The sequence below is a fragment of the Oryzias latipes genome, chromosome 20 (genome assembly GCF_002234675.1).
Source record: "Oryzias latipes chromosome 20, ASM223467v1".
NCBI lineage: Eukaryota > Metazoa > Chordata > Actinopteri > Beloniformes > Adrianichthyidae > Oryzias > Oryzias latipes.
In genome coordinates this window covers 13,507,518-13,651,696 of record NC_019878.2, presented here as the reverse complement: position 1 = coordinate 13,651,696, position 144,179 = coordinate 13,507,518, and the positions used below count along the sequence as shown (strand labels likewise).

Genomic DNA, 144,179 nt, shown 5'->3' with positions numbered 1-144,179 from the left:
CCCTACATTCCCCGTATTTACCCAAGCAGAAATTTAAGTAATACTCTTGTAAGAGAAACAATATTTGTTCTAAATTTATGCTTCGCTGCTTGAGGCTATACGCGGCACCTCAGACACATAGTTTATTTGATCTCTGTTCGTTGAGGGGAAAAAATCCTTTATGACTGTCAAATGTGTCTCACTCCTTCCCCGTGAATCTTGTTTACCGATGCTGCCGTGTGTTTATCTGTGAATGAAAATGACTCTGGAGACACCATGCACTCCTTTGCCCCAACAACAACACATATTTCTTTCATTTCATGGTCTTCATAGAGAGCGGGAAAAACGTAAAGTGAAAGCACAAGGTCGCTTTCAAAGATATCATTTTCATAATTCATGGTGAAGAAAGATGCAGGTCTTCGACTTGAACCTAGGGCCTTACATAATGTTTTATTTAGATTCATTAGCCAAACGGTTCATATCTTAAGGCATGAGAAACCCTTGTTTCTGTAGATGCTGTGATTAACAAATAGCAAGAACGCCTCATTTAAGTGCAAGGAGCACAAAAACTGTAAGGGTTACTCAACAAACAAGCACTATTAACCTGTCCAACATCAAATATTTATTTCATAAAATTAACACTTCAAAAAACCTGAGGTCAATATTTTCTTTTGTAAATTCTGGATACAGTTCTTCCCCCCAACAAATTCCTAAATTGTATTTTATAAACCAGCATATATGTGGAGTGATTTTTTTTTAAATCTGAGGATACATTAAAGAACGGACAATTTTATTTACCAGTACTCTTGACAGCACAGCTGGATAGCTTTTGCAAAACATAATAAAAGCATTTTGACTGTGCCATTACTTTTTAATGGCTTACATTCCTGTGGTTATTCTGGCAATGTGTTTGACATAATTTTGAAGAAAATGTTATTTGGAAAATATTTAAAAAATAAAAAGTAATTTATTTCATGTGACAAATATGGTAAAAAATGCTATGATCACTTTTGTTGAGTCAAGCTACTTTTTGTTTTTGGCCAAGTCCAAAAAGAAATAATCACTTTTAAAGTATTATGGAACTACAAGTTTTATTTAAGGTTTGTCAATATCACAAAGTTTTATTAACAGAGTATACTCATATGTGCTTTTGCCCTCTAAATGTGTGACTTCATTATCATCAGTGGAGCTGGGACCAAACTAACAAAGGCTACATTCAGTAACACTACGCCGCCAGGGACTGTAATCCTGCAGAGCCAGACGTGTCCCCGGCTAAAGCCAGACCATGGGCAGGGGCTTCATTTATAAACGTTGCGTACGCACAAAAGAAGCCGTACACCACTCTCTACGCATTAGTTGAGATTTATGAAAAGCAAACTTGACGGGAAAATGTGCGGTCCTTCACGCAAGCTCTGACCCAGGCGTACGCACAAAAACGGGTGAAATGAGAAACGGCGACACCGTCGGCAGATGGAAGAAACACGTGAAAGTGAATATGACAATACTGCCTCTCATAAATAACATGAAGACTTCACAAAACAAGTCTTACGATTAACAGCCTACACCAACACCCGTTTGATCGATCAGCAGTGAAACAAACAAAAAAATTAAACGGAAATTACAACAGAAATTCAAATGAACAATTATTTGCAGAAAGAAAAGTGAAATATGTTCTGCAATATTGGCATGTTGTGCAATTCATCCTCATAAATAATATAGTTAACAGAACGAAATAATGTACAAAACTGACATTCTCGTTAATGTGTCCATCTGGTGGAGCAGATATAGGTGCAATTACATAGACAGACAGACAGACAGACGGACATATTAATTGTCCACTGGAGAAAGTTGTTTTCATAGTAAAACATTTCTTCATAAGCTACGGAATTATGGTATTCATGCATATGCCTTTAGTTTGTTTTATTTTTGACAAAACAATGTATGGCGTATGTCTCAACCATTCAGAAAGCAACAAGAAATTACATTTGCGCTGATCAATTTCCCATTTCCACGTCGATTATTACCGACATCTGTAGCTTGTCAGATGTAATTAAATGGAGGGAAATAACATGCCCATCACAATGCGTAATGACGCACAATGGCTGATCTTGCGCTCTTAGAAGATGTGGCAAATGGAAGAATTCGGAGTGAACGCATCTTTAGACAGCAAGAAGACTTGCTGGCAAACGAGGACGAGTTTCTTATGAGCCGGTTCCGACTTCCTCGAGCCGTCCTGTTGGACCTCTGAGGGCTTTTGGGGATGTGTCACCCGGTGCATCTGGCGCGTCGGTGTTCTCCCTGCACCTCGGTCACCACTCCACTTAAAAGGGATTCCCCAATTATTGCCGCCAGTCCCCCCACCCCCCACCCGTGGCAGGCACACTCTGGCGATGCAGCGCCAGACGTTTTTTTGCCTCAACTTTAATGTCCGACCACTTCTTTTTTATTTTGGCCACGGTCCGAGGTTGTGAGGCTACAGCATTTACGGCGTCTGCCACCGTTTGCCACTCAAGTGCCTTTTTGGCATTAGTAATGCCCACACTGTGCCCTCCAAACAACACTTTTCTCCTCTTTTCCACCTCGCCAACGATAACTTCTACTTCACATTGAGCGAAGTTACGTTTTTTTCATTTCCTCTCGGTGTGTGCCATGGTTTCGCAATCAATGAATATTCATTTGTGGGCGTTTCACGGACTATTTATGGGCAACTATGGGCGTGTCATGAAGCCGCAAAAGCTGCGCTGCATTTAGAATTGGTTGTGATTTATTAAGGGAAAGATGCGTAGGATGTGCGTGCGCACAGTTTTATAAATCCGAATATTTCTGTGCGTACGCACGTCCTATGTTTCATCCGTGAGGCCCCAGGTCCGTCTGCAGTTTGCTAGAGAGCATTTGGATGATCCAGAAGAGGATTGGGAGAATGTCCTATGGTCAGATGAAACCAAAATATAACTTTTTAGTAAGAACTCTACTCCTCATATTTGGAGGACAAAATAATGTTGAGTTGCATCCAAAGAACACCATACGTACTGTAAAGCATGGAGGTGGAAACATCATGCGTTGGGGTTGTTTTTCAACAAAGGGATTCTTAATTTAAATAATGTAAAGAGGGGAATAAAAATATTTTCCCTTCTTTCTGTTCCCTTTTGCTATGTATAAGAACTTGTGTAAGAGCTATTGTTTTTCTTGATTTAAGGAAATAAAAAGAAATAAAGAAATTGAAAAAAAATGTAACAGTGAATTTTTTTTTAAAAGAACCAAGTTTTCATCTTCAGAACACAGTGGATTTATAAAATGTTTATTTTTTATTAAGTTTTTCTTTGGGAAATCGGTGACCCCACTAGATAGTCCTGCACTATATACGGTCGTTTTTTTACATTAAGGGAGTAGGGAGGGAATTCGGGCACAGTCCCAGAATCAAAGTGTTGTTTCTCTTCAATGATTGACTGAGGATGCATTTGTGGGTTAAAAAATAAAAAAAATAAAACAGGCTCAGGCCTGTGATGCAGCTGAGCCCTGGGGACAGCTCAACACGACAAGCACAAGCTACTAGCGCTGACCTTGGGCTACTTGGCAAAGGCCTTCAAGGTGTATGCAAAACCTGCTCAGACATATCAGAAAGAAGGCCGTTTTTGAAGTTAAGCATAGTAGTATGTGTGTTTGTTAGTATGTATCTGTGTGTGTGCATTTTTCAAAAGCAACCAAGAGTACCCATGGGCCTGAATTTCATCAAACTCTTTGATATGGGCGTATCAGAGTGTTTATAATTACAAACAAACCCGATCATGATTAAAACATTGATACAAAGTACAGAAGTGGCCAGGGAGAACTGAACTCACCCAATATGTATTTGTGTAGTTCTCGTGCCATGGAGTGCTTGTGTGTATGCATGAGATTGGCACTGCACAAGCAACAGGGGCCTTGAAGCTAATGTTGACATCATCAACTGTCGCCAACATAAAGGCGATCCATAATGACAACTGATCATCATGTCACTCCTGGGGGCAAAGAGCCAACAGCGCTTGTGCTTCTCTGCTTGCACATTATGGATGTGCGTGCACATTTGTCCATCCACGTTTTCATCATGGCCGCGTTTCAAACAGAACATGTTTCAAAGGGAATACTAATCCTCAGAAATGAGGCGTGAGATCAATATTCCCACGTTTAATTGGATGCTGGCTGATTTGGTTGAGAAATAGTCAGCACGACATCCCTCTGTCATGCCAATACAGGCCCACGAGTTTCACCAATTTAGCCGTTGAGGAAAGCTTGTACGAAAAAGGCGAACAGACAGACGGGTCGACAGAGAGACAGATGGAAAAAGTGAAGAGTGGAATTGAGACTTGACTTCAAAGTGTTAGGACGTTATGATTGCTGCAGCCATTTAAGGAAAGGTTGGAGAGTGAAAGAAAACCTCGGGGGGTCGTCCCATCATCATATGCCCCACTTGCTGCTGTGATTTGGTGATTTGTTGTCCGGAAGCCATGTTGTGAGAGGAGCAAGAGGGACTTTTGGATTGAAAGGGGGGGGGGGATGAAGAGAAAGAAGGAGATGAGGACTGGGACAGAGGGATAGAGTGAGTTAAGCAAAAAAGATGGGTGAATGAAAAGGAGGGTCCAGGACCACTGTCAAATGGTTGAGATGTTGCCATGACTACAGTAATGAAGGGTCTCAGGACACCCTGGGGGCACAGAGGAGGAGGGGTTCAGGCAAGGGTGGAGGAGGGAGAAACGAAAGTAATGGTGAAGAGTAAGGGGAGGGGGGGCAAAATTGAAAAATGGTGAGAATGAAAATGTAAGAGGCCTGCAGGCTTGTTTTCTAGACTATGTTGACACACATTATGCCACAATGTTGTCACAGAAATAAACTGGTTAACATCAGACATCCCACAATTGCTACAACTGTTAATTTATAAATCCACTTGCAATTTTCAACAAACACTGTAAAAACCAATATAAGTATGAATACAGGATGTACTTCTGCGAAATAACTAATCATAAATATGTATGTCAAGGTAATTTTAAATCCTGAGCTTACCTCATTCTGTCATAAATAGCCCCTAACCCTGTAGGTTAACCCATCAGCAGTGCTGAGTTGCATGTTGAGATTGGATTCTTGCCAAAAAGGGATCCATAACCTCTTTTTCATGCAAAAAAAACACATTATATATGTAAGCGAGAATAACATGTGAACCCTTGTGTTTAGAAAGGCAGCTGTGTGTAAAGTTGCTGCGGAAATTGTTTTTTTACACTCTATCAAACAAGTTTTTTTAAAGACCCACTCCAATTTAAATAATGTTTTTGGACATGTTCTTTTGGCATTTTTCTCATGATGAAGAAAAATGTTAATATTGTGTATTAGGAACACATGGAAAAATACAGTTTGTGTCAACTTGTCGTTGTATAAAAACTAAAATCAGCGAGCCACAAGTTCCCTACTCCACTCCATTCCGAGGCATCCACTTGCAGGCAAAAAAATCCATGTACGTCTTAGTTTCCCCGTCTGAGCTGGTATCTGGCTCAAAACTGTACGACTGAATGGCTCTGTTTTTGCTCGCCATTTTTGTTGCACAAGTCATGTTAGGTTGGGGTTGTAAGGGGCTGTAAGCTAGCGGGACAGAGAGTAAGGGATGATGGGAAATGAAGGAAATCTCACTGCTCGCCAACAGTCCTGCCCACAACTCAGAGGCAAATTTTTGATGAACTACTGCAGATCTGCAGAAACTATGTCCTAGAAAGATGATTGGAGTAGGCCTTTACTAACAAGCATGATGTGTTTTCCAAAAAAGGTTAATGCATCATTAACCATGAAGTGAACAATTTAATAAAGCAAAACATTTCAATGGTTCATAATAATAATAACATAGAGGCCAGAAAGAAAAGCTGTACTTTTGGTTCAAACACCAAATTCCATTGGTTTAAAGTCCCTAAGATATATGGATATGAGTGTTCCAGCAGAAAACTAACAACACCAATGGCTCTGTGTAAAACCAACATAAACAGAATGTAACAATTAATGTTTTTTAAAGGTATAGAAAATAAATAAACAACTTGTTTTCTAATGCCCTCAACATTTTCAAAAAAATATATACAAAAGAAATTTCCCAACCAAAACATATGATCACATTTGTAACTCCTAAAAAATTAAACTTCTTGTGAAATCTCACTATTGCATCTGTGAGGTGGCTGTTTTTTTCTTAGTTTGGATAATTTCATCCTATCAAGACATACTTTGTTTCAATGGTGAATGAAAAAAACAAGAATTCGCTAAAAATGCAACATTTCTGGTCACATTAAAATTGGTTTCATCACACGTAACAACTTCTGGTAGAGAACTGGAAAACGGCAACACGGGGAAAATGCTTTAAAAACATTTTTTTTTTTAAATAATCATTATTTCACAGGTCTTTCATTGGGAAGTTTAACAAAAAACTACTGAGTCAGAGTGTATCGAGTGTGTTAATTATGCACAGAAGTTCGCTATAGTTTTTAATAAACTCTGGTTTTAGAGGTAAATGGGATGCTGGTGCATTATCACGAATCAAGAACATAAATGTGTTTTAATGAGCCTTCTTTATTAAGCGAGGGACTAAACCTTTATTTTAGGTCCGTTCTGAAATGATGAAAGAGCAAAGCCCACATTCATCACTGTATTTATAGGGGCAGAGGGTTAGCTGCAGAGGGTTAATGTACTATGCTACGTACATTAGTGCTTGTTGCTTTGTACAGCATGCTTGTCTGTTCAGAATTCTTTTGTAACTCATGTTCCTGAAGGTCAAACATGTTTAACAATGATCATTTCAATACTTTCAATTCTTTAAAAGTCTCAATTTATCAGGCTATAACTGCTTATATATATATATATATATATATATATATATATATATATATATATATATATATATATATATATATATATATATATAGACTTATAAACAGTTTTACTACTGCAAATCTGCCCCAAACTTTTTTTTTTTATATAATTTTTAATTTGTGTTCCCTATAGATTTAAGATGTGGGCTTTCTTTCTTTTTTCTTACTTAGGGCGCACAAGGCTCATGTCACTAACTCTTAGTTTGACTCAATTCAAGGTAGTAATCAAAATTCACCTACAAGTGAACAGAGACCCTGACCTTTAGTCTGTAGAGTTCAAATCACTTTCAGCACTTGTCAAACGAAGCTGAGTATCAGTGAGCATATACTATACAGATGAACTATTCTGACTGTAGCCTTGTTGATCTATAAAGAGAGCTTAAATTTCAAAACGAAGTAAACAAACATAACACTGATTTATAATTTATGCTTTGAAATGCATCAAACTTTTGATCAGATTGCCTGTAGATAAAGGATTCAACCCTGTGTCTTGCATATAATGATTAGAAAAAAAGTATCAATGTCCAGAGGATAACACAGCAAAATAATGATTTTAAAAAAAATCATAGATTCCTTTCAGAAAAGAAACCAAAAGGACAGTGCTCATGCAACAATGTGCATTTTACTTGAAACTGTATAATCAAGTGTATATTCAATAGTGCCTGTAAAACCGTCTGGGAGCCAATAATCTTGCCCTGGAGGGGATCCTTAACTGAACTTGAGCTGATCTTACTGTGTGGTCTCAGTAAAAATTCAAACAGATCCACAAAGCCCTGCGCAGCAGCCTGAGATCCTTCATTGCTCATCGATGGACTGATCAATATGTGGACATGTGGGTATTGACCGAGGTAATGATGATAGCTGCACGACCACATAGCCACAGCCATGCACGCACACGTGTATGCACAGTTGTGTAAACATACAGAAACAGTATTAATGTGCATCTCATGGAACATGATGTCAGACAAAACAGGTTTTAAACTATATCTTAGAATAGGAGATAAATTAAAGCTCAATTTTGAGGCTTTTCTAATTTTGTTATAGAGCCTACTTCTATGTTCATCCATGAAGGAAATGTTTTAGTACTCCTCTAAAACAGGTGGTCCCCAACCAATCAGTTTAAGTTCAGACAATATTTTCAGGGGTGTCCGATTTTTTTAAAATCTAGTTTCCCTCAACTTTTCTGGGTAAAGTTGATCAGCGTCCTCTATAAAATATCTGCAGCTGGTTTTAAACTTTATTGTACTCTACATTTTGTGTAGGAACCATTTATTGTGATGGCGTTTTTCTTAGCCCATGTCTTAGTAGGAAGTAAGTGCAAGATTTATTTCAACTCAAAATTTACATTAAATGAAGAATAAGTCTATACACGACTTTGAAAATACGATTTGAAAGGGGAATGGAAGAAGCTTATGCTTATAAAAATCCAATCCCCCACTCAACAACACTTGTAACAACAAAACAACAAGTTTAAACAATTTGACTGTTAACGCTAACATACGAGAGACACAAGACAAAGACAGATAGACACGCCCCAATACTCCGACCACACACCACACCCCCTAGAAAAAAGGAAGAAGGAAACAAGATGGCTCAGCTGAAAAAAGAAACGGGAAAAAAACAAAACAAACCAACAACATGTGTGAACACATATAAACATGTTTCTTCTTCTTTCTTTCCTTTTTCCCTTTCCCTCCTCTCTTCCCCCATTTATTTTCTCCCGCCCATTGTTAATGATCATTCAACAGTCCAGAACAATACACATACTCATCAATGTTACATTGCATCTTGGTACTTATTCATTATGTATCTTTTAAACATACCTTTAAAATGAACAAGTTTTTAACAAGTTTTCATGTCATCAGATACATTTTTCCAGAGTGTGACACCCTTTACTGAGATACACATCGAGTTTAGGGTTGTCTTTACTTTAGGTTGATAGAATTTGTTGGTTCATCTCAATTTCTATTTATTAACAGCATCTCTGTTTTGAAACATAGATTGAACATTAGTTGGCAGATAATTTATTGATGCTTAATACATAATTTGGGCAGTTCTAAAATCTACCTAATCCTGTAATTTTAAATAATAAGTTTTAAGAAAAAGTGGATTGGTGTGCTCATTATTTAACTTTGTGAACGAATCCGATGGCTCGCTTTTGGAGTATAATTTGAGGATGCAAATTTGCTTTCTAACAATTTCCCTACACTTCTTTACAGTAATTCAAATATGCCATTATGAAGGGATGATACAAAATAAATATAGCGAATTAATTAAGCATCAAGCTACGTCTTTCATCAATCCAACACATTTGGCCACTTTTGAACGCAAATAATGTATATGGGGTTTCCAATAAAGGTTATCAACAATAATTACACCCAAAAACATGTGTTTTTGCACTTTCTCAATTGGTGAGAAAGGGAAGAAGTGAATGAAGGGTCAGAGTAGAAGCTAAAAAAATCGGACGCCTGTCTCATTAGACTTTTAAGATAAAACAACAAAATAATGAGGTCAGTAAAACTTGTTTTTAAATATCATAATAAATCCACCATTTGAGTAACTTTATTAGCAGCATTCTCGTAACATTAGACAGCTGGTTGCTGGATATTATGCAATATTATAATTATGTGTCCAAATATGTTTCTTTTTGTTAACTTTGCTAGCTAGGTTATGGTTTACTGGTTCAAGAAAGTAGCGGAAGAATGTTCGATACGAGACACAGCAACTTGACATGCGTCAAGAATGAGTCAGATGTGGTGGTAGGAATCCACTAGTTACCATAATAAAACTTCCTTCAGGATTAGTTTATAATAAAAAATAACATTTGAAAAATCAGGTGTTTTTTCTTTGTCCGCAGCCCTGAACTAACTGTTCCACAAACTGGTACCGGTTACAGGCCCGGTTAGTCGGAGACCACTACTTTAGATAACAGTAAAGTTAGTCGGAGACCACTGCTTTATTTAACAGTAACTATAGGCTATCTGAGCCATCATCTGATTGTTTTTAGGTGACCCCAGCATAAAACTGACACATCTTGACTGACTGAACACACACACTTGTAGTAAAACACAATTTGACTTTACCTGAAGCTTTCCTAATTTTGCAAAGCAGCAAATGGGACAAGGAAATGTCCCAAAAAGGAAAATAAAATCTCTTAAAATAAAGTCTCTTTAAAGTAGTTGACATCAGCTATAAGTTTATACCAGGAAATGAGTCATTGGTCTGTAGCTGTCAAGTCTTTGCTGGACAAAAGAAGCAATATATTTTAATGAGGCCCAGGCCCATGATAAAAAATTAAATTACTCATTTGTGCTTTGAAAAATGGCTTAGAGACCTTTGCTAAGACAAAAGTCAAATAATTTTGAATATAGGAACATTATTTTATATTTTATTCTGTTTGGCACATTGGACTAAAAAGACCAAAGCTCCTGGCACCATCCAGCGAGAACAAATCCAAATCTCTTTTCCATTCAGGTTAAAACAAGCCATAAAAATTATTTGAGAGCAGTTGGTTCCAGCTGTGAAAAATCAAATTTGGAAGAGAAAAAAAAACAAAACAAGATGTGGAACCCCACAAAATGATGCACTGTAAAAAATGTGTGCATAGATACAGAAAATGGCCTCACAGTGAAAAGAATGGCATGTTAATTCATTAAAATAATCTCCGTTTGTCTTGATGTTTGCCATGACACACATCAAGGCATTGTTCAGAGAGGTCCAATAAAAGCAACGCTGACTTAACAGGCAATTGTGTCTGTCTTGCTGCAAGCACTCTCTTAGTCACAGACAGTGAGTTTATTGGGCGGATCAGTGTCAGGAGCACAAGCACATGCGCACACAGACACACATGCATGCAAACACACGGGCTTAAATAAGCCCACACTTTAATTTAGGCCCCGTCACTACAATGAGGCTTCCGACATCAGACAGCAAATTGTTCTTGTGCAATGAAAAAACAACAAAAAAAAAGGAAAGATTGGCAGTGGACAAAGACAAAGAGAAAGGGGGGCAGATATGTGTGCTGTGCATGAATGTTTGTAAGTGCGCTTATTGAAGTATACGATCTTATGTGGGTCTTTTTTACCTGACCTGGTATACCTCACTTGTGCATGATGTGTTTGCATGCATATTTCTCTCACAGATATTCACGTGTGTTCATGGAGCAGTGAGTGTGGGTGGGTTGGGGGTGGGGGGGATCTCTAGCCTCTTGAATATGTTCACTTAAATAAGCCGATTGTTCTTTAAAAGCTTAATCAAACCCTAATTAGCATCGCTGTAATTGCACTTGCCTGATGGCTGTGGCCCATTGACATGGATTCCCATGTTAATTTACTGTAATTGCCTCACTAATGCTATGAATGCATCAAAGTTATGCAAATGGCGATGAGTAATCCGGCAAGTATTTGAAATGGCTGTCATTACACATGCACGCTGTGATTGTTGGATACTTCTCTTTATGGTAGGAAGTCGTGCAGAGACACAAAGGTGAAGATATAATACACACATTTACATATTCATTGACTGTTATTGAACACAGGAGCAGAAACACACACACACACGTTAATACAAAGGGGAATACATGCTAACATTAACTAACTTGCTCCCACCCACACACAATCAAACTCTTGGATCAAAGTGTTAAATCATAAAGATGAGAAGCTCTCTAAGAGTCTAGCACTTAAAGCAGGGTGCTGGTTGTATGAGTACAAAGAATTAATGAGGACACACAAACACTTGCCCTCTCGCTCACACATTTACGCACGCACACACTCCACCGTGGAGAAGCAGAAGATCGTGCTATTCTACGTACTAATTACCTCGGTCCGTCTTTCTCATCTCTCCTAGTCATTCACTCCCTCCAACGCACACATACACACATTAATGAAGGCCTGTTGACTGCCGTAATCCCATGCTGACACTCCAGGGAGTCAAATCAATGTGACCCCAAAGTCTTTGTGCATAAAATGGCAATATAATGAGGTTGGTGTTGGAACGTCTAAACACACTTTGACAAACGCACACAACAAACACTTGTTTTGGTATTAAGGTTGATTTCTCACAAAGTGAAGATTAATGAGTCTGTTCATGAAGGGTCTATTTAGGGCAGGCTACATTTAAATGGCTTTTTGCAATACCTTGCATCTGAGAATTTTGAGGTCCCCTAAACTACATTTAAAAAATAAAAAAATGCAGCTTTTGTTTTAAATTTGATTGGTTTTTTTATGGTAAATTATGTGTATAGACTGAATTCATACTAAGTGAATTTGTAGTTGAATTTGGCATTAATCAATGTAAAAAATTGTCTTTACTTCAAAATACTTCAATTTTCTCTCTCCTTTTAAGCTGCTATTTATACCTGGGCATTGGGGTTACCATTTTCAGCGCTGATCTGCATGCCCTCTTCTCCCACGACACTTTTGCTGACTCTTCCGAGGGACCTGCTAAGAGCTAAATTCTCCTGGGTCTTCCAGGAATCTTCTTCCCTACTGGCAGGCATTTTAAGGGCATCATGACCAGATCCTGATATCAATTTAACTGGCTCCTTTCAGTGCAGAGAAGCAGGAACTCTTTCCGAGTCACTCCCCTGTAACTTCCATCTCCTATAGTTGCCCAGTCATGTTTGTTTTCATGATCTCCTTTGATCATACTCTGACCTAGCACATGAGCAAGGGGGTGAAGGTTAAACATACTATGCCCATATCTGCATTCTTAACAGACTTTCAAACCCTACTCATAGAACACCAGTAGGGCAGTGCCAAACCGACAGTGCCACAGAGGGCTGATTGCTCACCATCTGTGGCTCCACTCAAACTTATTTTACCATCAAAAACAAAAAAAATTCCAGTATTCACAATGAAATTTTAAAAAAATGAAACAAAAATAAGACATCGGAAAAGGTGGGTGTTATGGAACATCACTCCAAATCATTTCCGGATGGAGAGGTAAACAAACGTAATCATCCAATCAGTGATGTTCCTTAATGCCTACTTTTGGTTTCTTATTTTTTTCAGGAATACTGTTGTGTTTTTTTATTAGATTTTGATTTTTGTAATTTATTTTGATACTTTTTTATTATTTGTTTTGCTCTTTTGATTGTCAGTTTGGTCTTTGATTATGTTTTTGTATTGACTGATTTATTGATCTGATTGGCACATCAGGGCCACCATACTAAGTCCATCCTTAGCTATTTTTGAGCTCACATTGAGAGAAACTTTGAGATGCAATTTTATTCCTTTTTATCATCACAACTATGAAGATTCTTTTTCAGTAGTAAAATTATGAAGTTTGGTATTTTTAGTTCAATTAACGACATTCACATTAATCTAACAAAGACATTTCTGCTTTCATCCTGCTATTGGTTTAAATAGAGGGAGCAAAGATTTGTATTTAGAAGAATAAGTATGTGAGCAAAAAATCGATCGCATACGGTCCTGATCAATCTAAAACTATTAAAATATATAAGCTGGAATGCAAATACCTTTTTGTTAACTTTACAGTCCTGTTAGCTTAACACAGTTGATAAATGAAGCCCACGCGATGACAAATGACAAAAAATGTGTGAATATGTTGCAACAGTGTTGGTCACTGGTGTTGGTGGGAACAGAAAGCAGAGGCCACACATACATATCCACTTTGCACACAAGCACATACATAGGCACAAGCTTCACCCACAAACACAGTGACACAGTCCACACAGACAGCTCCCTGGAGAGTACCACTACAACTTCCACCACTTTATTATTGGTCAATTTGGAGGCTTCTTTCACAGGGGTGACATGGCTTAGAAGATGTCACAGCCCAACCAATCAATACCACTCTGAAAGCTCAGGATCTACACTTGGTGTGTGTGGTTGGGTGCAAATGTGTGCATGCTTGTGTGTATGTGTGTGACTTGCTGAAAGCGGCAGCAGCTGTGGCTGGACTCTACCCTTCTGACCTGTTTACTGGACAGTAATTACATGGGAAGAGACGTCCATCCAGCTCCTGCTGACCAGCTCAACTAATGAAGTAAAACACAGACAGACAGGCAAAGACAGAAAGACAAGAAGGACAGATAGACAAATGCACCGATTAAAAAACTGCAATGGTAGCACTCCTACCATGATGAGTCTTCATGCACCTTTTGTCTGATGTATATTTGAGCTTTTATGTGCATCTTGGACAGACCAATGCTTTCCCTTTGCCTGTGGCGGGATAGGCCGGAGCACTAGATGAACAAGCAGCACAGCATGTAAGCAATCCCAGGCACGAGTTTCCCTGACAAACCTATTGATTCTATGGATTTCCACCCAAAGTTGCAATAATGATACATCATGGGCGGATTTGGCAGGACACACTGCTGGGGGAAGAGGTGGCAAAGCAATTTGCAGCTGTAAAGACCAGGGGTGGTTGGAAAGGGTGGGGTGAGGAAGTGGGGGCCCTGATTACTAATACCCCCAATGAAACAAAAAGAGAGGAATATATCCCTCCATATCTCCGTCCGTCGCTTCATCCCTCTGTCCTCGGGTGTCTTGTTTCCTGGTGTGTCGATATGGATGTATGAATTTGTTACACACGGATCCAGCACAATGGATTGGCTTTGCTGCTTTGTTAAGGATAAGGGGTGTGCAGGAATCATAGACTTTGGTGTGTTCAGTGCATGAGCAGCAAGAATAGAGCTCAAAGATAAACTGATTGTACTTATGTGTGCTGTTTTTCTGTTCCGAGCTCAGAGTACCTTATCTTTGCAGCAGAATCCTAGGGTGTTTTGCAATATTAAAACTATCTTTCACTCTCTGGCTGAAGGATATAAATTAAATAAATAGAATATATGGGTTTCTCTTTGACTGTCATACAGTAACTGTACATTAAAGATAGGATTTAACAGCACACACCTTTAGGAATTCTAGATTCTTGAGTCCCCCGATGCATGCAGAGCAGAAGTTAAGGTAAAGGTTTCCAGATTCTACCCCCTGCAAGTTAAGGGTTTATTGCATGAATATTATGTGTGCATTTCAGTTGCCTGAAACACAAGCTGTTGTGCTGAGGCAAGGGGCAGGTTATTTAAAGTTTAGAATGTAATTCTGGGAAAGAAAAGAAAAAAAACCTTACAGTATGAAGCTTAATCCCAACAAGTGAAAGTATATCCGAACGATTTTTAATTCAGAGTTCCTGAGCAAAAAATAACTATCTTTTAAGCCTCTTAAAAAAATGCTGAAAAATTAGATTTGTGATGTGCTGGTGCATAAACACAAGTTTGCATGAAAGGCAATAATTTATGGCCCATATTTCACTCTGATTAAAAACCTAAGCAGCGATTATAGTGACTACTCAGCAATCTTTTCTGACATCAAGGCATATTTTTTTTTTCCCTCATTCTAATCCACTACATTATAATTATTCAGTCATTTCAACTTTCATAGGGGAAAAATAATAATCTTTTGGTTATGCAAATGATTGGACCCCAGAAAAGGCCCGTCCTTGGCAGATGGCTGGTATTTCAAATGTGGTCATTTTGGTATTGCTGTCAGAAGATAGATCTTTGATTAAATGAAATAGCGGCTTAGGCTCGATCTGAAGAATACACAATAAAATTACTTTATAACTACCAGCCCTGATTAAGTCTATTGCTTTTTCTGTGTGTATGCTTGTGCATGTGCTTTCCTGAATGTTAGTGTTAAAACCTTACATCCAAGATTGTATATTAAAAAAGGAACAATATTTAAATAACAGTGTGCAAAATCTTATTACAAATATTGATACACGTTAACATCATATTATTCATTTTCTATTGATGGGAGTAATTTGTATAAAACAGATAAATAAAAATTAGGACTTTTTGATGAAGTTATTATACCTTTTAATATCACAAAAACTTTATTATACTACAGATACGTGCTGAAAAAAAGCAAATGTTAGATTTTTAACAGGTTACATATTTCTGTGTTAACCTGGCTGCAATTCTTCTGCAGAGCTGGGTTTTTTTATCACTTTTATTTATTCTACAGTCATAAAAGAACACACAATCTCCAGTTCCTTTGTCTTTAAAAAGAGTGTCTAGCTGCCAGTCGGGTATCCAATCCCCAGCCGTTACGGGCAAATCAGGATAATAACACCTCCCTTTAAACCAAATGACCGCAGCGTGGGACTTCCAGCTAAAATTAATTCCACCTCTGACCAGAGGCGAGAATACCCCACTGCTTAACCCCCTCTACACACTCACACCCCCATAAACACACACTTAAGCTCTTACATGCTCCAGCACAAGCACATAAACACACACACTGAAGTGCCTGCATGCACATGCAGACTCATGCATGTGCGCACACAAGCACACCATCTGAATATGGAGTAGTACTCATTTGCTCTCGCTGCTCACTATTCAGTCTTTATCACACGCCTGTCAGCCAATCGCAAGCTGCAGCATTTGGCAAAACTATTATGCATTTAAGCAAAGCATTTTCTTCTTCATTTTTTATGCTCCAACATTGCATCGAACATATGCTAAAAAATTACATAATGGCCTCCTTTGAAAGTTTAAAAGTGGTAAAAACATGTAGCATTTGGTGAAAAGGTATGCATCTTCTGAGCCTGTTAAAATGTGTACATTTTCAAAGCAACACTTGACACCAGAGTATAAGCTCCACTTTACAGCAATATTGATTCACAGCATCAATAATAGCTCTCTTCTACTTAATACATTTAAACTCTAAAAACAGAAATCTGTCACAAAGTTTTGACTGCGGTTTCAAAGTGATTATAAAAGTAATGATTTAAAATGCTGCATGCATGTTTGCAGAAATGAACGACTTTTGTTTTATTCCAGTTTGTAGTTAAGTGACCTTTTGTGAACTCATACTCAAGTGACATTTATTCTCCTGTCTCGGGGCACACTTTGTCTTTGTTATCAAGGTTTGCAACTATTCAACTTTCCATGTTCTTCATGGTTCACACAATCAAGCCAACTGAGGCTCTGCCTTCTGCAGCCCTTAAAATATTTATGTGCAGACAAGTGTAGAAAATGATTGAGATTTATTGCTGTTCGTTTGTCTTAGCCCAACCACAAGAGTGGAGTTTAACTGCTGCCAAATTTGAGTTAGGGTTCAGTGATTTTCTGATGAAGATATAGAGGATGCAAGTGGTGTGAGGTGATTTTAAAGATTCCAACTTGCAGCATAAACAGAGGCCTGGATAGAGGCAAAACAAAAATATAATTTGTTAAAAGCAGGATTTAAAATTTAATATGACCATTATTTAACTGTGGCTGTCACTGTGCGTGTTTTAACGAAAAACAAATGCGTCCTCCCTTGGCGAGTGTTTATGTGCTGTTACTAGGGCAAGTCTAAACTCTGTCATGTTGATTAGCTGTAGGTGTTAACACACTAGATACTGCCTCATCTCATTCTCCTCCTGACTGATCAATGTCACTCTCTGTCTTGCTTCCTTTTCCTCTTCGTTACTTCCTCTATACTCTCTTTGTCTCTGAAGTTGGCTTTCGATACACAAAGACCTTTTTCTCCTTGCTGCGATTTAAATGAAATGATTGTTACATCTCAAGATCCAAGCATATTCTTGTGGCACAATGTTAACGATGTGATTTGTGGTTCTTGCTAATTATGCTCTTGCCAGTGGGTTGCAACCAAGCGGGCATCAACAGATTGGAAGCTCTCAGCTGCCAGCCTCCCACCAACTGCCTTTGTGCCTCTGCCACTTGACATCTCCATTTGCTGTGTGTGATGATGTAAATAATTACACTCAATTAGCACTTAATTAACAAAGCTGAAACAAAAGGACAAGTCCCTGGGCGCCGCTCTCTCGTTTTCTCTCCATGTAGTGCTCTCTGTACGCACACAGGCACACACATCAGGGAAAACAAAACATGTCAGCTTTTGACAATGTGCCATCTGTCCTCGAGCCAACAGATAGGCTTAGACACACACACACACACACACACACATATGCACACACGTACAGCCCCTCAGCGTCCATAAAACATGTAGAAACACTAATCGGGTCCTTAGGCGAACATAATTACAGCTTGCCGTGTTAATTACTTAACAATTAGCAGCCATCTCTTCCAAAGGGCAATCAATGAATTGCCTTGCGATTCCCTTGCTGAGTTACAAAGCCTTCCCATTCACACACCCTTTTGCTTTACCCTTGGTCTTCTATGCTGCACAGGCACATACTGAACTTATACACGTTGAGCAAACACTTACAGGAAAGTACAAATTCATTTATATTGTGTTCAATTAGCTTATTTTACATCCCAAGGCCAGCTGTAAAACAATTTTGCCTCTTGTGTAAGCAAAGTGGTCAAGATTTTCATTTCTGCTTTTCTATTTACCACTAATGCCTTGAGGCAACACTTTAAAATTCATTGTAAAATAGGCTGAGTAAAAATATAAAAATATATATATAATTACAATAGAGGAAATTGAACATATTGGGTCTCTTGTATTGCTCTTTGTCTCTGTAATTCCTGCTTGTTATCAAATGAATAATGAGAACATTTTGTAGCTGTAATCCAAAATATGAATCTTAATGTCAATTCTGATTGGAAACAAATTGGTGAAGCAGGTGCAATCCTGGGACTAATGATCAATAAAAAAAACCTCATATGTCATCATTTTTAGAAGATTCAAAAACCTATCAGTATGAAAAATGTGCACCCTTTACCAGAGAAATCATCCATCACTTCTCCTATTGAATTTCCCATATTAAAACTCCAATGTGGAAGTCATATAGGCTGATAACACAATCAGATTGAAAATTGAGAAAAATTCACCTCCTGCCGATAAATGTATATCACGGATTAGTGCACTTGGATGGTTGCTTCCCAGAGGGAAAAAAAAATAGGATATCTGTTGACCTCTTAGAAGATGCGCAAACCTTGTGCTCTCTCTTGTTGCATTCAAGCTCAATCAAGCAGAAACAGCACAACACTCAAAAGCATCATCAAACTCCTATAGATGGGCAAACCACCAGCGCATTTATGGGAACCTGCTCTGTTTGATGTATATAATTAAACTGTATCTTTTCTTTTTACCCTTCTAGAAATTTCCATTTGTCTCATTACTCTTCCTGCATTTCAGTGATTATTCCTGCAGATATTAGATCACTAGACTGGCCCTTAGCTTCTATTGCTGAAAGTCATAAGAAGGCCATATGTTGGTAATTGCGTCTAATGTCTTGTGTTTTATATATATACATACACGCTTGATGATTCAGCCACTCTACTGACTTATATCATTAAATCTAGAAATGACTGACATTTTATTATATGTATATCCTTCCAAGTGAACAATATGCAAAATGTATATGGATTCTCTATTTCAGTTTCTCCATCACAGACCACAGCTGCCATGCTAACCCTAGCCACAGACAGATCTCTAATAGTCTTGGCTGGCTTCATCTTAATTTGCTGAAATTGCAAAATCAATAGGTGTAGTCGTAGCCACCCGTTCCCTGTTTTAGTGGGAAAAGATAAAGTCTATGGGAAGGCAATCTTCACTTTCAATTTGCTCCCTGTTCAGCATTGAGGCCGAAGTGCTTATCACTCTACTTAAAGAGACCATATGCCTGTCTGGATGTAGGTAGAGCTGGTGGACAGACAAGGTGTTCATTCTGGACAAGGGGAAGGGGGCTGAAAAGAACGGCCTCAACACTATTTTAAAAATCACTGTGTGTAATTTGAACTGTTTAATTTTGTAAACTGGGCCAGCAAATATTCTGGGACCGTAGATGAACATAGCCTCCTGTGTTTGGAACTTCTTTGCATTGTTGTGCGGATTTGAGCCCACATACACACACACAGAACACACACACAATATTACATGAAAGGCTCATGCTTAATGTCTCCAGATTCCTCTGAAGAGATTAAATGACAAAATCTTGGCCAAATCCCTCACTATTGGACTATCGGTTCTGTATGCAACAATATGTCACTGGAGATGCAGTTTTTCAGTGGATGTCACCTGCAAGATACACACAACAGTTCCCTGTTTTAGTCTGCAAAGATATATGCATACACCTCTCTAAAGTTTTTCAAAGACACAAATCAGGGTACCGGTATATATTTGCAAGCAGGTGGGGTTTTTGTTAGATGTATGTGCTTTATGAGGTATTTGTCAAGATCTTATGCCTTTTCTTTTTTTAAATCTGCCTTTACCTATAATCCTTACTTTCATTAACTGTCCTCCAATACAAGACCGTGTTTATTGCAGTCTTTTACTTTCAAAAGAGGGAGAACTGGAGGAGGTTTGTGAATGTGTGCTGTGTTAGAATGTGCATTTAGAGCATCTGCAGCTAATGTTTGTGGAAGTCAGGCTGCAGTTGCAGGGGTAGGGTTGGCTTTTGGGACCAACTGCAACAATAGTTTAACATGCCGTAAACAAAGATTGTAAAGAAATATTTTAATCTGTGTTTTAAGAATATGTTATGTTCAAGTTGAGGCTGAAATCCTTAAATGAGAAATAGGATTTTTGTGACAAAGGTGACGGAGAGAAGAGCTGAGTGAGAAGGCAGCTTATTCTACCACTATCAGAGGTACTATTTCATTTATTTCCAGAATTTTCTAATTAATTTGTGACTGATAAACAATTTTACACAATTATTCATAAACACATTTAAAGGGGGAAGAGGAGGACCAACTAAAAAAGGAAAAGAAAATATTTCTGAAAGATCTGGTCCAGGATCACATTTTAAAGATATTGTTTGGCGTTATCTTCATACAAAAGAAAAATGTAAAAAGACAAAAAGAGCAGGAAAGTGGTTCAATTTGGAGAACACCTGTACTGATGGATTTTTATGGTTGAGCATCGTAACTGCACTTTATGAAAAGCAAAACAATTCAAACAAGGCAAAAAAAATCACTTTAACATATTCTATAAGCAGAGGTAAAGACCGCCTTGTTTGCCGTTTCCTATTTCACCATAACCCCTCCAACAATCACCCCTTTCCCTCCTCCCCACTTGCTCTCAAAGCCGCTTCACTCCACAACCTGAACACTGGCCTCAGTAAGACCTCATACTTGGTTACACACTGGCCCCTATTGGCAGTCTTACCACTTGGACAGATGTGAGTAATGCATGCTAATGGTCAGGGTCCTTTTTCTTTTTTCTTTTAAGAAAATGATGGATTCCACTTGTTACTTGTTTTTAAATTAATTAATCTTTAAAATATGCAAAAGGTCTGTACAAATGTGACATTTTAAATCATATTATCCTTTTGTGTGTGTGTTTTTTTTCACCAACCATATATGGTTAAAAAGGAGCTTAAGGAAATTTAAAAGTCAACAAACTGACATTTTGGTTGTTGAATTGACAGTACATGAACAAATAATTGCACAATTACAGTTTTTTTTTTCCTTTCATTTTCCTGAAATAATGATATCATTTTAGATTAATCCTTTTTCTCTTTTTTATACCCAGACATAAATATTTGTTCAGGTCTAAGGGAATGAATGTCACTGTCGGAAACATGGAAATTGATCCGAACAGTAATATCCCTGAATTAACATTGGGAGTTCTCTTTTTCCACGGAGGAACAGTATGTCAGTACATTTCTGCAGCTAAATACATGATTATACTTAAGCCCCTGTAGTTAGGTGTGCCCAATTTCCACACACTAACACAGAAGGAACACAAGGTCACACAGTAAGAGTTAGAAAGAAATGGACTAAAATGAAGGACAAAAGTAAAAGACAAAGAAATACAGATGTAAGGAAAGGTGCAGCATGACCACATTTTGCGTTTCTGTTTTCTTTCTTTCTTCATTTTTTATTTGAGACACTCAGTAAAAAAAAAAAAACGGATGACTGATAAGCTGCATGCAGCGTCTCCGAAGTGTCGAGCATACGAAGCGGTTGCACACTGTTTTCTTTTAAAAAACAAATTTAAAAGGATAAAGCAAACCTGAGAGCGAGTATTAAAATTTTAAGAAAATACATAAAACAAAGAGGAAAAAGGCTGCAAAGTTTTTACTCCTAGTGGTTTCATATTCATAAAAACCACCACAGACACACAAAAAGCCCAGTATAGTAATGTTTATGCTTTGATGCAAACAATGTGCTTTTAGCCAAAAAATAAAAAAACTATTGTAAATGTAATGAATACAAAATACTTTGTAAAATTATTTTTAATAACCATCTTAATTAATTACTTAAAATTTGTAGTTCTTTAAATTTCTATGACAAACTAGTCTTTCAAAATGTTCCACTAGGTCTTAGTAGTTTCATTAATTGATTTTCTTTTATTAAACAAAGTATTTGGGGAAACCTTAGCACATTACAAAAGTCTAACAATGCAGCTTAATTTTCCTTCAAGACATTTTTTTTCTTAGATTGTATCCTGTCACCAGTAGAAAGCTTGTATTTATACTGATAATAAATTCCATTAAATTCTAAAATTTTGCTTTTAAAATACCTCTTTTTCTTTTACAATTGTTTTTGTTTTGTTTCTATAATTTATTTGCACAAAATTTTTTTATTTTAACTTAAGTTTATTGGGGGGAAAAAAGGCTTACGAGTATCTGACAGTGTGAATGACATGATAAAACTCATACCTGAATAATTCATTTTGGCTGAAGCATGTTGGTGCAAGGTTAGAACATATATGTTCTATAGAATAAAGGTAAGCTGTCAAAAAGACCTTAGGATTTGTTTTTAAAACGTCCAAAAATCCCACCCCAAAATGTATGTATTTATGTATATAGCTACAGGTATTGATGTGCACATTTGATGCTTTCTTTTCTTTTTTTTTTAACAAAAAAACAAAAAAAACAGACAGCTTGCTCAACTCCATCTTATGCAAATAATTCAGGCCTCACCCACTCCCAGTTGCGGTGAAGTTATATGAACTGTTGAATATAAATGATTGGGAATGATTGATAGGCCTTCCCTCTTGCAGCCCACAACAGACAGACAGAAATCCAGACACATGCATCTTTCAAACTCCTTCAAAACATTTTTCTTCTACTTCTCACCGTCTCAAACTAACTTTTTTGGCCGAATTCATCAAAACACACAAATAGGCAACAGGTTATCAGATGTTTATTGCTTAAGTAATTTAAGATCTTAACACATGTATGATATTCAGTTTTAGATAAATTTCGTCAGAACATTTGCCTTCACATGAGAGGAAGCTAGATCTAAAAGGTTGTTTTTAGCACTATCCTGCTGTAAAGAGGACCATCAGCTATTCAGGACAGAAGTAATGTGAATAAATGAACTCAATGGATCATGGGAGTTTTCAATAAGTCATTGCAACAATTTAAAAGACAGCAAAGTGTCAACTTTCCTCGACATTCAGCCCAAACATGTGACATGCAGTGGTTGAATTGTCTACCTCACAATTGACAGAAGAGCTCACCTTACTGTTTACTGCACTGAATTTAACTGCATTTCTGCCGTATCTGAGGATGCAGCGGCCGCAAAAAAAAAAAAACGAGATCCTCGCAGGCCAAAGTTAGGCCGTGGCCTTTTTTATTTTTATTTTTTCAAACACACCTAATGCAAGCAGGTTTACAATCAGTGATGAACAAAAGCACACTGGTAAGATCGGAAATATGCAAAACTATGAACAATGAATTTCAAAAATATTAGTTGTAATGACAGCATGCCAGCAAATACCAAAATATTCTTTACAAAAGAATTTATTTACCCGACTGTTTCCATCCGTTCCCTTTTCCCAAAGCCCGACTGGCCAGGTGTGTGTATGTCAGTGTGAGAGCTATACTGTTGTAGGGTCTGTATGTGATTTCTTTCAGACAGGAGACTGGAAATGGGGTAGAAGCCATTACGCTGGGAGAATCACCCAGAGCACCCCGAAATGAGGGGCAGGGGCCTGTCAACACACGTGCATGTGTGCGTTTGTGTGTTTTCAAATGTTTGTGTGTGCAACCGGGGTCCAGCCGGTGACCTTCTTCCAATGAGTCCCCCATGATTTATTTACTGTGCCCTTATCCCACAGCTCTCTGCACACAGACACATGATTTCTAGTATTTCAGTGATAAGGTAAAATCTGCAAATGCGGCTTTTTTTTCCACTCAGGACAGGACGGGCAGAAGAAAATGGCATTTGGTACAAGGAGAACAGATCTGTCACCCTATCTCCCTCTGCAGTAGCATCTTATTTTCTTCTCCCCATCTCCACTCCCTCTGTCCTCTTCTCATTTCAGCTCTTTCTTCGGAGCCAATGTCTTCCTCTCACCCTTACTCTCCCATCCCGGCCCTCCCCACGCCTCCCCCTTTTATATTTTGCACCTCCTAGTCTGGCCAATGTAGTTGCCATATCCCGTTTTCACTCTCTTCATTCTATTCTTCTTTTCTCTTTTTCTCTCTCATTCATTTGTTTCCTGTCTCCCTCACTTTCCCTTGCTCTCCGTCTCTCTCAGCACGGGGGGGGGGGGGGGGGTTTGGCTGTCGCTGAGCGAGATGAATTTCTGATTGCTGTTGGGCAGAACAGAGCAATCTTATTGGTCAGAAAAAGCCAGAGAGGAGAGGCAAATGCTTGAAAAAATAAAAAAAATAGTTTTTCTATTGGCTGAAAATGACTATAATTGTACCCCTTCTTTTTAAACTCCTCCTTTTTCACTCCCTCAGCAGAGTGGCAGCATACTATAATTTGAACCACTGGAGCCAATTATGCAGATTAGCTTGCCCCGGGGTTGACCAATGACCTTCTACCCCCTGTTAACATTTGTTTACAATATGCAAATTACCACTGGGTTCAAAAACACAGTGGAGAGTGTCAAAACACCTTTAGACTAACATTGTAATAGAACAAAATGGCCTACCCCCCCCCCCCATCACTTGCCTCCTCCTGCTCATGCACGTGAGTGAACAAGTGCAAATGAAACAGAAACAACTTAGGAGGAAATCCTGTTTGATGAGGTGTTGGGGAGATTTTCTGCTCATTGATTCTGAGGTTTTCCACTTATGACAATATTTATACCATAGAATAAAAAAAAATCTTCTCCTTTCCATCTCTTGACCTCTTTTCCTTCCATTTTTATCGTTCTTCCCTTTTTGAGTCCTTGCCCTGGTGTCTCCCACCCTCCATTTACACTTCTCTCCTTCCTGACCCCCCCCAATTCAACTCCCAGCCCCTACCTTCTCCATTGGTAGAGATGGAAGCTAGTCTGTCTAATTAGCTGTATGGTTTACCTTGGCTCAGTGGGGCCTGCCTGCCTTAGCTGGGTTTAAACAGGGAGATGGACGGGCTGAAACGCTGAAACCCTAGACTGTAATTAGAGACAGGCTCACTGAGGGCACACCACTGCTGACACAGAGTCTCTGTTCCACCATGTGCACCCACACACACATACTCGGGAAGACTGGACTCACACACACACACACAAGCACACACTTGTGGCAAAAATACACACACATAAAAAGTAACAAAAGTTGTGAACAATAATACACAATTTAGTTGTAGATTATTCTAATTTTTGACTAATATAAACTACATATGTTACATAAACAATGTATGTTATCTCTTCCCACATCATTTTTTAAAGGATTATTACTTTTTTTTTTTTCATTTTAATTCAACTATTATTGTGTGTCCAGTGTCAGGTGTGTGCCAGCATGTATTGATGTTTCAAAGATACACCACCATCCTTCCTTGAACACAACAAACCCCAGCACCACACTTGAGTGACAGCATGTCCATTCCTGATCTAATAGTGGTAAATGTTCTGATGAGTTTATTATTCTTAAAAAGTTAACTTCATCAAAACAAAGAACAAAAGACAAAGAGACAATCAATGAAATTCATTAATGAATTCCGAAATGCCTTTTTATTCTTTTCTAATTACACGCATTGTAGCTCATAATTGAGTTGGTGTATCAGACTTGAGATTACTTCACCCTCGTGAATGTTTGTGCGCATGCATGTGTGTGTATGTGTGTTTTATTGTGATATGAATGTCTATATGTGTGTGTGTGTGTGTGTGTGTGTGTGTGTGTGTGTGTGTGTGTGTGTGTGTGAGGGAGGTAAAGCAAAAGTTGTCAGCGAAAGAGACGCAAAAGAAGTAGCTGAATGTTTAGCAGGAGAAGTCAAATCACAAGTAAGACGCATAATTAAAGGGGGGAAATGGTAGAAATGAAAAAAAGGAACATTAGAAGTATTGGATTTGTTTTTTTTATTGATATTATACTGCCCCCTGTTGTTCATACACAGAAAAACACTGGGTTTTGCTTGTTTGATTGGACCTGTCTTAAATCTTTTCAGCAAATATTACAAAAAGGGACACTACCAAGACAACATGCAAAGCTTTTAACGGAGTCCACAGTTTGACAACATTAACTAGATTTACTCGTGCTTACGGACATCTAAAAAGAAGGAGCTTGGCAGTTAGTTCAATGAAGAAAATGTCGTTGGTTTTAATCCTTCTCTGTACGTCACTGCTTTTTGTCTACAAATGCTCTGTTTTGTCATAAAGTCATGTCATCATTACAGCCCTCTGTTACTTTTCATTGCTAAACATTGAATGCTGTTCTTGAAGATTAAAGTGGAATGTTCTGAGGAGAGTACCTGCTTGCAGGTGTCACAGTGTTTTAATGCTTTATGACAGCAAAAAGGTGCGGTCATCAACATTAGACCTTTTTTATCTTGAATTTTTAAAAAAAAGTGACTACAATAAGGTAGATGCTGTTGGCACATGCTTGTGTGCATGTGTATTGTTTGCCATTTGGCCCTAAATGCCCTACAATAACGAATGTTCCAGCCTTCTGATTGGGCAATTAAAGGCAGCAGGGGGACTGTGTTGACGGGTTAAAGTGTGACATCCATCATCCGAAACAATCGGCCCCTACGAAGCAGAATTGGGTATGTGCTTGTGTGTGTACATTTGTGCGTGCTCATGGGCTCCTCAAACTACCCCAGCCCCCATGTGTCTTTACAATAACTCCATGAAATCTAGCACACAACTCCTTATTCCCAGGTGATGCACAGTAGCCAGTGGCATAAAAAAAGAAGAAAAAAAATCAATAATGACCATGTGACCAGACCAAAATATGCTTGAACAAAGGCTAAAGTAAGAAAACAACAAAATGGTGAAATCTGTTAGTTACAGTATTCCTGCCAAAATAAAGTGAATTATAGGCAGAGTTTAGATGTTCTATATAACATTGTATCTCACCATTAGCTCTGAGCTTTGATTCCATTTATAGTGGTTCATAAGTGTGGAACAAGCAAAACCTCCAAATCAGAGTACTGCGTTTCCTGCACTGTCAATGAATGGTCTATTTTGGATCTTATGACATTTATTAGGCGCACACAATAATAAGGTGAATTTGGCGAGACAAAGGGTCAGAGAAAAGTCTGTCGATCAGTCAGACTTTATTAACTGCGTTCACAGTAACAATAGAACTTGTTTGTAACATGCTACACATTAGCCACAATAGAAGCGCTGGCCGTTTTAGAATATCCACAATGCCTGTAACTCCCAACCTTGTTCGTACCACGTAGACAAAACAGATTCCAACAGCACTGCATGTTAGCTGAGTTAGTGTACTCACAATAACACCCAAACATGTTTTTTTACTCGTAAAAAACAGACTTCGCCGTGTTCCTCCCAAAACACTTTGACATCAGTAAGCACAATATAAACTGGTCTTGTCGCTTTGTCGTTTTTGAAAAAAGTCCAGGCTGTTAAGTGCACCTTATAATGCGGAAAATACGTTACTCAAGCAATAGATCTACACACAGATCAACTAATAGCATACAAACTCTCTTTTTTAAATTACATTTCAGAACTAGAGTGGTTCCGTATTTGTCTCAACAGCTTTGGTAATGAAGTAGGCTGAAGGTGCATAAAGTATCCAATATCAGCACCATCCAGAACCAAAGATGACAAGAGGGACTTCTTTGTAAACTTAACTCACCATTTCAGTAGCAGAAGTGATTGCTGAACACTAAGACCAAAACTTTCCCAAATTTACATGATCTGATCACGATGAGCCTGTGCAATCTGCAGTCTAATGTTCTTATGTTACGTACACCTTGCATTCTCTTGTGTTTCTGTAGTCTGCTGCTGCTAAAGCTACTTTTTCCTCTCCTGTCATCCCAAATTAACTTTTCTGTTCAACAATGGTCGTAGCAAGGCATTTGATTCATTGAATTGCAGCTTACTGGATGGTTAAGCTTTTATATTTCATTTTCTGAAGACTTAAAAAATAGGTGTCTATTCAAATCCAAAGAAATGTCTTTATCACTTCCGATATTTGGATGAACTTTATCATGTTATTGGAATCCTTTTGGACAGTCTTGGGATGTATTCAGACTGGACACATTTGATCCGCCAAAAGGGATGTAACAGAATAGGAACGTAGCAATCGATGAGGTCCAATGTAGTCGGATGAATGTAGCCTCATTAAAACAACTTTTGACGTGATACACATTTCTTCTCACACTGTTTACCCAACAATCTATGTCATAAACACTTACCAGCGTACCCCTTTATTCCTTGACTCCTTAATAACCACCTTGCAGCATGCCTCCGCTATTCCTAAGAAGCAAAGGAGCAAGAAAAAGTCTTATACCTCACATTGATACAAACATTCAAAATTGGTAATTGAAATATAAAGTTTGAATATGTGTACTACTCCAATATGGATTGCATAAGGACTTCCATTATTCATTCTCTTATTGCTTTGCCCCACCCTTGTAATTTCTGGCCAATGAAATCTTTAGTCATGTGGTTTTGTTTACAAGGTTTGGTTCAAAATCATCCAGATGAAATGCAGTCTGACTACAGACCAAATGCAAGGTTCAGGACTCGATACAGACCAAACTGAGCGAACTCAGTTCGGACCAACAGATTTTTTCAGTCTGAATGCACCCTTATTTTCTAAAAGTGGGAATAAGAATTTAAGTTCCATGTTAAATAGAACCAGGGAATTATTGAAGGTGTGACAAATAAATTAAATGCGACTGATAAAATATAGCTATTGCGCTAATAAGTGGTTAAAATCTGTCTTTCTGGACTAAAACTTCTTAAAGACTCGAACATGCCATTAAATGAATTGTACAATAAGTCATCTTGATCGCTTCATCAAATGCAGCCTAAAAACAACATTTTCACTGGAGTTTTTCTGAACTAAAGTGTGTTTGAAGAGAAGAACTTCCAGAAAACTATAAGGAATTAAGTCATATAAGCCAACTTTACTAATTTGACAAGTTTCATGTGTCTCTTTGGTATGCAAAAGAAGTACTATATTTAAAAACACTCATTTCTGGCTCAGCACATATCCGAGCAGGACTTACACTGTCTGCGATGTAGAAATGAAGCTTAATATCAAAACAGAGTCTTGGTCTTAGCTGTTGATTGTCTAAAAGTATAATTATTAGAGCAACTAATCCAGCATGCCATCTAGTCAACCCAGAAATGTCCCATCATATTTACTGTTTCAGTTGGGGTTTGAAGTTGCTCAAAGCCCAAGTCCACAGCAGCAGAGCTTTGAGACCACGGAGGGAGGCACTAATCATGACACCATTAACTAAAAAAACATTGAGAATTAGTCAGATGAGGAAAACTTGCACTTCTCCTCTGAGCTTTTGTTTAGCTAATTCCCTGTTGACACCCATGTGCTGCATTTGCCAGGAGAAAAATTCCTTAAGAGCGAAAGATTACTTTTGATCCCTAATTAATGCATCTTATTAGCATTGCCCACAAGTCATAATATATGCTAATGTGCATTTATATTGGAGAGTGCTGCTTATGCAGTTAATGTGGCCTAAATATGTCTGTAAAATACATTTTTTGTATTTTTCTAACCTTTAATCTGGATTTATTAACATGTTTTATGTATTCCTTTTCTTGTCCTCTGGGTTTTTATTTTTTAGTGCTTAGGTCTTGGTCACTTACATAGATAGATGACTTACAGCATGTCATACAACGTCCTGGATCACAGCATAACTTAATTTGGGATTTAAATAAATTGTTGGACTCAGCTCAAAATAATAAAAATGTAAAACTTTTTTTTTTTTAGGAGTTAGTACTTTTAATACACTATTCTTGTGAATGACTATTTGAGGATTCAAAGGAAAAATTAGCATGTTATTTCAGACAAAAGGTTATTGGGCCACAGAACATCTGTTGATACACAAATAATAAGAATTTTGTAATTGTAAAAGGACACAAAGTAAGAAAAGTAGCTCTATACAACAAGACTTGGGCTCCTACAGGTTTTTATAGGTGGAATTTAAGACTTTTCATGGCCAATGAAGGGCCTCTTAGGACTGAATTGATGACCCAGTTTTGCCAAAAGTATTACAAATGAGTATTTATTCAAATAAATGAATTAAAAAAAATATACAAATAAAGGTATTGGTGGGAAAAGGGTCTTAAATATGTCAACAAATCTGACTTGATTGCAGTAGTTATTTTTTATGAACACCAACAATGCTGTTCAGCTGAGTTGTGTGACTGGCACAGTGTACCCTGAGAGGTTTTTTATTCAACAATATTTTTTTCACCTTCATTTAATTTAATATAATGAAAACCTTTGGTGAAAACTGCAGGAACTCAACAAAGAACAACAATAAAAAGAATTAAACAAAATAAGTTAATTGTAAATAATGTAAAATTACCAGGCATTAACAAAATATGGTTGACATTTAGAAGAAGGTGCTTGTAAACGAGAACACCGCCACTTTTTACCTAAATAAAATACCAATGGTAAGGAACACATGGTTTGTCATTAAAATGCTGTGATATAAAAGCATATTTTAACATCAACATTTCCAAAGGGGAGCAAAATCCACAAAATCCGGTAAAAAGAAACAAATTGTAGCTAATTTATTAATGAGAATAGGTCCATTATAAATGTTATGCCACAAGATAAAACACTGCCAACATGACAAATACAGCCTACAAAAGTGACAAAGGATTTAATCTGACAAAAATGGAAGTTTCATGGTAAAAACAGCTTCATTTGGGTTTTATGTTTTGAACAGAGGAAGGTTAGTTTCCTTTTAGAACTGAATAAATGTTATTGTTTGTTCCAACAAATTTTACAAAGACACACTCCAAAAAGACTACCGGTAACTCCGAAATATGAAAGGTTTACTGTCCTGCTGCAGTTATTGTGTAGCTGCTCTAACTGCAGCTGCACATTTTAACTGGATCCACCAGACACAAAGCAGCTCCTCTGTTCTTCTCCAAAAGGTTTCTTAAAGCCTCCATTCCTTTTTTTTGGTAGAAAACCATACTGTAGCTCACAAATGCCCACTTCTGACAGTCTTGTTTCTATTACTCTTTCACATAACTTCATTGTGTGACTCATCTAAAGTCTTGTTGGAGAGCCAGTCAGAAACTCTACTCCCAGATCTTTTAACACTTCAATAGCAAATGTGTTGTGAGGACCAACTTCCATACACTTTTCCTCCTCTTCAGTGCCTTCCTTATTATAGTATACATATTTTTGCCTCTTCCGTGTCCACACAGCCACATTTTTTACTCTGTGCTCTCAGGCTGTATTAGCAAAAAATCTTCTAAAGTGAGAAGAAATCCATTGTCCAAGGAGAATGTAGCAGAGACTAACAATTTCATACTTATGGGACAACAATGAGCACAAGGACTTATTACTATTACCCTATAAACACACTAAAAAACAAAACATATACAAAGTGGCTAAACGTACAATTGTTGATCCAAGAATCAGAAAAGTGTGGAGCATCTTTACTTAAATACAATCTTTGTTTGGTGAAGGAAACATCATCACTACAAAAAATGGGTAACACACCAATAGATTCTGACTTTCAGGAACAATAATTGTAAACTAATGAATCATTTACAAGCTCCAAAATAGTTATTCTCCTGCATACTCATCAAAACAATAGTCTTACCACTGATCTGGCCAAGACATGCAACTCCTAGGATCATCTACAAAGTGAATCTAAAAAAAAAGAAAAAAACAGAAAACTTTAAACCTCTAACTTGTTCTTGCGTCAAATGATGAACTGAAAACACTTTTAGAGAAACTGTAAAATCTAAAATACAAAGCACACTTAATTGATTTTGCATTTTGGGAAATTTAGGTTTCAGAAGTACATGGCCTATCCTAACAAAATTCATCATAATGATTTAAGAATACACTTCTCATCTTTAGTAATTTTGATTGTTTTGAAAATAAGAGACGTACAATCCCCCTAAGTCACCACGCTTTGATTTTAGCTCAATATTGTGCTCAGGACAAAAAAAAAATAGAAAAATGGTCAAATATTTTAATAACAAATTCTTGGTTGAAGTGAAAACAAACCCTCATGGTGAATTTGGTAATACTTTGGTACCACACATATATTTTTAGGGCTTAGTAATAATATTCACAACTAATGTTAAATAATAAACAAAGTTAAAATTGGTAAGAGTTTACTAAAAGTATTTTAATTCCTAAACATCACTTTGATTAAAATTGTGTTTTTAACATTTTTCTGTGGCACTCTTCTGATGGTGGAGGACATATGTAATGTATATTAGGCTTAAATTTGCACTTCTGAGTATTTCTTCATTAAAATCATTGTGAAACAGGACCAGATGAAAATATCCTGATTGATGATGTACAAAATATGCGGTGCCATAAGATCCCTGCTCTGCTCCATTCTGATGCATCCACTTGGCGAAGACTAGGTCCATCTATGTCTTCATTTTCCTCCATTTTTGATCTTTAAAAAAGATTAAAGGTTGATCGAATTGGGTCTTCAAATTTAGGCTAAACTAGTTGCATCAGGTGCTGCTATTGAATGGTGAATTTGGTGACTGCAAACCTTCAATCTTTACAACTAAATCTATGATTACGATCAGATTTACTTATTAAATCATAAATATAATTTAAAACATTTTCAATAAATACATGTATTTTAGTTTTTTAGACCACCTCTAAAGAGAATTATGTTGTTTTAAAGTCATTTGCCAAGAAAGAATACCAATACTATAATTATTTCCGTTTTTTGGTCTTCTGCATTTTGCAAACATATTGTAACAAGCCACTAAATATGTTCAACAAAATTTAAGACATGCTGGATCAAATTTATTTTAGGTTATTATCTATAGATCTGGGAATTTAAGACATTTTAAAAGCATGTGGGAACGCTGGAAACACCAGATCAGCTTCTATTAAACCAGTACTTCAGATATACAAAACTTAAACTTACTCTCAGTCAATAATTAAATAGGTTATATAACGATGTGTTGAAAGCTTTTATCTAAAAGTACTCTATTACAGGGGCACGGTAAATAGGTGCATTTAGCTTTGCTAAAGTCCTGTGTAATTGTTGTCCCTTTGATGGAAGCTGTGATAAGTGTTAATTGACGTACCCCTTGCAGTTCCACACCCTTTATGCAACCATTTCTCAAGAAATCATTCAGAACTACCAGTAGGTAAAGCAAATAAGGTTTTTCTTTCCAAGAAAGACAGCTGATAGAAAGGTGAAAGAGACAGAAAACACAAAGACATCACGCCGTTTCATCTGTACACTCAAAATTGTGATCATGGGCTAAAAGCTCTGAAAATCCCTACTACAAATTTTGTTTCTAGAATTTTTGTAAGACAAAGATAAAAAAAGGTTTTTACTGAATGTTTGCTAAAAAAAAAAAAAAAACTGTGTTTATCAGGAAGAATAAATCATCATTTAGTCTTTAACTCTTGACATCACTTCTGAAGTTGCAGAGCACATTGTGCACAAATTTAGGCAAAAATGTCCACTTTATGAATATAATGACAACTTTTTTGATAGTGCTTTTACAATTGTGTTTTCACTAAAGCCCTGCGCACATCACTGTGAAAAGTAGCTGGAACTCTGATGACATCTTTATTTGAACTTTTAAAATTCTAAAACTATTATAAAATATTAGAAATTGTAATTCTGGAGAAAAGGGGCATTTTCCAAACTAGTTATGAGAAATCAGATACAATTTGTTGGCACCTTTTTTGGTGTATCTATGCATTTGAAATGTTTTAAATAATAAAGCTGTTTTAAAGAAAAGGATAACATTTTAATAGCCTGTGTCGTTAGAATTGTAAAGACAAAAGTATATTTGAATAGCATTTATTGGATAGAATTGCAATGCAGATAAAAATTCAGAAAAATACATTTTTTTAAACAAAAACCAAAAATGTTTTTATGTAGCATAGAACTACAGGTTTTGGGTCTAAATAAATATGATTCAAAGGGGTTTATTCATTATTGCATCTGTTCTAGCTAAAAGGAAGTGGATACGGGCTCCATTATCCGCTCCTTGTTTCTGGTCATTTGCAAGCTTCCCTTGTCTTTCCCTGAGTGATTTCATTTGCTGCAGAGTGGTTTTGAGAGGAGAATAACACCAGATGAGGCCAACTTAAAATCAAGGTTTCCCAGAATTTCCAGTACCTCTTAAGGATATTAAGTATAGTGATGTCAAACAAGTGAGGCTTTCCTTCGTCATTGCAAATGGTAAAAAGCTTGCGTTTCTTTTTTAAAGCACACACATAGAGGCATATATACAAACATGCACACTCAAAGGCAAAATGAGTTGCCAATCCAGAACATGAAAGTAAAAAAAAAAAGTACTTTTATTTCAATCCGAGATAGCAGTTTTCTGGTAAATGGGTTTGACTAAAAGATGAGGAGATTGAAGAAAGAAGCAAAGATGATGGAGAGAAGGACAGGCCATTATTTTACAGAGGAAGAGGACAGCCGAACAACACACTGCCGATTTCTACTGAAGTGCTCTCTAGTTTGATTACCCCCTCCCCAGCCCCTGCCCTCTTACTTTTCTCTTCCTGCCTACAAGCTGTGATTTGTGTGCATTCCTTTAGCTTTTTGGTTTTAACACCAGGGGGTATGAGCTTCGAGGGCAATGTGCATGCATCAGACTATCCACAAACCAGAGAATAAGCATTCAGTCCTGCCTTTAGCTTGTGCATGCTCACACAGAGGTGTGACCATGTGTCTATAAACTTATCTGTTTCCATTCATTTGGCCAAGGTGGAAACCATATTCCATCTTCAAAACACACAGTGGCACCATCAAATGAGTCACCCCTTTCATCTGCTTCTACTGCTCTCAGTTACTCCGGTTTGTACGCCTTGCCTAATGGATTTTCAAATGCAAGTACACGATTTCTTTCAAGACTTGACAGCCATTTCCTTTGTGTTTAGGGAGGAAGATCTGGCCCTGAGTGGCTCGGTGCTGATGGTGTTGTTGAAAGATTCTGCATATAGACCAGGGGTATTTTTCCTGAACTTATTTTGAAAAGGCCAAATGTGAGACGTGTTTATGTATATTTCTGTATGTGGCCAAACAAAGCAAATGAAATACTCTCATGTGGGCAGTTTTTGCTTTTGTGCATTTGGTGGTGGTGGTGGGGAGGGGGGGTGGGGGGGGGGGTTCTTTAGCACTGGATAAGATTTAAAATTTGAGCCAGATGGTGCAGCAATGTTTTCTTTTCAGAAACTTTTTTTTTACAGAGTTGCTTTAAATTTAAAATTTAAATAAAAAGGAATAAAACAGCAAACAATTAACAAAGTTGTATTTTTAATAGCACTTCTCTGTTTTCTTTTTTGAGAAAACAGCAGACCTGACACTAACCGGCTGAAAACCATGAATGAAAACATACTTAACTGGGGATGATCATATCAGAAAGTGCTCTGAAATGAATATGAACAAAAAACAAAAGCATGACTTAAACCAGGAAAATCAAACAAAACAAAGCAAACTAAATCAAACCAAAAAGAAAGCACCAATTGATTGCTTCAAAAGCTGATTTTTTAATTTAAATGCCTTGTAAATGTATTGTAAAACCTCCTTTCTTTGTTAAATTATTGTAATTTTATTGCTATGCTAAACTACTAATTCATTTGCCCTCCTTTTTGATTAAAAATCCAAAATGCTGAGCATAAATAACAACACATTCAGTTAGATTCTTTTACACACACACAATAAACACAAAGTTTTTTCAGTAGAATATGTGGAGACATGCCATCATTGACATCACGGCTGCATTTTAGCATGCAGTCATTCTGGTCAGCTTAAGATAACGTGTAACAAGCTGACTTGACGTGTCAAACCCATGTTCTTACCTCAAAGTAACTGACTCCCATTCCAGCTGCCCTCTGCAAACCAAAATGGCAACACTTTCTAATTAACTAGGGAGCTGTGACAGCCTGGTGCCACCTACATTTGGTCCCCACTTGATACAAGTACCATGTCCTGAGGGTTCCTGTCAGCCTTGGTGCTGTGCAAATGGCATGACATGTCCCTTCATGTCTCCATTCATCTCTCTTTCTGTCTTTCTTTGACAACTGCTTTCTTCTAATCACATTCGAGAAGAAAAAAAAGACGATATGTTTGGCTGAAGGGAGAAACAGAGTACATGGATGCAATGAGAGAAAAGAAGAGTGCACAAAAGAGTGATCAAGTGCGACAAAACAAAAAGAGATGTTCAAAAGGCCTCATCTCTGGATCTCAGCACAATGAGTTGTTACCAGTCTGCCCTATGTTATGAGGTCTTTCTAAACCAAGCTCTCAATTTGCAGCCATCACCTCTACACTTACCGGAGCATCATCTGCAGATCCAAATGCACAAAACCTGACAATCAAAGTCTGAAAAATAAAAAAACAGGAAGTTCTTATTTGTTTGTTTGTTAGTTGTTGTTTTTTTTTACTCAATATTTAAAGATAAATTAAGCTCACCACGGAGCAAAAGCTGCAAGCCCAGAAAAAGGCTAATAATATCCAAAAACTGAATAGGATGTATTGCAAAGCATCCATTGAGTACATACATTTTTTTATGCCACAAATGAAATAACTATAAATAAATAAAAACATTAATCATCCAGATGAGACCTAGACCGTTTTTTTCTTCTTCTCATTTTTTTCCCCAAAGTACTGTTAAATGGGCTTTAGAATTCTTAGTTTCTTTTTCATTTTAAATAGGAGCCTGCTTTAAACAAGAAATTACCTAATTATTTAACTAGTTGTATAATATTTATCACATTTAAAATATGTTCCTCTTAATTCATGCAATATTGATATCACAGTGTTTTTAAGGGTTATTGACTGCCTGACATGTCATCAACAAACTGAAACCATTGGAGGATATGGTATAGGAATTGTTGAAAATGCTATTTATTTGTAAGGTCTGTCCTGTTTAAAGTCAAGATTCAGTAAAGTGATTTTTATTGTCAGTGTCATGCCTTGTCACCCTTTCCTCCTGAAGGATCTTAAAGTAAGTGCAACACTCCAAGTTCAGTCTTTGAATTTAACCTTTAACTGTCCTATAAACACTAGACAACCTGTAATTCTTTCAGTTTTTGTGACAGAGCAGACTGACACTGCAACTTAAATTTAGCAGAAACCCGTTTGTCATTTCCTGACAGTTGACTCTTGAAGTCCCTTCAATTACCTCACTAAACCGGGATTTACAAAAAGACATTTGTCACAAAAGTGCTTCCAGAGCAGAAGCGTTTTAGCCTGATTTACTAAATCTCTGTGCTGCGCCACAGGATCTGTCCAGCACTTTGAGGTGCATCACAATCAGCCTAATTAGAAAGGTGTTTGCACAACATTACGACACAAACTGTTGTGTCAGTGGATAGAACCCCCAAACAGCGTGATGCCACCTAAAAAGCTTCTGAAGGATGAGTGCAATAGTTAAGATAGAGAGGAAGGCTTTTACATGTCAGAGATGAGAAAAAATTAAGATGGAGGAGAGAGAAACACTGCAAAAGACGAGAGAAAGGGAGATTAAAGAAGAGAGGCACTCGCAGTGTGTGGTAAGTCACAGTCATCGCTTGTCAGCCACCCCTGGTGAGTATACCTCACATGGAGCAACAGAGACAGGCATTAACTCTCCGCTCAGCCTCAAATGACTCATTTATGCAAAGAAGAAAGAAAACATGCAGTAAACAGCAGTAAACGATCACAGCTCCTTTTAATAGTTGTACCCCTTACAAAAAACATGCTGCAAAGGATTTTCACTGTTATAGGCAGGCAGGTGCAATGTAAACGAAGTTGGAAATGAATGACAACTAGTTATATTAACATTATTTTGTGAGTGATTGTCTACTAACACTCGCATCGTCTTCTATATGCATATGATGAAGTGATTTTTAGTTTAAATTGTTGATTTGGGGGAAAAAAGGAATATTAGTTACTTGTCTTTCTATTTATCTTATCAATATGATAAAACTAAAGATTTTTAAGAAGTTTTTAAAAAACTGGTGGTGTATTTTGTGTTAATAACCTCTAAAAACAAAACAAAAGAAGAGCCTGTGAAAAGATATGTTTTCTGTGCTTAAAAGAACTTTTGGAGACGACTGATTTACATATTTATTGGTCACGCTACCTCAGCAAACGACCAGCATCATCAAAGACTGCACCCATCCGGCCTACCCCCTGTTCAACCCCTGGCAGACGCTACCGGTCCATCAGGACAAAGACTACCAGACTGAGGAAAAGCTTGTTACACTAAGGAATCACCTTACTGAACACCCAGTAGAACTCTGTACCTTCTATCTAATGTTTCTACTTGTTACTGGTTTTTACTTACATATTTGTATATATTTACTCAAACTCCTTCACTTATAATATCTTTGCATAAATTGCAGTGACGGTTGCTCACCTTTCGGGATATCCCGAGCAAATCAACTTTCACTGATTCGCACATTTGGTTTGGCAGAGATCATTACATCAGATGCCCTTCCTGACACAACCCTGCATTTTATCCAGGCTGGGGACTGGCACAGGGGGACCCAGACTTGCGCCCCCCTGTGGCTACTTATGTAGCGTGAAAGGTCTTGCTTGAGGACCCACTCTGGATTCAGCTCTTTGCATTTCCTGGGAAACAAACCCTGACTTCCCATGTGCCAGTCCAGTTCGAGCTATCCAGCCGCCCTATCTTAGCTCAGTGACTACCTTTCACTTTTGTACATTGATGTATTCTGTATCCCTATACCTCCCAGTCTTGAGCTGCTCTAATTTTATTGCAATTTGCTCTAGTAATGACAAAAAATGATTCCGATTCTGATTTGACAATGATTTCTCACGTCTTGACTGGGCCATTTAACTTTGTACATATGACAGGTTTTTAGGAACCAGGGGCTTAATAAACTCATTTACCTGTAAAATAAACTCCTGTTTTTACCTAATTTCACATTGCTGCGTTATTAGAGGTTGTTGGGGCTGTCTGTTATGCTGACATCCTTAGAAGCGGAACCATTTAAGAAAAGAAAGGAGGTCCTCCAGCACCCACAAATACCAGCATTTAGGAACAGAAGAAAGACATTACTCAAATTGACTTTATGTCTCAAGAAGAAGTGATTGAAGGGATGGCATAGTAAACTACAAAATCTTTTTGTCAAAGAACCCAAAACTACAGTGTAAATACTGTAATGACAGGGACAACAGGTAGGTCACATGTGCGGCAAGAGAAAAAGCTATAATCCTTTTAAAATGTCATTGAATCAAATGACATATCGCTCTATTTCAACTGAAGCTAGTTTGATCAGTTACACAGCATTTTATCTACAAATACTCTGTATTTACAAAAGTTTGTCGATATTGATTTGAAGTGTTGACAAACAAACTGTGTCTTCTGCATTAAGACAAATTTTATTAGAGCCTGGAAGTGAGTTTACAAGAGTCAACCTCTGTGGGTGAAAGGTCAAACTAGAAGATCGAAGTTCTCTCTCAGGGGTTTTAATGTTATCAAAGACAAAAACATACACACTGAGGATGAACAGAGAAGCTTTTCTTCACCTGTTATTGGAAGAGGCACGCAAGCCCGGGGTGAGGCTCTCAATGAATAGATCCTTATTGATTTCATCTAAACGGGCTGTATTGTAGGGCCAATTCAACCTCTCAACAACTCCCTCAAACTGTCTCCACAGTGAGCAACTGACCGCTTCCATAAGCACACCACATAAACCAATACACAGTTTCAATCTTCAGTGCATCATCTCATGTGCATACACACATCACAAAGCCTCTCCCTACCACTCCAAGCTCTCCTAAATGACCTCATGAAGTAGGGTGAGGCTCTTCACAAATCTAGCAACGGTGGTGGAAACCGAGCAAAGCCCCCTCATTGATCGGTTGACCGGACCCAAAGGTCAACAAGGCAGCATTCTCAGCTGGCTGAATGGACCACATCAGGTCCCATTGGCAAGCAATGATCTGGTGAAAAAGTACTGAGCACTTGAATGGACTGGACTGTTGACTTTTTTTTTTTTTTTACTCTCCTCTTTTTAGTTTGTGTTTTTAGGTAATTTTCATAATGGCTTAAGTTACCCTTTCAGGTAATAAGAAACAATAAGTTATTACAAGTACTTTTTTTATTAAGATTTTGGTGAAAGTGTGTGTGCCTTCTAACTTGACATTTTAGCATAAATTAAGATTTCATGGCTTCCCAAGATGTGTTCGTTTCTTTGTGAATACATGCAAGAACATCTGTGCATTGTGTGTGTGTAGTTAGCATGTATGTGTGTCACTAGGGTAATTAGGAATAGGAGAGAAGGAGAGATCAAAGGAGACATTTTACACTCTTCATTTTACCCCATATGAGAATGTTTCTACACACACGTGCTCGTGTGTCTATCTGCATGCATGTGAACGCATGTGTGTCTCCTTGTGTGATGATCTCCTCCAAGCTTTGATGCTGTAAGCTCTGCCGGTTAATGTACTACGGATAAAAATACTACACCGTGTAATCTGGCATTTATCCCTCGAGAGTAGAAGCCCAAAATGTGACACATGTCAGGAGCCAGGAGGAAAGGAAAAGGAGAAGAAGAGCAAGTACAAGAAGGGGGAGAAGAGGAGCTACAATGGAGGTATGAGACTAAGAGGTTGAGCTTCTTCTACTGCTCTGAGATTATGCAGAGGTTGTCAGTGATTTAGTATGTGTAAAGCAATTCCCTTTAATTTTTAGAAAATAATTCAGCACAGAAAAAGACAAAGGGAAGACAGATACAATGTTCCACAGAGATATGTTTCAAACACATTTTCAGAGTTTAAGTTACAGCAACACACAAAACAGAACTGAAGAATCCATGCAAAACAAACAAACAAAAAAAACATCATGTCTTTCTCAGTCAAAATTATGTTTGCAGAGGGGCCACACAGTCAGTTATAAAATGCATGCAATTTTCCAGCCCAACCATCCATTTTCTATATATCCCTTTGGGGGTCCCGGGGTTGCTGGAGCCTGTACTGGTTACTGTTGGGCTGTTGTCCTTTTAAGAGAAATAATAAAGGTATATCAAACAAGATCTTGGGTTTTATGAGGTTACAGTTTTACCTTTGGTTCAAAATGATTCGGAAAAAAATCTTTTTCAGATCTTCCCACCAAAACAGAAAATACAAAAGACCCCTAAAACCAAAACACTGTGTCATACCACACACTGGCAGCTCTGATTTAATTTTAGCACTGGTCAATGTTAAAAAGCAACAAGATCGATGAGTAGGTTCAAAGTTATTGAGTACAGATCAGGCAACGATGAGCATCAAGATTAACCATTCTTCCATTTTTCATAGTTAAGAAAGAAGAATCTGTTTAACTTAATGAACTTTGACACCCTGTGACAAACCGCAAACAGAATTTCAAAAGAAGCATGTTTCTCAATTTTGCCACACATCATCCCGTGTCAACAAATCTTCACTTAGAACAGTTCAATAACTAAGAAAAAAAAACGTTTTTTAGACTTACTGAATATAGAGAATGTGTAGACAGGAGAAACAAAACAGCTATTACAGAAGTGGATGTACCAACACAGGAGAAACAACACCTCAGGACCAGTTTCTACTGTTTAATCTAAATCTTCTTTAAAAGAAACAACTTTTGAAGACGAAACAGTACAGATTCTTGACAGAGAAGACATACGGCTTTAAAGAGGAGTCAGAGAAGCAATACATGTACATGTTAATAACCCTTCCCTCAACAGAGGGGGGGACTAAGACACAGTTTATTTTGCTGGCCTTTCATTAGTTCCAAAGAATACCAAAACCCAAGCGCGACCACATCCAACAACCGTGTATTAGGGGAAGTATCACAAGTATAGCTAGGGGATGTATACTCTGGTTTTTTCTTCTTTGTTTCCTTTTAATGATCTATCCAATTGCAGGAATGTGGGTGTCTGAGTCCTGCACCAGCCAGACTGATAAAGCCATTTTGAAGGACAACGAAATGCTCCAAGGAAGAAAATTTTAGCCCCAGTTACTGTGACTTAACTTCAAGACAACGCCACTGGAATAAATGATAACCTTCACCGACACACTAAGTATAATTTTAAGCAATTTCAAAATATATTTTTCTGAACTGGTTCCAAAAACTAGTAAGTATGATAAATCTGAGACAGGTTTTTTAGGGTTTTAGCAGCCTTTTTATTTTACTTTTGGATGCTCGGTTGAAGGATCCCCACAGCAAATCATCTGCTGCCACCAAACTCTTATCCTTTGAATCTTGTTTCCTGGCATCTACCATCTTCATGATGTCCTCCAGCATGTCTATCTTATCTTTGTTTTTTCACTTAACAGCTCTTACATCAGCATCCTTTTGCTGGCAAATTTACTGTTCCACTTACAAATATGATAAAATTATCTCAATCTTGCCCTCCCCCATCACAACCGCTCTGGTGGATTCAAATGGTAATTGAAGACCAAAAAATGAGTTCAAGCTTACAATCAGGTTTGTTGCCCCTCCACAAAACCTCACGCTACATTTTTTTTTTTTTTCCTTAATTTTCCATTCTCAATCTACAACATACAGACAAACATAAGCGTGGTTGCTGGTTGGGGGAAAAAATCGTTATGTTTAGCTCGCCAGCAGAATGCCTCTGCCTCAAAGATGAAGACCCCACACATTTCTAAAAGAAAGAAGAAGGTGAACTAGAAAGATCCTATAGTTGGTGGATTAAACCTTGCATTCCTCGTTCTAACAATAGATCACTTCAATGGGAAAATGTTCAATCCTGAAATTAATCTTGAACTAATTTGTAGTAGCCTGAACAGGGCAGGTTTATTTGTATAGCACATTTAGTGTATGAAGACAATTCAAAGTGCTTTGCATAAAATATTAAGTGAAACATTAAAAAAAATATTAAAGGAGTGATCATTAAAATAAAAATGAAAAGAAAGTTAAAAAGAAATTAATTTAAAGCAGATTCAAAGTAAATTTTTGAATAAAAACTAACCTAATGCAGCTGAGAACTGGTGGGTCTTTAATCTGGATTTAATCTGGATTTAAATCATCTCAGCATTTTAACTTATTTAAGACTCTCTGTGGGCGTCTATTCCAGATATGTGGAGCATAGAAGCTGAATGCAGCTTCTCCATGTCTTGCGTCTCAGGTCTGCCTGGTACATATTGGGTCAGGAGGTCAACCATGTCTGCAAGGGATGCGGTTTATGAAGGATATATTACAGAGAAAAATAATAGGTGGAGCCCTCTTTATCCAAACTTTTGCATTTCTTGCAACAATAATCCAACACATTAGAGCACCCATTAAAAAAATAGAAGGAGCTCCTTTTGTTTGAATTAAGAAGTTTTTTTAAGGTCCTTTTCAGTTCAGTGAACTAGGGCCACATAGTTGTACTTCTTCAATGACAAAGTTGTTGCTGTCTTAAAGAAATTCACCAATGGAGAGCATTTTATATTGCAAATCAATACACAATGAACATATAAACTATTTTATTTCATTAATTACTTACACCTGCTGTTTTTCTGCTTCTTAGCCGAGGAATACGCAGTAAGAAATGTGCAAATAATTTGCAATGTTGGATAAATTAGCATGCAAAAAAAATAATAAAAAGTCGGAGAATGAGGTTTGTATCTTGTTTAGTTTTTCATTCCTTTTAAAAGCTGCCAATAGAAGGATCAGATTTAGAGAAGATGGGTCATGTGGGCTGAAGAGACTAGATTTACTCTGAGTCAGAGCAAAGTCCAAATCAAGGTCAAAGTAAGTTTAAAAATAGATTTATAAATCATAGGAATGTGATATTTTATGCCATCTTTTTCTTTAAATCATCATAATTGATTGTCTGGTTCAAAATAGTTTAAATCCAGGGATTACAAAATTAGACTGTTTCATGTGCCACATTGCACAGAAATGTATATTTGAGAAGATAATTTGACACTTGAATAAATATTGCTAATTTTGCAAAAGAAAAAAATTGTGTGTGCCGGCGTGTGTGCTTCGGTGTCTGATGGGCTGGTGACCCGAATGCAATGTACCTTACTTTTCCCACATGGTGCCACTAGAAGCTGCCTAAAGGAGAGTTATTTAAGTAAGGCATGGTGACATTTATTAGGGTTATTGCCTGATTTGGATTTTACATAATAGGCCAGAGAAGCACTGAGAGTGCAGCTCCATGAATGTCAAAAGATGAGTAACCTCTTATCTTAAACAACATTTGCTTGGAGAAGATTTCAAGAAATTCTGCAGCACTATTTGGCAAAGTTGTTGAGTGTGGGCTGGTATTGATTTTCTTTTTTTTTTTTTAGTTTGTACTTAAACCTATATTGTCAGATTTTTCGGAGTAGCCTCAAAGGCATGAAGGCAGGACAAAGTGAAGATAACACTTTTTGCACCGTCTTTATTCAGTTGCGCTACAATGACATCAACTAAAGTAATAATTGGAAGAGGGGATTGCAAGAAAGAAAAAAAGACCTCTTTGACATATTCCAGTTTAGTCAGTTAGGTTTAACATGTACTGTAGCTTGTAACCACAAATATTCAATAAGCTTCTCTAAAAAGAGTCAGTGAGGGCACATGAATGGGAAAGTTTCATTTTTACTTTCAAGCATTTTCATCATTTTGCATCTGTTGGGTGAAAGATGTGGAATGCAAACTCTGTATATGCATATATATATATATATCAAAAAACGGATTTTGCCGGGCCATTTGGGCAATGAAAAGCAGGTGGAGTGCAGAGTAAGGTTTGAAGAGGTGTGCGCACTTACACACTGACACACACGCACACACACACAAAGCACTTTGTTCCCCCGGGTAGCCGTCAGAACCACTCTGATTTTGAATTAGCTCTGATTGGCTGTCATTGCCGTGTGTCCCACACAGCTGAGACCATTCAAAACCACACACACACACCCAAACACACACGCTCACACATTTATGGTCTGGGCATCATGTTTCACTAAACTGCTGAGCTCTCTAGACTGTAACTAGGGCTGTTTTAAGAGCTGTGGTTGAGTATGAATGTGCACGTGTCAGTCTGTGTGTACATCTGTGCATGTTTGTGTTTCACTGTGAAGAATTTGTGTATGTAATTTATTCAGGCTCTTGAATGGTAAGGGTTCATATGGACATGTTAAGTCTGTTGTGAACCAAATATTTTTCATTAGGGGCCTACAACGATACAATTTTGAAGATGCAACAAGTTATATTTTCATGGTATTGCATTTTACTTTAAATGCAAAGTAATTATTTTTTTATTACTATGGTGACATACTAAAAAAAATATTGTGCAACTGGACCCTCCATCGTGGTTCAGGAAAAAGTAAACTAAAATAGACTGGATGTGAGTAGACACAAAGACACAAAGTTCTTCCAAATTTATTGATGAACAAATGTGTGATTTTAAGATAAAACGCTTTTCGTTTTTTATAAATTTACCACACACTCATTTCTATAGACACTGTATGCACATAATTGACCTTATAAATAAATGTAGTAGTGAAGAGGGAAGACATATATATATATATATATATATATATATATATATATATATATATATATATATATATATATATATATATATATATATATATATATATATATATATATATATATATATATATATATATATAAATTATGTTTCTAATATGTCTAAAATAAAACAAAAAAAATAGCAGATTAATTTACATAAGGACATCATCAGGAGTGTGGAGGAAAATGGATTTCTTTGAACAGATGTGTACACTCACAGCCTTGCTTGGAAGTGGTCATAAAAGGCACAGATATATAATTTTGTAAGCTGTTACATTGATATGTGGGTGGTTTATTATCACAACTCCACTTCATATTTTTGTCACAGCTTCCAGTAATTTATTTTACTTCATAGAATCAGAGCTGTATGATGAAAAAACAGCTGGGTTTTTGGAAAAAAGAGCTATGCATGCCTTTCATTAAAATGTAAAAATTGAAAAATGCTCTATTAGTTGGTCTTAATAGATGCCACCACAAGTATGTTTACCTAGAAAAATGTAGAAAATTGGATAAAAAAAATAAATAAAAATGTTAGACCACTCTTATTTTGAAGGGTGCCACTGTGTCAGCAAAGATATACTTCACTAACCCAACAAGGTTTTGGCAGCCTTGCTTGCTCAATTTTTGTCGGCTGTCGATTCAACAATTTAGCCTCCCTCCATGCAAAAATCCAAATGTATCTCCGTGAGCTCCACGCGTGTTCTCAAGCTCCATTGGTGGAAGTTACTAGAATTTAAAGTAAAAGGGACAAGCAGTAAAAGCCTTCTCAAGATGTTCAACCCAAAGCTGGATTTCATTTATATAGGCTTGGGATCTGGTTACTGCATGAACAACAGTCCATTTATCTTCAAGTGTGGTCAAAACAGAGGACAAAGATAGAAAACACATATGTGCTGCAAGACAGACATGCAAATGTTAAAGACGTTCACACTCGAACGTGTGTTTTGCAGCATTCATAAAAAGTGCCTTGCCTTTACTTTACGAAATATAAAGATAAGTAGAATCTAATGCAATAAAATAATTACAAATATTTCATTAATCACTTATATATTGCAGAAAGAAACATGTGAATGTGTAGATTAGTGTGTGACTGGCCTCATGTAAGAAGAATTCATCCCCTCTAAAATGTGATACGTCATCGCCTCCTAGTGGCAACACACAAAACATACAAAACATACAAGAGTAAGTATTTTTCAAAAATCACTGGGTGAGATTTTGCAGAACGTAATGGTCATTTATTGTTTCTAGTCTTTAAAAAAATGGAATAAACTGAACGCATATTAGTAAAATGTTCTCACAACATGGTCACAGAAAACACAATACGGGTCTTTCTAAAACAGTGATATAAAGAAGTAGTCAAACAAAACAAAGTTTCATATCAATAAATTATTGAAAATACCTCAGTCATCAGTCTGTCTTGTTTGTTTGCTTGTTAGAAACAGATCATCAACGTTTTGAAGCAAATATGTATGCATTAAAGAGAATCAAAGTAAAATACATTTTAATTCACATTTTACAAAAAGAGAGATAGTTCTATTCTAGTTTGGGAATATTCTCCCTGCAAAGATATTTTTGGACTACAAATGAAAACATGCTAAATGATATAACACCAGCCTTTCATACAACCATCTGTTTTCTTTTCTTGTCTTCAAAATATCTGAAAAAATGAATGCAACCAGATTTTTTGGACTCTCCCAGGGTTTTTGTAGGCTCTGTAGCAAATCTTTTCCTTCTTTTGTCTGCTGCTGAACAGCTGCTATATTGGACAGTAAGTGTCTGCAAAGGAGAGGCACACAATATCACTTGCAGCTGTACATTTTGACCGTTTATTTATAGTTATTTCAGGAGGTGTTTGCCTTTCTTAATCTTTTTTCTTTTCTTTGCAGACTGCCAGATGAGATCATCAGCAGGGAAATTGCCAAGAACTATTAACTTTTCAAGTCCCACATTCAGCATCTATAAAAAAACAGTGAAAGGTCCGTCTGATGCTCTCTGAAATCAATACGTTCTTTGGGGTTTGTGTTGGTTTGCTGTTGAGCATTTCCTCACTTGTTTTTACAGGTTTTCCTTATTTGCTGACCCATCCACCGTAGATTTTTGTGATTTACTGTCGTATTGTAACCCTGAAAGTGGTATGTCTGGCAGCTTTTTTCAGCCTCACCGTTTATGTTTCTCAGGTGTTTATTTCTGTGCAGTGAGATTATAGGAGACAGTGGTCTGCGGGTCAGGTCAGTTTAAGTTAAAGTTTTTTTCCCCTCAAAATGTTTAAAAAACCATGTTTGCTGAGTTTACTTTTGGTATTTGTGTAGGCAGAGGCCAGCTCTAATTTATGTCTTTGAAATGTGCTTGACAGCTTTGGTACTTCAGGCTGGGCCAGGCTTAGCTGGATCTCCTTTCATGACCTGAAAATAGGTCACAGGTTCCTCAGACACCTTCACAGTTTTAAAAAATCCTGAACTTTTAAGGACAAACTGAACATTCTAATTCCTGGGAACAGACAGTCTGTCCTAGACATCTCCATTTGTGGGGTTTTTTCTTCTTTACTGAGTAAGTAAGCAACAACGAGGGGAATTTTCACTTTTTTTGATTCCCTCTAAGCATCACGGCAATGTGATGCCAGGCCTTAAAGTGCATACAAGTCTAGAACACGCTGTTTGTACCTTTGGCAAAAATGTTCAACAATAATGCAGCAGTGTTTTTTTTTTCTAACAACAAAGTAAATTTGACTAAATTTACCATTCAAATTTTTCCCCAGTAATGTATAATAACAACGTCTGTACTAATAATCTGTTATGAGTGTCACGCCGCAAAAAAAGAAAGAAAAAAAACCCATTGGGGGATTTACTCTCTCCTTTTCCGCTTGTGGAGTTTATCAGGTTTTTCCTTCCTCTTACAGAGTTTGCACAACAACAGATCGAGTTGACTCGACATTTTTGTGTTGCTATCACGACACCAGGATGGATGAATTCATGGTCAATCCTGTGAAAAGTATAAATGTAAATCGCATAAATAATTAATTAAAAAAGTAGCTAACACCAAAAAAGTATGTTGAAGAGTGAGATGTTACAAGGCAGGAATGATCTCTTACTTTCCTTGATCAGTCTGTAATTCTGCAGGCTGCAGCCAGGGCTTACTCAGTCTGGTGGAGAAATAAATGCAAGACTGGTAGCACTGCCTATCTCCAACCAGTAGAGGTCGCACTTTGTCAACTTTTTTAAAATTCCATACTGTTGCAGCGACAGTTTAGGTAGGAGTTTATACAGAAAAACATGATTACTTGCTTGTTTGGATACCATTTTAAGGAAAATAGGGAAAGGCTGGTGTTTAAATCTAACAGAACTAGACAGGATGTCGTGTGCCACAGATTACAAAAGTAAAGTAGGACCAGGCAAAAAACAAAGCTTCCTACCCATCCAGCCATCCATCCATCCATCCATCCATCCATCCATCCATCCATCCATCCATCCATCCATCTGTCTTCTTAATCCACTATATCCCTTTCGCCGTCACAGGGATGCCAAAACCTGTCCCAGCTACTGTTGAGTGAAGGCAGGGCACACCCTGGACAGGTCACCAGGTTTTGTGTTACATGAGTCCAAAGTTGGCAAAACGCAGAGATCTGGGGGTTTTGCAGATGAAATGTCTTTAGCAAAAATCAAACTTTAAAACATGAAAAAATAAAATGATGAGCAGTCACTTAAAATCCCAATCATTTGTTTTTTTAAAGCAACGGCATGCCTCCAGATCAGGCATTTGCAATAAAATTATCCATGCAAAGAAGCACCTGATATAACTATCAATACTGGGAACAGTGCAATGACATTGAAAAAACCTTACATTAAAGATTTTTATTGTTATTTTTACTGCAATAAATACTGGAGTGTCCTAGAAAAACAGCTAAACGGCTAAAAACAGCATAATCATAATAAAAAAAGAACACTGGGCACACTTTTACAGTAGATCAAAAGATGATCATAATTGGACTTTAATATAAAACCCAGTTGTCCAATGGAATCCTTTGCCAATCACTAAAGATTTAGAGTTTGTAGCTTTAACACACATTTCTAAAAATGACACTTCTGTGTGCTGAAAACTAAATTATTATTAGAATATAAAACTTACTTTGTAACTGTGGTAAACCTGTTTAGCATGGAGTGTGCGTTATTCCTTTCATTTTCTGAGTCTTCTTTTCAAGAAAAGAAGTTTTAATAGTTCCATTTAAATGTTGCAAAGTTTTACTTTTGGTTTCAAGTTGATGAATTTTTGTTTTTGATTTTTTTATGGTTTTGATTTTTTTTCTTCAGTCGTTTTTGCATGTAAGTATGCAACATGATCACAGGAGAACATCCCCAACACTTATGGTAGTCATTGATTTCAACAATCATGTCATCATCCAGCTATAGTTTCACTTTGTTTGGCTGTTAAAATGAACACTGAAAAGGCTGAATCCTTTGCAAAAGACCTTTTTCTGAAAGCATTTTTCTTTTCTTGCAGATCATTATTTCTACTCTTTGGGAACTTATTTAGTAGCTGTTGCACTTAAAATGTGGTCTGCTCCAATAATGAAAAACATCTGGCATAGAACCAACATATCACGACATCTAATGTTCTAATTAAACATTTTTTTAAGAAAGACTGGCTGTGGGTTTTCTTGAAACACTTAGAATTATGTTTCTCAATTTCATTAATATATCAGGGGAAATCTTGTAACCCTGAGTATCAAAAGAGTCGACCCAAGATTGTTTTGAACATTGATCCCGTGAAGCCACAAATAATCATTGCTTTTTTTATGTAATTCTTTTACTCTGTGCATTTGCAAGTAGGAAATGGAAGGTGGGAGGTCAGGGGGATAAAAAATAATTGCTATAACCATCTTAAACTACAACAGAAGGCCCAGAAGAACAATTAAACGTGTCAGATACAGCATTGTTGCTCTGGTAAGTGAGTACGGTTTCTGTTGTAAGTTTCAAAGTTTTTCATTATGTTTGTTTCAAAAGAGGATACTCATTCCAGCCCAAATTGTCATAAGTGTTTCAGCAGATGTGTACCAGAGAAAAGCTAATTATCATTACATTTGAGAACATTTAGTTGCTTCCTGTGCTCCCTGTCTTTTTCATCAATGTAGGCCCACCAGCCTCTGTTGTTTGTCCAGAACAACATCCTTGTTCATTTGACCTGCTATCTGACTCTACTTGTTGAAAATCTAACTTTTCCTTGTCTAGTTGACAAAACCGGTAAAGACTTGTGGGTTGCTCTGACACTATGAATTATTTATATTTACCACAAGTCTTTTCGTAGTACTTTTTATCCAGATAAACAAACATATAAATGACAATTTAGGATAAAGTGTCTTCTCCAAAGATCCTATGATTTAGAACTGTCAACAAGCAATTGGCTAAAATGTATCTTAGTGAACTTTTCTTAGTTAACCAAGCAGATCAACACAAAGTCTAATGGAAGGTAACATGTGGCAGGAGAAAATGCTCCAGCAAAAAAGACGACCGTGGGATTTAGTAGATTATCAAAAGGAGAAGATTCAAGAACCTACAGACATCCAGAAAGAGTGGAATGAGGTGGAAGAACAGCTTCAAAAACCACCACATTCAGATACATTCAGGGGATGGGCTACAACTGTCGGGTTCCTCGGGTTAAGCCACTTCTGAGCCTGGACCAACATAGTAAACGTCTCTGGGACAAGGAGAAGAAGGACTGGACTGATGGTCATGTGGTTCAAGGTCCTGTAAATTGTGTCTTTCATTTAGGAATCAAGGTCCAAGGATCTGGAGGAAGACTGGTGAGGCGCAGAACCCAAGCTGCTTGAGGTCCAGTGTGAAATCTCCACAGTCAGTCAGGATTTGGGCTGCAATGTCCATAGGTGGTGTTGGTAAATTCAGCTTCCTTCAATCCAAAATCACTGCAACAGTCTAGCAGACTGTTTTAAAGGACTTCATGATTCCTTCTGCTGAGGATCTGAATGGAAATGCAGATTTCATCTTCCAGCAGGACTTGGCCTCTGACCTACTACTATTGAAGTATTGAAGATGGACATATCATTTAAAAAAAATACTTTATTTTGATTTATTTGAAGTGATCATAACATCTGCCTTTATCTAAAAACAGAAGTGGTGATATCTCCACCGTAGTCTATTTTTTTTCAATCTTATTTTTTTGTGGGTTTTATGAGCTGGAACTCCAATTTATGTAAAAACAAACAAATACTTGAAATCAATTAAACAGTGGTCTCAGAATCTACATTCTGTAAAAGTTTATTTCAGTTTTTTTGAATGGCATTATGGTTACAAATACACTTTTCCATGATATTCTTTTTTTTTGTTTTGTTTTGTTTTTTTTGAAAGCATCTATACTTAACCAGTTTGACTTCATCCTCATCTTTCACACTTTGCATGTGGAACCTCCCAGGCACCTTTACTCCCCCACTTTCCTTCCTGCCCAGCCCCCTTTTCTCATTGGTTGACCTACTGGAGTTACTATGGGAACGACAGTGGAGAGGCTGCCACGGAGAGAGGGGGATACGGCTTTTGAATGGCACTCCATCATCCACACATTTATTGAGGTCAGGAAACCTTACCTACCACAGAGATACCCATTTTTGGAGATAATCAAATACATCTCCTTATTTATTTATTTTTTCTCATTTTTGTGCAGCTAAGATAAAAATTACAAAAAAGTTGCCAAACTAATCTGACATTACTCTTACCATCTCTCACTTCCAAAGCAAATACTGCTTAACCTGTTAGTTTCTAGCCACTGTTGGGGGTAATAAATTACAAAGTTATGAATTACTGCAAATTTCATTACTTTTTTTCAGTAACGGAGTAACATAAGTAATTACAGTTCAAATTTCAGTAATTAAATTACAATTACTAGAAACCGTCATTACTTTATAACTCACATTTTGGCGCAGTGACACCATGGGTGAATAATTATACAAATTAAATTGGCTCTGACATTGGTTAAATAAAACAAAACTCAAGAGTTACTGACGCATGCCGAGTCAAAGATTAGTCAAGGTAAGATGAATAGAGTGGAAATAAGGACGTGGATCAATTTGTAGCAACATTTCGTAACGGGTGGTGCTGGAGAGGATTTTGTTAGCCCACTTAAGACCTCTGCTGAAACCACCTCTCGACCCACTTCAGTTTGCCTACGGGCCAGGCCTGGGGGTGGATGATGCTATCATTTACCTGCTGCAGAGTGCTCACTCACACCTGGATGGCAGGGGAGACACTGTGAGAGTCACATTTTTGGATTTATCCAGTGCATTCAACACCATCCAACCCTGGTTACTGGGTGAGAAGGTGTGGCTGAGGGGTGTCGACGGGTCATTGGTCTCCTGGATCACTGATTACTTGTTGGATTGGCCACAGTTTATCCGGTTGAGCAGTGTCCTGTCTGGTGTGGTGATGAGGGATGTGGGCATTGTGTTCTCTCCTTTCCTGTTCACATTGTACACCAGTGACTTCCAGAACAATTGAGAGTCATATTATCCCCAGAGGTTCTCTGACGACTCTGTGGTTGTCGCCTGCACAAATGCTGGGCTGGAGGAATAATACAGGGAACTTGTGGATGCCTTTGTGAGGTGGTCTGGAGAATATCACCTGCTGCTCAATGTAGAAAAGACCAAAGAGATGATGATTACTTCAGAAAGAAACGACCAGCTTCCCAGCCTCTAAGCCTCTTGGGCAGGGATGTGGCAGAGGTAGAGGAGCACAAGTACCCGGGAGTAACTATCGACAACAGGCTGAGCTGGAAGACAACAGCCCAGCTGTGTACAAGAAGGCCTGCAGCAGGCTCCAATTCCTGAGGAAACAAAGTTCCTTCAATGTGTGCAGCAGGATGCTTGAAATTTTCTACCAGTTTGTTGTGGCCAGCACTCTGTTCTTTTCGGGGGTCTGCTGGGGGGCAGCATAGCTGCCAGTGACACAAAGAAACTGACCAAACTGATTAGAAAGGCAGGCTCTGTTATCAAGTGCAAAATGGAAACCTTCAAAGCTGTGATGGAGAGAAGAACTTTGAACAAGTTTGTATCCATCATAGATAATCCTGAGCATCCTTTCCATCCTGTACTTGACGGTCAGCGGAGCACCTTTTCCAAGAGGCTAAGGCAGCTTTGCTGTTACACCAACCGCTACAGGAGATCATTTTTACCTCACTCCATTGAACTTTATAACTTATCTTTTTGCCATTAAAACTCATTTGATCTTTGTTTTTCTATAAGCTGTTATCTGACTTCTTGCTTCCCTGATTGTCACTTATTGTATGTTTGTTTGTTTACTGTTGAGCCTGTACATGGTTATTATATACAGTTATTTCCAATTTGTTAAAAACAGAGGCAAAAACATTTCAGTTGAGTGCAACTTTTGTCCAGGAGATGAACTGCTTTCCACTGCCCTAGTGTCAATGAGCAACCTGTCTACACACCTTAATTCCCTAAGAAAAAAACTAAAGTAACGAGTTGTGAATTACTTTTTGAATTATGGAATTAGTGTATTTATTTTATTTACAATTTCATCCAGTAACTAAAGTAAAGTAATCAATTACTCTTTACAAGTAATTTACCCAACACTGTGCCTAGCTTGTGCCTTTTCTCTGTCTGTGCTTCTGGAGCGCTCACTCATCCTCCCCTTAGCACTTGTTGATGCTAAAGTTACTAAATGGAAGCCTCAAATAGGAGCACTAAAGCTCTTGCTTTGCATTCCACAAACATTTCCTCTCCTCTTCATTCGTTTTAATGAGAAGCTTTCCCGTCAGCACAAACAGCACTCCCCTTATTGTGCACTTTACATTTACACTGCAACAAGGAGCCACACGCTGAGAGCTATAACGCTCTCACCCGGCACTTTAATAACCAGATCAGCTGACAAATGGAAGCAAGCACCGGCACACACCGTTCTCGCTGTCAGCATTTGATGCTTTGATGTGGTGGGCTGGTACAAGTGACTGCCTTACATAAGGCTTTTACGTAAACCTCAGTGTGCAGGACTGAAAAAAGAGAAAAGCTGCAAGGGGGGAGAGGGGGGGGCTGCACTATCACAAAAGGAATTCGCACTGCACCAAATTCCCTTATTGCACATGCACTAGTTCTGCTGAAGGCATTTGTTATTTTAATAACAGTGGAACTAAGAAAAAATTGCACACATGTTTAAAATCTGCATACATCCTTTGAGTCTTGAATGGAATGAATGAATGTGTTTCCTAAAGCAACTGACCAAGAGATCTTTTTTATAGCACAGCAGTCATTGGAAGGCATTGATTACCCATCATCCCCAAATTAGCTTCTCCCTAAGTGATAGAACAGACAAAATGTCACAATAGCAGTTTGTGTTTTGGTTCACCCTTCACACACCATGGATTTTTAAATCATTAAAATAATTGCATGAGAAAAAAACTGCGGGGAGGTCACCAAGTTTCAAATAAGCACAACATGCATTTTTGATGGAATTATAATCATAAACAGTACGGGTTGAGCTGTCAACACAAATAATTTTTAAGAAAAGCAAAAACTGGAAGTATCAATCATTTTAAACAAACAAAAAGTACCAAAAATGAGGGAAACATTGAGTGCTTTTAATTGGTCCAAATGTCCTCATAAAGGCCCAACTTTAATCAGACAGTAAAAAAGAGAAAAATCAATGTCATAAAAACATAAAAACGAATAGCAGAGGGAAGCTTCAAGTTTTTACATCAAAGCAAGAAATAAAAGTACAGTCAAACACATAAACCTGTGGAAAAGAAAAAAAACATCTGCTGAGAATAATGCTCCAACAAATAATGCATGAAAACGTTTTTTTCCAGCTCAGGTTTCCACCCTTGTGTCACGTGAGAGCACATCATTTGTTGGGAGTGTGGTTTTACATTCACAAGATAAACGTTCCACATTAGGGTACTAGTCTGCTAACTTGGTTAACAATCTGCTCAACCAACCAAAAAGGTACCTACAATTGTGCTTGACAATGACCCCGAGCAATCTTTTTGTTTTATTTTTATTTTTTTAATAGTGAATTCTATTCAAATGTCAGATTTAAATGCAGATATTTTTCCAACCCACCATACTTACATTGGAAGTACTCATAAAATTGAAGGTTTAAAGCTTTTGTGGACTAAAATAGTGAAGTGCTCAGAACAGGCCAATGTAATCACTTTTTATGCTTTTCTTTTGATGTTAGTTTGACTTTCCTGTATGGGGGGGTAATAGTCTTTTTGCAGACATGGAACTACTGCTACTCCATGATCTGCATACAAGGGGGCTGAAAGAATCGATCCCAACATTTCGCATGGCACAGAAAGCTAAAATGCAGAAATGAACAAGAGTGACCCTTAAGTATCATAACATTCATGTGGTTGAGATAAAAAAAAATGCATCATCTTCAATACCTTCACAATGAAAATCCCAAATCAGAAAACAATCAGATCCTTGCAAAAGTTTCTAAGTGAATCACTGACAAAGGCTCCAAGGAATCCAGCACACCCACTCAATTTTAACACAAGTGGTGCTTCGCAGCACTACACACACTGATCTGGAGTTTGTTTTCATTTTCAGAATGCAAAGAACAAAAGAAAGACAGATAATAGTGAGATGGAAGAAATTCATAAGCTGCTTTGCATCATGGAATGTACAAAAACACAGTTTGAAAAACCAGCAAATTCAGAAATAAGTTAAAGGAACAGATTTAACATGATTGTTTTTATTGTTTTCCTGCTTTTTTAAAGAGGCAATTTTAGGAAAATACTCCCATATAAACATAATGAAAATAGGCAAACTAAGAAGTCAGCGCAATCACAGTTTAAAATTGTTGCTGTTTTATTTCCAAATAGACGCCCCTAGAAAAATGGAAAACCCCTTTAGGACCGACATGCTAACAAAAAAGAACAATAAAAAATCAGATTTAACATAATTGTTAAAATTGTGGGGTTTTCTATTGTGTTGTAGTTTCTTTCAAAGTGGGCTTTGAATGAAAAAAATAGTCTCATATAACTGGGAAAGAAACAAAACCAACAAAAAAATGAAAGTAGTATAAGAAGAAATCAGTGCAATCACAGTATAGAGGTTTTTTGCTATATGATTTTTAATATAGAAGCCCCTGAAAAATAGAAAACCCCACTTAGTGTGACATGCTAGCTTAAAAGACGTGTCTGTGTCCTCAGAGCGGAAAGATATTCTGTGTAACAACAATTCAGTGTGACAAACACTGAATTGAGTGCAAAGGTACTTTAGTTTGTGTTGTTTTTCCCTGACCTTTTGTGCCTTCTTTGGCACTGCATGCAGAGCTGTAAAACAAATGTGATTCTGAATGAGTTTGGCTGTACAGAAGCTAAGTTTGTGTTGTTGTACTCTGATACTTAAGTGTTGATCCTAATGGAGTAATGCGAGAGCTTTGAAGGTTTAGAAACGTAACTGCATTACTGTTTATCCTGTAATGGCTGATGACTTCTTTGATACAATATAAGAAACCAAATTTTGTTTATCAACAACAAAACTAATCAAATATTACAGTGAATTACCCCCAAAAGATATTTAGCTCCAAAATAAGCAAGTAAGAATACCTGGATTTGTTTATTTTAACACATATAGCTAAATTAATAATTGAAAACAATTGTCAAATAAAAACATGATAAAAAAAATAATTGAATAATTTTGAAGAAAATGTTGAGTCTTCTCTTAAGTATAGGAAAATCAAAATAGTTTCTCTAACTTTGGCTCTAAAATCACAGGATTAAGAGGTAATTTGTTACAGATTAGACAAAATGGTCAATAAATGTTAGAAAAGAAAACAAAACAAAAACAATGAAACCTTGATTAGATTAGGTCCTTGTGAGCAAATTTTGTAGAAAAATTGTCAAAATAAAAGGTGCTCTGCTTCATTGTCTTACAGTGGCTGTCAAATTCAGCAGGTCTGGGTTTTTTTTTTTTCTTTTTTCCAGGAACTTGCAAGGTGATGAATGTCCTTTTGTCCATGGATTGTCAATACTTAACCTCCAAAGTGCAATGAGGTCAGTAAAATGTTAACCCAGCTTTCAGGATTTTCTTAATAACTTCAAGTGAAACACCAACACCTAGTCCAGCCTTTTTAAGCCAATACAGAAAATCCCAGGAATGAGTGCTTTTAGTTAAAGGCCATTACCTCTACAGATCCAAGTTTTTCTTGGTCTGGGAAAACTGATGGTAGTGTAGGAATGAGCTACTTCTTCCGTGCATTTCCTCCAGTTGTGTCAGTTTTATTTCCAGAACGACGAACGGGCACCTTGGATACAGGGATCCTAGTGCGAGTTGGTGGATTTGCTTGAGGTCTTGGTGTTGAATCCGCCCCGAGAACAGAAGACAGGGCTGACTGGCTTACAGAGTGAGGGGGTGAGGTTTGTCTGGTGCTAACTGGGATCTTGGATTCTCTAGGAAGGCTGGTGCTGCCCTTCATTGATCGAAAGGAGGAAGATGAGGAAGAGGAAGGAGGGCTTGTTTGGGATGTTGGACTTACTTTGTGTTCAGTTGATGGAGAAGGAGTACTGATTAGGTCTTCATCTGCCACCTCATCTTTTCCTTCTTCAGGATCATTGTACAGGTCATACAAGTGGTCCCCAGAGCAACTGTCACGTGATAGAGTTAATTTCTGGTTGCGCTGTAGTCCACTCTCATCCGGTGTAGCTGTAGGTGTTGCTGAGGGGGTGTCCCAGTAGCCCTCATCGCTAAGTGGCTCTTTTTCTCCAGGTGATGTGGGGTGACGGCCATGTGTGTAAGGCAGAGGAGGTTTAGCTGATCGGCTTCCAACTGCACCAACTACTGGAATCTTACTGAGCCCAAGTGTCTTCACCTGGGGTGCCTTTCTGTCTGAACATCCAGGACCAGAAGAAAGGAAGGTAGGGTTGGCGCGAGATGAGCAAGTGGAGGTGGGGTTTGTGGACGAAAGTTGATGCACTCGTGGCAATGCGGGTGAGTCGTCCCCCACGGAGGGCAGCATGTGCCAAAGCCCCTGCATGTCTGCATCATCGACTCCTTCTGGACTTGCCATTTCCTCCCCTCCACCCATGTAGGCCACCACACCACTTCCAGCGGGGTGCTGCTGGGGTGGAGGAGGCGCCTTGTTCCGAGCAGGGAGGGAAAGAGGTGCTGAGCTTGTGGAAATAGAAAACATAGGTTGAGTCATCTGCAATGGGAAAGGAGGTTTAGATGGAGTGACACGACATGTGGCACCAGATACATCAACGGCTCTTCCTATGCTTGCTGCCACGCTCCCCCCTCCACCCCCACTACTACTGCTGCTGGTGCCACTACCTCCATTTCCCACTGGCCCTTCCTCTTCAGCATCAGCAATAATGTCACCACAGCCTGTGAGGGAATCAAAGCTCTTAAGAGATGTGACATCTGTAAAGAGGAGAGAGCACAGCCGGTCCACTGAAGGCTCTGAAGGTGGGTCCCCAGCACTGCAGCGGTCCAAGGGGGGAGTGGCGAGCGAAGGAGTCAGGCTAGAAATTGACGCTTTGGCTTTTTGGACGGGGGGCCGCAGTGGTGAATCTGTGGGTGTGTAAGTAAAAGGGGAGTCTGGCGCACCAGATGGTCCTGGCATGGCTTCACAGTGCAAGGGTGTCACAACACTAGTGGTGGGTGTGTCTGCTGCTTGGAGGTTGGGTTTTTCCTCTGCATCTTCACAGTCATTTTGGTGGGGATGCGGAGGAGGCTCAAGGGTGAGAGTAATACTCTTGACCTTTTCCGATTCAGCAATACCCCCAACTTTTTCATTCTTACTGTCCACGTCCTCTGTTTCTCCTTCACTAGTTTTTTCTTTACGTCTCCATCGCATACTGCTAAAAAAGCCCTTCAGACCCCTCCCCCTTCTCACAATCCCCACCCCTCCATTTTCACCTGACCGAAAACTACCACGTCGAAGAAAAGAAAAAAAACTTAACGATTTGCTGAGAGACCTCACTGGCCCTGCCTCCAGAGCAGCAAGCGCGTCCCCTTTCTGTCCATCTGTGTCGTTGTTCGAACCTGTTAGTCCATCATGTGTTTTGCTCCTCACAAGCTCCGCTGATGCTGCCAAGCTTAAAGAATTCCCATTTTCAGAATTCCCGTTGTTTACGCTGCTGGTAGCTCCTTTATTCCTGAAAGAGAAGAAGCTGGCCATTCCAGAGCCAGTGCTGCGTTTTCCAAAGAGTTTGAAGGCAGCTTTGTTGATCTTCCCTGTTGGCTGGGGGTCACACTGAGGAACCGCAGGAGGCTCTACACACTCCGTCTGCACTTCCATTTTCCAGCTCACTGTCACTTCCACAACGCTGTTTTCTGTGCCTTTCTATCCTCTTCCTCTTTGCGTATACATTCACTCAGCCTCTTTCTCTCCGTCTCCCTCCACCCTGCTGTCTGGCGCTCCTTTTCTCCCCCTCTGACTTGCTTGAACGCCAGCCTGCTGGTTTTCCCTGCCTCCCTCCCTTCCATCCCTCCCTTTCTTTCTCTCTTTCACACACACACACACGCACATGCTGGGTGCTGCTCCTTGCTGTATCCATGGCAACTGGGTGGGCTAAGCAGCTTTCGTCAACGCTGGCAAAGTGCCAGGGTCTCTCCTCTCCCTCCCCCATCCATTTCCTCTCATCTTCCTCCACCTGGCCTCCTGCCTTCACTTACCTGAACATTAGTCATCAATATCATCATTCAATGCTTCCATCCCTACATTTGACATCGCATCATCCAGATCCCCAGGGAGCTTTAAACCAACATTGGCTGATGAACCAAGATGCATTAGACATGAGAAATGGACATGCCAGCATGTTTACATTGAGGATGTAGCCAATGAAAGTGTCTGAAATAGTCAACAGAAGAGCAGAACTTTGGCATTAGGTTATATTTGTAAATCCATACTAAATCCAAATGTTTCAAATAAAACAGATGAAACCCCCTACTTGATTTTTACTCTGTAAAAACTCTTAAATCCCCACTGACCATCTTTTGATCTCTTAAAAACTCTAACAACCTTCCCAGTGGTCTTAATTTTGATTGATTTTAAACTAAAGGATCGTTTTCTAGGACATCAATTCTGCAGAGCGGCAGTAGGTCATTCGAAAATTCCGTCTGAGTTGTGGCTAGGACTGTTGACGAGCAGTCTTCCCACACATCCCATCATCCCTGTGTTTGCACTATTTCCCGCTAGCTTACAGCGCCTCAAATCCTCAAACATAACATTAGCGGTGCATCAAAATTGGCGAGCAGTATTGGAGCTATCCAGCCAGATGCCATCTCAGACAAGGAAAACAAAGACGTGCATAGATTTTTTTGTTGCTCACAGCGATTTGAATAGAAAAATACTCAAAAATGTAATTTTTAGCTTAATTTTCTTTATATATGTCCTCCATCTTGAGAAAAATGCTATAAGAACATGTTAACACCAAAAACACAATTTTCATCGGAGTGGGTCTTTAATGTAACTTGAAGGGGGGCTTGCCAGACGTCTGCATAAGAAGTTTAAACTACAGACCTGCTGATCTCCAGTATTACTGAGCATAAGCTGCAATATGGATTTAGAGTTCATCGCTGTTGCAGACATTCTGAAATGAATTTCAAAATAATTTTTATTTGTCATAAATTGTTTCCCAGAGTCTTTTTCTCCAACTCTATCCAAACCATACGGATGATTTGTTCATTATTCAAATGTCCTCCCAATAAAAGTTGGTAAAAATATATGACTTCACACTATAGGTTTTACAAGCACACACACATCCACACACACACAAAGTCCTGTTTGGGTTGGGGATTTGGGGCATATGGCCCCTGGGCCTCCACATGCTCACATAGGGCCAGGTGCTGGTAACAAGCTAAGTGTCTTCCTTTATGTAAAATTGGGTGTCAGTGTTACCAGTCAGGCACACAGCATTGCAGACTTTTGTTCTAGGTTACAGTTTTGATCACCCTTTATTATTTGTTTGTTTAATTTACTAATGGCATAAAATAGTAGATTGTGTAGGTATATGGAGATTTAAGCCAAAATCTTCCCTCAAAATGTTTGCAGTTTCCTCCTGAAGCAGTACATTTTTTTAATCCGTTTCTCCCTGATTTTATTGGGTTTCAGTGTGAAGGGTTCTCCTATTCCCTTTTTCATCCTCCCAACCCCCCAAAAGACCCCAACCCACTTCTTCTCTTCCATCATTCTTACCCCCCCCTCCACACTATTTCTCTGTTTCTCCTCCTCATCCTCCACCTCAGTTAGTGTTTGCACAGGCTCTCTTCTTCCACCCCACTGCTATCAAACAATGCTCGCATTTATGAGCCAAAGCCCACACACACACACACACACACACACACACACAGATAGGCAGACACGCTCACACCCACACAAGCACATTTTAGAGAGTGAAGCACTGAAGGATGCCTCTCTTGTGCTGCCCTCCTTTCGATAAGACAGATAATTTGTTTCGCTTAACCCAAAAGCCAGTACCGGTAGTCTACAGGTTTCAGGTACATCAGATACTTGGACAGAATACCCCAGAGCCATGGCTGTAAGTCAGCTGGCTGGTGTGTAGACTTGGAACTGACTCTGGTCGGCAGATGGCTGATGGTTTGATAGGGAGACTGATGAGTGGCTTCAGTTACTGCATGATGAGGCGTAGGATTTTGCTCAGCTCTTTGATTGGGAGTGCATGCATCTAATGCATTAAAGCATCAGTAAATTATTAAAAGAAGTTTATGGCAATACAGGAACACCGTCCAAACCATTATTATGAGTTATTTTGTTTTTTGCAGAGCAGCAAAAGAAAGTCTTTGGGTGTTATCAGTAATTACAACACTAAAATGTTAAAATAAGTGTATAGAGGCTTTTAGCAAAAATACAATTTATACTCGTACTTTTTGTTCAGATCGCTTTCTTTTAGGAGAAAGCAAATAAAAAAAAAGAAGGGGATAGACATTTGTAACAGAAGGAGCACACACCCAAACATCACCCCACTCGGTTTTAATTAGGTTCCCGTTTCAGCCTCATGGGAGAAAGTGGGACAGTTAGAGGACGTTTTTTTTTCCCTCTGCATTTCTAATTGTCAGATCTATCCACAGAACTCAATGTGTTTCTAAAGGTATAGTTAATATGAAAAATAATAAATGAATTGAATTTAATTTAACAATATTAAAATTCATGTTGTAATAAAAACTCTAAGTTCCTTGTTTATTTTACTTTCATTTGCCGAGGATATACAATGAAAACCCATTCTGGGTGAAAACTATTTCCAGATGTTCACTAAGATAAAATGTGTTTTTTTCTCTGCTAGAAATTGGCAGTGGCTGCATACAATCCGATCATTCCGAATAAAAAGTTCCTAGATTTTCAAACATAAAGTACTCACTGTTATTCATCAAATGATGTGTTATTGTCATCATCTTTACCTTTTTATTATAAATCCACCTGTGGCAAAGACATATCCCACAGTCCTTTTCTTTTTGTTGGTTCAGTTTGCTAAAATATGGAGATGATACCAATAAAAAATTTATAAAATAAAATAATTATTTTCCTCTGATAAATAATTTGTTGCTCTTTGTGACAACAGATAAATATTATGTGGGCACAAAACATTTTGTGGACACAAATTAGCATAATGTGCACACAGGTTAGCATTACGTTTGCAAAAATGTGTATTTTGTAGAATCAATTTAGATTTTTTTTGTGCATTGGCTGCATACAACCTGGTTATTTTGAAAGAGGTTCTGAGTTTCAAACATAAAGTACTCATTGTTATTCATCATAACTTGTATGCTAATCTGTGCACACAAATTAGAATTCCATGCTAAAATAATAATTTGTGCTTAAAAATGCTAATTTATGGACACAAATTATTTATTTCAGGGAACACATGCTTTGTTTTTTATGTCCAGTCTAGAGCTCTGTACGAAAATTTATTTAAAAAATACTTTTAGAGCACAGCGTGATTGTTCTATATGTTTAACCAACTGAACAATCTTCAGAAGTTTTGAATAATCCTATAAATAATTCAGAATAGTTAATCGTTGGAGGGTTAAGATTCAGAACAATTGCAACAGACTTCTTAAGAACCCATTTGCAAACAAAGCATGGGTGTGGCTAACTATCCTCGACTGCTCCATTGCATGAACAAACAAATCAATGTGGTGTTGTGTGCTGCAACAGATTGGACACACACCCCAATTCGTCAATCCCATCACACGTTCCCTGTCTGCATCACCAGGGGTCTTTTCCTTCAAGTTGTTTTAGACAGAAGGGGCCTTCCAACTCCAGATTAAACTAATCTAGACTGTTTGTGTGGATGTGTGTGGGTGTTAACCACTCAACATGTGTGCGTAGAGTGCTAAAACCTTTAGGATTACTGCCTGATCTCCTTTGTTCATTAATTAAAGAACAAGGAGTGGCACAAACATTTATAAAGGCTTCTTAACACATTCTTCTGGTAGCTAGATCTAAAAAAGTTTATTTTCTTCCATTTTTTTTTCTTTGCTATGCAAAAAAACATGTATTACAAGCATTTATTACATGGAACCTAGAAAATTATTATTTCATGAATTTCCATTGGTCACATGGTGTTTATTTACTTTAGTCATGTGCTTTCTCTTTAGTTCTATTTTGTGTGATAAGTGAATCTAAACTACCACAGTGGCATAGTTTTAAAACTGAAACAAGCTCTTAATTAAATGCCTCATGGGATAAGGAAGGGCTGTGATTTCCTGTATAAATTAGAAAATAGAGTTTGGCTGCCTGATTTAGTCCTTTACAAAAACTGTTGACCTACAGTTTCACTGCCAGCTCAAAACACTGCACAAACAGAGGGGATGGTGGCCAAATACTAAAACAAATAGAGGTACGCGCTTCGTCAAGACAGCTTTTAGCCTCATCACAATTATCCTGGTTAAATGACGGTCAACATAGTTATTTTTAACCTTTAAAAAAGTAATAATCAGTGTACATGTGTGGGCAAACTGGATACATGTTCGGATACAGCCCTCCTATCTTGTCAAATGGAGTGTATACCAGTGTAGTGTGCAGCACTCATCTGAATGATTCAGACTGCTGGGAGAGCCCTTTGCTGCTTTTCTTTGCCCTTCAATGTTTAATGTAAAATAACACGCATGGGGGAAATACAAGAAGGTTCTCTGACAGAGACGGGACAAAATACTGGTGGTGGAAAAAATCTAAATGCTTTCAAATCACTAAACGCAGGACATTTGTTTTAGTAACAAATACATCTTAGCCACTAAACTCATGATCAGACATTATGGTCCGTCTGATTGTTGATTCCAAAATAGGAAAAATGTGTACAAAGAACAAGGAAAAAGGATTTGGGTGAAAGACGATTTTGTTTTTTCTTGAAACAAAAACGTTTGTGTCCTTTCTTCAAATTAAATTTACGCATTTTGCATCACCAAGAGCTACCAGTCTGTCTTTGTTCCAATTCTTCACAGATGAACAAGGACTTTTATTTCCTCACGGACACAGAACTGGTTTAGGCTGAACACCCCCTCGACCGACTGCTGTCTCAATACCCCTGTAGAGGCACAGATCTCCATTTATTCTTGCAACATGTAGGGCAGCTAAGCAAGTTCTGTTCTAGAAGAAACCAGTTTACTGCCAGTGTTGCAAGAACTAATTTCATTAAGTATTTAGAAGCCCAGTGAATGCTGAAGCAGACTGATGACTGCAAAGCACAAAAATGTGCAACTCCATGTCTTCACATCCTTCAAGTTTTCTTTGGCTTCTTTACTTAACCACAAATTGATGCATTTGTACAATAGATCTAATCCAGTGCGCACCTAATCCTTCCTGATATCTGCAGAAGTTGCAACATGAGATTGGAATTTATTCAGTTTGGGATTTTAAATGAGGACATGACAAGTTTGAGCCAAAAAACACAGTCTGGCTCAAACATTAATTTGAATGCGTAGCCAAAAGTCACAATTTACAAGCCCATCAGTTAACCTAACCCAGATTTATTTTTAAAAGAGTCACGCAACAGCTCCAATAGCTGCTGTGCTGTTTAATGTGAAGTGACATGACAGCAAAATTGCTTAATTTGATGAATCATAAATAACATTTAATATGAAATATTTAAATTTTAAGGTTAATTTTGCACTTGACATTGAGGTCAATTATACTTTTACACACAGCATGTTCTCTTATGGCAGATATTCCAGTGACCACAGGTATAGATCATCTGTCATAAATAATGGGTCATAAAAAAGGCAGATGCAATCAATGGGATTTTTGGATCAGTGCACACCACTAGATCAAATAATCTGATCCAAGTGCAACAATAGACCCGCTTAAATCAATGATTGCAATAAATTACAGCTCAGCCTTATTAAAAGGTATTCATTAGGTATTGAGACAGGAACTACACGCTGTTTAGGTTCTGTGTGAGCTCATTTAAGACAAAAAATGGATTTAATTTATTTTTTATTATTTTAATTTATTTATTTATTTAATTCTAAAATTTAAGCAGCAACCATTTGTGTGAGGCATATCAAATGGAAAAAGATTCCTTTTTTAAATAAAATGATTCTCCTACACAGTTTCTCTTTTCAAAATTCATGAAGAAAACTTATTTGTTTAAAAAAAAAAAACATTGTCACATCTCATTTTCCATAAACCCTGATGATCCAGTTTTTAGTGACTGATATCAGAACAAAATCAGCTTAGCAAGAATAGATTAGGCTGGCTTGCAGGCTTCAGATGAAATCCAATATCCTTAGTGCCAAAAAATGTGATTTTCCTGTTTTTTTGGGCAGAAATTCCAGTTATTATGTAGGTCATGTCGTTCAAAAAGGCGATACTCGTTTTTGATGCATTTATTCTCTTCTTCTGTTCATGAGTTTCTATAGTACTTTACAACATTCATAAAAAAAAACAGGCTTTTTTTATTATAGATGCAGTATATGATAGTATTATGAGGCTTTCCACAGATATTAGACTATACAGGCATACAATTTCAGTCACTCTGTCCATTGAGGACCATCATACAATCGCAGCACTATCACACATAACAAGCTTGCCTTTGACACAAGCAAACACATGAAGATTTTCGGTACAATTCCTGACTCTTAGCCTCTCTGCGTCCCACTATTATTGGGTTTGGTTTCAGCAGGTCATACGTGCCACACCAAACTCCAGACTTACAACAGCTGGCTCTTCCTTGGCCAGCTCCTCATTGTGTTTGCCTTCCAGCTCTCCATAGCTCTGCTTTCGGCTCTCGGTGCCGCTACTGCCCTCTACAGTCCGCTCAGAGTTGGTGCTCTCTAGTGCCTCCTCTCCCTGCTCATCCTCCTCCTGGTGACGCTCCACTTCTTTGTGGTTGACAGGAGCACCCAGGATGAGAGAGTCAGGGCGTGGCGGCAGGGGGTTGGAGCGTTGATCTCTACTTGGAGGAGGTGCAGGGGTGTCAGAGGTTGCCATGGGAGCTACGCCGTGCTGTTGGAGCCTCTGCAGGCAGAAAGCAGGATGACAGAGATGGATTTAACAAAGAAATCTGGATAAATATTTGATAAAAACAAGAAATGTAGCTCCACACTAATGTGACGTTTTTTTCTTTATTTTTTTCCTTATATGCTTCTGACAACTTTTTAAACATTTGAGGAGGAGGCGCAGGTTCAAGTCTAAGGGCGTATATTGTTCACAAAGGGAGTGCAGCTCACATTCTCCAGTGCATGCAGCGTGCTCTCTGCTTTGCAGGTCTTCTCTTTCAGAGTCAGAATGGCTTTGAGGATGGACTGCCGCGGGTGCATGGACCGATCAAACTGGTGGTACATGTTTCTCCAAAACCTTCGAATGACAAAAAAAGATCAGCATTGGAGGGCTGGAGTTCAACACAGTAAAAATCCGCTTACATCACTTGTACTGACTTGAAATGATAAGGCAGGGTGGAGGGTTGCAGCACAGGATGTGCTTCAGAGTAGGCAGGACTGTAGAATGGATTTAGGTAATTTTGCCTTTCGCTCATTAGAAACGCCCACAATGAGTGAGTTCTCTCTCTTAGCCTAGAAAGAACACAGAAGATGATTACAGACACAGCAGTAACTGAATCTAGCAAAACAAAACAACCCAAAACTAACACATATAATTAGTTTGCTGCCTAAACACAGAAATAGTCCTACATTTACGTAAGGAGGGCTCACAGTAAAGCCAAAAAATGTTTTCAATGTTTAGCAAAAATGACCTGATTTGTGCGACATGTGCTCCCAGTTTAAAGTATATGAATGGTTGTAAGTTGAAACAGGTTTTTCCCACAATCAAATTTTTTTACATGACATTCAAAGAGAAGCTGGGTCTCGTTATATGTGTTTGTTGTGGAAAAAAATCCTTATAGATTGACGTGAAGACCCACTCCGATATTCTTTTGATCTATTGTCCCCACTGGTCTTTTAAGTATGATTATGCCGTTTTTAGCCAAAATCAAGAACCTGTGTTGTTTTCTAGGACATAGTTTCTGCAAAGCAGCAGTAGTTCATTAGAAAGTTTTAAAAAGGATCTTTGGCGGGGAGCAACGCATTAAAGCACTGTATGAAATGGTCTTACTGTAACTCCTCTCTCTGTCTCTGATTGTTGCCGAGGAAGTTTCCATACTGACACGAGTGGACATGCTCGTGGATCTGCAGCAGGAACCACTCACTGAACTCAAATGCCTGGCGACAGACAGACATTCCCTCTGTGAGTATCAATGGTCACAGAAGCAGAAACAATAGACTAGAAAGAAAAATGCAGTAGGGTGCCGATGATGACACACACCTGTGGGAACTGCTCAGTGAGCTGCCAGACACACTCCAGGAACTGAGTGAAGATAGGAGACACCTCCTTTGGATCGCCATCCAACTGGTCACACCTTAATGGAGATCATTTATAGAAAGGAGCAATAAAGTTAAGAAATAAACAAGATGACCAATTTCTTACGGGAAAAAGTCATAACATCTACTTTAAAAAAACACATTTTGATCGAGGCTTAAATAAAGCAGGTAACCCCCTCACCTGTCTGCAAACTTATGACCAAATGAGATCCAGTCTTTCTCTATCAGTACCTAGAACCACACAAAGGTTAAATGTGAGTTTAAACCAATAAACTCCAAACTTGACAATCAATTTGACATTGGGCGGCACAATATGAGGAAAACTCTGGATTTACGATATTAATGATCAATATTGCGATGACGATATAACTATAGCACAAACCAAAAGCAAAACAACCAAAAACATCATTTCCATTTCACTGCAACAGTTTAATTTAAATAAGAGTCAACATAACTTCAATGACCCTAGTCTACAAAGCAGACGAGCATCTAACATAAAAGAGCTCCATCGGCTTAGTCAACAACGTGAAGGGCTCCATCCGATTGGTCAAATGCATAAAAGGATTTCTTTGATTTGCTAAATAATTCAAGCTGCCATAAGATTGTTTCAGCACATTTAAGGTTACCATTTATCGCAATTTACGCCGTCTTTTGCGATATGCATCTTTGCACAGCTTGATATCATAATAACAATAAATTAGCAATTTTTTGTACAGTCCTAACTTGACACCATTTGTAGTTTGTACCATGAAGCCCTTAATAGTGCGATAATAGGGGTCCATGAGCAGTGCTCCCAGCGAACAGACTTGGGCAGTTCTGTCCCATCCATCTGAGCAGTGAACCAGCACACTTGCTCCCTCCACTGTCACCGCCTGTGGCACAAACACAAAGGAGTGAAAAAACTATCTAAGACGGGCAGATAGATGGACCAATGTGGATCAGTGATTAAAAAAACAAAGACATACCTTGGCAAGAAAGATGGCAGCATCCGTCACTGCCTTGATATGCCGCAGCCAGCCACAATTTTCTAGTCCCACCAGGTAGTCACTCATGGAAAGAGATCGAGTGCCAATCACTGATGGGTGTAGAAGTGACAATGAGCAAATAATTCAAACGTTAAACATGAACTAAATATACAATTCCAGTATCTTAAAGTGTGTGTAGAGCACCTTCTAGTAACTTCTGCAAGCTTGTCCTCATCACGTGGATGTTTTCAATCCCAACAAACTGAAAGCGGATGTTGGAGTAGTTGTCCTCATTCTCGTAACCTTTCCCTGCTGCTCTGTTAGCCAGAGCGTTCAACTACATGAAACAAGAGACAGGGACAGTCAGTAGTAATTGATGTCCAGTTCCGACCAATAACAGTGTTGCCAAGTGCGTTTATCAGACTTCAAAAACCTTATTCGTGCTGATTTATCACAAGCTGATTTTGTATGAAAAAAGAACTTGGATGCTTATGTAACGGCCCAGTTACAAATATGATAAGAGGTATATGATATGATAAGATAATATGATGTAAAACATAATATATATATATAAAATATTTATTTATAGAATATATATATAAAATAAAAATATATGTAATATATAAAATATGATAAGATAACATTCAGTCTTGTTAAATGTGTATATACTTGTCTGATTTCCTCTTTAAAAACATAAATGAGCAAAATAAAGCAGCTTGTCAATCAAGTCTGCAGGCTAATTTACTCATTTACCTGTCAGTTATCCTTTTATTAACCACATGAACAGGCGGCAGTGAGACACCTATTTTGTCCTTCAGTACATTTACGTGTAGATTAAAAACAACTGTAACACTGTTCCAACCTAAATTGGTTGAATAAAATATCTGGCAAATTGGAAACCAACTTCAAAGCAACATTCAGGTCTATGTGCACCAAAAGCTTCAATCTTTTGTTTTTCTTTACATGATATTAATAGAGTTTTATGTTTAAGCACAAAATATATTAGTAAAAGGGTGAAGTTCTATTTTAACCCTTCAAAACACTCTTAAAGAGTTGATAGCAACATGAAAATGCTACCAGTAGTTTAAAAACTATTAGGTTACTAATTGTTAAAGTCTTCTGATTTTGTGCCACTTGACACTTTGATTTTGTGAGTATTGCAATGAGCGGTCATGCCTGAATGTTTCAGTGAAACTGTGGTTCAGTCTGTACGCTATTGAAGAAAGTCTGCAACATCAGCTAGAACCCGCTCACCTTTGGCCTTGTGTCCATGACGTAAATAAATCGGCTGTTGTGATTGGCTCGGCTGATGGCCTGCAGCATACTTTCATCTTCCAGGCATCGTGCGCTGAACCCAGAAAGAGGCTGACTGCAGCGACACACTGCTGCCTGTCACAAGATGCAGAGACGAGTAGTTTATAAAACTAAAAACAGTAAATGTATGAAAACGTTTTTCAATTTAGCTTTTTCTTTGGATAACTGAGCAAATCACAATTATCTTTCATCTTTTCAATCCTTACCAATGATAGGTTTGCAGTTCTACAATGACTGCGGTACATTTTAAAAAGTTAAATTTGAAAAGTTTCCTTTTTTTAACAACTGAAAGTTCTTTTTTTTTAGTTTACCTTCTTCTCTTGGTAGAAATATGTGAGCACAGGAAAGCGTCCTTTGCTTCTGAACTTGGAGCTGCCCACGATGATGGGCTTACTGGCTGTGATGGGAACATATAGGTTTTGTGGATATGTCTCACAAACCTAAAGGAAAAAAACAAACAGATTAAAAATAAAAATATGTGGGAAAACTAAACCCAAGACGGATCACATTTTTATCACCTACACTTTTGTTGAAAGGAAAACCAGCTTGTTTTTCACAGTACAGTTCAGCACCATGACTCAGTGCAGCGCCCTCTTCTGGACCATAAAGTGTACTAAGACTGGGTAGGTTTATATGAACTCTAACAGTCATTTTAAGAGATGTAAAAGCAAGAAAAACTAAATGAAACGTGTATCTATTTATTTTCTGTCAAACAAAATCTACATTTGTATCACACACCATATCCATCGTGACAATGCAACGCAAAATGATAAATAACATCATTATTTTTTTCTTCATAGAGTAAAAATGATCAGATGTAGTTCTAACAGTAGATATGAAAATATGGCAAAACATCAAAACAAATAAAGCAATCATGAACTCTTGATGTTAACGAAATGTGAGAATGTGGGTAACATACCTTGTAGTCTCTGTTAACATCAGTGAGCTGCCATTGGTCACAGGGGACGCCCATTCGCTCAAACTCTGCCCCCAGGTCAATGAGCTGCCATCCTTCCTCCCTCTCCTGATCGTTTTGTTTGGGGTTGTAGGAAAACGCATAGAGTTCCTCGAAGCAAACTGACAAGGAGAAAAAAAAGCACCTCAGTCCATATGGATAACTGCTTTGGTTAGCAAACTTTAAAAGAAGAGTCATAAAAAGAAGAGAGGCGGGCTCAAGTGTCTTTAAAACGTTACACATGAAACAGGAAGTTGAATATGAATGTTTATGGTTAATAAATGACAGGAGATGAAGGCCAAAACATGTAGCTTGGAATGAATGATTCCTAAAGCACATAAAAAACTCACCTGGTCTTAGAAGACGCAGCAAGGAGCTGTAAACATCATGGCAGTCTCGTTCTCTCTGCACCACAAAATGAACCACCCTGAAGTTCCGGCACTGAATGACCAGAGGACAGCCTGTGGTGGTCAGGCTGAGTTTCTCCACAGTGGCTATATGGTGGTGCAGAATCTAGAATAAATGGTCATAAAGAGGATGTAGATGAGAAACCACAAAGCATGGCGGTTAGAGGGATCAAGGGCGTGGCATCTTCATAATCCTCAGTGAAATGAATCACGCAAATACTGAAAACAATCAAAACCATCGCTCATCAGCATTTAATAATAAACACAGGCGTAATGCTATTCTAAAGAAGACAATAGTTTAACTTCTGTTTCAGATTTCAAAAAGCACCATTATTGGTTATTTTTTTCAACTTATGCTGTCCAACAGCTGAGCAAGCAGATGAGAGCTGAAGGCCTCTTGAGTTGGACAGATTTTACTGTTACAACAGGGGTTTATGTATGAATTTGAGGCGAAGCTTTTTTTTAATATATTTATGTTTATATGCATTCCTCGTTGGACTGGACAGAAAAAAACAAGAGAGGGGGAGATTGGGATTTTAGGGATTTGCTTATATATATGTGTACAAATGATTCTCTAGTCTTTCTTAAAACAGGAAAATTTAAAGAAAAAAAAACATCTTTAAAAAATGTAATGTTGGATTATTTACAAAAAAGGGAAAAACAGGAAGTAGAAATCTGAAGCATAACATGTAATTTTTGGATAATGGAATCATCTTTACATACAATTTCTCAGCTTATTATTTTGATAACATTGACAAGCTGTGTCTGAATTCACCTCCTCACCTATAAAGACTACCGTAATTTCCAGACTATAGAGCGCACCTAAATAAATCATTTTGTACATCCGCACCTGTCTATAAGCTGCATGTACCCACATTGAAACATGTGTTGTAGAATGAGGATGTGTATGTGCTGAAACCGCGCGCCGCGTGTGTAAGAAAGAGGAGGGAGCGCGTGCAGCGCAAGAGGGAGTGAGAGAGCGCAGCAGAAGTGTGTTGGGGGTCCGCGTTGAAGTGAAGGGGAACTGTAATAAAGAAGGTTTCCCCCAGAAAAACGGTGAATGATTCTTTATTAACCCACACTGGAGGCTCTGAGGGTCCGAACGGAGAAGTGAACCCAGAGGGAAGATCAACCTTCGACGGAGAGGATCCCCCCTCCATTTTCACCTTTTTTTGTTGTTGTTTTTTTAAGTTCTGCATATGGTGCGTGATTTGAACTATAATAAACACATTCCTCTTTGCTAATAATTCACTTTTTCTGCAAGTCCTGTGTTCAAACTTCAAGGGCTTCTGGGGAAATTTCTGTGGTATTCATTTCCATTATGAGCTGCGCGCGTTCTTGAGTGCGGGACGCGGGACGCGGCCGCCCGCCGGAGGATTTTGTGTTCGGGGGGTGGGGTGTTGCAAGAGTCGCAAGAGTCGACACCGCGATTCTTGCTGCTTCATCACCGCGGCGATCAAAAATCCCACACCGTCACAGTTCTACCCCAGAGCAGTTTAATAAAGAATCAATCACCGTTCTTCTGGGGGAAACCTTTTATTACTGTTCTCCTTCACTCCGTAACACCAAACATGAACGCGCTCGTCAGTTACCATGAATTCCCTATATTTTGATGAGGAAATCTTGGAGAATTTTCTAAAAAAAGGATTTTTCTGAGGATTGTAATATGTTTATGTTCAACAATTATGCGACAATTTAGGTTATCTCCCTCACTCAACTTGTTTTAGCCTTTTTTTATACGACAAATAGTTTAAATGGAAGGCATTGTGGCCTATATTCACACATCTAATAAGAAAGCATTGTTACATGCTGGTTTTTCGCAGCGATTTTTAGGAAATTTTCTGGGATTTTCAAGGTGGAGTCACAGCATTTCATTTAGGCTGAAATGTATGCACTTTGTTCAATGTCAGCACCAGTTTGAAGCTGCGATGATGTTGGTTTATTGACCTGTTTGTGATCTTTGTCTGCCTACATGACACAGCTTTAGCTAAGTTCTAGCTGCTGGACAGAAAAGCCTCATGTTTCCCTGTACTGGAGTTTAACATGAAGTTCATGTTAAACTTCATGACAGCACAGTGTCTGATCACATGGCTAGAACTTCCTAACTGTGATCAACTTTATTATTCTATTTAGTCAAATATAGCAAAAAAAATTATGGCCAAATTGTTATGAATCAAATCTAAACTGTCTAAAATCTAAACAAATTTAAACCATATGGATTCACATCAGGATTCTTAATTCTGTCTGATAAAAGGAACCGGAAAATGATTTTTTTTAACCACTTGATGCCTATTGACTACACATCAACCCACTTCTCCTCCAAACGTGCCTTTATTTAGCTTCAACTTGAAAGCAAAACCATAAATGAACTTGTTGTTTTTTAATTGCAGAAACTAAATCCAGGCATTAAGGGGTTAACACATAGTCTACAGAAATAAAAAAGATAAAAACACAGAGAGGAAGAACAATCGTGTTTCCTTATGACAGCATTGAAAGTAGGAAGGACACTGAAAATAGGTCACAGCCCAGAATTTGCTGACTGGAGCATTTCAAACCACATAAACTTTTTCTTTATGCAGACTAGAACACTGGTTTCATAACATCATATAAAAGGAGGGAAAGAGAACCGCAAGTGCACATAAAAACGGTTTAATTAATGTCATTTGGAAAGAAAACATCCCAAAAAAAAGAGATTGCAAAAATATGTGTTGCATCTTATTTTCAATGGAAATTTCCAAACATTTCTCGTCTCAGTCGACTACTTTTGGCTCTTTGTAGACCTAAAAATCTGTTGCTTAAAATTCCTAACTCATCGACGAGCCTCCCTCTAAAAGGGACCGTAAAAAATGTTTATTTCAGGATAATTTTCGGCTTTCTGAGACATGCAAGGCCACATTAAACTGCGATAGCCATTCGATCTTATTATACTCATTACAGACATCAAAACAAACAAAAAAGATTCATTTTTTAAGAATTATGCCAGATATTCTGCTATCACCATCCGACAGAATGAGAACCTTTACAACAAGAAAAATGTGTTCAAATAAGAAGCTATAAAAGTTCATTAGGTCAATCAGACATTCTTATTACCCCAACTGTGACATTTACATGACGGACCTCCAACTATAGAAAAATAACATACTTTTTTAGCTTGATGTGTTAAACCTTCTTCTTGTCTGAAGCAATATTATTACCCCATGTGGCAGGACTGGTAAACAGTGGCAAAATAGTTGCATCCAGAGGAAACTCACCCAGATCTCCTGCCCGGCAGATGTGGAGTTGTTTGAGCTACTCTCCACAAAGATGAGATGTGTAGCTGTGAGGTACAGCGTACCATTTGTGGATTTGTTGCTGAAACGGTCCAACAGCCTCACTTGCTCCACCTTCAAAGACACACAACGAGCAAGACAGAGACAAAAAGAATGAATAGTTTGAAATAAACATGTAAAAAAAGGTGCCTAGCCATCATGACTAACAACAGTAATGATGCCCTGACCATCACTGGTTGCAGACAGATCCTTTGAATCATGAGCAACAATGAAGCCATTTCATGTTTACAATTTTTTATGTTCGATTAGTAATAACACATTAATAATGTATTCCTCATTTTTGTTTTGCTTTTTGCTGATGTATTGCATCATCACAATAATTATTACTAATATCACCCATTGCGGGTTTTATTCATGTGGTGCAGCCCTAATCAAAACCTTCAAGCTAGGATGCTTCTGCAAAAAAATAAAAAAATAAATAAAAGGTAGCTGAAGTTTGCATGCACATTGCAACTTAATTGCATAATGTGTCACAACCCCATTTCCCTATGCCCTATGCACACTCAGAAAGCCAGGCATGGATGAATAAAAGGTATTTAAAAAAAATGCAACAAATCAATGATTTTGACACAATCGCTGCTCTCTTGTTGAGTCAGACTTCCTCTTTCTTCTGCTGTTTTCCTGTTGGAGATATGATGCAACGGCTGTTCCGGTCTCCCAGCAACCTGGTGGTCACCGCTGTGTCATCAATAGGCTTCTTAGAAGATACAGGAAGCGGAGTGTGTGTGTGTGTGTGTGAATGATCACTTATGGCAAACAGACAGAAACCTCCACACAAACTCTTTAAAAAGCTGACACTTCCATAATAGAATTATAATGATTAACTTACCATTCTCTTTCACAAATAATTCAATGAAAATCTCATTTCAATTTTAAACAAAAAATGCAAACAGGTGTCAGGAGCTTTCACAGTTGGGACACACCCAGTCCTGCAGGTGAAAACACCCACACAACAAAATGCCAAGTGTTATCTGTAAAGCCAAACATGCAACATTTATATGGCGCCTTTGTTAAGTCTCAGTGCTTGTGTAACCCTGCAGTCTATAACGTGTTGAAACACTACATCTACACGCTAAGTAGTAAAGCGAACTACAAACCAGCTGAAAGTATGAATTTTTATTCTCAAAGCAAACCCACTTTTTTTTGGCAAATGAATATGTATATATCCAAAAATATCTGTTTATATATTTTAAAAACTGAGTTGAAGACTAAAGGCTGCTAGGGCTGGTTTTTCCTTTACTACTATCACCAAATCAGCAGATTATGACTTGCTGGCAGCATTTAAATGAATAAGTTTAGCTCTAAGGGTCATTGTTCTCAACGCCTATAATTAAATCATAAATGATTTGATGACTTTTATGAATCCACAATTTCACTTATGCTGCTTCTCCAACGTTAGTGATCGAGTAAAGCGATCAAAATCTTTCATTCAAAATCATTAGAGAACACATAGGAATATAAACTGAACGGGCAAAAAGAAAAATAAACACAAACATACTGATGCTCGATCGTCACGTCACCTCCTTGGGGCTATCATGACACCTGCTAGCCTTTATGCTAGCAGATTGCAAAGCGTGCATTTCGTTCACTTTAGTGAAACGGCGAAATGCAATAACAATACACAACTAAATGTTCACAGTTCAACAAGGCCAAGTTGCTGACTGCATCCCCCCGACATATGCAACTGTTAAGAAAATGTCAGCTACCTTCGGCGTTCGGATATGTTCCATTTCTCCGAGTCGCCAGTCGGGTGTCAGCCTTTTATTAAAAAGGTTCAAAAGCGGCCTAACAGAAACAACGGTGTCATTTATAGCTTAATACATTAAACTGCTGTACTATCTCACTGTTCTTGTTCTTTGCGGTATACGATAAGTGTTTTTTTTTTCATTCCTTCATCCCTCCATCCGCGTAAAGTCACGCATGAATACCAGAACAGGTTTCTTCACTTTTCAAAATAAAAGTCGATAGGTAACGCATCGTTGCCTTATTTTCAAACTCGATTTAAAAAGGAAATGCACCCTGAATAATTGAATATATGTTCCATATATTTTCAGTGGTATGCATCAAGCTGATCATTAACTTTAAATGTTAAGAATTCAAGTCAAACAATGGATGGTCATGCCAAAGTATCATATTTTAGAGAAGTTTAAAGGTGACATCACATGCACATGGAGCAAACAAAACTGACGCAAATGAGCAAATTTTTTAAAGCGTTTTTATAATATATATAAAACAAAAAGGTTGTTTTCAACTTAAAATACTTAAGCGTATTAAGAAATGTGAGGAAACAAAGAGCCATTTCACAGCTAGTCACACAAAATCTCGATTAAAAAAAACCCCAGCAGATTAAATTATATTTTACGTTGAAAGAATTACCGGAACTTACATTTCTTTTCTCGTTAAACGTAAGTCACAGACGTTGAAAAAAATTCAAGGGAAAGATAGGAAATGTAGTTCTGAGAATATTACCCATAATTCATCAGTGTAGGGCAAGAGAAACACCAGGCGGGTAATAGGAAAAGTGATGCCGTGCTATATAGCTTCTTGTCAAACTTGTTTTTAATAATTGCCTTTATTTTATACAGTTAGTCAAAAAACGTGAACGTCAAACTTTTCAGTGTTAGAAGTCAGACATTTAGTCGCTTTTCCCTTGTACGTTTCAAAAACAAGCAAGCTTGTGTGGGTTTGAGTTTCGGACGTCGTTACAAGCTAACAATCGTGTGATGCTGTTCGGCTAAGGTTTACCTAAGTGTATGAAGCCCACGTAGCCTTTTGGTGTTAAATGTGGACGACTTAGGTTAAAATGTCTGGTTTTAACTTCGGTTCGGGGGCTCTTGGCGCGACCAACAACACAGGTGGAGGATTTTCATTCGGAGCGGCAACCAGGTAACAACAATTAAATATACTCGACTCGAGGTAGCTAACGCTAGCATAGCCTTGTCCTGTCAGCTAACGAAAACGTGCTTCCCTCGTAGTTACTGCCTCTGTGCGGCGATTTTGCCGGGTACAGGAGGAACTATTATAGGGGAATTTGTAGCGTCTAAACTAAGATGTTAGCGAAAATGTAGGATGATTTTGATGTTACCTGTCCAACATTACTTACAATCTTTAGCTATGTTTGTAGCTAAGAGATCATCCGAAAAGTAATAACAACAAAGTGTCTATTCACACATCATTTTTAAAACAGCCAGTGCTGAACTTTATATTCTTGACCCCACGGACCCCCAGAAGAAGGTAATGGTTTAGGATAACGGTTACAGTTAGTAAACCGCCAAATGCTTCCTGATTGCGGCCGTTTTCTGTTGCTCACTCACTGCACTCCATGGGGATGGATCAAATGAGGAGAGCACATTTCACACAGAAGGGTGACAACTAATGGGACTTTAACTTTAAATAAGTGCGGCCAACAACAAAATTCAGCCTTGGACGCACATTCAAAACGTGCGGGAAATGCAGCTGTGTGCCTCTTGGCTGCACGTATTATGGTTTAGGCTTTTGTGTAGATTTTTGAAGTGGGTAGATGTTTGACACCCCCCCCCCCTTTTTTTTCTTTTCTTTCTTGAACTATTCATCTTCTTTCATTTCGATGTGTTTTAGGTAAATCTGTTTATGTACGTTATTATATTCGATATTTGTTTTTCTTGCTGGTTTCTTTCAGTGTGTTTGACATCAGACTCTGTGATTACTTCTGTCTGTAGTGCACCTGCCGCTAGTACTAGCGGCTTTTCTTTTGGGACTGTTCTTGGAACGGCAGCTGCAACCCCTGCTTCCACCACCACTACAGCATCCCTTGGTTTAGGAGGAAATCCTTTTGGCCAAAAACCAACCGGAGGATTTTCTTTTAATACACCTACCTCAAGTAAATATATATATATATATGTATATGTTTGAACAAAGTTGAGATTAACATAGAAATGTCTTTTGAAAGAATTGATTACCACTCATGTATTGACCAATCTGTTGTCTTTTTTTTTTTCCTGCAGGTGCTGCTGCACCCGCGACAGGCCTTACATTAGGTGTGCTAGTTTTTCCATCTCATTCTTTTTTAAATCACAGATTTAAATTTTTGATTGATGTTATGTGTGCCTTGTCGCAGGTGGAGCACCAGCTTCTACAGCTGCCACTACTGGTTTCAGTTTAGCCTTTAGCAAGCCTACTGCCTCAGCATCACCATTCTCACTCACCACCAGTACCGCCTCCTCAACTGTTGGAACAGGTTTATCGTTCGGCTCTATCCTAACCTCCACCGCTCCGCAGCAGCCGGCAGCCACAACCTTCTCCCTTGGTCTTGGTGGCTCAACAGCTTCCACAGCAGCCTCAACAGTGCCATCACTTGGAGGGAGTTTGTTCAGCAGTTCTGTGTCTACAGGTGAGACAAAAATCTTGACTAGACTTGTGGTTATGTCCACATAACCATTTAATTTTATCTGTTTACTTTTATCTAACTTGTATCTTTGTGTTCCAGGTTTGGGGCAAACCACTCTTGGAGCAGGTGGTGGGCTAACATTAGGTTCTTTGCTTGGTACCTCAACTGCAGCATCAACTGCCCCAGCTCCAAGTATTGGCCTTGGTGGAGTTGATTTCAGCACTTCCTCAGAGAATAAGAGTGACACGTTATCTGGATCCAGTGAGCAGTATGTTGTTTTGTACTTTAATGTACATTTTTATTTGTGAAACTGAAATGTCTATACTGACCCAATTCTACTTTATTGTAAAATATTTTTTTAAAATATAAGAAAAAGTTTATCTTGCTTTGAACTTCTAAAACACAAAGTATTCTCTTTTTTTTCCCCTCAGGGACAGTAAAGTTTTAAAAGATGAGAATCTGCCCCCAGTTATTTGTCAAGATGTTGAAAACTTTCAGTAAGTGTTTTCACACTTTGCGGCATCATGCATTAACTTCTGGATGTGACTCTGGGCCTTGGATCACCTCGATACTTTCTTTTACAGAAAATTTGTCAAAGAACAGAAACAGGTGCAGGAAGAGATCAGCAGGATGTCCTCAAAAGCAATATCTAAAGTCCAAGATGACATCAAGAACCTCAAACAGCTTCTCTCTGTGAATGCAAGCGGTCTGCAACGCCAAGCTCTGGCCATTGACAAGTTAAAACAGGAAACGGCTCAGGTAAAACCAGCACAAATGTCTGAACACATGTAGTTCAAGTTTCTGTAGAAACGCAAAAGTGTGGGTTCTTTGTAAAATAAGTCCACGTCTAATGATTCAAGGTGGAAAACATAAAAGAAAAATTACATTTGGTAGAATATTTCTTTATTGTACAAAAATGTTTCTGGGAAAAGTTATATAAAAATGAATTAATGAATAATAAAAATTAGCCCTTTTTTTAATTTCTTGTTTTTTTTAGAAATAAAATGAGTAGAGAAAGTGTTTTGTTTCTCAATGTGAAGTAGGTCAATTAAAACCTGTTTTTCAAATGTTATTTTTGTTTGTAAGGAGCTGAAAAATGCTGACATAGCACTGCGGACACAGAAGACCCCCCCTGGACTCCAGCATGAAAACACAGCTCCATCAGAGTAAGTCAGTCAACGACCACATGTCCAGGAGGCCTCAAAGCTCAAAGGATTCAAAGAAAATCGCTCCCTCTTTGCTCTAAAAATATGTGAATTCTTTAATAGACAGGAACTTGAGTACTTCTTTTTCTTTTTTTTAACTAGTTATTTCCGAAGCCTTGTGGAGCAGTTTGAAGTGCAGCTGCAACAGTACCGGCAGCAGATCGAAGAGCTGGAAAATCACCTGACAACACAGAGCAGCGGCTCCCACATCACTCCTCAGGGTAATTTGTCCTTATTCATGATGTGTTATCCTGTATTTTAAACCAACATGTCTGTTTATGAAGATTTAGGATAAACAAATAGATAATATAGCCACCTGTAAACGTTTATCTACTCTTGCTTTGCATCTGCCTTGTATATCTTATCATTTCTTTTAGCGTATGCTAAATTAGCACACAGCCTAAGGATGTTTTTCTTTCCTTTCAGATTTGACGATGGCCATGCAAAAGTTGTACCAAACATTTGTCGCACAGGCTGCTCAGCTTCAGTCTGTCCATGAGAACGTCAAGGTCAGGTTTTTTTTTTAACAGTAAAATGTGTCGGATAATTTCAAATCTCCTAAATATTACTATATATATCAACAAATAGTTTTTTTTTAATCACAGATACAGAATTGTTAACAAAAAGTTAAATATTTGTTTGTTTTTGCCATTTGTTTGTATGGTAATGTCATGTAAATATTTTAATATCTGGTGCTGCAGATTTTGAAGCAGCAGTATCTTTCCTATCGTCGAGCCTTTCTGGAAGATACCACAGACATTTTTGAGACCAAGCGCGCGTCCAACAGGAAATGGCAGAGTGCATCACGAGTCACAACTGGGCCTGCTCCCTTCTCCACCGTACCCAACGCTGCAGCTGTTGCCATGGCAGCCACGTTGACCCAGCAACAGCAGCCAACTCCAGGTCTGACTGCCTACAAGTTCTAGAAAGTACTCCTCCTCATCACCTTGGTTAAGAGAATAAAAGTAGGGAGGAGAAACTAAATAAGAAGTGTTGGAAGGGCAGGGTGATTGTTTTATTTTTGTTTGTTCTTTTTAAGTATCAAAGTGTTTTGGTTGCAAGTAATTTTAAAGACGACAGAATTATCAGAAATAACACTTGATGGTGTTATTCTGACTGTGTGTAAACTACTTTGAAAGAAAAGTGTGTGACAGGGATCTAGAAATCTGCTTGAGACATCTGACATGAGTTTTTGCACTGCCTTACCATCCAATTAAACCTCACAGTCTAAGTGTAAGGTTACAGTCGGCTCCAGTGCACAATTAACACCTAACTCTGTCAGTTTGCACTTTTTTTTTTTAAAGAAAATCCTCTGAAATGTTGTTATGCCAGTGGAATCACTGGGGGGGAAAAAGAAACACTGTTAATGGAAGAAAACTCACCATTCCTATGAAAAATATGTACAGATCCCAATCCAAACTCTAACAGTATTCTGTAGACCGCTATAGATAACATAACCTATTCTTGTAGGGTTTTTGCAGTTCTCCAGATCTTTATCAGAATTTTTAAATCAGACAGTTCATTATTTGAAACATGTTAAAACATTTAGGAATTCAACTGTTCACATGATCCAAAATGAGCAGATTTAACTTCCATTTAAGAATGTTTCCGATCACTTCATCTCTTTGTCCAAAAAACATTTTTCAGCGTTTCCGTTGGACATGTATTCCTAAAATCTTCATCACTTGTGGATACATCATTTTGGCTTTATTGAACAATTTCTCAACTGAAATGACTAGTCTGTGTTTTCCATCACGCGTCTGTGGTGTTTGATATTGTCAGCCATTTTTGTAGGCTTTGGTTTGTAGGCCATCTTACTGGCATATCAGGGCACCAATGTTGTGATGAACAGACAAAGCTGTTAGTAGCAAGTTTCTGCTGGCCTTTTGTTCCCATAAACTTTTAACAAAAAGAAGTAAACACTTCAGATGATTTCGAGAGCAATATTTGACTGGGTTTCAGCAAAGTCTAAACACTCTTCGTTGGCAGTGTCCTTAAAAATAGGATTTCCAGTCTCATGTCAAACAATATTTGCTGCTTATTTTTAAACAAAGCTTTCCAAACTTGCATAGACTGTTATATCTACTTGCAATGTGTTAACTGAAGTGCTGCTCGCTTTTCATTGGTAGTTTTCCTCTACTTTTGATTACTTCACTTCTTTGAGTAATCACATACTTCATAAAAAAAATATGTGCCGTGGAGGGATGGGAGTATTTGTGTACTACAATGTAAACACTGAAGGCACCTCTCTAACTATCTCATTACCACAACCAGTATAACCCACTGTTGTGTTACGAGTGAACACCACCTCTGTGCCTGCTGAAGATTGCGTTTGTTTGTTTTGCTTTGTGTTTATAAAGTTATAAAGTTTCTAGTTGTAAATCTGCATACTTGTGCTATGATCACTGTTCAATGAGAATCCATTCTTTACATTTAAACTCACTGCCAATCATTTTCTGACCGTGTGCCACAGAATAGTATTTTTTTTTGAACACTGATTTGTTGTGCTGAATAGCCAACGTCTTAAATAAGTGGATCAATTTTTCCATGCTGAATTGCAACTTGTATTTATTTAGCTATTTATTTCTGGGTTACTTGACGCATGTGGAGGGTGAACAGAAGCACTTTTCCTTTGGTAGACTTTATCACATACATTGACAGTGCGGTTGTGTGTTTTCCTGACACTGTTTGTTGGCGCAAAACATTCAAAGACTCAGGATTGAAAATGTCAAATTTCCAGACGTGTTGATTTCTACTGAGGCTTTGTCCTTCAGTGACTGCTTGATGACCTTGTTGAAATAGACCCAGTCAGGTTTTGTTGGCCTTAAGTTGTTTGGTTTCAGGAGAAAAAAATGTACTTTTCATCTCACTGCTTGATATTGAATGGAGTCATTTTGGTATCAGGCCAATATCACTGTTTCTTGATACATTACTTTTACCCAAGGGCTACAGTCGGCATAACAGGGCTAGTTCATTTCTATCATTCAAAGAAAAATGTGGAGTTCAAATGCTGATTCTGAGTTTCAGGTATTTCTTTCTTAACATTTGGGTACTTGACCTGGATTCTAGTTGTAAGGTGCTTTTCGTTTTGTGTAGAAAATCTTTCAGTCAAATCTTCGTATAGGTTGGTTGAGATTCAGGTCATTGGGAATAGAGGATTGCCGCTCGCGCTGCTCCACAGGTACCAGAGAGGTAGATGTTGGTGCCAAATCAAACGGCCAAGTGTCAAGTTCGAATTTACAGTATTACGTGATGTAGAAAGTGTTAACATCCAAACTAGAGGCAAAGAAAACGGTGTTAATACATTGTCAGTGCGTACAGGGATCATTGGCAAACCTAATTTAATTGTTTATTGGTGGAGTTTATTTATTTAAAAAAGGAAAAACCTTTCTGGCTTTTTCCATAAAAACACTAATATTTTTGTAATATAGAGATGGAATTCCAATCAACTTCTTGAGGAATTTAAATTATTTGTGTGGTTTCTTAACATTGTCTTCCATGATTCTACATTTGTAGTATACTGGCAGTATAAAAAGTGAATTGCTGTATTTAAGGTTTTTGGAGTTTGAAGTGATCTTATTACCCAGATTAGATATTTTTTTCTGAATTAAATTACACCAAAATGTGAATCCAGCTTTTACATTTTTTTTTTAGGAATGTTACTTTCCAGGCAAATTGCTTGAAGTCCTCAACTAGAAACATGTATGTAGTAAAAGCTGTTTTTCCTTTAGTTAACCCTCAGTTCAACATCACACCAAAATGCTCATTTGAGAACTCTTGTAGTATTTGAGTGGTCAGCTGTTGAAGACTTTATTGAATGTTTCTGTCTCTCATGACACAATTCCTTGAAATATTTCTAATATTTAGCTATTTTTCAGTAGTGTGTGTGTGTGTGTTTGTGTGTTTGGCTCTGACGATGGTTTCAGGGTGTGTAGGAACTGAGTGAATAACCAATTACCTCAGTGAAGTTAGTCTTGTACAACGAAGATTGCATCTTGGGTAGATTTAGTCTTGTAATGCTCTTCAACCAAAACCACACCCACCTTCATGAGTCATTCTCACATCAACCACATGGTTTGGAACTTGAAAACTCCACTTTTTGACATCAGCTTACACTGAAACGATACTATAAACTCTTAACTCTTGAGTGCTTTAATTTAAATGCCTGTTGATCCAATATATTTAATACAAAATGTTGTGCCTTTTATATAACTATATAGCGTAATTGTGCTAATTGTGTGTGTGTTTTTTTGGGGATGTATGCTAGTTCATTCACTCTCAGAAATCTTGAAAATTTATTGATTGCGGTAGCAGATAGCAATTAACCGATTCTGTTCCTGTTTGTTTGTGTTTTATGTAAGTGGAATTGCATATAAATTGACAATAAATCAGTTTTTAACAAAGAAACATTTGTCCTTGTTTTGTTTTGACTGGAGTATTTATTATTATTATTTATTTTTTGGTAGTGCAGACTAATTGGACATTTTTCTATTTTTTTTTTTTTAAATTAAAGTCATCAAAGAAATGCAAAAAGACAAGATTCTGAGTGAAAGAACTAGCAGCCTTTTTTCCAAGTTCTTAAAAACCTCTAAGCATCCCTGTTATTGCCTGAAATGGTTTCTTTTTAAAACAATTTCCTAAACTTTTTACTGCATTGTTCATAACACGTGGAGTACAAAGCATTGTGCACGGCCACATTTATTTACAATTTTCAGGGACATTTACATAAAATCATGAATAATAGTTGTTTGCTATTACGCTAGCATTTAACCCTTGTGCTATCCTAGGCACTTTACCATTGGGAGTTGGGTCATCTAGACCCACTAGACAGTGCTCTGAACCTTTTTTCTTCAATGATTTGTGATCTTCACTGGTGTCCATGGATTACATGAAATCTTTCCACCTTTGTCATAGTAGGAAGAACACATCAATGTAAGGGTGGGGTCATCTAAGATAGCACAAGACAAACATATAGATTTATTTATACATGGCATTATTATGTCCAAAAAAAAACAAAGATGTTCCCAGAACAGTAAAGCAAGTGCTTTTTCCCTCTGTGCCATAGGGACACAGGCACCCTTGGGGGCAGGATTTGGAAATCCTTTTGCCTCAGCAGTGGGCACTAGCCTGGGCTCCTCTACCCTTGGAGGTACTACCTCTGAATTTTGGAAAATGTTGCTCGCTTTGTGCTATTTTATTTTATTCTTTCTCCTAGCGTTTCACTTTTCTCCTTAATGACAACAAACCCTTTAAGCAGGAGATTGTGGAGATCTTCTTGTTTCAAAGGAACAGGTTGCTAGTGTGTGTTTGTGGGTACAGTCACTGTATAACACCCCCCCCCCCCTCTTCCTTCATTCGTAGTTTAAAGTACATTCAAGAAAAGTGACTCCTATCTTTATTTTGACATTGAAATCACTAGAAATGTGACTTCCGGTCCTTGAAAGAAAAAAATTGGCAAAAGTTACCTGGTTCTAATATTAATAGTTATTTTTCTCCAGAAAACGTTTGCACTTCTAATTAAAACATCCACAATTACAGGAATAGGTAGTCTGAGCAACTTACACTGATGGTTTTGTTCTTTTACCTTCCACAATCTTGGGTTTGTGGTTGTGTGTAGCTTTGAAACTGTATTGCATCAGCCTGTTTTTCAGATCTTTTGCCTAAGTTTCCCTCCCCTCACTGCCAAACTCTCTTCTTCTTTTTGTGTGCCGACGCCCTCGTTTTCGGTTTTCCGTCTGACTCCCATGTCCCTCTTGTCCCCCAGGATTTGCTGGTGGACCAGGATTCGGCGGCGTGGGCTGTGCGGGGTCGTCTTTTGGCTTCTCCACCGCTGCCAAGCCCGCAGGGGGCAGTCTGAGTGCAGGTATGTTCAGTCTGCGTAAATACTGTCCTCCGACTCGCCTTCAACAGTAGCAGAACACAGAAAACACTTTTTGATGATTCTTCTAGATGCCTTCATCTGATGGTGAGGAAGGTAACTTGCATACGTTTATAAGTTTTGTAGGAATTTTTGTTACTACGCTCCATCCAAGAGCATCGCTCATGATATGCCCCAATACTCCATAAATACTCCATAAATGTGAGTTTTTTTTTTTTTCTAAATTGTTGTTTCCATTAGGTGAAATTGTCGCGAATCCATTTGTTCATTGAAGTGAAAACGCAGCTAACATGTCCGTATCATACGTGATCTGTGTCCGTTTTGTCACTATACCGCCAGTCTGTTTTGTTGGTCAAACATTTGGAGCTTCACATCCATCAGAACAGGCGGATCCTACTTATTAAAAAAAAAACTGCAGCTGTAACTCATTTTCTGCATCAAAATAAACCGCTCTAAATTTAAAAATGTCCCCCATCGTTTTGCTCTGTAATGTTTGTGGATAAAGTAGGAAGAAGAAGAAAACAGACCGGTGATATCAAGACGAGCACATAAAAAAAATGGAGCACAGTAGTTGTAGTTTTTTACTTTTGTAGTTCCTAAAAAAACATTCAAATGAAAAACACCCATTTATGTATTTATTTCTTTTTATTTAATACAATACCTTTCTATTCTACAACGAACAAACTGTTGTTTTCATAGCAGCAAATGCTAACATGGTCTTCTCCTTGATCCTGCAGCATCTCCCCATGACCTGGATGTCTTTTCTATGTCCACTAGGTTTTGGCAGCACCAGCAGCTCGGGCTTCAACTTCAGCAACCCGGGCATAAACCCGTCGGCTGGCCTGACCTTTGGCGTGTCTAACCAGCCTGCTGTGGGTTTCGGAGCAGGAGGGCCACTTCTCCAGCTAAAAAAGCCTCCCGCCGGTAACAAAAGGGGCAAGAGATAGGCATAGCAGAAAGACTGAACTTTGGGACAAAAAAAAAAAAAAAGAAGGCTCCAGTGCTTGAAGTAAGTAAGGCCTGGATTTTAAAAGCGCAAGTAAGGGGGAAATAGAAAAAAAAAGACAAAAGTGATTAGACATGCCACTTTTCAATAAAAGGATTGATTATTTATATTTTTTTATGTTTTCTCTCATTGAACAAGAGGAAAACTTAATGCAATCTGTTTTTTTTTCTAAGAAATCAGAGTTACCCACCAGTTTGGCTCCATTCTGCTAACAAAGTTCGTTTATTATTTTTCTTTTATTCTTTTCACAAACTGCCGGAAACTGAGATTGGGCGAACTTCGTTAGCAAGATACGTTAAGTTTGGATGTCGACACAAAATTCTTACAGAAGTGGGTGGCGTTTGGTTGTGTTTGGACCCTTCAGTCTTTGCTTCATCGTGTTGTGGGTGACTGCCAGCGAAGAACAAAGCTGTTTTTGGTTGTCTTTTTTTTTTGTATGTTTTTGTCCAAATATTTTGTAGAGCAAACAGATTTTTCTTGTGCCTCAGTAAAAAAAAAAAAAAAAAGTGTAGATGGTTTAATAGAACTGCACTCAAATACTTTTCAGAAGATGACGACCCATGTCTCTTTATTAAAAGAAAATTGTGGAGTATTACATTGATAGTTGTAATGCCTGGGTGACTATGGGGCAAGTCAGTTTTATTTTTGTACGGAGCAGAAAAAGAAGCAATACTTGGCGAGGATAAAAGGGGACTAATGTGTTGAGCTATAGAAAAGTCAAGTCCACATAACCTGTATTTTTTGTTGAAATCCATCCTTTATGTTGAATTTTTCTTTTTTTTTTGTTCCTGTGTCCTTCCGTATTGACCTTGGAAATGGAATCTGTGTCTTCACCCCAGCCCCATATGATGTTTAAGTTAGTTGAATTGAAAATGTTTACAAGTCTTTTCTGCTTAGTCAGATTTAACTTGTAGAACCATTTTGCACCCAGTGTATGTGACTCATTTTTGTCCTTGTCGTGCAGTTAAGGATTGATGTCTATTCTTCTTTTTCTGTGGGATTATTCCCCCCCCTGCCGCTTTGGTTACCAAATGTTGGTAGTCGTATTGTCTCTTTTCTAATCAGTCTGTGGAAACTTGTATCTTCAAGATGCTGTTTAATAAACTTTTTTTTGCTTATGGATGGTCTTGCTTCACTATGAGTCTGTCTCATGCATATTGCATGGCTTATATGGACATATATATATGCACATGCAACCTTTTAGTAGCCTGAAATTGAAGATCGGAACTCTATGTAGAAAGAAGACCAAATTTGGTAAATATTGTTCAACTGTGTTCAAAAACACTTCCACACACAAACACTTGGACCTTCCTTACCGAGACACAGGGTGTAGAGGCAGTTTAGCTTAGTCTGTTTAGTTTTCTATTTTATAACAGATTTTATGTTTTGTATAATTAGTGCAGCCCACTGAGACAACTGTTTTGTAATATTGGGCTATATAAATAAAACTGAGTTGAATTCCAGTTCTTTAAATTGATGCATCAGATCACACAATTGTGGCCTTTAGAATATAGACACACACTTTTTATCTACGTACTTATAGTTACACTAAAGAAAAACCTTCAGATCAGTAGTGAACTGTGCCAAAGAATAATGCATGTTCAGTTTAACCCTTGTACTATCTTAGATGACCCCACCCTTGCATTGATGTGTTCTCCCTACCATGATAAAGGTGGAAAGATTTCATGTAATCCACCAGTGAAGATCACAAATCATTGAAGATAAAAAGGTTCAGAGCACTGTCTAGTGCAGGGGTCGGGAACCTAAGGCTCGCGAGCCATATATGGCTCTTTTGATGGTCACATGTGGCTCGCAGACAAATCTTTAATTCAAATTTTTTTTCTTCATTAGACCAGTCCTTCTCGTGCGCGATGCGATGGCAGAGGCGCGCAGTAGTAGCGGTGCTTAGAGAGACAAATCTGCGCCAGCACTAGTCTTCTTCCACTTTCGGCTTCTCCCATCAGGGGTCATGGTAAATTTGGCAATGTTTTACGCCGGATGCCCTTCCTGACGCAACCTTCTCAAACTGGGCTTGGAACCAGCAGAGGTAGAGAAGGGAACAGGGAGCAGCCCGGAGTCGAACTCGGGTTTCACGGATGGAAGGCGCCGCAAACCAGCATGAGCTAAACTGGCTCCTGCGCCAGCACTAGTATAAGTTTAAAATTGTCTATTAATTCACAGAGTTTGTACCACCCGGAAACCTGTGAATTGCCGTGCCTAAAACTGCGCGCTCCCGTCTCTGAGAAAGAGCGCGCAGTTGCGGGGACGGGATGTGTGAGGGAGAAAGCAGAGGGTGGGGCTGAGGTGTTGTGGGGACAGGCAGCAGGTGAATCGCGCAGGGATTGTAAATAGGTAAAACCCACTGCCTGTCACTCACTGCAGCGTGTGAGTGTGTGTTTGGCTCCAGGTCCGCATGTGAGCAGTCTGTCTCACATCTACAAAACATTCATACCAACCTAAGATCACGTTTAAAGTCTCAACGCCTGCATGAAGCAGAAACTCACCACGTAAACCAGACTAGACCATCAGCAAAACTACCACGAGAAATACTCATCATTTATTAGAAACAGCATAACAATGTTATTAAAAAGAATCCACAGACTTATTGTACTTTAAAAAGGTTGAAATTACATCAAATGCACACATTCACTTGTATTTTAGTTTTAAACATATTGTCGCGGACTGAGTTGGATGGCTGTTGGGCCGCGTTAAAAGTTCTGGAGTTCATTGACCGCATCAAGCAGAGAGCTGATTGGCTCTCAGTTCTGTCGCTCAGCCTGTTGTTAGGTAGTTTGGACCAATGGGGTTCAGCTATGGGCCGAATAAGGGAAAGGGGAGGGCTGCAGCGGGAGCAGGGGAATATAAAGTTGGGAGACGCGCTCTCGTCTCGTCTCGGCGGGAGAGATTCAGGAGTTGCTGAATTAATTGTTCGGCGTTTGTCGCGGTCTGCAGTAACCCGAATAAAGAACCTTAAAAGAGGTTAAGTCTCCGTGCCTCAGTGTGGGAAAGGGACACTACATTATTGTATGGCTCTTTCGAAATTACATTTCAAAATATGTGGCGTTTATGGCTCTCTTGGCCAAAAAGGTTCCCGACCCCTGGTCTAGTGGGTCTAGATGACCCAACTCCCAATGGTAAAGTGCCTAGGATAGCACAAGGGTCAATGACATTCTGTAGTAACATTTCTAAAACAGCAGGGGGCGATATGCACATGCGGCTCCATTGACCTCAGCGACAGAAGAAGAATTCTGTTGCCATGCGACGGTAATATACAACTGTCAGTTTACGGACACGAATTGTGGCGTAAATCAGAAGGACAGCAATTACGATTTTTTGGTGAACATTTTAAGGCATTTTTTGCTTATTACTATTTACAGTCTACATATTTTTCCAGGTAACGTAATATGATTGTTTTTCTCAGCACTATAAATAATTATCACTTAATTTAAACGTATGTGTGATGCACGCACATGCTAAATGTTGCAAAGATGTCGTGACGTAGTCAGTAAGGGATTTCTGCATTTTGTTAACACTTCAATTATTGTTTGTTTAATGCAATGTTTTTATTTGGAAGGGAAATAAATGGGTTATTCATACCAAACTACTAAACTAACTAAAAATTACTAATACAATTAATTTCTTATTTTTGTTTAGTACTTGCTGGCCGACAAACTACAGTGCACGTATTTCAGCCATGCCCCTTCCAGACACACTGTACTGTGCCGAGCAGATCAACATTCCACCAGAACTACCAGATATCCTCAAAAATTTCGCCAAAGCAGCCATCCGAACGCAGCCCATGGACTTGCTTGCCTGGAGTGCAGCGTGAGTTTCTTCTTCTTTCTCTTTCGGCTTTTCCCATCAGGGGTCGCCACAGCGAATCATCCTTTTCCACCTCACTCTATCATGGACATCTTCTACCCTAACATTAGCCAACTTCATGTCCTCTGTTAAGACATCCATGTATCTCCTCTTTGGCCGTCCTCTCGCCCTCCTGCCAGGCAGCTCCATCTCCAACATCCTTCTACCAATATATCCACTATCCCTCCTCTGAACATGTCCAAACCATCTCAGTCTGGCTTCTCTGACTTTGTCCCTAACACAGACAACATGAGCCGTCCCTCTGATGTACTCGTTCCTTATCCTGTCTAACCTGGTCACTCCTAAGGAGAACCTCAACATCTTCATCTCCGCTACCTCCATCTCAGCCTCTTGTCTCTGTCTCACTGCTACCGTCTCTAACCCATAGAGCAGAGCTGGTCTCACCACTGTCTTGTACACCTTTCCTTTGAGTCTTGCTGACACTCTTCTGTCACACAACACTCCTGACACTTTCCTCCACCCGCTCCAACCTGCCTGCACTCGCCTCTTCACCTCTTTTCCACACTCCCCATCACACTGAACTGTTGACCCCAAATACTTAAACTCCTGCACCTTCTTCACCTCATCCCCCTGTAACCTAACGCTTCTACCTTGATCCCTCTCGTTCAGACACATGTATTCTGTCTTACTACGACTGACCTTCATGCCTCTTCTTTCCAGAGCAAACCTCCACCTCTCTAGCTGTTCCTCCACCTGCTCTCTACTCTAACTGCAAATTACAATGTCATCCGCAAACATCATTGTCCAGGGAGATTCCTGTCTTACCTCGTCTGTCAGCCTGTCCATCAGCATAGCAAACAAAAAAGGACTCAAAGCTGATCCTTGGTGTAGTCCCACCTCCACCTTGAACTCCTCTGTCTGACCTACAGCACATCTCACCACCGTCATACTTCTCTCATACATGTCCTGAACTACTCTGACATACTTCTCTGCCACTCCAGACGACCTCATACAGTACCACAGCTCCTCCCTCGGCACCCTGTCATACGCCTTCTCTAAATCTACGAACACACAATGCAGCTCCTTCTGACCTTCTCTGTACTTTTCCATCAACATTCTCAAAGCAAAAATGGCATCAGTGGTGCTCTTACGGGGCATGAAACCATACTGCTGCTCACAAATCTCCACCTTCTTCCTAAGCCTGGCTTCCACTACTCTTTCCCACAGCTTCATTGTGTGGCTCATCAACTTTATTCCTCTATAGTTGCTGCAGTTCTGCGTGTCACCCTTGTTCTTAAAGATCGGAACCAGAACGCTTCTCCTCCATTCCTCAGGCATCTTCTCACTCTCTAAAATCCTATTGAACAACCTTGTTAGAAATCCCACTGCTGTCTCTCCTAGGCACTTCCATACCTCCACAGGTACGTCATCAGGACCAACGGCCTTTCCGCTCTTCATCCTTTTCAGAGCCTTCCTAACCTCATCCTTTTCAATCTCTGCTACTTCCTGCTCCACAACAACCACATCTTCCTCCCTTCTTTCCCTGTCATTTTCCACGTTCATCAGCTCCTCAAAATACTCCTTCCATCTTTTTTGTACACTCTCCTGAGTTGTTAGCACCTTTCCATCTCTGTCCTTAATCACCCTTATCTGTTGCACGTCCTTCCCATCTCTGTCTCTCTGTCTGGCTAGCCTGTACAAGTCCTTCTCTCCTTCCTTTGTGTCTAACCTGTCATATAGCTCATCGTAAGCCTTCTGTTTGGCCTTTGCCACCTCTCTCTTCACTCTACGCTGCGCTTCCTTGTACTCCTGTCTACCTTCCTCAGTCCTTTCTACATCCCACTTCCTTTTAGCCAACCTCTTCCTCTGGACGCATTCCTGTACTTCCTCATTCCACCACCAAGTCTCTTTACCGTCTTTCCTCTTTCCAGATGACACACCTAGCACCTTCCTACCTGTTTCCCTGATAATTTCTGCTGTAGTTTCCCAGTCATCTGGAAGCTCATCCTGACCACCCAGGACCTGTCTCAACTTCTGCCTAAATTCCTCACAAGTTTCTTCATTCTGTAGCTTCCACCACTTGGTCTTCTTTTCTGTTTTCCCTCTCTTCTTCTTCCTGACCTCCAGAGTCATTTTACACACCACCATGCGGTGCTGTCTGGCTACACTCTCTCCTACCACCACTTTGCAGTCGTTAACCTCTCTCAAATGACCTCGTCTACATAGGATGTAGTCCACCTGAGTACTCCTACCTCCACTTCTGTATGTCACTCTATGTTCCTCTCTCTTCTGGAAGTAAGTGTTGACTACAGCCATTTCCATCCTCTTCGCAAAGTCCACCACCATCTGTCCCTCCAGATTCCTTTCCTTCACACCAAACCTGCCCATCACCTCCTCATCACCTCTGTTGCCCTCACCAACATGTCCATTAAAGTCTGCTCCAATAACAACTCTCTCTCCTCTGGGGATACTCTCTATGACCTCATCCAACTCACTCCAGAATCTCTCCTTCACTTCTAACTCACAGCCAACCTGTGGCGCATACCCACTGACTACATTCACCATCACCCCTTCAATTTCTAACTTTAGGCTCATCATCCTGTCTGAGACTCTTTTCACCTCTAGAACACTGTTTACAAACTCCCCCTTCAGAATCACTCCTACCCCGTTTCTCTTCCTATCAACACCATGATAGAACAGTTTGTATCCTCCTCCAATACTACGTGCCTTGCTGCCCTTCCACCTTGTCTCCTGCACACACAGTACATCTACCTTCCTTCTCTCCATCATGTCTGCCAGCTCTCTGCCTTTCCCTGTCATTGTGCCAACGTTAAGAGTCCCTATTCTCAAACCTATGTTCCTGCCTTTTCCCTTCTCTCTCTGGCCCCGGACCCTTCTGCCTCCCCTCTTTCTTCGACCAACAGTAGTCAAATTTCCACCGACACCCTGTAGGTTAACAGCATCGGTGGCGGTCGTTGTTAACCCGGGCCTCGACCGATCCGGTATGTCTAAAGTGTTGTGGATGATTCGCATGGTTATTTTGGCAATTTTTACGCCGGATGCCCTTCCTGACGCAACCCTCTCTATTTATCCGGGCTTGGGACCGGCACAGAGGCAACTGGCTTGCAACCCCTGCGGCTAGTGCAGCGTGAGTTTCTATGGTTGCAAAACACCAGATAAACTGCAAAAGCAATATTCTTGTTTAGTAAATATTTTCTTTTTTGAAATCACACAGCATGTTACCACTACCACAGAGCTAATACATCAGTTATGTACGTTAGATTCAATGCAAAGTTTCCTGTAAAACAATTAGAGCTCGGCTCGAACTGGATCATTGATCATCATAATTTCCAGGCATTACATCAAATCTATGACAGAGTATTAGAGAAAGTAAAAGTTAGACGATGAAAATGGCCCAAGTCCACATCTTAAACTAAATGGCAGATCCTTAATAGATCTATGCATACATAAATCTTACAATATTGTAATGCACTAATATTTCTACACATCATCAGTTGATGAAAGTCACATCGTTAGTCATCCATAGGTTCTGGAGTTGACTTAGCAGTTTTTACGACAAGTGAAACAGATGAATAATCATCATTTTCAAGGCTGGTTTAACGTGTCATTGAATGTTTTTTTTTATTTTTTATTGCAGCATCTTTTATATTAATGTGATTTTTTTTTTAAATCCAGGTACTTCAATGATTTGTCTAAAGGAGAGTGTCTTCCTGTCAAGGACAGACTAGAGATTGATGCCACCACCCAGAAAATGGACCCCAGCTTGACTCCAGGTCTACTAAAAACCCTACACAAGCAGGTATTTTTCAACAGCAGGCAGGCAGTAGTGATCAAGGGTTTATCATTGCACATATTTTTGTCATTGTTTAAGAAAGGGAATCATTTGTTTGTATTTGTTTTTGTGTGTTTTTTGTAGATTTATTCTAATTACTCAGATTTTTCAAATTTGGCCATTTAAACCGTTTAACTTTCATTTTATTTTCCTTATTTATTCTATACCTTGATTTGCTAGATATTGTCAACACCAAAAGATGTGTACTGATTTAAACGTTTTTTGAGAAATGCCTCCATTTATGTCGGAAGTTTTTAATGGTACACACTGGAAAAAAAGTGCAAACTACATTCAAAAAAGAAAATTTCTAAAATCGCAAAAAGATCTCAAATCCTTTTGATTGCAAATGTGACAAGTAACATAATCTGCTGATCCCAGTTAACTCTTTCCTTTCTTTTTTAGCTGTCCTCCAGGAAAACATGTAGCAAGGAGGAACTGCAGGCCAAATGGAAGGGCTTGTGTCTTTCACCCAATCAGTTGGATACTCTGTTGTCCTTGGGCGGCTTTGATTCAGAAATCGACTGGATTGAGTTTTTCGCTCTGGGCTGCAGTGCTCTAGGAGGGGTAAGGTGCTACAAAAATATACACTCAGTTGCACTTTATTTGACTATGATTTCAAACCCACAGTGAAAAACCTTAAAACTTTATTTTATTTTATTTTATCTAGAGTAGATTCATTTCAGACATGTCATCTTGTAAATCCTTAAATTTGGACTGATTGAAGTTCGACAATTATATTGATCACTATAGAAAAAAAACCTGGTGATTTAAAAAAAATAGATTCTTAATGTTTAAGTGAATGCTGCCAAACGTTAACAATTGCAGGGTGGTGCTGTAACCACAGGGGGGCAGTGTTGCTCTGCATCCATTAGGGGAAGCTTTGCACATATATGTATGTGTGTTTTTTTGAATGAATCTTTGGCATGATTTTACATGAATGCTCATCCCATGTAACTATTACTATTAAGAATCTAAAGTTCTTGACATTATTTGTCGTTCTGCACTTTTCCAGACCCTCTTAAGCTCCATGAAGTTTGCCTGTGAGATTCTGACAAATGATGAGGAGGGTGGTGCTGCAAGGATCCCATTTGATACCTTTGTCCAAATCTATACTTTCTTGGCTCACCTAGATGGAGATGTACTACAGGAACACATTGACATCTTCCTCAACAGTTTGAAGCCACAGGTGTAGGTATTTTGTTCGTGTGTAAAAGCTGTTTCCCCAGTCGGGACTGCAATAGGCAGATTGGATTTAGCATTGTATAAAACCAACAGCACATATTTCTAAAACATAAACATGCTTTTTTCATTAAATTTAGCTTCCATCTGAACTTACACTGTCCCTATAAAACGCATTTTGAGGAATACTTAATAATCTGTTATAGGAATGTGCATTAGTTCACTCCAAAATCACCACAACAAAAGAATAATGACTTTGAACCAAACATTCTAGGACATAGTTTCTGCAGAGTGGCAGGAGTTCAGTAGAAATTTGACTCTGAGATAAACCTGTCTCGTTCCCAGATAACTCGGCGCTGTCCAGCCGTACAGTTTTGGGCCAGATGTCAGCTCGGATGAGGAAAACAAAGACGTACATGAATCTAGTCGTTTACAAGTGGATCCATGGGAACGGAGCGGGGCGGGGGGTCTTGAGGCCCAGCCTGGGTATTTTTAAAAATACAACCTTTTTCAAAGGATATTTTTCCGTCTGCTCCTGATGTCACAACAATTGAATAAACTAATATTCCGAAATCCAATTTGTGAAAGAAAAATGCAAGGTTTTTCTTCGGATTGGGTCGTTAAGGAGGAAAATAGGCAGAAATAATCCAACTCAGATTACAGGAATAGTCAAGACAGTGATGTTCACATTAATTTTTAAATTGAGTTCTAGCTTTTGCTCAGGTTTCTTTTTCTTTCTTTGCAAAGACAAATGATGCTAAAATTCATCTAGCCAGTTATCAGACAGTTCACAGGTTTACATAGATTCCCTTAGTCGTAAATGTTGTTGTGATTTTCACTGTTGCAATCCTTTTACAGATAGGTGGAGCATTTGCTTCCATGCATTGGTATCTCAGCCCAAGCGCAGCATTCAGGTTTTCAACTTCTATACCAGGAGTAGGTTGGGACAGAACACAGAAAGTGATAGAGCACAGAAGGAAACAATAAGGAAGCAAATGACAGTGTTCGATTAATAAATGTGCCCACCATCGCTCCTTCAAACCATGTTGTTTCATTTCCAGCAATTGGTCCCATTAATTGTTGGTCTTCTTATTCATCACTGTCCGACTGAACCAGCTGATAGTTTGGTTCAGGGTGAAATCTTTTTAATGAACAAAAAGAGAAGCACAAAGCTGCCTTTCCACAGACTGTCAGATGAAGTATGTGTCTGCGTTTAATTTCCCCCTCCCTCATGTCTGGGTTAGCCCGAGTTCATTTATCATGCACACAAGTTATCAGCTTGCAGCCGCGCCAAATTTGGCCTCTGTGGCGGTGCACATGAAAAGGAGGAGGGGTACAGAAATCAGCCCCCTAGTCCACAGCAGCAGGATTTCCAGATTTTGGTGGAGGATTAGGTTTTGTTTCTCCCTCTGATGAGCAGGTTTGTTATCATACTTGGTCAGAACTAGCAAGTATAGAACGATGCTTTTGAACATCACATCCATCCTCTATGTACGTCAACACAAAACGATTTGCAACAAACAATGTTACAATGAATGTTTATTACACTCTTAATAGGAGCGCACATTTTCACAAAGCTAAAGTTGTGTCATTTTATGAGTATTTTAGCAGGCAGGACAGGAAATGACATCAGTGTAGGGGGGGGGGGGGGTAAATCAGAGTCACAGCTGACAGCTAGCTTTATGTTTGGAGACTGTTTAAGAGATAAATCTTGCTTCTTGAAGAAAAATAAACTCTCTTCACCCACTATAGACTCAAATAATCCATGATACTGAAGCTCCCACTCTTGGTTTTTAACAGAACCCACCCCCTCCCCCATTTTTAAGACAAAAAGACTATAAGGCCCATTGTTTTAAGGGGCTGGGACATTTATGATGCAATTTCAAAGATGTCAGTGCTTTAGAATTCTAAACTCCAGGGTGGAGGTTGTTGCACAAAGTTAATGTTTTTTTTTTTAGAGCTTTTGCTCATAACATCACATCTCCAAGGAGTCAAGGAAAGTTGCAGAGCAGTGTGAAAAACGCAGGAAAAATAAAAAGGTGGACACAAAGGCCCCCTTCTTGCAAGCATTTGTGTAGCTGTTGTGTAACAGACAGTGATGTGAGGGGAAAGGGAAAGTGTGATTCATTCTATTTACTGACCCTGAAACTTTATCATCCTCCCAAATAATTTGATTTCCTCAATAATAAGAGTATTCACAGGATACAGTATGGCATCACTAAATGGAAACTGTAAAAATATTACTTGTTTTTTTTATGAGAATATAAGTGACAGTGACATATGGATCGAATTAATTGTACTAACATCCATTGTGTTTTTCTTCAGGGAGTTGCAACATGGGATGATAAAACCGGCGAATTTCAGCCATTGGGAGGATGTGGACTTTAATTCTAGAGAATCACCAAATCCTGAACAAAAGTGAAAGAACGCTGGTGACTGAAAAAGTCAGCTTGACTTTTCTTTGCTTTTATTTGTTCATAAATGATTTTATTTTGAAGAAAGTAATAATACTTTCAGCGTGATGAATAAAGGTTATTGAAACATAATACATAGAATATCGTACATCGTAAAAATAAAATTAAAACTCTTAACCCTTAATAGCCCACTACATCAAAGAATTGAAAGATTTTTTTCATTTAGTTTAAGATGTAAAAATGTTGACATGGGTATTCGAGAAAAACTTGCTTAATTTAGCCACTGTTTCAAATTTGATCCACACATTTTTAACATGGTATATCTTTATTATGAAGTACAATTATCAACAAATGTTTTTCAAGTTATATACAATACAAGGAATATTTGGATCATGCTAATGAGATATAGGGATCTAAGAAATGTGTGTGTCAAATATGATATGAATTTTTACATCAGGTTAAAACTCTTTCATCATTCTAGTATTTCAGTTTAATCAATTAATTTTCTTATACAGCACCACAACCAAGTGGCTGGAATAATATACAGGAACATGTGTGCAGAATATGGACTGGAAACCCCAAAGTCAAATTAGGAAACACCTATGAAAGTGGTAGAGAAGGAGAGGGAACATCAGGAAAAAGGAACATGAGAAACCGGAGAGATACCAGGGACTCAGAGAAGAACTGGAGAAAGCCTGGAAAGTGAAGGTGACAGGGGTACCCGTGGTAATTGGAGCACTCGGGGCAGTAACCCCCAAGCTGGAGGAGTGGCTACGCAGGACCCTGAAGCTTCCAGGCCTCTGGTAGAGGACCTGAGCTTGGGTGAGGAAACCACAGAGGAGCTTTTTTCAACCGTTCAACATTTAGCACACATGGTCTACTGTGGTTTTCAGTCATGCTCTGTACTGAACTTTGTGTTTTGGCACCAACAATGGTTCCTCGAAAAAGCCTCAATTCCATTAGTGATGCTTTATCACTTTGTTTGCATTTCAAAACCCTTGTGTGTACCCATGCAAGAGCATTTGAGGAGCATGAATGGGATTTTGATAAATGTGGCACTTTCAACCAGGTCATGTGTTAAAGTTGTTTTTGCACACATGACCTCTCAGTGCAAAAACAATGTAATTAAAAGCCATTGTTGCCTATTGAGTACTTCTGAATTTCTCCTCATTTACTGGCAACAAAAGGTTTCTTTTAGTGATAATTTAAGTGTTGCACTTAGCTTCTAAAAATGCAAATATATGTGTGCTGGACTCATTAACTAATTAAACAACGAAACCACCTAATTAGGTTGTTAAGACTTAAAGCATTCAGTTTTTGCAACAAAAGGAGAAAAAAACATTTCCAAAGCAAATCCTACACAAAGACATCCCTATTTTAACCTAACATAAACACCTGATTTCTAGTCAGAGTTTTTATTACACAAACCTAACAGTTCAGCGCTTGTTTTCAGGGGGGGGACACAGGAAACCTTTGTACTGCTGCAACATGCCACAGAAGAGAGCGCGGTGTGTGGGTGTTTTGGTGGTTTGTGGTTTTAGGGCAAATAAATGAACGACTGAAAGCAGGAAGGCACACAGGAGCACGCTCAGTCCACCGGTATATGTTCATGGAATACATTCAGGGCCTTGAATTCCATAATGACCGGTTGGAAGAAGTGCATTTTTTACCCAGTTCAAGTGGTCAAAGGTTTCTGATACAGCTGCTCTCTTGGTTAATAGAAACTTTGCTACTTCTACCAGCAAACGCCTTATTTCATTTTTGAATGTCCTTGATCATGACCACAGAGTTCCCATACTTTGCTGGCTGCAGAAAAATAAAGAACTCAAGGGTTTTTATGACTTTTTAATCAATATTAATTATGGTCTAGATCAAACTCATTTCACCGAGGGCCACATCAGCGTAGTGGTTGTCCTCAAAGGGCCAGATATAACTTATACATGTAACTAAATGTAATGAAAAATAAATGTAACTATTCCTTAATGTTAAATAACTCATTATGTATTCATTGTAACTTTGTGACAATTACAGTTGCATAGAAAACATGTGTTTGCTTGTTACTTTAGCATAAATCCTTTTACATTTGATTCTGTCAGGTTAGGTTATATGGACAGTGTTTAAGTCCTAATGTATAGTTGCCCAATCCGATATTTCAAGTCCAATTCCCCCTAGATATGAATAAATACACACCAATTTTTATTTTTATTCTAAGAAATTAAAAACTGTTATGCTCTTGCGGGCCACATTTGGCCCCCGGGCCTTGAGTTTGACACATGTGGTCTAGAGAGAAGGGGACTTTAAAGTTTATCATTGAGATTTAGAAACAGTTTTCATCCATTCATCTTTGTATTTACCTCTAGGAAATTACCGTATGTTGAATTCAAAAATAACGCTTTGATAAAGAATATTTTGTTGATCTTTGAGGTGCCATATTTGTACGTACACAGTCAAAAGAAAGACCCTTTTAGCTATGACACTATTTAACTTGTGAAAAAGGACTTTATCGCTCATACAGTAATCTGATTAAATTTAAATTCCTTAACAGATACAAAATTATTCACAGTGGTTTCAGAGAAATTCTTGTAGGTTTGTTGAAATGTGGCAGAATGATGAATCATTTTACTTGTCAATTCCTGCTTTTTTTTTTAATGAACTTTAGTTTTTCACCTAAAATTAATCACAAACCTCTTCACAGGTTTGAAATATGAATCCATTTTCTTCTAACGGAAGCATTTGCGAGAATTTAGATTATTTTTTACAGACAATTATCTATTTGATAAATACGATTAAAATAAAAACTGAAAAACAAAGCAGCTTTGATTAAACCTTGATTAGAATCATATTAATATTTGTTTGGGATTAAATTAAAGTCTCTGTCAGAGGTCAGTGCTCTGTCTCCCCCTCTGGTCATCGTAAGTAACCATCTCCAGAGTTCTAAACACACTGCATCTCCCAGCAAGCCCAGTGCACAATTTCAGCAATACACACTTCCATTTACAATATGTACACTTAAGTACTCCACTGAGCCTCACTCAGTGCAAAGCATTGTTTGTGCCACTCTGACTGCATTACGGAGCGTTAAATCCAGTCCTGATCTTCTGACCCTGTTTTGTCTCTGACTCTGTTTGTCTGCTGCCTGCCCCGACTCACGCCTGGATCCTGACTACCTCATTCTCTCTGACGCTCTCATGCTCGTGATTGACCCCTGCCTGCCTGACCCTGATCTAGCTTTGTGGACTTTTAGCTGAGCTAATAAACTTGCTGCAGTTGGAACCAGCCGTCTGCCTGTTTTGTGACAGTGTTGCTCAAAGTCACATTTTTAAAACCCCATCTGGACTTTTTTTGTTTCTTACATTAAAATTTTTAACTTTAAACATTCTTATTGAATACTAAACCTTCAGTATAACATAAATAATAAATTCCAGCTAGCTTTGAATGATTTTTTTTCAAGACCCATTTGTTTTAAAATGTGTAATAACCTTAAAAATAAATCTGTCAATTTATTTTATTGTGGACGTTCACTGAACACTGACAATTTAAATGGAAATACAAATTTCTTAAGATTTGCTCCACCTCCATCTCTATGAATAAAGTTGTCCTAAAAGGTTGCATGTTTTGCACACAAATTGTGCAGAGATCTGTAAGTCTTTTAGCCCTCTGGGCTATCCTATGAGCCCACCCTTACATTGACGTGTTCTCTCTACCATGACAAAGGTGGATAAAGGTGAAGAGGATTTCATGTAATACATGGACACCAGTGAAGATCAAAAATCATTGATGAAAAAAGGTTCAGTGCACTGTATAGTGGGGTCTAGATGACCCAACTCACAATGTTGTGCCTAGGATGGCACATGGGTTACATGGTCCACTTTTGAATTTAGTTTCCTTCCGTTTAACTGAAAATTATCAATTTTGTCCTCCATTGCCGCAAATTAGTTTATATGAAAACTGAATTTCATTAATCTTGTATGTGTGGTTTAGAGCCAAATTATAAAGGGCATTGGCTGTCATAGATTATGGCAAGTGGCCACCAAAGTAAAAGTCTAAGAAGGAAGTAGACTTCTGCAGCTGTTTGGAAAATACTTAATCTCATGTTTACAGTAAATATGATCACAGAAAATGCAGCCCTTGGGTCGCAATAATGTAACCATCTTATTTGCAGATTCAAGGCAAAATATTTAGGACGTTCAGTGAACATGACCCTGGCTCCTAAAGCCTGGTTTTCCCCTTCATTTGAAGTCCCACTCCAATCACCTTTTGATCTATCGGGAAAGCATTCTCTGCTACTCTTTTAATTGTCATTATGCAGTTTTTAGCCAAAATCCAAAAACTTGTGTCATTTTCTCAGACATAGTTTCTGCAGAGCAGCAGGAGTTCATTAAAAATTCACCTCTGAGTGATGGGCAGGACCGTTGCTGGGGAGTAAGCCTGCACTCCATTTCCAAATCATCCATTTGTTTACACTGCATTTTTCATCTGTTCCTGATTCACAAAGATTTGAATAAAGAAATACACAAAAATGCTAATTTAATATTGATTTTCTCTATATATGACCTCTATCATGAGAAAAATGCTACAAGAACATGTAAAAAACACCAAAAACACAATTTTCATCGGAGTGGGTCTTTAAGTATGTCTTATGTGAATCAGAAAAAGACAAAGACAAAAGACCTCTTTATACCTTTGACCTCAAAATACAAAGGAATGAGAAGGAAGGAATTGAAAATAGTAAAAAAAAAAAAAGTAGAAATAGGCCTGCAATTGAAGAGTTTTTTTTTTCACTCAAAAAAGATAGCAGGCATGAAGAAAGACGCATGACCATGTGTTATCTAAAAATAATAAATATAGATCTGGATCCAGCGGGATTAATCTCTTACTAGAAGACCTGCATGCACACGCCACAGTCGCGCGCACACGCACACAGAGATCCTAGTTGCGTCTAATCGGATTAGGTGGCTCTGGGTTAACAGACTAGTTTCTCTCTCCGCCCTTCATGGGAATGTGCGCGCAGAGCTGCTTTTACTTTCTGCTTCAGAACTCGTTAAAGTTTCCTGTTTGGTTCGCAGACATTGAACAACTTAAGGAAGGAGATTTCGTTTTCAGAACGCGCCACTGCAACTTCAGAGGAGCTTCATGGCTGCATGGACACAAACTCAACTCCAGAGATGACGGTCACGGACGGTAAGACTTTTGCGCGCAACAGTTCAACTTCTGAAACCTTCTGACGGCCACCAAGACTGTGTTTCAGTGTTTTGCTGTCTTCTCTAAGCAATGTGAGGGAATTTTGTTTGTTTTGATTTTTTTTAGGTGATAGTTAATCACATGCTTGCGCCAAACACTCTCCCCCGGGCCGAGGACAGTGCCCTAGGTTTGGGGGTTAGATGGTGCTGATCACGGACGAAAGGGATGGAGGAGGCGCCTCATCGGTCCGCGTCAAACAGCTCCAGCAGCAGAGAAAAGCCGGAGGAAACACCGGACAAAACACCGGACAAATCCATCCAACCATAATCGAGGAGCCTGTAACCTCCACTTCCGAGGAGAACTACCTGAGCGCGTACGAGGAGGAGGATGAAGACAGCGAGGAGGACAGCGATGAATTCGAAGAAGTTGACTTCGAGGACTTGGATGACTGTCGGACCATCGCTTCGGATGACTCCTTCTACCCTCCGGATGATGCGTTCGCGGACTCCGAGCGCAGTCCGTCTCCGGAGAGCCCAGAGCTGCTGTCCCTGTTCAGGGCGTGCTGCACAAACAATGCGGCGATCGTCCGGATAATGATACGGCACGGTGTGACCAAGGAGGAGGTTAAGGAAACAGACGGGAATAACAGGGTATATAACACACCTACAGTAACTCAGTCACCCACAGAAAGTTTTCTTTAGAAAAGTTAAGAGTTGGAAAAAGTCAGTTTATAGTCAAAAAAAGTTAAACTTTTGTGCAACATTTTAGTCAAATTGTGTTTTTTGTTTGTTTGTTTATTTATTTTTTTCACAAAGGGTGGAGCTGCTGTCAGTCAGGGGGTGTTGATATAATAAGCTTATTTTTGCGCTGCTGACTTACTTGGGCTTTCTCAGGTGTTTTCAGGCTAATGAAAATGAACCTACTGGGAGTTAATTGACAGAAATAGCATGTTTCACAACTCACAAAATATGTATCAAAATGCACTAGTTCTTCTTCTTTCACTTCCCTGTTGTGCTGTGTTGTGTAGTTTCAGAACACCATAACTTAGCAGATGTTGAACATGAATGTTTTATGCATAGGTGTCCAAAAGCTGCAAACAGACAGTCCATCACAATGAGGCAGCTGCAGAGCTGATTCTAACATATAGCATAATTTATTAAAAATTAAAACATAGGAAAACGGTTTAAAGAAAATAATCTGTCTAACTCAGTTCCCATAACAGCACACAAACATATGGGCAAAAAGTCATAAGACAGTGTGAAAATCCCTCTCTGACCGTCTTCTTATCTATTGTAAAAGCGTTCCCAGTGGTCTTTAGGATGCAATTATTAGGCAAAATCCAAAATCTGTGTCGTTTTCCAGGACGTAGTTTCTGCAGCGCGGCAGTAATTCATAAGAACTTTGCCTCTGAGTTGTGGGGGGAACTGTTGGTGCAGAGTAAGGCCACCCCCCCCCCCCCCTCCTCTAGTAGCTACCTCTAGTATCTTACAGCCCTTCACAGTTAGTGATTTAGTGGTGCAACAAAAATGGCGGGCAATATTGGAGCTACACAGTCATTCAATTTTGAGCCAGATGCCAGGTGCAAGGATCTACTTGTCTGTAAGTGGACACATTAGAATGCATCTACTTGGATGTGGAGTGACCTATCATTTGTAGATTTTAATAATAATGAAAAATAAAATAATTGATACTTCATATATCCCACAATGGGGAAATTCTTCTCCGCATTTTGTCCCATCCCCTGGGGGGAGTGGTGAGCTGCAGACTAGCCACGCTCGGGGGCGACAGCTGGCTGGGGAGAGCGGAGATCGATCTGCCAACCCATCGGTTGTTGGACGACCTTTTCTACCGCCTGAGCTAAACTGCCACCCAATGTCACTAAAACACTACTTTTCCACTGACACTTTTTCATCTGTTCCCAATTCACCACAATTTGAATTAATAAATACTAAAAAATGCAATTGCAAGCTTAATTTTCTTTATATATGTTGTCTATCACAAGAAAAATGCCGCAAGAACATGGAAAAAAGACCAAAAACACAATTTTCATCAGAGTGGATCTTTAAAGAAGAATTAAATAAGTCCACAAAAAAAAGACCTTTACAGACACAGGATTGGTACCTTAGTAAATAATTTACAGAACTACTTCAAAATGACAAAATCACAGTATAGTTTCTTTTGTTTTAATCAAATGTTATTATTAAAACATAGCTCTAGAAATAGCATTTTTGCAGCAGAATCCATTGAGCTTTTGCATCACAGCCAGTTATTTAAGGCCAGAGCAAGGGGATAAATTTCATTCTGACAGACAGCCAATGGACAGTTTTAAAGTTCGACTGTTTTACTAATTTATGATACCCATTAGCATTCTCTGGGTAGTAATGTCAGATTTTATTTTACCCATTTGGTTTTTTTAGAACACATCCCAGATGATTATGTGTTAAAAACCATCTGTTGTTTCACGTTAGCCTTCTGCTAAGTCATCAAATTGTCATCAGCATCATGATCCTGCTTCACTTGGCAGAGTCAAGAAACCACATTTTGGAATACATATTCAAAAACATCCCCAATGTGTGTGTGGGCTTTATTTTGTTACACTGAAGGTCAAGGTCAGAAGTCAGGTTCGGCTGTGCAAATATGCATGTAGTTCTCAATTTAATTGATCTCATTTTCTGCTATAAACATTTAACCTGCTGATTACAAGCCACTGCAAAGGAGGCACATGTACTTTAATAAACAAAGAGGTAAATTGAAAAGTTAGCAGTTATGATTCTTTTTTTTTAAATATATTTCCAGTTCTTGTGATAATACTTTCTCAGGTTATCATGACATCCTGTTATGTTTACTTAGAAGTAACTGATTTGGGCTGTTTTTTCTCCTTTTTGATCTGCCCATTTTTTAGTAAAAAAATATAATATGGCTGTTTGTTATTAAAAATAATTGGTTTAGTGGGTGGTTAATGTTATCCAACCAAATCTAAAGAACTGAAAGTTGATTTTACATTATAGTGAACCAATGCCCAACAAATGCATCCAATATACCAACTTATGATAATTGACAGTTCACTGCTGATTGCATTCTTAGATTTTCATTTGTATTTAATAATTTCAATAGGAACTCTCACTTCCATAATATACATTTTTGAAAAAGGGCAAAAAGCAGTGCAAAAATTGTTGCACCTGCTGTGCCTGATAAGGATTTTAAGTTTGCTGTTGCTGCATAGTTAATTTTAGAAATACCATCATCAGAAGATTTAGTTTTAGTTACCGAGAAGTTATCAGTGAAGGAAAATATTTTTCAGAGCCAACACAAATCTATATGCATCATTGTTCAAGTTGTGTAAACGTCTCATCGTACTGTCATTTATTTTTTTGTGGCACTCATTAAAGCCCATCTCTGAGTACTAAGTCAACATGCTCATTTACAATGACCTTTTCTTGAGAAAGCACTCTTAAATTCCTTTTGTTTATTGATAAATCCTACAAGCAAAACACAATTACCAACAAAAAAGAAAAGACAATTCCAAGCTCACCCATGTTCCTGTATGTGAGTGTGCTGTCAAAACATGCATTTTCAATATTCCACTTGTCAATGGAATTTTAATTAATAGCAGTGGCAACCGTTTTAAAGTGACTTTTTGAATCACAGAGGACTAAGTAGTCTTAAAAGCTCCATGCCATTATAGCTTGATAAACTCCATTTATCAATTCGATCATGTTATTTTTCTTTTCACTTATTTGTGTTCATTTGATTTCCAAGCCTATTCAAATCCTCACAGATGTAGTTTTAATGGTCAGTAAACAATACATTTTAATGGACACTTTGCATTTCAACCATGCTTATGAACAGCATAAAGGCAGCACATTCCAAAGTAAAGTGCGTGCTGTCAAACCTGATTAATTACAACCATAATCTAATTTTCCTAAACTGTTCTGTTGTTGACAAGCATAGAGAGAAGGCAAGTCAACAGCAGAAACAATGACTTCAATGACAAAGGTAATGACAGGTTATTATGCAAGTGACAATCAAGTGTCTGTATTTAATTCTGGACACATATAGATTAATGCATGTCTGTGACTTAAATTGCTTCTGATGCGATGGCATAATTATATGACAGTATTAGCATATTTATGTTTGCACACGGGATCAGAGTTATCTCCTTTGACTATTATGACATGTTCATGGTTTGCAATTACCGTGACATCCACAAGCACACCTGATCATGTTTAGGATTGTGTGTTCCCTTCAGTACTTCAGAGCCAATGGGAGAAATAACAGTATTGAGCCACAAAAAAACCTCCAGAAAACTCAGTCGTCACAATTGAAACATCCCCTGATTAGTGAACAATAAAGCGTCTGACAAATCTTGATTTAAAGTCAGTTGATCAACACTAATAACAGCCAGCTAACCAAAAGAGAGGTTGATAATGGCATCCAGCCCTGCAGATGACAACAAGAACAATTCAGTTAGCGAACGATGACAAGTGGAAAAATCAAAGCAACAGTCATACACATCTGATTTGATACAGCCAAGTGAAAGCTCAACAGCAGACAGAAATACATTTAACAGGGAGTTCATTGACAGACACGTGGCCTGCTGAAATGTGTGTCAGTGGGGCTTCTAATGCGTGCAACCGAAGCTGATTTAGAGCCTGTGTGAGTGTGCGTATGTCCTTAAACACAAATGTAATCCATTAAGTAAATGCAACTGTTTACGCACGCTGCAGGGAAGCAGAGTGTCTCAAAAAGTGAGTTTGTATTTAGATTAGGACTTCATTTACGAACATTCACTGTTTGCTTGGATTCTTTTGGATTTTTTGGATTTTTTTATTTGTTTTGTACAAGGTTAGCTATTCAAATCCATTTTCATTAAGTTTAACAGCAACCTATAGGAGAAAATATTTTCCCTTAACTGGTAGGCCTTAGATTGATGGATTTGAATGATTTGAACCTCTACGAAAATTAATGTGTATAAAAACAAAAAAAAGCAAGAAGTGCAAATACGGATCTTTTTATCTTCAAAAAATCAGAGGAAATCTCAACAAAGAAGTAAATGTAAGTGTCACATCGTGTATAACACCTTTTTCCTCCTTTTTAGGAAAAGTTCAGCATTTCCACATGAAAGCAGTTAACCTCCCTTGTTGCCCCCCCCCCTCTCCCGCTCTCTGTTTCATTTGAACTCATGGGGTTAAGCCTTTCTATTCCTAGCTCTGGATTTTCTCCAGATTACTGGTGTGCATGAGCATGGGAGTTTGTGTGACATTCGGTTTGAATAGGCCTGTACTGTATTCAAACATTTGTTTACAAGACAACCATAGTGTACAAATTAGATTTTGTCATCATAGCTGGAGAAGACTGTGCAATAATACAGAGCTCCTGACACCCTTTCTGAGTTCCCTATCACATTAGCATTATCCAAAGGTTCCTTAAAAGCCCACTGTATATAACTTGGTCCGTGTTTTCTAGCCCTGCAGTTCATTATCATTCCACTGGGGGCAGTACAAGGACTTTTCTTGCTTATTTTAAAATGTCTGCTTCAGTGAAATCTGAAAAACACTTTTGCCGGGAAAACTTTAGATGATTTTTTAAACCTTTATTGTGAGAATAACTCATTCAATTCAATTTGATTGCATTTCATTCATTTAACCCAATATTAAAACAAGAGTTGCATTTTACATACTTATACAACAAAATTCTTCTCTAAAGTAGACGATGGCTACAAAGGTATTCCAAGATTAAGTCATGCAATTTCTGCATAAAAAAAATTAAAAAGTCTGTCTTCAATTTGGAAAGGTAGTAAAAAAGTTCCCTCTGCAGTTAACAAGGTGAGATAGTTGCTATCTCTGCTAGGGCTAGTCTAAATGCATGCATGTTAGGTTAACGGGTGATTCCAAATTGACCTGTAGGCATGAGTGCACAGATGTGTGTTTGTGAGTTAACTCTGTACAGGATGTACCCTACTGATCTGTACAGGATTTCCTCTGGTTTCCAGCTCTGTGACAGCTGGAAAGCTTTCATTTCCCTCAATCTTAAATAAAATGAGTTGTTTAGTTTCGATTTAACAATAAGCGGCCAGTAATTTCTTGCACGTTGTATAAAATATCCCAAAACTCCATCATCTCCATCAATATGGAGGGGTGATGACTTACAAAGTACAATTTCCAAATAAGTGACAGAGAGGTTTTCAAACTGCTATGCTGCAAATCAATCTTTTTTTTTTACCTTCACCTTTCCTAAACGACTGGATATAATTGATTTGTCAATCAGTTAGGTGGTGTTACTTTCTATACTATGTGTTTTATTTTGCACACCAAGCATTTTTTAAGGAACTCCCATCAGTTTCTATGCTTGGTGTGCATTTTCTTTCAATATCCCTGTCATACCTTCGGCTATTGTAGGGTTTACCATAAAAAAATGTGGAGAAAAAAAGAGCAAAGAAAAAATAAAAAATTTGGTGTGTGCTTGTGAGGCAAATTCTCAGTGCAAACTGCAAGTCAGACAACTTAAATTGCTCCAGACAAGCTGCAGGGCATGGGGGTTTCTGTAAATCACAGCGAGGCTGGAGGGTTGCCAGGAATATGTGTGCTTGTGTGTGTTTGTGTGTGTGAGGGAAAGCGCAAAGGCGGCGGAGACAAGGTTTACAGGAGAGTGTCTAAACAGATGGAATTATCAGAAGCCGTGCCAGTTGATGGGAAAGTCTTGCTGGCAGTCCAGCAGCTACTCCACAGAACTCTAGTGAGACCTTTAGCCTCAGTCTGACAACATTAGTGTGATTACATCACTGGATGGCCGACAGCCAGTCTTGTTTACAGGTCAGTTTGGATTACAGGTAGACAATAGCTGTTCTACTGTTCACATCCTATGAGCTACTATACTGTAAGCAATTAAGAAACAGTGCAGTGTTGCAGATCACAACATTTAGCAAAAATGATTTATGGCGTGATTAATATAAGAAAAGATTATAAATCTTATGACACAGCAACTTTTCACATAACAGAGTTTACGGAATTTCAATTAAGACTGTAGTTTGAATCACTGAAAACTTATTACTGGAGGTTCGGTGTATTAATAAAATGAAATCTAAAAAATTAGCACGAGGTGGGAAGTATTAGGCAGATTTTAGGACTGATTTTAACAGAACATTGTGTTACTGACACCATGACACAGGGATCTAATCTGCTCAGGGAATATTAAAACCTGGAACATTTTGTGACGACTCACTTTAATATCATAATATTTATCCATTATTCTTGCTGGAATAGTTCTTTCTTATGGTTTTAATTAAATTTGCACAAAGACATTTTAATATACTGATATGACTCCATAAATCTCCTCTGTTCAGTCGGGGATTTGGGATATCTCAGAGGTGAAATCTGTTCCAGTTACCAGGCGTTACACCCAAAACTTGCTTTGACCTGAAGCTAAAATCATCACTGTACATTGTACTTTTTAGATACATTTCAATGTGCTTACTGGATTTATTTGACAGAAATATATATTAATAGGAGTCCTGGGTGCAAGAAAAAGCTTTCAGTTATTGTAAACACATAAAAGAACAAGAAAAGGAACTTGTTGCAGAAAAAGACAATTATGTGTCATGCTGGAGCTGCCAAAAAGGAAATTAAAACCATCAGTGTTAACTTTTAAACATTATTCGTGGCTGACTAGTCATCTCTTGTAGAACCTCTTAACTATATTTTCTATGAAAATATTATGAATTACATTACACATAAAAAGTAGGACTTCAGAGGAAGGATAAATTCACTTTTAACAAATTTTTTAAAGTGTTTTTAGTTAGATTCTTTTCCTCTGACTATTTATTTTGGGCTCAAAAGCAACATAACTCAAGAAAAGAGGACATTAATGCCATGTGTTCATTTATCCCTTGTGCTATCCTAGGCACTTTAACATTGGGAGTTGGGTCATCTAGACCCACTAGACAGTGCTCTGAACCTTTTTTCTTCAATGATTTGTGAACCTCACTGGTGTCCATGGATCACATGAAATCTTTCCACCTTTATCCACCTTTGTCATGTAGGGAGAACACGTCAATGTAAGGGTGGGGTCATCTAAGATAGCACAAGGGTTATACAAAATGTAAAATCCAAATCTGAACTCATATTCAAATCCCAACAACAATGCATACACTCTTGAAGAGGCCATGTCTTGTTTCCTAAGTTGCATGAACCTGCACACGTAAATATTGCTTGTCAGTGTTGGATCCATATCACATTTTGAACATTTAAATCAAGGATGTCAAATTGTAGGCTTCGAGGGCCGGCCTCCTGTTGGTTTCCCAGAAATCATGCCTTATATGTTGTTGATTACCTGGATCAGGTTTTGTTTAGCCAATAAGGAGCTTCAATGGCAGGTTGGTTGGAAAACCTGTTCGACACCGGCCCTCGAGGCCTGGGTTCTCTCAACCCTGCTTTAACCCTTGTGCTATCCTAGGCACTTTAACGTTGGGAGTTGGGTCATCTAGACCCACTAGACAGTGCTCTGAACCTTTTTATCTTCAATGATTTGTGATCTTCACTGGTGTCCATGGATTACATGAAATCTTTCCACCTTTATCCACCTTTGTCATGGTAGTGAGAACACGTCAATGTAAGGGTGGGGTCATCTAAGATAGCACAAGGGTTAAATGGTTTTATTATTGTACACAATGAATCAATCAAAATGTAAGTTTTTTTGATAAAACAGAAAAGTTTTTTTTCTTTTTGTTTACATTTTTATTGTTGATTTTATGTGTTTTTGCCATATATCAACCTGGAAACCTGGGACTGCAGATGAAAAGTAGCTTTGCAGCTAATCCTGGCACATTTAGGATAAATTAGAAGCTAGATAACTGAAAATAGTTAAAAAGTCCATGCAAAAACTGTAATTTTCTTTTACATTGATTTGACCATGTATAGGAATAGATGAGATATTGAGCTTTCCCTTTAAAATATTGTATCTGATATTCTTTTATTTGGTTAAAAATATATAATTTTTGAACATTTTGTGTGTAACTAATGTTGCAAATAATTTTGCTGATTCAAATCTTTGCCTTTTTTGAGACGAGCTTGCACCTTTTGGAACGTTTGCAACTTTTCGCAGAAGCTTTCCAAATTCCCATGCTCATGAATTCACACCCAGAGACTAAATTTCGCACATTTGTTCACTCACGTATAAAAAGATCTTTATTCTGGCTAGAGCACATGTGTAAAACCCCATCACCTAAAAGTATACATGAACTTTTGATAGGTAGATTGTTTATTTTTTCCAGGTTTGTCAGTGAAAGTAGATGTCAGTCCCACAGAGAATCCATAAATTGCATACTTTTTAGAAAATGTTTCAGATTCTAACTTTAATGTTTTGCTTTTTTTTCTTCTCTGATCCATTCTTCAGACAGGGCTTTTGATAGCGTGCTACCATGGTTTTGTGGACGTTGTCATAGCTCTATCTCAGTGTCCATATCTGGATGTCAACTGGCAGGACAGTGAGGGAAACACCGCCCTGATCACCGCCGCACAAGCAGGTAACACAGACACAACCTGGCAATTTAGTGTTACATTAGGCTTAGTTGTGTGCTCACAAATGCTGACAGGCTGCAGCAAGGTGATGCTTGATGTGTGCAGAAATTACACACACAGTTTGGCACAAGTGCTTACACAGACCGAAACACAGAAAACTTTCCACTCCTGCCATCTATGGTTGAACAAAAGTGCATAGTTTGTCAAACGAATGTGGACTTTTTCCTTCCAAAATGATGGTGAATGGGAACTTGTTGGATCCCTCTTGCTGCTGTTGTTTTGGCTGCTTCGTTCTGACTCACTGTAATTATTGTTTATCTCTCTGCTGTTAAAGGCCACATAACGATCACCAACTATCTGCTCAACTACTACTCTGGGTTGGACATTGAAAGAAGAAACTGCCATGGCTTCACCCCTCTGATGAAAGCTGCCATGCAGGGCAGGATGGAATGTGTGCGTGCGCTGATGCTGGCAGGTAAGCAAAACATGTAACTACACTGACTGTTCTGCCTCAACAGAAACGAGACAGTGCATGCATGAAAATGGCAAACACTTCATCAGAATACATACAAAACAATAAAGAAAGAAAAAAAGGTGGAACATCTGTTAGTAAGATTTTTTTAAACCTTTTATTATGATTGTATTGTGTAAAAATGATTTAATTGTGTTTAACTATTCTAGTTTTTATTGCAAAACATTAAAGATGAGAATTGTTCACACTGGGGACGTGATGCGCTTCGATGAACGTGCTGAATGTGGATTTTTAAACACACACTGGATGATCAAACTATTTGCTAGTGCATGTCTGTCACCTACAGCTGGAAGAGGCTTGGTGCAAAATGTTGAAGCGGGGACAAATCTTTCTCCAGGCTTTTTTTTACTGCTCTATTCCGATATATAAAAAACTTGGTGTCATATAATTCCAGCCGGAATCAATTTCTCCTTCATGATCAGTTTTCAAAAGTTTGGCACTTCCGTGAATTAAGAGGGACGCCATCCATCATTACAACCAAATTTGAGATGCCCGACTGATCAAAGCTCGACCTGGTTAACTTTAACGCACGTTAAATGGCCATGCATTTTGTATTTAGAGCATATATGTAAATAGGCTTTTCATTGTTAGTGCTCGCTTGAGCTTGTTGCTGACGGCAGAGCAAACGTAGCTTAAGATGTAAAAAATGTTAAAACTCCCCTTTTATTTATTATTAAAACTGATTATTAAAATACAATAGAACAATTTGTTAAGAAAACTTTTTTTTAAATGTATGTGTGGTTAATTTGCAATTGTATGGACATATTATATATTTAAATATATTTGTTAATATATTTGCTTTCTGTCTTATCAAAATAATTCAAAAATAATTTACACTAACCCATGCATTCTACCATCTTCCTTACGAGCTTCTGGTGCCTAAACTCCATCTCCTTCCGTAACAGATTAAAAGCTAAGAACTCACATATTTTCCATCATAACTTAATCATAAGTAACATCTTTGAAGCTGATTGAAAATTTTCCGAGCAAATGTTTAAGGTTGATGGATTCCATTTATCGTCTTTGAACAGTTTCTTTCCTACAACTTAACTTCATCATTTTCAGCTGATTTTGCACGTCTGTGTCCCAGTTTCTGCATTTTTCCTTTGATTCCACCAGGGGCTTCTTTGGATGCAAGGGATCATGGTCGCAATTTGACTGCTAGAGAATGGGCTCTGTTCACGGGACGTTATGAAACGGCTTGGATGATGATACGCCTGATGGAGCGCCCTTGCCCATACCAGTTCTGCGACACGTACAGGTAAAGCTCACACCTGGCTGTTTTCCAAATTCTATTTCTACAGTGTTGTAGTTGCTGAGGGGTTTGAACACAGATTTTAATTTACAAAAATATATTTATTTTCTGGTGATTTTTTTCTCTTTATTTAAAGATTTAAAGTTAAAATTATTTTGTTTTCCATCCAGTTTAGAGTGGCCTCCACTGGCTTCTCTTGCCGTCAAAGCTCAGGAGCCCCGTGGCTGCCTAAAACGCCTGTCAGATACGGTGCGGAACATCTTTAACATCGCAAATGTCACCAATCCAGAGGATGAGGGTGTGATTGACCACATGGTGTCTGTTACAACTGCCATCAGGAGCCCTTTTATTGCAGTAGCATGTCACACTGTGAGTGATAAAATTAAAAGATGCTGTAATAAGATTTAAAGGTTTTGCCTTTTTTGGAATGACAACTAGGAACTATGATGTTTAATGGAAGCTGCTGGTTTTGTTTCAGGTGTGTCCTGACAGTCCTCCCAGTGTGGGCAAACGTCGCTATGCAGTTCCAGAGATTCTTCGGCAGCAGCGGGCCAAAGAGCTGCGCTCCACCAACCCAGAAAGAGTGGACAGCCACCTCAAACACTTCCAAAACTCGCGGGTCACTCTGGTCGCCAAAAGTGCAGAAGACCGCCGAGCCAGCCTTCAAGTTCAGAGATTGGTGCCTCGACATAGGAGTTCCAGTGTTGGAAGAGTAGTGTATAACCAAGCCCTAGAGCTCAGGAGAACCAGCCTGTTACCCATGCACATGGTGCTGAGGAGGAGTAGCGTCAGACCGGGCTTCAGCATCCCCAAAGTAAGGGTGAGCAAGGCTCCCACACTCATGACTGAACCTGTAAACATACGAAGAAAGAGCAGCGCCAGAGAAGGAGGGGTGGATCTACTACAAATCCCCAAGTGGCGGTACAAGGAGCTGAAAGAGGAAAGACGGAAAGCAGAGGAAGCTGAGAGGAGGAGGCTGGAGTCTGTGACCAGAAGACACATTGCAGCCGGAAATAGGAAATAGTCCAATTGTCTCAGGGAACTTTTTGTCTTTTAATCCACAAAATGACAAAACATTGACAAGCCATAAAGCCAGAGTGGATTGACTGTTCGCTATGGATTCTGTGCTCAGGATACATCTTGAATTACCCACAGTGTTCCTATGCGAGGACACAATGTGTGGTAGGCGGTGAGAACCATTTCTGAGTGACTCCCATTACTTCTACAGCATTAGTGCTCGCTGCTCAGCACCCTTTGTAATGTCAAACAGTGAATACAAAAATGATTTGATACTTGAAATGTTCTAGCTATATTATTTTTTAATATTTATTGCTTTTTAACACGTGGCGGGAAATGCATTTTATTGGGGAGCACCAGACCGGAAAGCTTACTCTCACAGAAAACGTTTTTTCATATTTTCCTTTACTGTGAACATTTTAGGTAATCAAATTTAAAATCTCATTGGCTAAAAATACCAAATATATGCGTACTGACATTTACCATTAATTGATTTTATTATGCTTTTTGTCTAGAAATTGAATTGGAAATGCCTGAATGTATTTTATTTATAGAAATTTAAATGCTTTTTACTTTTTTTTTTAAACTAAATGTAGTTTTATGTCTAAATATGACAAATATGCTTCCAACAAATGTTTACATTCCAAAAAAATAATATAATGCTCCAAATGATAGAAACTAACAGTTATGCAATGATGTATGAGTTTAATTCACGAATGAATGAAATAACACGTTTGTGTTTCAAGCAATAAAATCTTCAAATTAACAAAAAAAGACATGTTCATTTTTGAAAATGGACTTCAGCTTGACTCAATGTGACATCCAATTAACAATGAAGTATAGAGCTAATTAAAAGCAGCCGGACCATTATAGAGCATGAAGTCAGTCTCTGGTTTGAACATTAGAACTGTGAAAACAATAAGGGCAAAAAAAATAACCTTGATTTAAACACACCGAGCCACAGGGAGAGCAGCAACGCAACATTGTCTGGAATTTTGAGAGCACAATTTCACGCTCCTTACTCCTCATGGTGATTGCTGTTTAAGTGCTATTCAAGAGAGTGTGTCTAATATACATGGTGATGAGTTGCTAAGGGGTTACAAGGGCTCTGCAAGGCCAAATGGTTTCTTCAAATAAACTTCATTGACTTCATAGTGGCAATGTGCTCAGACACTGCCCAGAGGAAATCTTCTGAACATGTCCAAAGATGAGCAACGCGCACATTCCCAAAGGGGAATTCTGGAGTGCCTGCAGGAATTCAATATTTAATGCAAGGAAATACTTATGCAAATACGAATTTGACAGTTAATCATGCGTTTGAAATTTAAAAAAATAATATTTTATTATCTGGAAACAACACAAATGAAAGAAATCGGACAACGTTAGGGAGGGACACAGAACCTTTTAGTCCACTGAACGCATCAGACAATATTTAGGTCATCGCGGCTCCAGCAGCTGTTGGCTTAGATTGTATTATGAGATGCCACGAGGCTTGGTCAGCGTTTTATGATCAGCCCTCCTCTGCCTGCTCCACAAAAGAAGACTTAAAGGGAAGCAGTGAAAAGGAAGAAAAGAAAAAATAGCAATAGTATGACATCTATTACTGTTGACCACACAAACAAACAAACAAGACTGACCGCATTCCAGTGTTCAGCATTTATAAGGTGATTATGAGCAAGCGCAAACAAGGGAAATCTTGATCTACCGCCATCTGCTGGCCACTTTTAGTATTTTTTAAATGTCATTTTCAATTGCTCATTGATGAAAAACTCTGATTATTGACATGGTTATTAGTTTGCAAAGGTCTTTTTTTAGTATATTATTTTATTTTTTGTGGGGTTGTGCCAGTGTTGGCATACAATTGTAAATACAAAACACTTATAAAATAGTAGTTTTTTAAAGAAAAGAAAAAACAGAGGTAGGCAGAAGGATTTTTTTAAAAAAAATTACGTAACCCTTGTGCTATCCTAGGCATTTTAACATTGGGCGTTGGGTCATCTAGACCCACTAGACAGTGCGCTGAACCTTTTTTCTTCAATGACTTGTGAACCTCACTGGTGTCCATGGTTTACATGAAATCTTTCCACCTTTATCCACCTTTGTCATGGTAGGGAGAACACGTCAATGTAAGGGTGGGGTCATCTAAGATAGCACGAGGGACACACACAACTATAGTCTTCTCAATGGAATGTACCATATCTATGACCTTCAGTTTAGTAGGTCTTTAATGAAATACCACATTGCAAAAACTGAAGACCCTTGTTTCAAGATAAAATATCTTATTTTGTCTAGCAAGAAAAACAAGAACATTTTTCATTGGCAAAAATCATTTTAGTTTTACAAAATAAGTCTTAGGAACTAGAATATTTTTCTTAAAATAAGAATTATCTGTTAGACCAGATTTCTTAACCCACTGACGTTTTTTTTTTTTTTTTTTTGCTTATTTTGAGAAAACCTAAGTGGCCTGTTTTTGCAGCGCAGTACTTCTATTCAAGAGGCTGCAAGGATGCTTTATTTTATTATTAATTGTAATAGATATTCTGCAGTTCAAAAATAAGGATTTTGTCACTGTAAATACTTTAAACAAGAGGACTTTAATTTTTATTCTTAGAAATAAAATGCAAGGGGAAAGGTAGGCTTATAACTTCGGAAAATGTCATTTAAGAAATAACAGAAAACGTGCCAAATTTGAATGTATAAATTTTGCAAATCATAATTAATTTTTGTCATACTTGGGTTAGTTGATTTACTTACTTTAATGCTGACAAACATTACTCCAGTGCAGGGGTCTGTGACCTTTAACCCTTGTGCTATCCTATGCACTTTACCATTGGGAGTTGTGTCATCTAGACCCACTAAACAGTGCTCTGAAGCTTTTTTCTTCAATGATTTGTGATCTTCACTGATGTCCATGGATTACATGAAATCTTTCCACCTTTATCCACCTTTGTCATGGTAGGAATAACACGTCAATGTAAGGGTGGGGTCATCTAAGAGAGCACAAGGGTTAATGCTATACATATTTGGTCCAATTTCTTACTGACACAAACTCAACGTCCCACTTCAAAATGTAATTTAATGATGTTTTTGTGGCCATCAAGCCTTTTTGTTGTAAAATTCCTCTTTTAAATATGTACAATACTTGAATTATAACAGTATTAAAGGTTTCCACATGTAACAATTTAAAATTATTTTACTTTTGATAGCAGAAAACAGTTATTTACAGTTATACAAGTTCTTTTCAAAATAATATACACTGTTTCAAAAATAGATATTGAGATAGAACACGGCACATTAAAACTTCTAGTGTAAAGTAATCTGTTTTTTGAGTCCTGACATCCACAGAGATTTCAAGTTTGAAAAACCTGGCAAAGATATCACAGAATAGGATTTCTCTGGAGTTTGTAAAAACTGCATGCTCCAGTTAAAGTGTTGTGCACCAAACGTTTTTATAAAAAAAAAAAAAAAAAAAAAAAGAAACCTGTCAAGTTCCAACTAGAGATTGACCAACAAATGGTTCCAAATGGTTCCAAATGGACCCATCCCCACTCAGGGGATGGGTCAAATGCAGAGAGCAAATTTATTTCACCCAGGATGAGTCTTTAACTTTATAAAAGAAGATTTAACCAAAGTAAAATAACAGAAAACAAAGAAATGGAGTTCAAATGTCACCATGACTTGGTCATGTTAACACAGCCGATATGTCTTATCAGTGAGCCCACTCATTACACACTCCCCATCACTACACAACATAAGAAAATTGTGAAAGATTCTCAGGGCTGTTGGCAGCTGGCTGTACAAACTAAACTAATCAGCAGGCTGTTTAAAGGTCACTGCATCATAGAAAGATGCGGCCTAAACCAGCCAGGGCAAGTTTGAACATTGCTAATGAGCACATGGTCAACAGCTGCTGGTGTATACTCAGGGAGAATTAAGAATTTTAGTATCAAGGTGATTTGCTCTACTAAAATACAATTTAACCTTCCAGCTTGACAAGGACAAGAATGTTCAAACTGGCATTCTTTAGTCCAGGGTGACTTAAACTTGACAGCATGTCATTCCAACATCACTGACACACACATCTGCATGTCGGTGTAAAAAGTGTTTTATATTTTAGGATTTTTATCAGGAAATCTAAGCATTCCTTTGGCCATGTTAAAATACGCGTTTCTTGAGCGTAGCATAGGACAAAAATCAAGAGTACTTTTTAGTATAGCTTTTAAGTAGTTCTTACATGTCCACATATTTTTATTTTTGTTTGATTTTATTGATTTGCTGGGATGTGTGCTATTATGATTGCTATTTTTAATTACAATTTCTTTTCCTATTATTTATTTTATTTTGCAAAGCATTTATGTAGCAGGAAAAGTGATATAAAATAAATTACAATAATCTTTATTAATTGCATGTTAAAAATGTATGGGCTTACAAAAATTTCAAGTTAAAAATAGTATTCATAATAATAAACTCCATATTTAATATAAAATGAAGATTTATACATGAATGAATTTGTTTGTATGTTTGTTCTAACAGCACAAATTATTTTTGCTTAAGGTTTTTTTTCCACACAGAATTTCTCTTTTAATGTGAAATTTTGTTAATTTTAACTAAACATATTTATATATCTTTTTTAAGTACTAGTATTTCAAATTGAGACTCTGAAGCCTAAAGCTGAGGTCTGCAGCGTTTCAATTAGTTTGATCAGATATTCTGCTTTTTCTGTTGCTATATTTGAATTGTGATAATAATTCTGTTATGTAATCCAACACCTGTTAGGTTCCCAAGTTACTGAACTGTGTTCTTCTAATCAGAATACTAAAGCACGGCAGAGGATGACAGACTTGATGAGGTCATGTTTGCTGCAATGGGAAGTTTGAACTTGCAGTCCGAGGCCGGCATTCACTAAATCCACAGCGACTGCTTTATTGCTCTAACATAAGCTGACAGAACACCTGGTTGCAGATGCATGTGAAAAAATGAATTACATGCACCAAACACCTGGTGCACACAGAATGTGTGTGTGTCTGAGGGGAAAAAAATGGCAGACAGGTCTCGGGGAGAGGCTCATTTTATTTCAGACAGCCAGCTGAGCCCTAATCCATTAGTGTCGGGGTGCATGGGACGCCCAAATGCTTGAGGTGAACAACTGGACACAATCCATCATTCAATTAAAAAAAGAAATAAAAAAACTTCTTCCCCCAAGATGTTTTTTTTTTGTAATTTTCCCCAAATTGGGATAAAATATTTAAACAAAAGACAACACTTGGTTAATTTCAAGATAATTTATATCTTTATTTACTGACAACCACACCTCACACCCAAGTCCACTTATAAACAGAATGTTTTCTTTACATTTTGAAAGATTGATTCAAGAAAACCAACAGAAAACGAACCCTAATCAACAAAATCATAAGAACATAAGAAATGATTCCTTCATGGTAAAATACGCTCCAAAAAAACTATTAGTGTTGCCAACAGCTGATTGTTTGGGAAGGATGGCTACAGAAAGTGTGTTTTTATGTTTATATGTTGTTTTCTTTAGCAGGATTTTAGTGTCCTCCTATATCAGTTGAGCTGAATATTCTTCATAGACAAATTGTTTAACCTTCTTCAAGCACTTCATTATGAAAAATGCTTCTTTTTTTTTTAATAGGCTCACATTTTTACCTCCATATTCCAGCTGATTAGCTCATTTCCTAGTGCACTCCTGTGATGTTCAGTCAAAAAAGTATAATATCATCCCTGCAAAACCTGCCGATGTACTGGCTAATGCTGATGTAGACACAGGTTTAGGAAGTTGTTGCCTCCAGTTTCATCACATCAGTGGTTGCCTCTTCAGCAGGTTCAAATCTATGAGAGGTAAATGAGACAAACTGCAAAGAAGCATCGCTGCTGAGCTCATTGAACACCACAACAGATGGACTTTTCTAGGAAAGTGTATCTATTGGTTCAGTCAAGGTAAAATAAAAGTATGGCATTACATGAATCACCTGAATTTCTATTGAGAAAATTATATTCTTAGATATAGATGTTTTTTTTGGCTGTAATGAAAATATTTACCACAAAAAAAAGAATTTTCTGGTAATGCTTTGTGTAAAAAAAACAGTAAAATGGAATGCTTTTCTTTGTCATAATGGCTTTAAGGTCAGTTACTGTATTTGGCGTGTCCCTCCAATTCCTAACATGCCTCTATCTTGGTAATATAACTGAAGCAAAATCCATACTCTTCTTTTAAAGACTGCTAGCTCTCAATCACATTCTTTTGGTCTCTGAAATCCTTCAAAGAAAGGAGTTCAATTCTGTAAAGTGATTAAACTGTTTGTAAGAGTGATTGCGATCGGTTGGCTATGGTGAGCACTCGCCCAGCAGCGTCAGATACGTGCTAAAAGGAGAACTGTTTAATAAGGTTCGTCTCCACTTAAGACCACCAAACTGCCAAACCATCCCTGTAGAGAAGAGGCCATGAAGGTGTAGAACTAGCACTCCAGCATCACAGCAGCAGAACAGCAACAGCAGATATTCTACAACAGTCGTACTGACATTTTTCATTGGTTCCTGGCAACAACAAAAAAAAAAGTTTTCAACATAACAAGCAAGCAAAAATTACTGTTATTATTTAGCAGAGATCTGTGCCCGATGAGAAAGCATCTTCATCCTGTGTGTTCCATTGGGAAAGGCTGGTTGAAGGAGATAGCAGAGGAGCCTGCCTGCTGGCGGGCTGGCTCACTTGCGCGGTTGGTGGATGTGTTGGTTGATGTGCTGAGTAGGGGGCAGCTTAGGAACACTAGGCTGGGGCTTCTGGTGCGCTACCTGAGCAGCTGCCGGTGTGAAGTCCTTATCGCCCTGAACAGACCACAGAATCGATAATTATGCACTCAACCCCGTCACACTGATGACAAATTGTAAAATTATAGATATTACGAGATTATCAAATTTTCCTCATGAATATGAAATTATACGTTGATTAGCAGCCTTTTAATTTATAGTTCTCAGAAGAAAACAAAGCTTCAAAAATACAGCTAAAGGCAAAAATAAAACCAAATAAAACATTTAAAAAGGAAAGAAATTTAATTGAAACATCAACTCAAAAGTTTAAAAAGGACAAAAAAACAAAACAAACTTGGGTACCGAAAATAAAATGTAAAAAAAGACTACAAAGAAAGAAAGAAAGAGATGATGTAATCTGATTACTGTATCTGCACTGCAATCAGTCCTCCAATCACATCCCATCAAGATAATCAATCTTTTTATTACTTGAAAAGAACCTATCGGATCAGAACCGGATTACAAAAACTGTAAAACCATGAAATGAATTAACTCAGTGGGGGGTGGGATTATACGAGTTTGCTTCTTCCCACTCCTTTTCAAGCAATACATCAAGCTCTACTTAACTTTAGTTAACGATCACTGTATTTAATTAAGTAAAAAGCGATTTAAGTGACTTTTTTGTTTTGTTTTATTTTCTGTCTTTTTAATCTATGCATTTCAACATTTCTATAATGAGTTTGATAAATATGTGTAAATTCTTAATTGCTTTTACTACAATGCTTGAAATAAATGAATCAATAAATAAAAATAAATCACGGCAGGTTACCACCTACTTCTGCTTTATCTGCTCACTTTTGCCAATTTTACATATTCCTTTTGAACTTAAATTTAGACGCCATTAGAGCACAGTGGAAAAAAGTAGAAAAATTAAACGACTGTTTAAGTTTTCCCCAAATTAAGACATTATTAAATAATAAAATAAAACACTTGAGTACAGAGATATTTAATATTAAAATTCGTCAGAAAGTACTGCGTTTCACAGATCTGAAGGAAAAGGTCAACAACCATATTACTTAGAAAAATAATGCAGGACCTAAAATATTTTCACAAAGACTGGATGAAGACTCTTGCGACCCTTTAGTGTTTTTCTAATTTTTATGAATAATTCGTCTATTTGTCACTTTTTGTAGTTGTCATGGAAGCTTTTATAACCAATTCCTTTCAATAGTTATAACACAGAATTATAAAATCCTTAAAGTGTAGTGAGTTTACAACAAACTCATTCCTGAAAAGATCAAATCTGAAAATGTCATCTTTTATGGCGCGAATGAGGAGCTTTTGATTCGAAAATGTAATATTCATTTTTTATTCCCCAATTTTTCGAAAAGCTTTTTATTCTACTTATGCCTGACATACTTTTTTCTATGAAAAACAAAAGTATTCCATATGAAACATTGCAGGGGGTCGTGGGTGGGTGTCAGATTAAACCTCAGAAACTGTGCTTCAATATAGTTTACGGGAAATGATGTATGGAAAACACTGATCTATTTATATTTGATTTATCCTTCAATCCGACTAGAGCTATGTTCACAAAGCCCTTGGCAACACGCTTTTAACGGCCACTTCAAATGAAACGTCTATGTAAACACGCGTTTTCGGCTTCTGTGTTCAAAACTGTCCAGTTCATGCGTGACGCACCTTTTTACGACCGTTTTCACACTCTGCGTAGAAAATGTTTGGCCATTTAACATGCATTGCCAGAGAAACCAGATAAATTCGGTATTCAGATTTGATAGTGCTGTATGGATTTGGTCAACCTTGTGAACCTTTGGCGATTAGCCTGACGACGTCTGCGTTTGTTTTTCAAATAAAGATAAAAAAAGGCCACTCTCCTGACATGATTGTTATCCATATCCACTATTGCAAGGATGTTACAAATAAACCGAAATGTTTCCGTTTTGTGCCCAAATCCAGAGATTTGCACCGATTTGACTATGGCACCAAGCTTCTTTTAACTGTAGGGGGTGGACATGTGCTAGTAAACAGCAGCCCCTCCCTGCTTGTACGGCATTGTACAATGTGAACACCATGGGTTAAACGTGCATTCTTGAACATGCATCAATAGCCTGGTGTCTATGAAGGTTTACACAGGCAATAAGCTAACTTAGTTCACATTTTGTTGGGGCGTTTGACCAAATTAAGTTATAAAAGCACTCCTAACCCCCCCTCTGAAAGCCCACAGAATCCTCTACAAGCCTCCTGCTGAACTTTACTCCTAACCCATCCCTGCTCTGTTTGTGCTGCTTGTAGTTTTCCAGCATTTGTGTGGAGGTGGGCGTGTTATGTTTACAGCGTGTGCACGCCATTTCCATAACGAACGGCCAAGAATGTGGATGGATGTGACCCACAGCTGCCCTGGTCCCATTTAAAAGTTCCCCTCTACAATATTTCTGTCCAACTCAGGCAGAGTTGTGAGAGGAAACGCAACAAATTAACACACCAAAATATTTTCACACTTTTTTTTTTTAAGACGCGAGACAGACATGTCGAAATCACACTCGAGTGCTGAAGGAAAAATAGAACGCACACTATCAGGAGATGCTTTAAAGTCATTAAAAAAAGAAAAAAGACCCAAAAATATCTACACCAACCACCATAAATACACACACAAATACACTCTGAAGTGTTTCACTTGGCATCAAAAGGCTTCTCTGAAGCTTTGTGTTGCTAGCCTGTGGGTTTGATGGCAGCGATAGAAGGCGAATGAGAAAGCCTAGAGGAGGGACACAGGAAAAGATGGGATCCCTGCCACCTTCTCACATCTCCACAATCTTCCCCCAAAAATCTGCCAGGTCTGACACATACACAAAAAAAAATAAATAAAGAAGAAAGGCATCAAGCAGTCCAGGTTATAACCAAAAAGGAGATTAATCAGTTTTTGGGTTATTATTTGAAACAGCAGGATAAATGCACACATGAGATAAATAAACTGATGATTTTATAGGTATATATATTATGTTTTTGTATTACTTTTTTTTTAAGTATATAGATGTACAGCTGTGCTCAGTTGTACATCTGCTCAGTTCTAATGCTGCAAAATTATTCATTTATGAATTTTGGATCTAAATATTACATTAACTTAGCATATTTGACCTTAGGAGACTGATAATATCTAATGAAAAAAAGACATGTGTGGTCACATGACTGACTGGTCTCGCGTTCTCAATAAGAAGTACCGTCTGGTTCCAAAAAGTCAAAATCCCATAGATTTGTATTGAGAAAAAAAACCCTCAAAAGTTGAAAGTTTGTAATGTTTGACAGATTCTCCAAGTGTGGGCTTCCAACAAGCTCACTCCTGACTGGCGAGTGTGGTTGCCATAGAAATGTTGACTCAGCCATGATTTGGACCAATCACTGCTTACCGACATCTGGCTCCAATGAGTGGGCGTTTGAAAAGCAAAGAAAATGGCGACTGAATTGACTACTTTTCCCTGAAACTGTAAGCAAGTCATTTTCTATGGGTGATCACACTCACTCAGTCCAGTTCTCATACACAATCAATGGTTCAACCATTAAAACAAAAAGTTCTAATCGTTTTGTGATCTTGTATTTTACTGAAGATTTTTTTTTCTTTGAGATCCATTCATTCATCCTCTAATCCCGTTTTTGTCCCTTTCGGGGTCATGGGGCTGCCGGAGCCTATCCTGACCACTTGTTGGTGAAGGCAGGGTACACACTGGACAGGTCACCAGTCTGACGCAGGGCCACAACCATACACACTTGCATTCATGCCTAGGTATTTTAGATCAAAAAATTAAAGTAAATAAGAGGGAAAAAGAAACTTGACATATCTAGGAGCATGCTCAGTAAGGCTGCTTTAACAATTATTTGTTCAAACTTAATCAATTTGTTTGTAGAGTACCTTTCAATAACAGGCTGTCAAGGTGCTTGACATTGAAGACATATATTAGGTTAAAACAATAAAGCAAAAAAAAAAGCATTTACCACGAAACAATTATAAAAATATCTTAGCAGAAAGGTTTTTGAAACCAGACTGAATGAAATTATGTCTGTTAAGTTGGACAATTTTACATTGGAGTGGATAATGAGCTTCTAGTGGTTACTTAGTGAACTGACCTGGCTCTAGTTCCTTTTTAATTATTTATTTCATACAACCGAACAGTTAAATGGTTTAGTAATATACCAACTTCCCCCCATGGCCCTTATTATCCCACCAACTCTCCTTCCATCTTCATGAGCTCAGAGTCGCCGCTGTTCCCTGCAGAGCTGGAGTCGCAAATCCAAACTACCTAATGACGCCTATTTCAACCCTCCTCGTGGTCTGCGTGAGAGTGGCTTTCTTACCTTTGTGACCACTCCAGAAACAATCACAGGGGCCTTCGGCGGGCTGAAAATGAAACAGAAAATCTCGGTTGGTTGAGTTGGCATATGCGATCAGAATCCGCAGAAAAGGACACGGTTATCGACGTAGAAACAGCAGAAACAGTAGTTTGTGACACTATGTAAAAATATGGACATCCTATGTAGCCGAAGCAGCACCCCAACTCCCACACACTGGATGGAGCTGCCAGCAGCTTAAATAGCTCCCATTCATTCTGGCAAAAACCCTCGGCACTCATTGTGTCTGGGTGGGGACTGTAGGGCGGCCTGGACTAAACCAAAGCTATCAGAGAAAATGAGTATTATGAAGACGGATGATGATGAAGAACGAGACTGTTTTAGGTGGAGGTCGAGAAGAGCTCAGAGAGAAGAGAGGGGGATACTACAAGTAAAGGATTGTCAAGGGAGGAGGGGACGGCAGGGAAACGAGAAAGCCAAATATATAATAAGAGTCTCGTTAGAAAAGAGGAAAGAGGGTGAAGGAGAGAGGGAAGCGAGCACTTACTCACATTCAGGACAAAGTGAAGGAGGTGGAGGAAAGGATGAGGAGGAATAATGCCGAGCCTGAAGTAAATATCGACCTTGGCATGAAAAACGAGGGCCGTCTTACTGTACAGCAGCATCACCCCCGCAAATGAGTACCGTTATCCACCTTCAAGACTCTACTCAAAGACATTTTAGCAGCAGAGCACATTCAAGTCAAGGCCTGAGCGCCTTAGCAGCACAAATATGAAGAGAAGAGTTTCAAATACTGACATAATCCTTAAAGTCCCACCCCCATCACCTTTTAAACTATTGTGAAAGTGTTCCTAGAGGTCCTTTAATTATGATTATGCCGTATTTGTCCACACGTGGATGCATCAGAATGGAGCAGAGCAGGGAGCTTGTGGCATGCCGTACAGCTTCTACGGAATTTTTTTCTACGGCACCTGCTCCTGATTCACAAGGATTTGCATAAAGAAACACTCAAAAATCCCATTTTAAGCTTAATTTTCTTTATCTATATCCTCCATCATGAGAAAAATACCACAAGAGCATGTTAAAAACTCAACACACACACAAAAACAACAACTACAATGTTCAGCATTTTACCAAATCCTTCTTGGAATACATTTTAAGCATTTGCCACTTACTTTAGGAATTAAACATCCATGGAAACCCGCCAGCGCACATATTTCAATTCTCTAAACTTCTTTTTGAGTTTTCACAGATCATGTCTGGACTCACTGGAGTTGAAAGCACTTCTTTTTGCCAATTTTGTTAATGGGAAAAAGGCTTTTGTTTGCACCTCAATAGTTTTCTTATTCAAATAAATACCCAGCAAGGAAAGTGAATGACTTATAACGCACTAAGATGTTTGGGGGAAATAATTAAAAATGGGGGCAAAACATCATCAAAGAGATGTGATGTTCCTGAATACTGATGTACAGACATGCAAAACCAACAGCTCCCTTTCTGTGCCATGTCAAGCTGCGTGGAGGGATGCAAGTGCCAGAAACTGAGACAGCAAGGGCTATGAGGTGTTGAGTCCTTCAAGACCCATGATAGACTGAAAAACAATGTAAATAGTGAAGGAATACATCACAGGAAAGCCACACACGAGAGCCTTCCTTGATTAAAAAACGGAAAAGTCTGTACGAGCAGAAATACTCAGCCTTCAAAAGCTCTCATCAAGTGGAAGAACACTGAGGAAGAGGAGGTTTTGTGAAACCGGGAGGAGCCTTCAAAGATGGAGGAAGTCTGTAGGGGGCAGCAGCGATCTGCACAGCCTTCAACAGTCGCTTTTGTGCCATCAGGAGGGGACAGGGTAACAAGAAAGAAGGGAGGGGGGGGGGAAGAAAAAGGAATAGAGACGAGAAAAGACATGAGGAGCAAATCAAAACTAATAAAGCTGTGAAATGAGCACGAGTCCATTTGCTTTTGTTCCCGTCGCAAGCTTTGACACCGCCGATTTGGCAACCCCACCCACCCCTCCCTGCTTCAGCAGCACAGGAAGTTTGTTGCCGTGGGCGAGGTGGTGGTTGCCGTGGAAACAGATGCCCGTTGTCTGTCTTCTTTCCCTCTTTCGTCTCTCTCTATTCCTCTCCGTCCTTTGCAACTTTTTCCACTATGAGCTGTCGGGGCATTGCACATTTCAGCCCCGTGCTCCGTCCATTTAGTCCAGCGCTCACACAGCACCACCTGCTCCCCTTCCAAACCACATAAACAGGCTTTTACACATCTCAAACTTGTTCTCTTACCTGTTAGAAGGAACATCTAAAGATTTGGAGGTATTTTAGCTACAAATTCAGCTGAAAGCTGCCTCTGGTGCATTTCTATTTGCTCAGTGCGTTTTCATATCACCATATTCCCACGAGACCAGCAGTTTCCTCCACTATCCTTACCGTCTCCCACTCAGCATAATCCCCTGCCCACCTATCGCTCCCTCTTCAATGCATTTGTTGATTTCAGCGAGATTGGCCACGCCAGGAGATTCCCTTTCTGACGGCAACACTTTGCCACCTGTGCTTAATGCAGCATCCACTCAATAACCCCTGCAAGACGTCCATCAGCGAGACAGAAGTGGAGCAGACAGAGTGTGTGAGCAAGTCTCCCCGACTGCTGACTCCCATGTAGTTAGTTTCTGATAAAAATAAAACAGAGAAGCTAAATATGTTGTTTCGCAGAAAAGCCAGGAGAAGCACAGAGAGCCAAATGAAGCGTGATATTTTTCCCCCCCTCATGCAGTGATGTTTATTCTTGGACTGTTAGCTTTAAAAGAAATTATTTTGCAATAAAAAATGCAAAACGGAAATTTTAACACTGGGTGAGGTATAAATTATAGTTATGTTTTCGTAAATAGGTGAAAAATGATGCACATTTACATTTACAGCTGAGAAAATGTAACAAATAACAATGATCTATGACAACATTGATTAAATGTAAAGGCGCAGTATTTTAAACAAGTTGTAAGTTCTAGCATATTTCTTTTAAGTATTAAAAATATCACTCTCAGATAGTATCCAGTCCATACATGTGTTTAGTGACACAAATATCACTTATATCTGGTTCTCAACCCTTTAAAACAATGAATCTTCTGTGATGTTTTTTTGTAGGTAAGTACTTATATTAACCCTTAATTAACTTTAAAATATAGCAGTTATTCAAAGGCAGATCAGAAAGGCAAAAAACTTCAAAGTAAATATTAAAAAATGAAATATTAAAACAATATGCATAAAGTAATAGGAAATGAATACGATTGAATTAATACTTGGATGGAAATAATTAAACAATAAAGACTAAATGCAAAAATAAACTTGTGTAGAGTCCAGTCTTGAACTAGTTTTCCAGATGTGCAGCTTCTTCTATCCACTACTTTATCTCACAGGACATTCAAATGTTGGAAGCTAGCTCAGCAAACTACCTTCGCGCTCTCACCCAATCAACATCATGCTTGATATAGATGTCTCTATCATCCACACACAAAGGACAGTTTAACAAAAAGAAAAAAGAAAAGCTGCCATGTCATGTATTGGCTCTATCCCCACTTTAGACTGCAAGACATCTATAAAAGCAATAAGGATGAATGGGGAAAAAACTAATTTGATGTCCGATCAGGAATGCTGGCTCACTGCAGTGCAGTTGCAGAAGATTTCCTGTCAGGCTGTAATTTTTCTGTGCCATGTTCACTGCGGTGTGGAACATGTCACTCTCCATTTCTCATATCTCATTAATTTGCATGCAAACACTGATATGTGACACAAATGTAGCACCTCTACAAATATGCATATAGCTGACAGGTTGTCATTAATATGGAGTGGGCAGGAGGGAGCAGAGGCACACATCTACACACACAAACACACACTGAAAATAGAAGCAACTCGCAACAAGGCACCTTTGAAAGAAAAGAGTGACCAACCATGGATTCCAGCAATAAGGTGGAACATATTAGTGTCAGAACAATGATAGAATGAAGAGAATGTAAACCGTCAGATTGAGGTTTCTAGAGATAATCATAAAAACATAGAGCTGCGGCTAATTTAATCATCAAAATAAATAAACATGATGTAAAAAATAATTTTTTTGTCTTAGTTTTTTCTTTTTGCCACCCAATTTTTAAATCTGTGCAACTTGAACCCCGTCTTCCCATCTTTTCTTCGTTCATAACATATTTTAAATGTTTTCATGCAGTCCTTTGACTTTTTATGCAGAGTCCAAGTTTAAGACTAACTTTTTCAATCAGATTCTGTTGTTTTTAGAAAAAAGCCAAGGCACAAAAATGTCTGCAACTCTCACATAGTGAACCCATGACTGATCACAAGAACAATGAGCCCATCACCCTTGACTGTATGAGAGAACTGGATTGAGTGACCCCAAACAAGGTTCCAAACAGGAAGTACCTGCTGGTTCCAGGAAGCCAAAATGCCATAGACTTGTTCTACTGAGAAATAAACAGCTATTACTTAGTCAGTAATTTGTCAGAATGACCATTCTGGCATACGATGAAGATTTAAGACGAATCTCCCCAGCCTACTTTCGAGCGGTAGGGTGTGGACTTCCAACAAGATGATTGGTGAGAGTGGTTGCCATAGAAATGTTGACTCAGACAAACCCATACCACTCACTACTCATCTGGCTCCAACATGGCAGCATCTATGTCTTAGAAAAATGGCGACTGAATTGACTTCATTATGTGGGAGCAGCCAGGAAGTAAGCCCTTCTCTCTGGGTGACATCACACTTGACTCAGTCAAGTTCTCATCCAGACAATATCCGTGACACAGCAATGAAAACATACTCCTCCACATGAGCTTAGATTAGATTTTACTTAGATATTATACTTCTAATAGGCCTGCATAATAAATAGCAAATTAATTGTTATTGCGATATCAACCTGTGTAATATGCATATCTCAAAAGACGGCAAAAATCGCAATAAATGGTAACTTTAAAACAATCTTATGGCAGCTTGAAGTATTAAAGAATTAAATAAATCCATTTATGCATTTGACCAATCGGAAAAGCCCTTTTACGTTAAGATGCTCGCCTCCCATGTAGACTAGTTTCATTTGGAGCATAATTTAAGTTATGTTAACTATTATTTAAATTAACCTGCAGTGAAAGGGAAATTATTTTTTTTTTAGTTGTTTTTGCTATCTGTTCATGTATCGCAAGTTATATCGCAATATTGATCACTAATATCGCCAGTTTTCCTCATATCGTCCAGCTCTAACTTTCAATTAGTAAAAAATAAATAAATAAATAAAAGACATCTAGGCAACCTCCCCTCTGTAAGCAAGCGGAATAAGGTCATTTTTATTTGGGCGTAAATTCACAGACAGGATTACATTGTTGGAGGGTTACCTGGTGCTGACGTACTCCTCCTCATCCTCATCTTTCTGCGGAGGTTCGACGGGAGGAGGCGCCTGGTGTTTCTGCACTATCCTCATACCTCCTGCCTTAACTGCAACAACAAAGGGATGCACATTCATTTCAACAGTGGGGTACAGGATAAGGATGAACTTTATTAATTCTGTGAGACAAACCCTCAAATAAAATATTAGCGCCAACTTAGCTAAATAAAAGCAATGTAGGAGAATCAAGTCATACAAGAAAAACGGCAAACATTTACAAGACTTATGTTGTGAAATGAGGGAAAACAAATCGTAATTTTACAAAGAAAGAAACTATACTTTTTGAAAATAAAGCTGGTTGTGTAAAACTGCAGCCACATTTTGTGCAGACTTCATTAATGCAGGCATTTATGGGGATGCCATAAGACCTTAGTTTATCGTAGATATCCATCTCCAACTATACTGCCGACGAAGTCGTAAACAGAACGATCGCCGGACATCCACTCCTTGTGGGTCAAGAATTTTCTCCTGAAGAGGCCCTGTTTCCATCAATTTCTTTTCAATGTCTTTATACTAGTAAAAAGTCCATACTGACTATTTTTTTTTTATAATTCCGAGTTTATTCTTGTCAAATTTTGACTTTTTCCAACGACTATTGTCGTATTTACAACAATTGTCATACCTTTTTGAATTCTCATATATTTATGTTTTTAATGTTTATGGTGGCATGAATACGTCACCATGGAAACACAAACGTCATCAGTAAAAAAAAAAAAAAGTTCTGAAGCAGAAATCATAGATCAAATTGACCAAAACCTACAAGAACTAAAAAAGGGATTTATTCAGCCAATTATAAAAACCACTGTTTACTGTATCACCAAAGTACATCTGATTATTATTTTAAAGTCCCACTCTAATCCTGTTTTGATAAAGCGTTCCCAGTTGTCCTTTAGTTCTGATTATGCTGCTTTTAGCCACTAACTAAATAAATAAAAACAGTGTTGTCTTGTAGGGGATAGTTTCTGCAGAGCAGCACGAGTTCATTAGATATTTGTCTCCGAGTTGTGGGCGGAACTGTTGGGACAGAGAACGCCTCACTTCCCATCATCCCTTTGTTTACACTCTGTCCTGCTAGCTTACAACCCGTTACAACTCCAAGCTGACATTACTAGTGCAACAAAAATGGCGAGCAATATTGGAGCTCTCCAGCCTTGCAGTTTTGAGCCAGGTGGCAGTTTGAATGAGGAAAACAAAGACGTGCACAGATCTAGCAGTCGACTAGCAGATGCATCAGAATGGAGCTTGTGGCGCACAGATTGTAGCACCTATGTCACTTCTTCCAAAGGCTTTTTTTCTGTCTGATCCTGATTCACAATGATCTGAATGAGGAAATAGTCAGACATGCATTTTAAAGTTAATTTTCCTTTATATGTGTCCTACATCATAAGAAAAATACCACAAAGAACATGTTAAAGCACAATTTTCATTGAAGTGAGTGTTGAAGTAAAAAAATCTGTGTGAGAATAGATCAGATCTGTATTTATACTATGTATCAGCAACGATATCTGACTATTAGATTAAAGGTTGAAGCAACTATAAGCTCTCTGCAGGACAGCAGAGTGAATTGGCCTCTCGTGATCACAGGTTATGCGGGAGGGACACGTTTATCTCTCAGCTGCGGCCCACTGCTGCCATGCTTCCCTCTTCTTGTCCACGTCTGCGTTTTTACTGTTTTTTTACGGATCGCCCACGTCATCGCCACCCTGCTGTTGCTGCTATTCGTTACAACAATGCGAATAAAGAAAAAGTAAACATCGAAACGCACCTATCTCCAATCTCTCCATGGAACCGGTCTGCAAAAACGCGGAGAAAGAGAATCAGGAAGTACGACGGGGAGACGTGAAACTACTGAGAGAAAAAACGTGACAAGCTCAGGAAAAAGGCTACCTGGATGGCGGATATTTGTTAGAACCGCTGACGCATGCTCGTCAGATGATTGCATGCGTATTATTCACGTTCATGTGAGTGTTCAATGTGTGTGAGGGAGCAGAGAAACACAAAAGGCCCTGCAGTTCAGTGCAAAGATTGAAAGCCGCAGCAGCTGAGGAGGCTTACCTGCGGGGAGATGTCCTCCTTTAGTTTCCACTTTCTCCTTCGGCGGGGACGACATGATCTCTGCCCTGAAGCGGCTTCAAACCAAGAAATCTCTGATTCTATCTGCCTCAAACCGAGGACCACTCTTCACTCTAGACTAGATAGTCAACGTGGCTTTTTCCTGAGCATTGTTTGGAAATGTTGCGTCGTGACGTCACGGGAAGCCGTAAGGGGCGCGATGACGTTGGCCGTACGTATCTTTCAGAAAATGTCAGAAATGTATTTTTTAACGGGAAATTTAAAGAAAAGTACGTATTTATTTTTCTTTTCAGTTCAAAATGTGTATTTAAAACATTTATTTGATGTAAAAAAACGAATACTGTTAAAATACCACCCCTAATATGTGTTATCATTGTATATCTAGTGATTGTTTTCCTTGATACAATAATAATGTAATGCTTGTAACTAAAATAACTACAGTAGTTAAATACCCACTCTGATTAAAATTGCATATACACCTTTTGGTGTTTTTTACATGTTCCTGTTAAAAACATGGCTCATTATGGAGAACATAAAGAAGATTACGTTCAAAATTGCATTTCTGAGTATTTCTTTAGTCAAATCATTGTAAATCAGAAGCAGAAAAAATATGCCATTTGAAAAAGAATGTATTTGTGACAGAATATATGCTGGACTGACAACAACATCCCTGCCCTGAGCACTCAAAAACAGGGAGGGGAAGAGGGGCTGGGGTTGCTCTGTGCCAATGGTCCCAACCTTACAAGAATATCACTTAAAGTGAACCAAAGTGGACCCTGGTCTGGGACCAGGAACCACTCTTGAACCCAGCTGGTCACAGTTCGATTCCAATCGTACTGAGCTCCGGTTCGTTCTGAGTTTGTCTCGGTCTGAACAGACTCCGTTCTCAGAGCAGAACAACTGGACTTAACAACTGCCAATGAAGGAAACAACCAAGAGCCACGGACAAACATGGAGCAACGCACAGCAACTCATTGAAATGTGGTTGAATGAATTCAGGCTCATTAAAACAACTTTGAACGTGATACACATTGCTTCTCACAGTGTTTTCCCCAAAATCTATATGTCATAAACAGTTATCCATGTACCTTCACAGTCTCCTCAGTAACCGCCTTGCACCATGCCTCCGCTGTACTAAAGTAGCAAATAAAAAGTGTTGCACAGATACAGACGTTCAAAATTGATCAGTAAAATATAAAGTTTGACTAAGTGAACAAAATAAAGCAGACTGAGTCCGGACCAACTGACTTTTCCAGTCTTAATACACCCTTAACCTCAATTTAAAGATTATATGAACACCCCTGTCCTATGTCTTGTAGGAAATTACTTCTTTTTTTTTTGGCTAAAAACGGCATAATGATAATAAAAAGACCACTGGGAACGCTCTTAAAATAGACTAAAAGATGATCAGAGTGGGTTTTTAATATACCAGTAAAAGAAAAGAAAAAAAAGATTGCAGGCGCCAGAGCTTTTAGAGAAATCTTTTTAATGTGACTGTGCTCACAGAGGAGCCTTCAGCAAAGCTGATCTGTATCAGGACTTTTAATACACTCTTGACAAAAATGGAGGGAAAAAAAGCATAATTGGGCTCATTAGGTAACGTCTGACTTGATAATTGTTAAAATCTTAATTATGGCACCAGAGCTGCTTCATAAAATCGTCCCGCTAAAAGCTCTGACAAAACAAACCGTCCCTGTTGTAGCAATCTGCCCACACTGCAACCAAAACAAAAACTGTAACTGAGATATGTTCATTTACTTGTTATTTTTTGCCACATGTACAGAATAAATTAGTTTCTCATAAAAGGGATTTTTAAACCCTTCACACATGCAAAAGGATTTTAGGTTATTTATGAAAACACACAAACACACAAGGCTAAAGTAAGATATTACACAATCTGTTGCTGCAAATGCTGTCACATTACACCCTCCTTTTTTTTGTAGCCATGTGTACTGCTAATTAGCTGCAGACCTTGACATGGCAGTGTTGCCCAGTGCCACATTTATCCCAAGAGTGAAGGAATCTGTTAACCGATTGTGGGTCTTTGAGGTAGGTGCTGACAGTTAATCAGACAAGGGCTCACTCTTGGGTCAGCTTGTTTTTTTTTTGCTGGTAAAAGGACATTTTGATCATTAAAATAGTTGACTGTATTCCTTTTTCTTTTGAAATACAGATTGTCTAAAGTGGCATAATTCAGACTGCTTAAGCACATGTGTAAGCTGGTAAATTAAACATAGAAGAACATTTTGTTTTTCAACCTAAAGGGGCTTCAAACATTCCAACAGGTACAAGGCTTTGGTGAGTAAGTGAGTAGAACCATGTTTTCCCTTATTGACTTTGCGAGTGTAAGAATTGGGCACTAATTTTACACCCAATACATATTTCTATTCTACTGTGACATTCTTTCTCTGCCTTCTTCTTTTTGGTGGGATTGTTGGAGCATAGTGCTGCTTCTCTTAGCAAAAAAGTACTCTATTTAAGTGTAGAACAAGTAGACTAAAGTAAAAGTGAGGGAGTATACTTGCAGTTTACCTTTTATCTACTTTCTACTATTGTGAACCTAAAATTTTCCAATTTAGTCGGAAGAAGTATTCAGTTAACACACGTAAGGTCTAAAATATAGCTATACTTATACTCAAGTATACTACACAAAATAAACTTCTACTTTATTTTCTTCTTTTTTTGGATAATAATTCTAAAACTGATACTGTGGATGTAGATTTTGCTCTGTGTTTTATTTAAAACTCCAGTTTGGCTTTTTAACATAGTGGTAAATTTGACAAACTATGAATTCACTTAACCTAAAAACTCAATATCAAACAAACATTTGAAACATAGTTAACATAAAAAAATCGTTTAGTATTTTTTTCTTCTTGCAAATATCTTAATTATGTTAGAATTGTGCTTAAAAAGGCTAATTTTATTATTAAATACTGGGACATAAAGGCATTCCATACGTCACAAATATACACCTAAACTAAAGTTTGGTAAACACAAAAAATATATATAAATAAGACATCATTCCTTCAGCTCTGCTTTTTTCATTCTAGCAGATAATCTCTGCTGAATCATTTCAATAAGCTTTTTAGTATTTATTTTTCCCTCTGATCATATATTAACGATGGACCAGTTGGTCTGCTGCTTAAAGTCTAGCGGATCAGGATGCTCAGCGGGGTGAAGGTCTGAACTCTTTGATGACATATTTATGTGGAAAAAACGATGTTTCATTCTCTGTAATCTACTCTCTTACTGCAGACTGATTCATGCTGGCATTACCATCTTGGAGAATACCTTAGATACTGAGGAAGTAAACATCTGATGATAAAAAATACATGGTAAATTGGGATATGGAGGTAGTTAACTGAAGATTATCACTTATTTGCAGTAAATTGAGTTTATCAGATACAAAACCACTTTAGACAACAATTTAGTATTTTATAGAACTGTTTTTGCTGGGCTGCCCATTTATGTTAAAGTTGTTTTACCCTAAGTTAATAGTTATCTTCAGATCAAAGTGGAGTCAGTCTTTTCTTGTTTGAGCATCTGTTTTTCTACTTCCTACCCTAAATGAGGTAAATATAACTGTGAGTGTGTTTACTTATGTGGCCACTAGATGGAAAAATGCATTTTTGTTGAATCATCGTTATAAAAGAGAGTTTATGTCCTGCAGGATCAATCATCCAATGAAGGCCTGCCTATATGATGTCCAAGAAAAACTCAAGAGTCATTGACGAAAAGCGCACAATAAATTACAGAACTCAGATTCCAGCTATTTTTTTCTTCTCACACAACTGTGAAGCTGTCCTTCCATGAGACCCCCTCCCTCCCCCCTCTGATGCACACCCTCAAGTCAACACAAGACAAGTGTGAGGGAGAGCGTTCATTACCATGCCGTGAAAATAGATGGCACACGTTCAAACAGCCAGAGGAGAAATCCTCTTTGGAAGTCAGTGATCTCAGCACCTGCCCATGGCTGATATGACTGTGTAGGTGCTGCCTGGGCCTCTGAGAGGAGCACTCTCAGTGACGGCTTACAGAGAGACAGAATGAGGACGTCACAGGTGAGTGAATTTGTTCAGACTGACAGGTCTACACATATATTTTCTCTCCACACATACAGTCAAGCCTCAAACATGCATACTGGTGTTCTCTGTGTTTTTTTTCTCTCACACACATAGGCATACACACACACACACGCTGATGTATCTCTGTTGGAGCCAGCTGGGTCCTCTGCAGAAGCACTGCCATACATGAACCAAGTTCTGTACCTGACAGGAAACCTTATGTTGTGCACTGTGTCTGTTTGGGAGTCGGTGGATGAGTGGCAAGCAAAAATCACTTTTTAGAATGAACTCAGAAGTAAGTTAAAGTATGAGATTAGATTCATGTGATGTGCTCTGATCAGAATAGAAACCCAGGGTCACAGTGATTTATAAAAGCAGTTGAGACAGAGCACTACTTCACTTAAATAAAACATGCGCTTAAAACAAAAAAAAAAACAGAATCTTTAATCTCTATTTTCAAGGATGTCTCATGTTTCAGAAATAAAAGTAACTCACACTCAAAATATAAAACTGCTGCTTAAAAGCTGCTGTCACAATACTGCCAGAGATGAAACTGCAGCTCTTTGGAGAAAACACCTAACTGCACATATTCCACAATAATATAATGGGAAAAACCTAGCAAATGAATAAGAAGCTTATTAAAATACATGCTTATAATTTGGCCAAAATCTGGGTTGCAACCATTGAATGCCTTTTTTTTCAGAACCTAACAGTATTTTTTGGCTGTTTAGTATCTATGGACACATTTTATTTACTGACCAATCGCAAGTTTCGATTGCAGATATGAAACCCGGCTGAACGGTCAGTAAATGGAAAGGTAACAATGGCAACCCCCTTTTGTTGTGATGCTGCTGTCATTACTGTTTCTGCTTTTACTTTTTGGTTTACATATACTTGGGTTAATCACTTCAGGTGAACTTTACAAAGATCTTTTATTGGCATTTGAAACATAATTTTAATGCTACATTCACACCGGCCTTAGCAACCACTCCCAATGAAAAGTCCATGTAAACGCACGTTAATGCATTTCTCAAGCTCCTGCGTTCAAAACCCTCACATTCACCTTAGCTACGCAAGTCTGCATGCGTAGCTACGCTTGTTTCTATGCACATCTGCTGTTTTTTTATACAAAAAAGCATAGCCATTGAACGTGTATTAAAGGTTACCCACTGGTTGAACTTTGACCAATGACATTTGGATGGAGCCCCTTTGGCTTGCAATCTATTTGAAAATGGATCATGAAGGAGTTATTAACAACTGTGGTTTTTGGCCGGCCGGAATTATACAACATCAAGTCTTTCATATACTGGAATTGAGCTGTGAAAAAAAAAAAAAAAAAACTTGGACCAAGATTCAGGAGATTTGCACCTTTTCGACATTTTACACCAATCCTCTTCAACAGGTAGTGACAGTCCAGTGTGAATACCTCATGGTAAAAGCACGTTCAGCGCATTCTTGAAAGCGACACATGCCCGGTGTGAAGGTTTTCTAAAACACACCAGAAGCTCGGAAATGTTTACTTTTTGCCACCTGAAGCTGTAATTTAAAACAACCAAGATTTGATTTACCCCAAATATACAAGCAAAGTAAAAAATCTTGCATGAAGCAAATTCATACACAATTAAATACAGATACGGGCATTTTTTTAATACAAGTATGCATGAAAATTTGCACCTTCATGCAGAGTAATTATTTTAGCTCTGCACTTTATTTTGGATTACTTACCCCACCAGCTTTCCATCAGGATCATCTTCAGCTGAATTAATCATCCCAGTCCATCCAAAGTGCCTTGAGAAAAACTCTTGGCATGAATCAAAATGAAGCATCCATCCATTTCCCACAGGTTTAAATGAACCATGATAAAAACTCATGTCAAATTGTGTTGATCATCTTGCCGTGGAGAGGTTTCCAGCCATTTTTTTTTTCGCCGGGTAAGCCAGTAGATGAATCAAAATTTATTGCAGCAGGAGAAATAAAAAGGGAAAGGTATGCATGATTATTCAACTAAGATGGATTTGAAGGAAGAGACAGACTTACTTTTTCTGAGTTTGTACACATCGGGTTTCTTAGTAGTTTTGAACCCCCAAAATCGAGACGTCAATGCATGTTTTTGATATTTCATCAACAAGAGAATATCAACTAACACCAATGGTCATGATCATGCCATAAAATGCTGAGGCACTGGAGCGTGAAGAGAGCTCCCTGTATTAGAGCTTTCCTGTATTGGTGACATTTTTATGAAAAAAGAAATGTCATCAACACATCTTAAAGGTATTTCATGTATCAAGCCTTTTTTCCCACTCTTGTTGGTTATAATTGACTTAATAATGTATTCAAAGAGCATTTTAATCACCACATAATTACATGCAGATTGCAGTGCACATACATGATTTCCATCTTCTGTTCTGGTCAAAAACATAATTTAATAGGCTAATTTTGAGAGGCAAATGTGATCTTCCCAAATTTTGTAAGACATTGTTTTAAAGACTTCAGCCCAGGGCTCAGAATGTTGATACAGAATAACTTGAAAGTATTTGATGTCCATCTTCCTGTTTAACATCCATCCATGTCCTTGAGGTTCTTCTCTTTATCCTTAAGATGAAAACATTCATTTGTCAGGGTCCCATGGTGGCTCCCAGTGACTCAGTGTACCCTTACCTCTCCTTAAACACAAATTGATTTTTTGGAGTAAATCCTCAAAGTATAAATCAAAGCCACTACACCTGCTACCCATAGGTTGTGTCTCATTTTTCCCCCCTTAAGTCTCACTTCACTTTGCGTTTAACCCCCCTACCCACCTAACGTCCTTCCTGCCCCGCTGACATGCATTTGCGTGCGCATGAATGTGTAGACTCAGGTTTGTGCACCTCAAACTTGCCACGAATGAGTAGACATGGGCGCTCTGAAAGCAAACACTAGCAGAGATGGAGTGAAACAGTGAAGGCCGGAGGCATCTGCAGGGTGGAACAGGGGCTGTTTCAGAAAGGCTGTGCGTAGGAAAATTGAAGAGCTATTTCCACGGCACATTAAGTTACACAAGCCTTTCACTGTGAGACTACGCTCTGACAGAGAAGCCTTGCCTCTTTTGTAAAAGCCAATAATCAACGCAATGGACTTATTACCCTATCCAACATTTTACAAGCATCAAAGACGGCGAAGACGGAGAAAGAGGGAGGCGAAGGAAGGTCTGAATACCAATGGCTTGCGACAAATTACTCTACCTCCAGTTCAAGCTCATTTATTTGATATGCTTCAAGTTTGATTCAATCCAAATGGATGCATGGACAATTAGACTGAAAGTTGAAAAGCAACAAAGAAGCAAACTCACAGAACAAAACTAATGATTTCTACTACTTTTACCACAGTAAAGTGTGGAGACACATCCCATTTTTGAAGTATTTTGCATTTGCAAAATTATGTCCACACATGTAAATAAGTTTTCAATCTGCAAGCAAAATGTGTGCATCTCTAAAAATGTTTGCAAGTTTGGAATACATTTGTGCATTTGCAAAAGCAATTTGTCCTTAACCCTTGTGCTATCCTAGGCACTTTAACATAGGGAGTTGGGTCATCTAGACCCACTAGACAGTGCGCTGAACCTTTTTCTTCAATGATTTGTGAACCTCATTGGTGTCCATGGATTACATGAAATCTTTCCACCTTTATCCACCTTTGTCATGGTAAGGAGAACACGTCAATGCAAGGGTGGGGTCATCTGAGATAGCACAAGGGCTAGATGATGAAAAATATTAGCTATTACAAACATTTCCACATGTATGAAAATAATTAAAAACATTTTTTTCAGGCCTTTAAAACAGCATATACACACATGCATGCACAAATGTTGCCTAGTCAAGCTCTCAGCAACGAGGAGGGGAAAGGGGTCTAGGGTTGCTCCACACAAACAGTTTCAACCACAACTTAGAGGCTATTTTCTAAAAATCTACTGCCCCTCTGCAGAGACTATGTCCAAAAAAAGCGACAGAGGTTTTTCCTTTTGGCTAAAAACGTCATAATAACAAAACCACAGGGAACGCTTTTACAACATATATCAAAAGATAATTGTGCTGGGATAAAAATATCATTTACAGCCACAAATCTTTGAAAGACTGAATTGGTATCGCAGAAGCAGAAAATTATTCTGGATTTTCAATTTTTTTCGAAGCACAGTTTTTGTTTTCTGACCCTAAGATTATTTAGATGTGTGGACACAGTTTTACAACAGCAAAAAAGTGAATATAACACCATACACCACAGTGTGGAAGTGGAAAGAAATCAAATGTTTTAACAGCCATTTTATTTGGCTATTCTTTTGTCATTTGGATGCTTGATACTTCACAAAGTAAAATACCAAGCATCCTTTCACTTCAACTCTGTACATATCCATTAACCATTTGACATCTGAAAGGGGTCATTATCAGCAGAAGGAAATAGCCAAAGCTTCATCAAACCATTTCCCACAATGCTTTCAGTCAAGCCTCTAAACTTTGTATTTTGTAAAAAGATAGTAATATTGATGTTTTAACAGTGATGCTCGACAAGATAATAAAAGGTCTGGCTCTGTAAAAGTTAGTCCATTTTATTGAATGTTAGTGTTTTTTTTTTGCCATTTCTTTTCTTAGTTATTGTGGTACAGAGGGCACAAGTTTACTATTATTATTCTGCAGAAACATTCTGCACCAAACTTACTTGTGATTGTTTTTATTCCACTAGATCACATTCATTGCAAATGCAATAAATCTGCAGCTTTGCAGAAGCACACTGATTCAGTTAGCAGTTGAAACTTAGTTTTCACCATTTAAACTGCATTAAGTTCCTAATGTGAACCATCACTCTGTCCACTGATTTTTCTGTGGCATACAAGTGATTACGGTAATTTGTTTTACAATTACTAAAATTGTCAGCTTTGCTTATCTGGAGGATCCTTGTCATGAGGAAAAAGGCTGCAAATGTCACCTCCCCAGA

The 144,179-nt window shown here is 38.3% G+C and overlaps 6 protein-coding genes across 9 annotated transcripts; 3 read left to right on the top strand and 3 right to left on the bottom strand.

Moving 5' to 3' along the window:
• Positions 1-55,099: 55,099 nt before the first annotated feature.
• Positions 55,100-59,952, bottom strand: amer2 (APC membrane recruitment protein 2). Its single transcript, XM_004081222.4, has one exon. It carries the CDS (start codon positions 59,788-59,790, stop codon positions 57,733-57,735), a length of 2,058 nt encoding a protein of 685 aa, XP_004081270.1. The 5' UTR covers positions 59,791-59,952; the 3' UTR covers positions 55,100-57,732.
• A 6,368-nt stretch (positions 59,953-66,320) lies between these two features.
• On the bottom strand, positions 66,321-77,207 carry mtmr6 (myotubularin related protein 6). Its single transcript, XM_004080988.4, has 15 exons — positions 77,001-77,207; positions 75,217-75,348; positions 71,909-72,071; positions 71,523-71,680; positions 70,915-71,043; positions 70,544-70,678; positions 69,494-69,626; positions 69,290-69,399; positions 69,071-69,196; positions 68,506-68,555; positions 68,269-68,362; positions 68,059-68,165; positions 67,386-67,520; positions 67,179-67,305; positions 66,321-66,966 (listed from the first exon to the last, which is right to left on the bottom strand). Exons 1-15 carry the CDS (start codon positions 77,022-77,024, stop codon positions 66,625-66,627), a joined length of 1,965 nt encoding a protein of 654 aa, XP_004081036.1. The 5' UTR covers positions 77,025-77,207; the 3' UTR covers positions 66,321-66,624.
• Positions 77,208-77,750: 543 nt separating this feature from the next.
• Positions 77,751-88,869, top strand: nup58 (nucleoporin 58). 2 transcript variants are annotated; one of them, XM_023950124.1, is made up of 14 exons: positions 77,751-78,180; positions 78,993-79,153; positions 79,278-79,310; positions 79,391-79,663; positions 79,760-79,928; positions 80,092-80,157; positions 80,245-80,419; positions 80,747-80,826; positions 80,968-81,086; positions 81,292-81,374; positions 81,567-81,768; positions 85,931-86,014; positions 86,630-86,728; positions 87,521-88,869. In XM_023950124.1, exons 1-14 carry the CDS (start codon positions 78,098-78,100, stop codon positions 87,688-87,690), a joined length of 1,797 nt encoding a protein of 598 aa, XP_023805892.1. In that variant the 5' UTR covers positions 77,751-78,097; the 3' UTR covers positions 87,691-88,869. The 2 variants fall into 2 exon arrangements, with proteins under 2 accessions (XP_023805892.1, XP_023805893.1); XM_023950125.1 differs by lacking the exon at positions 85,931-86,014 and having other exon boundaries at positions 77,754-78,180.
• A 2,121-nt stretch (positions 88,870-90,990) lies between these two features.
• LOC101164761 (ropporin-1-like protein) lies at positions 90,991-99,149 on the top strand. Of its 2 annotated transcripts, XM_020712682.2 has the most exons (7): positions 90,991-91,143; positions 91,404-91,574; positions 95,268-95,391; positions 95,827-95,988; positions 96,437-96,464; positions 96,555-96,612; positions 98,929-99,149. In XM_020712682.2, exons 2-7 carry the CDS (start codon positions 91,444-91,446, stop codon positions 99,023-99,025), a joined length of 600 nt encoding a protein of 199 aa, XP_020568341.1. In that variant the 5' UTR covers positions 90,991-91,143; positions 91,404-91,443; the 3' UTR covers positions 99,026-99,149. The 2 variants fall into 2 exon arrangements, with proteins under 2 accessions (XP_020568341.1, XP_011487129.1); XM_011488827.3 differs by having other exon boundaries at positions 96,437-96,612.
• Positions 99,150-103,941: 4,792 nt separating this feature from the next.
• On the top strand, positions 103,942-117,291 carry LOC101164517 (ankyrin repeat domain-containing protein 33B). Of its 2 annotated transcripts, XM_020712618.2 has the most exons (7): positions 103,942-104,198; positions 104,325-104,848; positions 113,589-113,718; positions 114,048-114,188; positions 115,365-115,506; positions 115,671-115,869; positions 115,979-116,524. In XM_020712618.2, exons 2-7 carry the CDS (start codon positions 104,399-104,401, stop codon positions 116,522-116,524), a joined length of 1,608 nt encoding a protein of 535 aa, XP_020568277.1. In that variant the 5' UTR covers positions 103,942-104,198; positions 104,325-104,398. The 2 variants fall into 2 exon arrangements, with proteins under 2 accessions (XP_020568277.1, XP_004081031.1); XM_004080983.4 differs by having other exon boundaries at positions 103,943-104,848; positions 115,979-117,291.
• Positions 117,292-121,784: 4,493 nt separating this feature from the next.
• dap (death associated protein) lies at positions 121,785-135,334 on the bottom strand. Its single transcript, XM_004080981.4, has 4 exons — positions 135,133-135,334; positions 133,028-133,127; positions 127,651-127,693; positions 121,785-123,360 (listed from the first exon to the last, which is right to left on the bottom strand). Exons 1-4 carry the CDS (start codon positions 135,185-135,187, stop codon positions 123,241-123,243), a joined length of 318 nt encoding a protein of 105 aa, XP_004081029.1. The 5' UTR covers positions 135,188-135,334; the 3' UTR covers positions 121,785-123,240.
• Positions 135,335-144,179: the final 8,845 nt, after the last annotated feature.

Excerpts from the sequence above, each read along its gene's own strand:
- LOC101164517 (XM_004080983.4), top strand. The coding sequence starts at position 104,399 with ATGGTGCTGATCACGGACGAAAGGGATGGAGGAGGCGCCTCATCGGTC. Across the intron at positions 104,849-113,588 it reads AAACAGACGGGAATAACAGG|ACAGGGCTTTTGATAGCGTG; the intron begins GTATATAACACA and ends TCCATTCTTCAG. Across the intron at positions 115,507-115,670 it reads CAGTTCTGCGACACGTACAG|TTTAGAGTGGCCTCCACTGG; the intron begins GTAAAGCTCACA and ends TTTTCCATCCAG.
- LOC101164761 (XM_011488827.3), top strand. The coding sequence starts at position 91,444 with ATGCCCCTTCCAGACACACTGTACTGTGCCGAGCAGATCAACATTCCA. Across the intron at positions 91,575-95,267 it reads TTGCTTGCCTGGAGTGCAGC|GTACTTCAATGATTTGTCTA; the intron begins GTGAGTTTCTTC and ends TTTTAAATCCAG. Across the intron at positions 95,392-95,826 it reads TAAAAACCCTACACAAGCAG|CTGTCCTCCAGGAAAACATG; the intron begins GTATTTTTCAAC and ends TTTCTTTTTTAG.
- amer2 (XM_004081222.4), bottom strand. The coding sequence starts at position 59,790 with ATGGAAGTGCAGACGGAGTGTGTAGAGCCTCCTGCGGTTCCTCAGTGT.
- mtmr6 (XM_004080988.4), bottom strand. The coding sequence starts at position 77,024 with ATGGAACATATCCGAACGCCGAAG. Across the intron at positions 71,681-71,908 it reads GCTGCGTCTTCTAAGACCAG|TTTGCTTCGAGGAACTCTAT; the intron begins GTGAGTTTTTTA and ends TCTCCTTGTCAG. Across the intron at positions 69,197-69,289 it reads CTGCCATCTTTCTTGCCAAG|GCGGTGACAGTGGAGGGAGC; the intron begins GTATGTCTTTGT and ends TTTGTGCCACAG.
- dap (XM_004080981.4), bottom strand. The coding sequence starts at position 135,187 with ATGTCGTCCCCGCCGAAGGAGAAAGTGGAAACTAAAGGAGGACATCTC. Across the intron at positions 133,128-135,132 it reads AGGAGGACATCTCCCCGCAG|TTAAGGCAGGAGGTATGAGG; the intron begins GTAAGCCTCCTC and ends TTGTTGTTGCAG. Across the intron at positions 123,361-127,650 it reads TTTCTGGAGTGGTCACAAAG|GGCGATAAGGACTTCACACC; the intron begins GTAAGAAAGCCA and ends TGGTCTGTTCAG.
- nup58 (XM_023950124.1), top strand. The coding sequence starts at position 78,098 with ATGTCTGGTTTTAACTTCGGTTCGGGGGCTCTTGGCGCGACCAACAAC. Across the intron at positions 79,664-79,759 it reads CAGCAGTTCTGTGTCTACAG|GTTTGGGGCAAACCACTCTT; the intron begins GTGAGACAAAAA and ends TTTGTGTTCCAG. Across the intron at positions 80,158-80,244 it reads CAAGATGTTGAAAACTTTCA|AAAATTTGTCAAAGAACAGA; the intron begins GTAAGTGTTTTC and ends TTTCTTTTACAG.